General features: G+C 38.0%; 12 protein-coding genes across 18 annotated transcripts in view; 10 read left to right on the top strand and 2 right to left on the bottom strand.

Moving 5' to 3' along the window:
* Positions 1-5,573, bottom strand: part of kif7 (kinesin family member 7) — a 12,414-nt gene extending 6,841 nt beyond the window's left edge. The window contains exons 1-9 of one of the 2 annotated variants that reach the window (XM_044137770.1): positions 5,465-5,573; positions 3,844-4,217; positions 3,475-3,672; positions 2,987-3,386; positions 2,555-2,902; positions 1,554-1,746; positions 1,315-1,470; positions 1,010-1,168; positions 346-485 (exon numbers count right to left, since the gene is read on the bottom strand). In XM_044137770.1, coding sequence (XP_043993705.1) covers positions 346-485; positions 1,010-1,168; positions 1,315-1,470; positions 1,554-1,746; positions 2,555-2,902; positions 2,987-3,386; positions 3,475-3,672; positions 3,844-4,174 — 1,925 coding nt within the window. In that variant the 5' untranslated portion in view covers positions 4,175-4,217; positions 5,465-5,573. Of the gene's footprint in view, positions 1-345; positions 486-1,009; positions 1,169-1,314; positions 1,471-1,553; positions 1,747-2,554; positions 2,903-2,986; positions 3,387-3,474; positions 3,673-3,843; positions 4,218-4,729; positions 4,841-5,464 lie in introns of those variants that run through there. The other variant, XM_044137777.1, reaches the window with a different exon arrangement.
* Positions 5,574-6,973: 1,400 nt separating this feature from the next.
* On the bottom strand, positions 6,974-15,340 carry LOC122843193 (fibulin-7). Its single transcript, XM_044137789.1, has 8 exons — positions 15,110-15,340; positions 11,943-12,102; positions 11,684-11,854; positions 10,640-10,765; positions 9,830-10,006; positions 9,614-9,751; positions 9,069-9,204; positions 6,974-8,602 (listed from the first exon to the last, which is right to left on the bottom strand). Exons 1-8 carry the CDS (start codon positions 15,176-15,178, stop codon positions 8,239-8,241), a joined length of 1,341 nt encoding a protein of 446 aa, XP_043993724.1. The 5' UTR covers positions 15,179-15,340; the 3' UTR covers positions 6,974-8,238.
* A 1,326-nt stretch (positions 15,341-16,666) lies between these two features.
* Positions 16,667-26,661, top strand: LOC122820499 (C-type lectin domain family 18 member A-like). Its single transcript, XM_044097968.1, has 6 exons — positions 16,667-16,790; positions 25,180-25,292; positions 25,397-25,520; positions 25,670-25,766; positions 26,130-26,215; positions 26,579-26,661. The coding sequence occupies exons 1-6, from the start codon at positions 16,667-16,669 to the stop codon at positions 26,659-26,661; spliced, it is 627 nt and encodes a 208-aa protein (XP_043953903.1).
* An 18,962-nt stretch (positions 26,662-45,623) lies between these two features.
* LOC122843170 (heterogeneous nuclear ribonucleoprotein C-like) lies at positions 45,624-90,268 on the top strand. 2 transcript variants are annotated; one of them, XM_044137758.1, is made up of 7 exons: positions 45,624-45,799; positions 52,497-52,572; positions 78,543-78,593; positions 84,752-84,927; positions 85,675-85,788; positions 88,341-88,474; positions 88,751-90,268. In XM_044137758.1, exons 2-7 carry the CDS (start codon positions 52,499-52,501, stop codon positions 88,787-88,789), a joined length of 588 nt encoding a protein of 195 aa, XP_043993693.1. In that variant the 5' UTR covers positions 45,624-45,799; positions 52,497-52,498; the 3' UTR covers positions 88,790-90,268. The 2 variants fall into 2 exon arrangements, with proteins under 2 accessions (XP_043993693.1, XP_043993682.1); XM_044137747.1 differs by lacking the exon at positions 45,624-45,799 and adding an exon at positions 47,180-47,379.
* Positions 90,269-91,475: 1,207 nt separating this feature from the next.
* LOC122843164 (5-hydroxyisourate hydrolase-like) lies at positions 91,476-94,066 on the top strand. Its single transcript, XM_044137735.1, has 4 exons — positions 91,476-91,538; positions 92,038-92,177; positions 92,402-92,537; positions 93,100-94,066. The coding sequence occupies exons 2-4, from the start codon at positions 92,047-92,049 to the stop codon at positions 93,187-93,189; spliced, it is 357 nt and encodes a 118-aa protein (XP_043993670.1). The 5' UTR covers positions 91,476-91,538; positions 92,038-92,046; the 3' UTR covers positions 93,190-94,066.
* A 408-nt stretch (positions 94,067-94,474) lies between these two features.
* LOC122843131 lies at positions 94,475-96,782 on the top strand. Of its 3 annotated transcripts, none has more exons than XM_044137672.1 (5): positions 94,475-94,664; positions 94,929-94,969; positions 95,882-96,243; positions 96,347-96,510; positions 96,648-96,782. In XM_044137672.1, the coding sequence occupies exons 1-5, from the start codon at positions 94,608-94,610 to the stop codon at positions 96,738-96,740; spliced, it is 717 nt and encodes a 238-aa protein (XP_043993607.1). In that variant the 5' UTR covers positions 94,475-94,607; the 3' UTR covers positions 96,741-96,782. The 3 variants fall into 3 exon arrangements, with proteins under 3 accessions (XP_043993607.1, XP_043993598.1, XP_043993615.1); XM_044137663.1 differs by having other exon boundaries at positions 96,344-96,510; XM_044137680.1 differs by having other exon boundaries at positions 96,344-96,480; positions 96,648-96,776.
* Positions 96,783-98,810: 2,028 nt separating this feature from the next.
* LOC122843146 (5-hydroxyisourate hydrolase-like) lies at positions 98,811-100,740 on the top strand. Of its 2 annotated transcripts, none has more exons than XM_044137702.1 (4): positions 98,811-98,914; positions 99,632-99,771; positions 99,836-99,971; positions 100,083-100,740. In XM_044137702.1, the coding sequence occupies exons 2-4, from the start codon at positions 99,641-99,643 to the stop codon at positions 100,170-100,172; spliced, it is 357 nt and encodes a 118-aa protein (XP_043993637.1). In that variant the 5' UTR covers positions 98,811-98,914; positions 99,632-99,640; the 3' UTR covers positions 100,173-100,740. The 2 variants fall into 2 exon arrangements, with proteins under 2 accessions (XP_043993637.1, XP_043993628.1); XM_044137693.1 differs by having other exon boundaries at positions 98,823-99,064.
* A 247-nt stretch (positions 100,741-100,987) lies between these two features.
* Positions 100,988-104,850, top strand: pdcd5 (programmed cell death 5). Of its 2 annotated transcripts, XM_044137712.1 has the most exons (7): positions 100,988-101,216; positions 101,290-101,377; positions 102,830-102,870; positions 103,600-103,661; positions 103,753-103,844; positions 103,926-103,997; positions 104,074-104,850. In XM_044137712.1, the coding sequence occupies exons 2-7, from the start codon at positions 101,312-101,314 to the stop codon at positions 104,119-104,121; spliced, it is 381 nt and encodes a 126-aa protein (XP_043993647.1). In that variant the 5' UTR covers positions 100,988-101,216; positions 101,290-101,311; the 3' UTR covers positions 104,122-104,850. The 2 variants fall into 2 exon arrangements, with proteins under 2 accessions (XP_043993647.1, XP_043993657.1); XM_044137722.1 differs by having other exon boundaries at positions 101,200-101,377.
* A 685-nt stretch (positions 104,851-105,535) lies between these two features.
* On the top strand, positions 105,536-111,058 carry mvda (mevalonate (diphospho) decarboxylase a). Its single transcript, XM_044137643.1, has 10 exons — positions 105,536-106,263; positions 106,457-106,527; positions 107,154-107,268; positions 107,375-107,524; positions 107,662-107,861; positions 108,495-108,569; positions 108,649-108,867; positions 109,269-109,384; positions 109,918-110,026; positions 110,121-111,058. The coding sequence occupies exons 1-10, from the start codon at positions 106,188-106,190 to the stop codon at positions 110,199-110,201; spliced, it is 1,212 nt and encodes a 403-aa protein (XP_043993578.1). The 5' UTR covers positions 105,536-106,187; the 3' UTR covers positions 110,202-111,058.
* Positions 111,059-111,393: 335 nt separating this feature from the next.
* LOC122843124 (cytochrome b-245 light chain) lies at positions 111,394-114,874 on the top strand. Its single transcript, XM_044137649.1, has 6 exons — positions 111,394-111,575; positions 111,808-111,877; positions 112,535-112,609; positions 112,706-112,789; positions 112,975-113,056; positions 113,425-114,874. Exons 1-6 carry the CDS (start codon positions 111,518-111,520, stop codon positions 113,614-113,616), a joined length of 561 nt encoding a protein of 186 aa, XP_043993584.1. The 5' UTR covers positions 111,394-111,517; the 3' UTR covers positions 113,617-114,874.
* Positions 114,875-115,532: 658 nt separating this feature from the next.
* tcf25 (transcription factor 25 (basic helix-loop-helix)) lies at positions 115,533-132,601 on the top strand. Its single transcript, XM_044137631.1, has 18 exons — positions 115,533-115,926; positions 116,479-116,616; positions 116,718-116,789; positions 116,967-117,088; positions 118,278-118,343; positions 118,433-118,515; positions 119,613-119,743; positions 121,244-121,343; positions 122,393-122,486; positions 122,623-122,715; positions 123,836-123,941; positions 124,030-124,189; positions 124,286-124,373; positions 124,552-124,710; positions 125,398-125,488; positions 126,616-126,695; positions 126,823-126,898; positions 131,783-132,601. Exons 1-18 carry the CDS (start codon positions 115,690-115,692, stop codon positions 131,948-131,950), a joined length of 2,064 nt encoding a protein of 687 aa, XP_043993566.1. The 5' UTR covers positions 115,533-115,689; the 3' UTR covers positions 131,951-132,601.
* A 4,328-nt stretch (positions 132,602-136,929) lies between these two features.
* mc1r (melanocortin 1 receptor) lies at positions 136,930-138,382 on the top strand. The gene has a single exon (XM_044137617.1). It carries the CDS (start codon positions 137,368-137,370, stop codon positions 138,334-138,336), a length of 969 nt encoding a protein of 322 aa, XP_043993552.1. The 5' UTR covers positions 136,930-137,367; the 3' UTR covers positions 138,337-138,382.
* Positions 138,383-140,992: the final 2,610 nt, after the last annotated feature.

Genomic DNA, 140,992 nt, shown 5'->3' with positions numbered 1-140,992 from the left:
TCAATGCAAACATCCCCCAAAATCAGTTTACCATTTTGAACCAGATTTAAGAACCAAAGGATTCATTCCACGTCTAATTTAAGGTTGCACAGAGATCAAGCAGCTTGTAAAATCTCCCTCTTTAAATTGATATTTAAGCATTCGATCAGACAAACGTCAAAAACAAAAATACAGGGGAGAAATATAAATATCAAAGTGTGAGGTGGCAAATCAAAGACAAAAAGCATGTCAATTTAACATAAATCAAACGATAGTTTATCCTGTAAGACACCGAAGTAAATATACAATTTTTAAAATAAAATATCTTTGCTCATACATGATGACGCTGCACTGGAGCAGACTGACCTGCATTTCTCCTGGCTGATGTTTGGATGATTTGCCTCTTTTTCCCTGTTGCAGGTTTCTGTTCCTCCTGGGAACTCTTGGTCCTCATAAAGTTTTCCATCCTGATCAGGAACCTGTCCAATATGACCCATCAACCTCACCTGTTAATAATACACACAGAAAATTGTTAAAGACCAAACATGAATTCATTTGAAGCACTACATAAGTTTGAGGACTGTAACTTTAAAAAAAAAACAAACTTGTGCCTTGATTACATTTTGTGAACGCCGGGATCAACACTCCTACTAAAAAAAGTTATTTTCTTAATTTTTGGGGTTATCAGCATTATCTCCAAAGCCATAAATCTGGTGATTATGGGGGATTGGTTTGCAATATTTGGGTTGGCAACAACATAAATAAAACTTAAAGGAGCTTAAATGTCCTTTCATGTTGTTTAATGAAAACCATCTCAATGAAAATTCCTTCATCACCGTGCAGTGTGGAAATGCAACTTCACTTAAGCTGCAGTTTTGCACATTAAAACAGACAGAGTGATAAGAAAACTCTTCTAAATATTGTGGGAGATCCGATTTGGTCTATACCTGCAAAAATTATGATTTTGTTCAAGTTTGCGTCCAAATTACAAACAATAGAAGATTTTCTCTAAGTGGGAAAGGTTTGTTACCTGTCTACATGTGCTTCCATTCTGCCCATGCTGCATGGAGCCCATGGGGGCGGTGTGTGGTCTAAATCTCAAGTTGAGGCCCATACCCATCAGCCCCAGAGTGGACAGCTGGTACTGCAGCTCTGTTATCAGGTCCTGCTGCTCCTGCAGCTTGTCACTCTGATAAACAAGAAAAGAAAATCCTGTAAATACAATGTCATGCGCCATCTTGGGGGAACAAGTTAGAAGAGAATTTAGTTATTTCTGTGAATGCTGCTGTAATAGAAAAAAAAAAAAAGGAGTATCACATTTAAAGTGCATCTAACCTGCTGCTTGTATTGCTCCATAGCGTCCTCCAGTGCTGCTAAGAAATCAGTGTTTTCCTTCTCCAGCCGTTGGATTTCCGACTGAAGATGAACAACACTCTCTTCTTTCTCATTGTCCTGATCATCGTCCCAGCTCTCCTCCACAGCTTCTGCGTCCTGTGAGAGGAGTTGGTAGCCAAATCGGTGAATTACCCATAAGTCAGCGATCTGTGACTAAAATCCATCTGAAAGAAACGGACCTGATTCCTGATAGAAGGCCTGGCTCTTCTCAACGCGACGCTGTCCTCGGTGGAGCTGTTCTCGATGCCGCTGTCTGGTCCGGAGGCGGTTGTGAGTCCGCTCCGCTCCTCCTCCACCGAGCAGAGCCACTCCTTCACCCTCAGACTCTGCTCTGCGGTTAAAGTCCCCTCGCTCTGAAGCTCCCCCAGCAACCTGTTGCACACCAACAGAACGGATCGATACAAGTCGTCCAAATGGCTAAAAGGGCTGAAATCAATACAACTACAGACACATTTCACACCTGACAAAACAACCAATTGATTCAAATAGAAACTGATCAGTGGACCAGAAGAAAATCTAAACACCGACACCAATTAACTAACTTTCCTACACATTTTTGTTCATCTGGCTTCAATAGGGATTTAAAAATTGCTTGGCATGAACTGTAACGGCAGAAGCTATAATTTTATTTTTATGTACATGTAGTTTTAATTAAACAATACCTTCACGGGTTCAGTTTTATAAACCACGACTGTCATGTCAATGTAGGAAAAACTACAAAGGAATTCATCTCTGATCTCAACTTTTGCAAGTTCTTACAAAAGTTTCTTACAAAAAATCTTACCAGGTATTTTTATCAAGATTATAGTGCAAATATAAAGTAGATTTTCGGCAAGGTATAGGAGTTTGTTTTAAGTAACAGCACTTGCTTAACATTTCTGAAAAAGTACTAATTCCACTGCTAGATTTCTGACACTTACAACATGGGAAAATATGTTGTTTTAAATGTAAAAATCTCAAAGTCAATATTAAGGAATTATTTACATAATACAAGCTCCTATATATTTCTGAGAAGTTACTTTTAAGGTGGTTTTATCTTACTTCAAGCGTACTAAGATATTTGCACAAGATCCAAGGCCAAAATACTTGGTACGATCTTGTGTTTTTGCAGTGTGAGCCAACAACCAAATCTTTTCTAATCAAAATTTGAGGTTAACTCCTTTAGTAGATGTGCTTGAACCTGTAGGCGGTGTCTGTACAAGTCCTGTAGTGAGCGCTTTGTGCTTGCAGCCTGCTCATCTCTGCTTCTCCGACTCTAGGTCTCCTGTTTGGATCGGCGTGAGCAATGATCCGTGTCTCGGAGCGCTGACGGTTTTCCAGAGCCCTTCGAAGGGCTTTGATCTGCTGCTCCAATCCTTCCACACGATCCGGTTCCCGCTTGCAGTTGACCGTAGCTCGGTTTTGAATGTTTCTGGCCCTCGTTGCATAGTTCAGTGTGTTCAGACTCTCGTCGAAGTCTGAGGATGACGGACTGATGCAGGCAATCATCAGTGTTTTCGAATTTCCTCCAAGAGAGTCTTTTAGTATCCTGGTTGAAATAAAAATTAAGTTCATAAGACTTGTCATGTAAGAACATTTTCCTTGAGGAAAAAAATCACCTAAACAGACATACCTTGTGATTTTAGAGTCTCTGTATGGTATATGAGAGCCTTTCCTCTTTGGGTCACCGAGGGCCCCAATGACGTTACCCAGAGCCAGAAGGCCGCTGTTGATTTGGATGCTTTCTTTCAGTCTCTCTCCGGTGTTACCAGTCCTTAAGATCCGCTCTGACCCCGCCAAGTCCACAAAGTGGAACTTTGAAGATAACACTTGCGGCCCAGTGCTTCCAGCGGTCGCATAAAGTCGAGTGCTTCCACGACGCTGATCCATATGCAAGGTGAAAATGGTGTGAGACCTGCTGGAGTTTGGGTTCATCTGGGTCGCTCCGGTGTGTCTGGCTGTGTTTCCTGACTCTAGCAAGCTCAGCACCTCGTCAAGACCCTCTACTTCGCTCTCTTTTACGCCACACAACACTGGAAAGTAACACGACATAAGGTTTACAGTAGCAAATGCTACATTGTATTTACTTTGCACCATAAAAATCAGTAAGGAAAACCATACCAATGTTCCCTTTGTCCTCCCGGATATGGATGTCCTTGCTGGCTGTCTTCACCTCCAGCAAGTCCTTGAACTCTTCTTTGTAGACCTCCAAATAGGAAACTCGTACAGAGAAGTCTGTGAGGTCGTTTTCATCGAGCAGCTTGAAAACATCAGCAACAGCCCTGGGAATGATGCCCTGCTCCTCATCTCTGAAGGAACCTAAACATGAAGGTAAGTTTTCAGAACTGCGTGGTATCAAATTTGTAAGCCGAATGCAGAAAGGAAGGACATTTATTGGTCTCAAGCACTGCAATGAGAAAAAAGTTACAGCAAGAGTACTATGATACTTTAAAGAAACGTACTACAAAGAGAGAAAAAAGAAAAACTTACTAATATTAGCTTCTCCGATGGTGTACGTCTTGCCTGAGCCTGTCTGGCCATAGGCAAACACTGTGGCGTTGAAACCTTGAAAGAACGCATCTATGAGCGGCTGGACGGAGGCAGAATAAACCTCCTCCTGACAGCAAGTCTCTTCAAACAGGAAGTCACAAACAAAGTGGCGATCATGACCCAGTGTGACGCGGTTCAGCTCGGGGTCCACGGTGATGCAGCTCTCATGGCAGTGCAGGAGCTCCTTGGGAAGCAGCGGACGAACTCGAACTGCAACTTGGACGGCAGAATAGTCCCCTCTGCCTTGGCCGGCAGGGACTTTGGGAGACATTTTGTCTCTCCTCCTCTGTGCAGCAAAGTTATGTACTTGTCATCTGTGGAAAAAGTCATCTTTAATTCAAGCTTCCACGTTAAAAATCCATTTATAGCTTAACAGAAGAATTTATGACTTTTCCTAAAGTTATATAGTTACTTTTAGAAATAGATTGCTTTTTTAAAAAGAAAAGAAAGGCCCAACCAGTTTAAAAAAAGAGAGCTGTTTATCACAATAATTACAGTGAAACCCATAAGAGTGACAATATATTTTTTTTAACTAAATTAATTCATCATAATGGCTATAGAAGTATCAACTGATACAATCAGATAGTTGTTCACCATATTATATATTTCTGGAAATGTCAGTAAAAAGCTCACAATAATTGCATTTAAAATATTTGAAGTAGCTACAAATCTAGGAATATCAGTGCTTTGGGGTTTGCAGAAATTAATTAAAATCTGACGCAAATGCATATATCCTTCATAAAAATCAGAGTAATAAAATAAATAACATTATAGTATTATATGCCACTGCACACCGAGTATACCATTGCTTTAACGGTAGACTTACCGACTTGGTTTCATGGTGTCGAAATGTATTCATATTGGAAATTGTATCATTTTTCAACAATATTTTTGGTTTGGATGGAAACAACATCAAATTAAGTTGTGTATTTTAAGCACATACTTATTCATAAATCGTAAAAGTTATTTAATTACTGAAATAAATCGTTTTCCAGCAACACTTCAATAAAGTGACAAAAGTCATTTTTAAGTCTCTAAAATGGGACATCTTCGTATTTATTTCCCGTCTGAAGTTACTCAAGAAACTGCCATCACATTTTTTTTGGTGAACATAAGATGTTAAGTGTATGCGCTATAATATATTCCTTCAAGTACGTTAAATATAAAGCAATAATCCGTATTAAACCTGTTATTTTCAACCCAGCGGAGTAACAGCGCTGCTCTGTTAGCAGGGAAACAGTTAGCTCGCCATTGTTTGTAACAGAGTAAACTCCATAATAAATACAATAGTGACAAAAACAAACTTAAAGGTCGCTAGCGTTTTATATTTTAGTCAAATACAATAGTACAAAGAAAGAATTTACACGAGTGCTTGTTTTCAACATCTGAAAAGCTAAGCTAAAGTTAGCCGTTTAAAAACAATCCTTCCCTGCAGAAGAAGCTGGATAAAGTCACCCTAACTCCGATGTTAACTCTGTTTACGTTCATATGGGTAAGTTTACACCGCATGCTCTGATTGGATAAGTTAGTGTTGGAAGTAACACGAAGTAGCACAACTTACTTCGCGGTAGGAAAAGTTGCAACATGGATTCAGGATAATATTGGAGTTTCCTCTCCTTTTTTTTTAGGAGAATGGAAGTTGGGGGCCAGTCAATGGGAGGAGCCCTGCAGTAATGTTGGGTTAGTAGCTCATCATCATAATAGAGCTGAAAGCAGGAATTACCACCTTCACTTTGCAGTGCTAGAGGTGGAGATGCAGAAAACTGACTCACTAAAATACACAGGGTTTTTCCTCCTTTTGTATTGAATATGTTCATGCATCACGGTTTGTTTTTAAAGCTGCAACTCTGGCTGTATTCATAATTGTTGTCCGATTTATGGTTATTTCATACGCCCATTTTAGATGTAACAAAAATACTTTAGTGTGACATTCACAATAAAATGGAGGTAACTAAATCATTTCTATTACTGTTAGTTTACCATAACACAGCAATAGGTATAGCTTCAAAAATGTCAAATTGATTTCCAAATTGAACTACAACTGAATAGTTGATGAAAAACAATGTAAAACTTCCAACCCCTTTGCACAAGTACAAAAAGAGAAATAGTTTCATCATAGTACATTTAAAAAAAAAAGAAAAAGAAAAAAAAAGCTTGCCTTGGAAGTACACTTAAATATTTCATAAATTGTGTATGTTCCTTCTCTAGGAGGGACTTCCAGTGCTGAAGGATCTGTTTCTTGAGTATCCTTTATAGTGGATGCAGGAATCACCAACCAGTAGGTAGGAAATCAGGTCTACTCCTACAACCTAAACACTAGAGATTCATACCAGTTATTTGGACCATATTAGCATGATTTATTTCTCATCATAGTAAGAAAAAATATATATACATCTGTCTGGAATATTGGAAGAGTACTGAGTTAGATTTAGTCATTACAGTCACGTCTAAGCTCTGAACATTAGGGGGCAGTGTTGCATAATAAGCCAACTAACAAACCAAATATCACTATCAATGGTAACCCAAAGTGAGTGTAATGTTTTCTGATGACGGTACCATGTTCAGATCGGGATATTAATTTCTGTAATCACTCATTATTATACTTTTATTGCTGTCCATTTCAGAGAACAGGTTTTGGAGCTGAAGGAATAAAAATAGATGGTTCTGGGAGGCAGTTTCAGTAAGTATTGAAATTATTGTATCAGGAAAGAAACAATACAAAAGTAAAATATAGAAAATGTGAGATGCAGATGAGTGGGAGCTTTATTTGGGTCTATGGATGGGAACTAATGCTTTATTGGGCAATACACTCATATTACTTATGATAATAACAGAAATATAATTTCTGACTTTTGGCCAAATAGCTTAGTTTGATTTATCCAAAGAGAGAACCTTAATTTTTACTGTCATGTGCTTGAAAACTGCCACCAGGACATGGCGTTCTTCTATGCCACAGTGGAGTCCAATATTATTGGTCTTCTCAATATTCTTCACTTGAGCTGTGGACCTCTCCACTGACCTCTGGCTGCTTCTGTCATGCTTGTGTTTATAAAATACTCAAAGGCAGAGAGACACTGTGATAAAACAGGATGCTTTAATAAAATAATGAAAACTTACAGAAAGTTACACTGGGAGATCAGGTCAAGGAAATGCATAGATGAACAGAACAATCCATAGATGAACAGTGAGGACCAGTGACCTCATATGCTAAGGAGAATAACATAGAACCAGATGAAATAATCCGAGACAAAGAGGACCAGCTGGGGCAGAATGCATGCAGGTAAACTGAGGGGGAGACTAATAAACACAAGAGAGTTAAACTCAAAGAAACTGCAAATCAAGGAGGGAAAGAATAAAAGTATTATTATAAGAGAACAAAATCCTATGCACAAAGAACAGAATACATGGCTAGACTAAGAAAATACAAAAGAATGACCTAATACAGCAACATTGTTCTAGTGCCCACAAAGAAATTACCTGCAATGTGGCAAAACTTTATGAACGTAGCAGTAAGAAAATTATCATCAACACATAAACACCAATGAAAACCAAAACACCTGTCGATCACGAGAACTTCTTTCAGGTCATATCATTTTCTGTACTGTGTTCATGCAACACTTTATCACTGCATTATGTAGCTTCCCTGTCAGATTTAATAACCAACAATCTAAATTAAAGTTTGTGGCCGTTATGTGACAAAGTTAAAGCTGTATGAATACTTTTGGGAGGAACTTGATCTTCCACTAAATAAGACAGGAAAACAATCACACAGATCATGCATCTGGGGTGCGTGGAACATTGACATCTTTTGCCTTTTCTAAAGTTAAATTTATACTTGCACTTTAATCACAGAAGCCCTTTTCAGCAGCTTAATTTCATGTCCCCCTGCTCCAAACAGTGTTTGCTCTGTCCTGTCGGACTTCATGGTTTTTAACAACCACAGCTCACATTTATCAGGTTTCCAATGCATTCCTTGGTTTTTGCAGCATGTTTCACTTTATTTTCAGTGTATTTACAGATTTCAACAAACAAGTTTTTCTTTTTTTTGAAGAACAAGAAGAAGTTTTACAAATGAAAAACTTTAAATTGTTTACATGATATTTAATAATTGCACCCAGGCACAAATATGAAGTTCTATCACACAAGTTTTAAAACCAGAATAAAAAGCAGCAAAATAATAGTTGTGTTATGTTCACATCATGCCTGGTAGTTTTATTCAGGACAGACAGTTTAATTATGTCTTGCTTTGCATCATGTAAATGCTGGTTTTCTGTTTAACTTACAACCTTCTCAATCTTTGTAAAATATTTATTTCACTTTTTTTTTTCTTTTTTTTTAGAATTCATACTGGGAAACAAACATGGTAACTTTGGTGATGTACCTTCCCAGCTGGACCCGTCTCTCCAGCTCGCTCATCTCCACCTCCGCCTCCAGAGTGGTGGGACCCTGGACGGGGCTCACCAGCATCAGCTGACCCGTCTGACGGTCTGAGCGCTGAACTGTGAAGTGGCGGCGTGCTTGCCGCCCCCCGAGTAAGGTGAAGCGAAGCGTGTCGCCCAATTGCCGCAGGGCTGAGACCCTGAACATGACGCGAGGGGCGGTCAGGTTGGACACAACAGCGAGGTAATGGTAGGAAAAGGAGGTTGGGGTCTGAGAACAGGCTTTGTTGTCCAAAGGGCAGGGGTTACGTTCACAACGCCTGGAATAGAACAGAGGAGGATTTAAAGCTGTTAGTTTGTTTTCTACTTCATCCTTTTATGTTAAATATCGTATTTTCCTTTCATTGCAATTTGGAAAAATTTGGAAACTTAACTCTCATCCATCCATCATTACATCACTTTAGACTGAACATGGTCTTCAGAGAAGAAATGCTTATGACAATAAAACTGTTACAGTAGAATATTTAAAGCAGTTTTTGAATAATTTAAGTGTTTGTGAATATATATATTATTAACACAGTTTAACGTTAATTTAAATTGTCTGACCTATGTCTCTCCAAAGTGCATTAAAGACAACAGGAGCTTTGATTTCTGGGATCAGACCCTTAATTTGTCTATCAGGACTATATGCACTGAATTTTATTTCCCTTATTTTGTGTTGAAATGAAATAGAAATAGACCAACTTTTGCTTGATTTTTAGAGACAGTATTAAAGGTTTTACTCACACGGGTGATGTTTTGACATATGTTGCATGAGGGATTTTGGGGCAGTCCACCCGAACACACTGGAAGCCACCGTATGTGTTAACACACATCTGGTCGTTTGTGCAGTTGTTCTGCCTGGTAGCGCACTCATCAATATCTGAGAAAGAAAAAGTACCGGGAGTTTCAATAATTAAACAGAACACTTTAATGCTGTTCAAACTGAAAAGAAAAATATGCTAATTAAACTACACATATCCCTTTTAGTTTATGCACATAAAAATACATATTCTTGACTCTCAGTTGTTTTCCTAATACGCTAGGTAGTCTTCGGGTACTGGCACAGCTTAAAAACATAACATTTTTATTGCGTGCTATTTTGCGTTTCTTTGTTTCCATTTACATCAAGGCTGCACCCACTTGTTTCATAATATTGTGACTTTTTTGTGTTTTTTTGCCTCCCTTTGATTGTTCTGTATCTTTAAAACACATTTTTAGATGTTTCAACTTCATTTTCTATGACATGGATGTAGTAAGCTGGTCTCCAAACTCCCTACGTGTCTCTTCACCTTTACAGCTGCGTCCGTCACGAGTCACATCATACCCAGCAGGACAGGAGCAGCGATACCCTCCAGGGGTGTTTACACACTTATGTAAACACAGTTTTCCTGCTGGTCCATTATGGAAGAGCTCACATTCATCTATATCTGCAAGGCACAATGAACACACATTAGACATCCCAAACAGGCATTTGTAGTTAGACTATGACTAACTATGGAGCATACCTGTGCAGCTGTAGCTGTCTCTACCAGAGATGGTGTATCCTGGCTCACAGGTGCAGTGGGTGGTCCCCTGCACTATGGTGCAGCGTGACGGACGAACGTACGCCCCAGTTGTGGCAGCTGGTAAGGTGGAAGCACCCAAAGTGGAGCCAGCAGAAGTATTTGTTGTGGTGATGAAGACTGAAGGAGTGGAGAGGTGAGAAGTGGTGGTCAGACGTAGAAAAGGCTTTCAGTTTGATGTAGTTTTCTTTAACGGTGCTCTGTGTCAACACCATTTTTTTTAATCTGACACAATGGGACAGACAGATCCGTCAGAGCTGCCAACAACAAAGACAGTTGTAAAAGGAGTAAATTATTTTGATCAGTTCCAGAACAATTTGTCTTTTTTTCCCTATTATCCTCAGAAATGTAGACGTTGCACATTTGAAGAAGAAGTGCTGGAGATGCCTCTGGTTGGCCCACCTTTTAGAAGTGTGAAGAAAAATATCATTTTTGGTTCAATGATCCAAGAGGTCTTTAAATATGAGAGAAATAGTGTTTACCAAACATATTGTTGGGGATTTGTCACAAATAAAAGATGCCTTTGTTGGTTGTAAAACTGAAACTGTGAAGAAACTCGCGTCTTTTGGACAGATTTTGACATAGACAATTTAATTAGCCACATTTAAACTGCATTTATATGTGCTGTACATTCATTTATCACTCAAGAGCAAAATCTTAATGTTTTACTACCTTACGATGAAGGTAAACTGGCAAACAAAAAGTGCCATTCCCACACATGCATAGCGTGGGCATGTTGTGCTTTAAACTCACATGTTGGCACAGGGCTTTGACAGGACTCTCCAGCCCAGCCTTTGGCACAGACACAGGAAAACTGGTTCACCTCATCCACACACGTCCCACCGTTCAGGCAGGGAGACGACGCGCACTCGTTGAAATCTGAGGGAGGGAGGAAGACACAGACTGGGTTACGCACCGCTGGTATATTTGAACGGTGTAGATCATGTGACATGTGCAACTTGATAACCCTGATCCTCGAGCCACCAGGACATCACGACATATGGATGCATGAGATAGAAATATGAGAAAATAAGAAGGGAAAAGTAGACTAATGTTGGGTGTTGCCAATTTCACTATGGTTTTCAACACAAAGCAGAGCAAAACGGCAAAGTGGACGGAAGAAATGTGCCTTTCACCACAACAAGCTTTGAGAAATCGGCAAATTAGAAAATAGAGTTCAGAATTTTGTTGAATGAAACCAATTCTAGGTTTCATTTGCAACTTTTTCCACAAGCAAACACTGATAGAAGGTGCTCTGATCAGAAGAGACCAAAACCTTTAGGTCAACACGCAAAGCACTAAACATGGTGGTTGTAACATCGTGCTATGGGATTACTTTTTTTAGCTGTAAGTGCTGTTGAGAAGATAAGTGGGACTAAATATAGGGTGATTCTGGAATAAAACTTATTTATTCTTACAATGACAAAGTTTACATCAAAGCATAAAGATTTTATTTTGGGATTTAAAAACCCCCTCAATTTGTAAGAAAATACATGTTTGATCAAACAGCCTTTGAGCTGTTCTCTCAATCAGCGGGACAAAGAGGCTGGAATGGAATATCCCATGTCAGACTTTCTCTGGGCAACAACCAACATATGGAAAAAAGAAATGTGATCACAGAGCGCATTCAAAATGCACCTCTATGTGGAAAACAGTAGCATTTCTGATGAAATGGTGTCAAAATGAAAAAAATTATAGTGATGAGAGAGTAAAGGGATTGTTTTGAGAGAAAGGAGGACGAGAAGAAAGAAATGTAGGAAATGTCTCAGTGCACACAGCACAGGACTCGATGCAAACCTTGACATGTCGGCTGCTGGCCAGTCCAGGCGAGGCTTTCTTGACAAACTCTGCTTTCTGATCCCACAATTTCATACCCGGGGTCACACAGAAAGTGGACCTCATGGCCGACACTGTGGGATTTGCCAAGTTTCCTCCCGTTAAGGGGTGCATCGAGTTTTGGACAAGTACCTTGCAAAAATACAGACATTAACTAAAACATCCGCATAAAATTAAAATACATTTTTGCTCAAATTCATCTATCTACATTTTAGCTTACTGTTTGTAGATTTTGCTGTCTGCTTCCCTGTACTGCCCTGCAGTAAATTTATTTTCTTCCTCAGGTTGCGCAGACTTTGCAAACAGGAGGCTTCATGGGCCGACAAAAGCTTCTGCACCTGCTTCAGCATACCTTGGATTTCCTGCCTATTTGGACAGTCCTGGCACAAAGCAGAACAGTAAGCAAAATTCAGAATGGCAGCGTTACAAATTTCCAGTAATTTTTGCAGCAGATTGCAATAGATCCTTAAACCTTAACTGGTTGGATGTTGTGGTCTAAACTCTTTAAAACAGGGGTGTCAAACTCCAGTCCTCAAGGGCCGCTGTCCTGCAACTTTTAGGTGTGCCTCTTCTGCACCACACCTGAATTGAATAATTACGTCATTAAGGCTCTGGAGAACTGATCTACATAAGAAGGAGGCAAGTAAGCCATTTCATTCCAGTGTTTTGCAGCAGATTGCAATAGATCCTTAAACCTTAACTGGTTGGATGTTGTGGTCTAAACTCTTTAAAAGCTTACGCTACAAATGTTTAAAATTACAGAAAGTTCTTCTGAAGTGTTCTTCAAAGGAAATGCTGGTTTCCTTGATTTATTTATGTTCCATTGCAGCAGTTACTCCTGCTGGGTGTTGAAAATAAATATTTAGCTACAGAGAAAGATCTTCTGAAGTGAGAGATCACAAGCCACTGCTGTCACTGACCAATGAGCCAGCAGAAAACTTGTTCTAGATCTATTAAATAACAAATCTCATATAGAAATCACCTTAAAACCATAAAAAAAAAATTTCTTCCAGATGCCAAAGAGCTTTAGTGTATGCCCACAAACATATGCGTAAATTGAAGATTCGTGCTATTTAGATGTCCATGTGTGGAGGAGATCATACAGTACTTTGAAAAAAAAAACATTCATGGCTACTATTTTTTCGCATTTTGTAAAATGACTGTTGCAAACCTCAGTGCATTTCACTATGGTTTTATGTAATAGTTCAACACAAAGCAGAGCAAAACGGCAAAGTGGACGGAAGAAATGTGCCTTTCGCCACAACAAGCTTTGAGAAATCGGCAAATTAGAAAATAGAGTTCAGAATTTTGTTGAATGAAACCAATTCTAGGTTTCATTTGCAACTTTTTCCACAAGCAAACACTGATAGAAGGTGCTCTGATCATCCATCCATCCATTTTCTGTTCACCCTTGTCCCTAATGGGATCAGGAGGGTTGCTGGTGCCAATCTCCAGCTACATCCCGGGCGAGAGACGGGGTTCACCCTGGACAGGTCGCCAGTCTGTTACAGGGCAACACAGAAACAGACAGGACACACAACCATTCACACACACTCACACCTAGGGAGAATTTAGAGAGACCAATTAACCTGACAGTCATGTTTTTGGACTGTGGGAGGAAGCGGGAGAACCCGGAGAGAACCCACTGTGCACAGGGAGAACATGCAAACTCCATGCAGAAAGACCCCGGGCCGGGAATCGAACCCAGGACCTTCTTGCTGCAAGGCAACAGCTCTACCAACTGCACCACTGTGCAGCCTGTGCTCTGATCAGAAGAGACCAAAACCTTTAGGTTAACACGCAAAGCACTAAACATAGTGATTGTAACATCATGCTATGGGATTACTTTTTTTAGCTGCAAGTGCTGGTGAGAAGATAAGTGGAACTAAATATAGGGTGATTCTGGAATAAAACTTATTTATTCTTACAATGACAAAGTTTACATCAAAGCATAAAGATTTTATTTTGGGATTTAAAAAAAAACTTCAAGGACAGGCTGGGGAAGAAGGATTGGTGGTGTGAATACAAATGCATGTCAGAATTTGAAAAGTATCTTCACTTGTTGTGCACTACTTTTATGAACAAAATCCCACCAAAACGCTCCAAAGATTGTGGCTGTAATGGGACAAAGAGGTGGTAAGATTCAAAGATATAAATACATTCAAAAGTATTTATTAGCAGAAAGCAATGGAAACGATGCAGTGCTTTCAGACCTCAAATAATACAAAGAAAACAAGTTCATATTTGCTTAGAAACAACAAAACTAATGTTTTAACTCAGGAAGAGTTCAGAAATCAATATTTGGTGGAGAAACCAGGAGGTTTCCAAAGGAGTTCTTCATTTTTTTTGAAGAGTCCAAAAAAAATGGACTCTTCATTTTTTTCCAGAACTGCATGTATGTTACTTTCACTGAAAAATAGATTTAAAACAAAACCGATTGGGTTCAGTTTGGACTGTAGCTGCCTTCCCTGTGTTAAATCACTACATGTTAGTGGACGTGGAGGGAAAGAAGGGCCAGATTCTTGTTTTTAGGTTACATGTTTCCCTTCTTTACACTCATTCATTCATCTCCATCATTCCCTCACCTGCCCTGCCTCTCATGCATGTTTTTGCACAACCAATTAGTGTTTTCATCCAGCAGAGGTTATGTAAGAAACACAAATATTTGTTGAAAACACCTCTCTTTATTTAGGCTCAACGGAGGTTTGGAAAGACTTCAGTCATCTGGCGGAGATGGAGGCTGGAGTTCACAGCGTTGCTCTCAAAGGCCTCTTTCTGCTCGCGCTAGACGGGATTTTACATGGCTTCACTAATTCACTACTGTGAATTCACTGATGTTTCCACAGTCGGCACGGAATTACAGTAAAAATCTAAACAAATCAAATCAAAATAAGCATCATATGGGTACATGTACTGCTTAAAGGACCCAAATGATCATACTCATGTTCTTACATTTATTTTTAATCCTGCTCATGTTGACCACATCTCAGGAGAATGCAAACAAATACTGCACACGAAGGTACAGTTATAGATGCAATGAAGTGAAGAGACTCATTCACAGACACACTGAGCTTCCTGGAAATGTTTTGCAGCCTTGCAGTGAAGCACAGCACAGATACGGTCGTGATTTCAGCCCTGGTGGACTGTGGCATGTTGTTCCTGAAGCTTGCGTGCAAAGCAGAGGGAAAAGAAGCTTTTCTCTCTCTAGTACAGCGAGGACTTTCATGATCATACTCATGAGTACCTCAGCGCATAAAGGAATTTGTGAGAAGTTAACCCTTCACAGCAAATGTTATTATGAGAGACTAAAGCTAATTAAATTAAACTTCAAACTTCAACACATTCTGCACATTAGTTAGGAACTTTTTTGTCCGTAGAGATTCTTACCTGTCCAAAAGCAGGATGGAGAGAGCACACATATACCAAAGCAATGAGATTCACAGCTGATGCAAACATGTTTCCAGTACGCAGTCCTTTGGTGTGTTGCAAACTATCAGCAGAGTGAACTTGAACTGAGCTTCCCTGAGAGGGAGCAGGAATGTCAGGTGAGGAAATAGTCCTGAGTGAAAAAGCTGCTGTAGCTAAATGGTGTGGAATGCTGGGTTTACTTTACAGCAACCAATCAGGGGAAAGAGTTTTGGAGGAAAAATGTGACCATGTTATTATCCCTTCACTTAACTTGGAGAGCACTTCCTCTCTGTGCAAGCAGCTTAAATGTATGTGAACCCGTAGAGAAGCTGTGCCCTCTGCAGGAGCATGTGCATACTGTACATGCATCCCCACCCTGGTTTAAACCATTTATGCATCAATTTTATGAAGTTTTAAGGAAGATGATCCGATTGATCTGATTGTAACCAATCAGATCAAAAATTCTTTCAGATAACTTGCTCAAGCCTTCGTTTGCCAAGATTTTAAGAAGCGTTTGACATCCACATTAAAGTCTGAGAAATATTTAGCTTGAGTCGCCAGAGTACATAAAAAAAAGAATTGATGTTAAACATTTCTAATTTAGATTTTTTCTGAAATTCTCCTTCAATAAATCCATACTTTTTCTAAATAAATTCAGAGACGTACATTTAAATTGGAAATGTTAACATATGGTATCATAAATCACCTATTTCACTTGATTTTTACTACTTTACAACACACACTGTAAACCTTTGATGACTAATTCAACCTCAAGGCATTTAAATTTGTTAACCCAAGTTATTTAAGTTAATTAATTTAGAAATACAATTATTTTAAATATATTTTATAATTTTGTTAAAAATCATTGTATGTGCTGTTCTAGATTGCTTAAATTTAATTGCTGTCATCTTTTTGGAGTTATAAAACATAGATAAGATTATGTTAAAGAAATCTACCATAACATTATTAGATTATTGATTTATTAGAGTACAGTACAGACCAAAAGTTTGGATACTGGTTGCCAAGATTTTGGCAATTGAAATCTAATGAATTCAATTAGAAGGTGTGTCCAAACTTTTGGTCTGTACTGTACAAAATCAATTTTTTTATAGCATTTCATTTAACAAATCAGTCAGAATTGAAAATATGCTTCACTTCATCAAAACCTAAAATGTGGATAAGAAACAAATACTTGTATAAATCAATCAAGTCAGAGCGAAATATTATGTTTTCAAACACACTTAATTTATAGAGTTAAATAGCTCAAGTGTTTTATCAAAAAGTGTTTATTCATTCATTCTCTAAGACTTGTTGTTAAGTTTTACAAAGAAGAAACTTTTAAAAGGTGAGAAACTGTAAAGTGAACAATTTTAGCAAATGAATGAAGAACCATAAAAACTTTGAAAAGCGTATCGCTCCAGCCGGTGTGAGGACATGTGATTGGCTGCAGACGAGGGGGAGGAGAGGAGCAGGGAGGCAGGATAACTGAGAGCCAAACAAGTGTTGCTGCTGCCAAGGATTTGCTGGGAGTTCATCATGGGCTCTGAAGTAACTCCCAGAAGCTTGGATCTGCTTCTCAATTTGTTTCTGCTGGCAACATTGAGCTGGACCAGCCGAATTCTGGCGGAGACACTGGATGTGCGCATTTCTGACACCAATGGTAAACACACTTTCAATGTCAGAGCAGTAACACTCCAACTCAAAGTGCAAAACTTTCTATGTGTATCTATGTGTGAGCGTGTAGGAAGTGGGTAACATTTTGTATTCATATGTTGGAATCAATGCTGCTAAATGCTCTAAATTAAATCTAAAAAATGTCTCTACCACATCATTTTGAGTTTAAAACTGTCGACTTTATGTTGAAACTGTTGAATTCAAGTGAACTTCATGCCTTACAAATAATGTTACTCTCCTCTATACAGATAAATGGAGTTGCATGATTTGTTGAGTCTAAAAGAGTGAACTTTGAGAGACAGACTTGTCAAAAGCTATTCTCCAACCACACACTTAGACGAGCCATTTGCATTCTGCTGGCCGAAATACTCCTTTTGGTTTTAAAGCTGCTGTTGAAAGTGTAAACAATAGTAAATAAGAATTTGTTTTTATCTTTCAGGACTCGGGGTGAAGGAGCTCTCTCAGATTGTTGCCCAGCACATGCCCGCTGCAGCTAACATGCAAAAGATGGTTAGTAACACCTAATGCCAGTCTTCTCGAGTGGTATGCTAGCTGTAAGCTAAATGTGAGATTTAACATTATTCTTTTGTTAAAAATATTTTGTAAAATTTCCATAATTTTCCATGACAATCTTTATACAATTTCTTGTGATTTGTCAATTACTTTTTGAAAATAAATAAAATAATGCTGCTCTAACATCATTGATCAGGTAAGGATCTGTTCTGTTCATTAAAGTAGCATCTTGTATTTTCAACTGAATCAAAACCAAATTTCTATTTGATTCTCCTTGTTGATTATTGAGCCACAATCTTCTCCAAAACTATGGAAATAAATTAATAATAATAATAATAATAATAATAATAATAATAATAATAATAATAATAATAATAATAATAATAATAATAATAATAATAATAATAATAATATGTTTACCAGAAAGTACATGCCAGATCAGCTGCTGCATATGCATATGTAATTTTGTCCTGGAGCTTTTCTAACATCCTGAAGGCTCAAGCTGTGCTGCAGAATTAAGATTTTATTCTATTTGAACACTAGATTAACATTCACTATCCAAAACAGTACAAATACAAAACTGTTTTTTTTTTTGTTTGTTTTTTTTTTCTCTCTCCAACATAATAATAGTACTAGTTCTAACAACACTTTTATTTCCACCGCTGTTCATCAAATCATGTTCTCTTCACTGGTTGTTCAAAAATTATTGAGCGAAGCTTTTTGATCTTCCAGCCACCACAAGGGGGTGCTGCAGCTCCAGCTGCTGGGCACATGAAACGCTCCCCCAGTGCTTGCGGCCCCTTTGCTTAGGAGCAGAGTAACACGGTAATGATGATGAGGGTGCTGTCAGCTGTGCTGATGAAACAGATGTCAGAATAGAAAACATTGCCGCTGATGTGTGTGGGCAGATCTGAGCGGCCTGCTATTCCCAGAATGAGACAGGCAGTGTTGCAACTATCGTCATAAAGATAAATTTTCACATTTTAGCTCCACTCCACTGACTGCGTCTGACTGTGTTGTTTCACTGAAGATCATTTCTTCCGAGAGGAATGTGTTGATAGTCTCAGGAATGTGAAGCATTATGTGTTAGTGCCACATTTGCTCAGTCGCGCTGCAGGCTGATTGATAACGTTGACAGTTTGAATGAAGCCAAAATCAATTAGCTGTTCTAAGACTCTTGTAAGGGTAATTCTACAAAATTACACCAATGAATCTTTCTTCTGCCTCCGTTTGAAACATTTAGGTAAAAAATAAATAAATTGGGGAATAAGTTTAGGTTGTTTTCGCATAATGAGACTCACTTTAATTATTCTAATGTTCAGCATGTTTTATATTAGCTGAAATTTGTATGCCCCGCAATGCTAATCTGCACTATTGTCCTATGTGTATGATTATTAGCAGTTGATAATGATGGATTTTGAAGCTGATAAGAGACTTAATACCTCCTGGGCCTAATATAAGATTTGTGCGAGGGCGTACTGTCACTTCATCGTTGATTACATCCTTAGAGCCACCCATACAGGGAGAGCCTCTTTCTTCGACTGCTCTCCAGTCTCAGAGAACTGTTCTCAACTGATAAGGCTGTAATGAGGAAGAGAGGATGTGGATAATCAGCCTACATTTTCAGCTCTGGTATTACAGGTAATTTCCCCGTAAAAACCCTCAGAGGAAGCTTTGCTGAGCTGAAGATGGAAAATTAAAGAGCTTTACTGATAAACGTTAAAAGGTTCAGGGCTTTTGGCTGTGTTTTGGAAAATCTGAAAACGATTTCGCCTCTTGCATATAAGAATGAACCAGAAGGCATTGTGTGGAGATTATAATGGAGTGATTATTATACAGGTTTTAAGGCTTTTTTTTTTTCTGAATGAGATAAAACACCAACACTTCAAGAATAACTGAATTTCCCTCTTTTTTTCATCATTATGCCTTTTCTCCAGGTTTTTCAAGCCAGAAGTATTAGGAGGTTATATCAACAGGTGTAGAGAAAGAAATTAAAGTTAAGCCTTTATGATTTCCATAAAGCCTTTGACCTCTGTTTGTATTTTTTTTTATTATCACACTTATCTTACCATTTCTGAAAGCCATGTCTTTATTTTGACAGTGTGAGCTTCAAAGACTTAGCAAGGTCACAGACTACCTCTAAAAGACTTACATTATTCCTTGCTTGTTAAGGAGGCCAAACTTCCATTGAACCTCTGAATGTCTGGTTATATTTCTCCAGATTTTTTACAGGAGTCTCAAAATGTTTCTTTGGACTTTCTTTGTTTACGTGCAATTTCTTTTCCTATTGAAAGAAAGATTTACTCTGATCTATTAATCTGAATGAATGAATCAGTACTTTGGTGAAGTTCATTTGTTTTCCCCAAAGACCTGCTAGTCGAACACAATCAACTAAAAATTAGCTGAATTCTTTGTTGGACATTTTGCCCAACTTGGTTATCAAAAACTAACATAATTTAAAAAAAAACTTTTAAAGATCTTCCTGAAGCCTGAAGAATTACTGATCAAAACTACTTTAAAAGATTAGTTAATAATGCAATAAGCAATTAATGAAAAAAAAAAACAGATGTGGTTTAAAACTATTGCATGATCTGTATCTTGACTGTACTAGCAGTACAATAGCTGTTGTTAAAGCCTTTTTGGGTTTTTTAAACGTAACCAGTTGGTGAACCAAAGCATCTCTCTCCTTTGGGACACTATCTAACTCATTTAGAGGAAACATCGGTGCTTCAGCAGATTCTTGGTCTGCCCTCAGGTTTCCCCTACTGGGATGTGTATGCAGAACCTCCAGTAGGAAACGGCATCCTAATCAGATGCCCAAACCACCACCACTTACTTCTTCTGACATGGAGGAGCAATGGCTGTACTCTGAGCTCCTCAGCCTAACTCTAAAATAGGCCAAACCAAACAACTGTGGTCATATTCTTATGGTCATGATCTATACCTCATCACCAGAAGTGAGGGAGGGGCCGAACTTGAAAAAAAAAACAAAAAACCATTAAAGCCAAATCTTTGCTTTCAGCATCAGTGCAACAGGAGGAACTCCCACATTACCATACAAGGTATTGTGTGTTCATGTATTAATCAGATTTATACAGTGTATCATATTAAGCTTGTCAACAAAAATACTGATAGTGTTATATATTTTACAATAATTGCTTCTTTGTGAGTGCCAGGATTAAACTCAGTCCACTTTGTTGCTTTCCACATTTTAAAATAAATCTTTATTGTCACAATAGAAAGGGCAAAGAGTCAGGGAGGAGACATTAGACCAGAGGTCAGCAGCAGGACGACGATGTGGGGTCTTCTCAGGTAAGGAGGGATTACAACACAATGAGGAAAAGACAAGGACAGGAAAGATTATGTGCAACAATTTAAACTTTTTTATAAGACCATGTTATAACAAAAAGAAAGCAATACAACTCTGACGCAACATTTTAGAAAAGGTGCCACAAAATTAGTAATCCAGCATCAAACAAGACACCAGGACACTTGAACTCCTGAGTTTTGGTCAGAGCAGGTCAGATTTCCTGGTTGAAAACTATTGTCTTAAATGTAGCAGGTCTGACTCTCATCTCTGATTCTGTTTGAGGTGCTCATAGACGGGATCTCAGAGTGTGGCTGTGGGAAGGAGAGTGTTTGGTCTGGAAGCCTCAGGGCCAAATCTTTGCCTTTTTTGGATGATGTGGTTCTGTTGGCATTTTCAGGCCATGACCTTCAGCGTTCACTGGAGCGTTTCGCTGCCGAGTGTGAATCGGCCCGGATGAGAGGCAGCTCAGCCTCCGACCCCCTTTTCTTTTTACCACAAATTCTTCCTTTCAACAAAATTAGAGGCTTTAGACAAGTCTAGTGTTCCAGCAGTGACGGAAGATATGGACAGAAAGTGGGGAAACTAGCGACAAAAATGCTAGCGGACATTCTGACCTTTCTTCTTAATAATAAATACAATAAAAGCAACATTTAATCAGAAAGTTAACACATCCAATCTGACTGTGGAACTCAAATAGCTTAATCTCTTTTTACTGTGTCTCATAGTCTCACAGAGGATTATGAAATATCTTTGAAACAAAGGTCGTCTTACCATCCGTGCACCTAGATGTGGTATGTATATCTTCACCCAGCATATCTGTCAAAATAATACATTTAAGTGGAAGGTTTCATGCATAGCTGCAGAACATTTTCTTTTAGTGTCTCCAGAGATCTAGAAAATTCACATTTCATGTCCTTTGCTTCTGTAAAAGCATGTGATGGAGCTCCAGGGTCTATTACTTATAATCATTTAAGCAGTTATAGTACCCAAACCTAAAAAAAACACAACTAAGTTACAAAGAGTAATAACCAAGGTAAACACCAAATGAAAATTACCTCCTGAAAACAAAATGAATTTGCAAAGCACTGACATAAAAGGGAGATGAACATGGAGGGGTGTTACAGTCTGTGAGGCGAATTTGATTTCACATCTTTTACGCCTCTGGAAACTACGCAGTTACTTGTTTTTATGTCTTAAACATGAAATAATTGAAAGGATTTTATAAATTGTTGTTTTAGATTAGATTTGACATACTCCTTGAGATTTATTTACTTCACGAGCCAAATTGTCTGTATGCATAACTTGAAAAGGTTTGAGGTGAAATAAGTTGCTGCAGCTTTGTTTTAGACACTTAACTCATCCGTCTCTCCTTATGTTATCTGTAACGGCTTACATGTGCGGAAAGCAGGTGCCAGTATATAAAGGTAAAGGAGAGTCAGACACTCAAAACCAAGTCTTTTCATTTCTGATACAAGCCGTAGTCACATCTTTCTTTTTCTTTTTTTTTTTTGTCAGTCCCAAAACATACTCCGCAAGAACAGGGAAACTTCTAATTTTATTTGAGGTGGCAAGAACAAGAACAGTTCTTTCTGGCCAGGACATTTTATGCTTCTCATGAACTCAAGTGCAGAACTCTTGGGAAGTCCTCATATGTCATTCCCACTGCAGAATTTGTATATGGCAAGAACAGAACGACATAGTTTAGTTCTAGCAGCCCTGGGAGAAGGAACTGTTCTTGCAGTATGTGTCCAGGCCTTTGATCTCATGTTCCTGCTCTCTATTTGTTCCTCATAAAGCATTTCTGTATAACAACTTGTTTCTTCCTTTTCCCAAAGAAACACTGAAATCGGTAGTCGTTGCATTTTTTTTTCTGGTCAAAAATATTTGCCACAATTTGCCAAGCTGCATTACGTATATTTAAAGACCGCAACGTTATTGGCACGTTACGGTATTCAGAGAAGAAGTGCGGAGACTGTTTAGCCAATCAGGACGCAGAACACAATGCACTGTGAAAAAAAAACTGCAACAAAAAATCCGTGAAGCTGTGAGGCAGTGAAAGGTGAAACGCGTTACAGCGAGGGTTCACTGTGCCACAAATCAAAAGCTTCAGTGATTGTTTATGCTTTCTGTCTACCTACCCTAACAGTGAATCTGGTTCTTCTTAGTTAATAATTGTTATATATTAATTAAAGCAAACCTCCCAGCTGGGGAGGTTTGCTTTAAAATGGAGAAAGTTGAATGTGAAAATGAAGAGAGCACTGTCCAAGTGATATGGAATGATTTGGCCAATCTTCAAAAAGAAAAGGAGACAGTCGAGAATAAAAACTCAAGTTTTGCTTGTATGAAGACGACATTTGGAGACAGTATCAATGAAGAGAGCGCTGGCCCAGAGAACAATCTGTCCCATCATCCAAATGAACAAACTTCCCCGCCTGGAGAAGTTTTATTAAAAGATATTGTTGCATTAAAAGATCTTGCGGCAAACAAGACCGAAACCATTTTTGAGACTGGAGGATTTATGATGAAGGACACAGAAAATATGTTTTCACACCAAAACGACAACAACATATGGGAATCATTGTTGTTAATATTTTTTGGTTTGTGCTTATTTTTCATTCCCTGGCTTATTATTTACTTTGGTGGTTTTTTCATATATTTATTTTTCATATATTCCGTCGGTGGAGTTGCTTATTTGTGTAATCAAACACTGAGAACTTAATGTTAAGTTTAAAGCTAAGAATTTAATTTCAAGTGGTAAAAAGTATTTATCAGTTGTAATTAAATTTCCTGTTGCAGTTCAAATTCAAAAATACTTGAATCCCCCCCCAAAATTAAATGTTGTAGCTCATCAAGATTTTTCAAAGAGCCATTGAAGATGGCAATGGGTGTCAACAGGAAAGAGCTCCTGAAGTGGTCTGTACCACACTGAACCTGAAGAAGCCTTTGACTGAAGACGGATGCTCTTCCCTCCCAAGACAGCCTCGTGAAGAAGACGGTCAAGATTGTCCATAATTTTCTTGATCCTATGAAGAATCCGTCTCTGCATTACCATCTCCAGAGGTTCCACAGAACAGTACCAGAACAGAACCAGAACAGAACCTTCTGTATAAGCCTTTTTAGGTCCCTGGGTCTGATGCTGCCCCAACAGATGATGCTCTCAGCATCGGACTTCCTCCAGAAGTCCAGTCTCCTCTGTGCCTTTTATAGACGCTTCACTGTTGCGTCTCCAGTCCAGATGAACACAGAGGTATTTATGTTCCTCAACTTCTTCTCCCAGAAAGTTGTGTAGCAGGTTCTGCTTTTGATTTTGCAGCACTGTTTGCAGCGGATTAAAGAATTTATGGCGCGACTGTCAGGCCTCTGAAAGGGGTTGATGCCTTATTTCTGCAGCACCTCTGAAACAGATTTTGCACAAAAAGCAGGAACTATAAATTTACCTTTTCAGATCCCCTCACTGTCCTCCGCAGGACCTAGAGCTCCCTTATATCTGATTATGAACACATTCAACCACATGTTTTTGTTTAATTTCTTATTCTCTGTCTGTGTTACATTTTCCTGCTGTTCATTTGGAGTCTCAACTTAGGTTCAAATTTCCGTCTCCTCCCAAGAACTACTGTATTCTGTACCTTGTGTGCATCATTTTGTTTTTTCCCAGCAATTTTATTTTTTATTTTATCTCAGATTTTTTTTTTTGTTTGTTGTTCATTTGGAATCATTTTGTATTGAGAAATATTATGTGTCTTAAGACAGCTGCTAACAAGAAGTCAATAATAAAAATGAAAGAATCAATTAGATTATTCCTGTCTCCAGAAATGATTGAATGAGAGGTAGTGTATGTCCTGGACAGACTGCCGGTCCATCACAGGGCAACACAGAGACGATCAAAGCAAAGCAGTCAGACCAGTCAACATAACATGAATGCTTCTGGATCATGGGAAGCCGGAGGAGCCAGAGAGAACCTGCTCATGCAGGGGGAGAACATACAAAATCCATGCAGAAAGACCCCCAGTCAAAATTCAAATCCAGGACTCACAAAAAAATAAGCACAAATACTCATCAAAAATAAATTTACATAAATCACTTCAAAACATGTTACTCTCTAGTGCAGGATGTTCACTATTCTCAAGCAAAGTCACAATTTTAGCATTTTTTCTATGCCATGGTGAGGACAAACACACTGGTAAAAATATCAAATTGTTGCATAATGATACAACAGCGCTCTGTTTATTTTTTTCTTTCTTTTAGTACCACCTTGTTGATGAGTTAATTCTGTTTCTTTAATGTCACTTATATCTTGCAATCTCGTCTTGCTTATTTAAGAGGCAGCTTGTGTTTGACATTCTCTTGAATAAAATGGGTTCATTCAATAAATCCATTAATACAGATCAGAAACAAACCAAACATTATCCGGTGATGTGTTGGATGCTCAGATGTCCATCAGCTTCTACAAATACTTTCAAGTTTGGAAAAATATTCAGGACTGTATTTTGATTAAAACTTTTGTCTGACAGTTATTTTTTTTTCTTTGTGTACTGACTACTTTTGTCATCAGAGAGGGTGCAGTTCCCCTTTCACAGCTGTGATCTGATAAGAGATGGAACTTGCCTCATAGTGTCTTCAGAAGCTGACAGCTACTATGGGGCCAAAACTCGCTGCCAGGTGAGAATATAGCAGCATCACAGAGAGCTGTGGCCAAATAAAATTGAGATTGTAACGCTACCTTTGAGTCAATACATTTCTTTTTTTTTCTTTTTAACAAACAAGGACTTGGGGGAACTTTAGCTGAGATTCACAGCCAGAAAGTTCAGGACATCCTAGTGTTTTATGTAGGTGAGCTGGAGGCGAGCAATGAAGTCACCAACACCGACTTTGAAACGAGAAACTTCCGGATAGGTACGGCCATTCACACTGGCACATCAATTAAACATTGATATCAGTCTACACAGCAGGTCAGATTAGTTTGGATCTGTTCACTTTCTGTTTTAGGCCGTTTAGTGGGCACATGAATAAAGTGGTAATGTTTCTGTATTTTTTCTTTACAGGCTTGACATATAAGCCTCTAAGAGACTCATTTCGCTGGGACACAGGAGAGCTCCTTCGATTCAGCAGCTCTGCCTTTGGGCAACCTGACAACCAAGGGTATGAAGCATATTTCACAGCAGACTTAAGCTGCAGTGGCGGGCGTCATAAACACAGATAGCTAAGGGCATTGGGACTTAGATAAACAAATGAAACACATCAACAAGTGAAAAAATGTGTTTCTGTACAGACGCAGGGGTTTTTTCTGAACTGAGGACGGTAATATTTCTTGATATCTTTACTGATAAGTGGTTCGCGTTTATGCACTTTGTTCTTGTAGCATAGTTTAATAATAATGCTACCTGTTAATTAAGAGCTAATTCTTTTTAAATGAGCAGATGTTTGGAGTTCAAAATTGAAACAGCTCTTTCTTTTCTTGTAAGTAACTCTGCAGGTGAGGCCTGTGTTTACTAATACTCACAGCTTCTCATTTTCTGTGCAGTTTCAGAAACACAGAAACTGGAATGATCAGCGCTGCAAAACCAGGAGCCGATACATTTGCCAGCACGGTAAGGCCCCTGCAGGGAGACACTCAATAGAAGTATGGAAGGAGGTAAAGGTTCTTTAGAGGCCCATGACTGATGCACTGTTAGACTGTAATACACCTGCTCACCACAGGATCTGTATTTGTGTGCGATGACATCAGTGTGAAGCTTTTTCTGCTGAAATTACAGCTCTTTTTGTGAACTGACAAAAACAATGTATCTGTTTCTGTTGAGGAACAGAAGTTAAGTAATGAGTTTTTGCTCTGAATGCAAAAAGGGACCGTGGGCTTATAAACTAAGTCATTTCTAATTACCCACAGGAGCACATTCATGGTGGTCTTCAATGGAACAATGAATTGTCCTCTCATATTTCTCCCCCAAACTCAGTATTGTTCTGCATTTGTGGCACCAACTGCACCGAGGCCAAAACCCAGCAGGCTGTGAAGCTGATCCGTTGGCCTAAAGGGTAACATTTGGTGTTACCAACATTACAACTTCTTTTATGTAACTGATATTGACTGGACATTTTACAGCCTTATTAAAAATTATGAAAAGATTACTTTGATATTCAAGTTTATAGTCAGATCTACAACCCCCAAGCTACAGATCATAAATTACTATGTGTCAAAACCTCAGTGGAAGCTTAAAAACATGTTTTGCTTTAGCTGGTTGGCTCTTTTTCTTTCAGGTGTAACACAGACTGCCCTTTTAAATTTCAGCCGTCGTTCGCTTGGCCTGCTGTGCTCCTCCGTGTCCATGCAATTAGCAGTACCTTGTGTCACTGGTAATCACTGGGGGTTAGGAGTAAAATGTTAATCTTCTGTGTCCAAAAAAAAAAACCCCAACTAAATTCTCAGTGTGATACTGACTACACGTTTAAACCTGCTTTTCAGTACAAATCAATCGCACTCAGTGCTTACCATCAAGAACCCCCAAGCGATCAATATATGTCGTTTTCACAAAGACTCCCACTGTTTGGACACACACACCACTTACATTGATCGAGAAGAATGAGATGGTGGCAGATGTTTAGCATTGTCCATTTACGGCTGTCTTTGCTAAGTTCTGGTGTGTCATCTGGTATCGATCCGTTGAAGCTGAATCTGCTCTGAATGCGGTCAGTGTTGCTAAGACACCAGCTTTTACAAACGGCTTTTTGGGGACCCGACTATGTCTCACTTCTTTGTGGTGCAAAAATAGCACATCGTGGTCAAAACGTTGCTCGAGGGTTGCATTTTGTCAAGAGGGCTTACTCTTTTAGTTGAAGGTTTTATTAATTATGCTAACCGCATAAGAGTTTATTCTTCCCCAGTCATAGATTTCAGCAGCTATTTTCTCTAACTAAAAAAAAAACAAAAAACTAAAGTAATTTAGAAAAAAAATGCTCTACTTTTTTAATTGCTTAGAAAATGATAAGTGGATATCATGCCTAAGGCAAAGTCTGAACAGTGTTCCTCCAGAGGAAGTGTGTGTTTGGCATCCTTTTTTGCCCCATTATGTGCATGACAAGAATTTAACGATTCATGTCTCATTAGCAACTCCTTCTCTCACATCTTTTTTACTGGAGTTGAAGAACAAATGAGGAACTGGCACAGACTCTGACACTTCCACACATTTATCTTCCATGTTTCTGTTCAGTCTCTTTCTCAGCATGGTGTATGTGTTGCATATACGATACGTTCATGGGCTGCGTGTGTATTTGTGCATTTTGCAGGTGCAGAGCAGATTGTACAGTGGGAGGAAGCCAGGTGACCTGTATGCTTTCAGCTGGCTTCACTGCTGCTGCTGCATGAATTACTGTTTTATTGTGAGTGGATAAGTGTGGATTAGATCTACTGTGTGAATCCTGTGCATAATTGAATGTTTTATGAAGCATTTGCTCTTATTTTGTAAAGTCCACGTTTTGCAACTTGAATTTCTACTTCAATACTAATCGATAAAGGATTATCTTGTCGTGCCAGTTAGAAAAGTCGCTGTTTATTTCCTTTCTGTGCTTTCAAAATGGGCCTCTTCTCTTTTTTTCAAAAAGTCTTCCTGCTTTTTAATTGTACTCTTGTTCCAACACACTTGTAGCAAATGGTTGAATTACCTGCTCAGGCTGCCATTAAGTTCTGCAAAGGCCTGTTTATGACCTTTATATAATTAAAGGTAGAAGCCTGAAAAACATAAAATCTGTAAAAGTGGTAACATTAAAGTAAGTTTTTTTTAGCCTACTTCACGCTGTCAGACAGGTTCTACATAAAAGCCTTCTTGTTTCTACAGGATGTGTCGGTTTCTGCCATTTTAACCTGATGTGAGTGTTATAACATTGTCTAATGTGTAACTCCCCCTGCCACCCTCTCTCCATGAAATTGGAGTGAGGGTTAGGGCATTAGAGGTGCCGATGGGATTGTTTGCCCAGGGTGCCTAACAGGCTAGGACCGCCTCTGTTTGCAGGTCAGGTATTACTTAAGTGGGCCTGAAAATTGAACCAAAAATGCGATTAACTGGTAGTTAATTTATGATTTAACATAAAGGCAATTAAATTTTTCGGTTCAAGTGAATATATTATTTCTACTAATGAATAAATGTAATTTTTTGTCTGTCTGATTATCGTTGTCCGATATTAAGATTTAAGCATTTCCACACAAAAGAAGCAAGAACCAGAGGAAATCTGGGAAACTTTTGCATGGCAGTGAATGAGTCACAACAATGATTCAGTGACATGTACTTCATAGAAGTGACATTAATAAAGATACTTTTGGTTTGTAAATAAAATAATTTCTTTTCAGGAGATTTTTATCCCACTCCAACAAAAACCACTGCAACTGGGTTTTGATTTTTCTAGGAGAGATTATTTAAGTGCAATGAAAGAGAACTTTAATTTAAGTCTGTAAGCAAAAAGTCCTGCATCTTTCCAATTATCACACATCACTCACACTAACAATCCAAGCCTATTTGCATGTACAAACAAACTGACACAGATGTTCTCTCTGTTTAATCGAAGTACAGCTTTCCACTGAGTTTCTGGTCATGGAGTTCTCAGTAAACCATGGGCAACATTTTATTTCCAAACTCTTGAAAAACAGGGTTCAAGTTAAAGGTTTCACCTCTGTATCAATGAGAGGTGAAAATCTTCTTGATGAGCAGAGAAAGAGACTTCAGAATGACAGATGATGACGCATACGAAGAAACGTGTAAAAAGCCGAAAAATAAGACCATCAAACTCAGCTGTGAAATGATGCGAATGAAAAACGGCAACAAGCTCACAAGTTTAGATGCTCCTAATTACACTTGTGCTCCACTGAGTTTCAATTTCTCAAATTTCTGCCTGCGATACCTCTAATTGACGGATCACACAGAAACATACAACTAATGTAAAATAACTCACGGTGTATCCTTGCCCCTCATTCTTCCGACGCATAAACGGCGATTCGACAAGGACATGTCCAGAGCTGCGGGTATTTGAGTGAGGCAGAATAAGCTTGACCTCATACTGTGTCATTAAATGAGATGTGCTGTGTAATAAACTTTTTCTTTTTTTTTGCTGATGTGTTAGTTCTTGGCTGTCTACAAAGATTGCGAGAGCAGAATGTTTAAGAGTCTGCCTGAGAGTGTACAGTGAATGAGCGAGTATTTGCCTCATATGATTTGCTCGCTCGGTTTCCTGCTGCTCTCATGGTGCCCCCCGATAAGCCGGCGCTCCAGCAGAGGGTTTCAGAATGGCGCTGGTGGCAGTGGAATTAGCTTCCATTGTCATGATAATGACAGTGATACTCTTGGCCCTTCCAACTCAGTCCAGCTATTGTATGGAAACAGGAATGCAATTTCTCCTTCAGCGGCAGCCGACAATCCTCTGCGAGAGTGAAAGGTCTCTAAATGACTCTCCATTCATGCAAGGCTGAGGGGCCAGCAGCCAATTAAAGTGGGAGCAGGCAAACAGTGCCATCCTGAAGACCTGAAACTCTCTCTAAGCACACAGACAGAGCAACACACACACACAATTTGTTGTATTTTTTGCTTCTTCAAACAACATCTAATCCTGTAAACTAGTTTTTCTTCTTCTTGCAGACCTGATTTTTACAGGGCCACCGCCAGTGTGCACTAAATAACTTAACCAGCAGTCATACAGCTTTAGCAGCACAAGTTGCCAATTTAAAAATGCTTTAATATGCGAGTCGGGGGAAATGGGGCCTGGGAAAGCCAAAAATATTTTTCAACCCAATGCATCATGGTTACATTTTTGGAGGCATTTAGTGAATTAGACGGTCTCCTCTGGGTATTTATCTGCCGGCTGAAGCAGAGTCCCGACAGCGGGTGAAAGGTCCACAAAGTGTTTGCTCGTTTGAGGTGTGAGTAAACTGAACATGTGCTGCCCAGCTATGTGACCCACAAGTTTAAAAAAAGTCATTTGACCAAATTAATTTGCTTTAAAAAGTGCTACTGCCAAAACAAATCTTTACAAAAGGCAACAGTGCTCTTTAATGACATGTTTACCTCGAGCAGGGTTTATGTGAGGTCTTGGACGGTCGTACTTAAATGTACTAATCCTATTGGCCTGAAAAAGTTTTAAATATGCCCCAGTTTCAATATCAGTCCTCCATATATATGTAGCTACAAGATGGTGTGTGTCTCTATGTAAATATTTAACATAAAACTGTTAATTACTGAGAAATTTGAATATATTTAAACATTAAAGATAAAAAGGTCAGTAAAAAGTAAAACCAAAAACACAAAAATAGGAAAATATGCATCACATGTGCATACGTCCCTGAGTTTTTACAGTCAAGTATTTTTTGCCCTCTTCAAAATATTGCCTGAATTTAAACATGAAAATGAATAATTGTGAACTACAAGGTCTGAACATGACCAAGCATAAACATATTTCCTTTTTTGTAGGTTTTTCTTAATATTTGCTGCAAAACTGCAAAGCTTTGATCTAATATTTCACAATTCCCATGATTTTTGTAATATTACGATATATAATTCCCACAAAAGCAGCTATTTTGATCATGTAAATCTAAATTCAGTTCTATGAACATGAGTTTCCACCTGAGATTAAATCAGGGTTTTGATCAAAATAACTAAATCTCAATGTATGTTATTATTAAGATGTTAAATTTAATATGGTATTTTTTTTTTTTAGATAAAATAAGCATGTTTCTTTTTCGCATTTTTAGTGTCCTTTCCACAAATGGGAAAATAGAGCAGTAGATCTCAAGTCCCGCCTCAGAAATCTCCAATTCACATGTGATATTATAAAACCGGGGTTTAGATGAAAACCCCATACATCTGCAATCAGCCTCCAATTATCGCTCTTTACATCTGAATGAGGAACTCCAGCTGTACTGTGGGGATCTGATGATACAAGCTTATTTTTATAAGGAGGGGTAGATAATAGACAGAATTACCGTGTGGGTTTTTAATCATCTTTACAAATCAAGGAGGGACCGCACTCGGCACTCATCTCATGTCTTTATTCAGAGACTGTTTACCAGAAGTGGAACAGAGTGCTCACATTTCCTATTTATTCGCTTTCTGTCCCAGCTTTTGCATTTCTTTTCCACTGCTGTACTGAAAGCAAATAACACAAGGGCTTTCTATTATGAGAGTAAGATTTAATAAACATTCTGAATTCTATCAAAAATGTTTTTGCTTTTAATTAAGTTTTCTCTAAATGCTTTTTAGATTTAGAGGAAAAAACATCATAAGGACAAAAGCATCCACTTGTTTACAGAAAACATAAAAAAATATGCATCAAAGCAGTTTAATCTCAATGTAGTCAAAGGACTGCAATGATTATGCTCATCCTCAATCACTGTTAAACAATTATTTGTCCTTCTTTTATCTACACCATTCCCCCTCACTCTCTCTCTCTCTCTATCTCTTATTTTCTATTTTCAGAGCAGTCAGTGTTGAGCTTCCCACAGCATTTGGATGCAAGATGAACTTTGATAAGAGTTAATGAGAATACAGCATTGTGCAGGCAAATAATGGCTTGGGCTGCACTTGAGAGCCTCCTCACCAGGAAATGGATTGCAAAGACCAGCCACTCCTCAAGGTTCAGCAGAGGAAAAGGAGAGAGGAAGGAGGCAGAGAGGTGCAGAGAAAGTCGTGCATTTTTGAGGCACGGAGGCGCAGGGTGCAGATATAATGACTGATAATTACTGTATTTACACAACCAAGCTTTTACACTGCAGAAAAGAACAAAAAACGACACCCTGCACTTACTGTATGTCCTTGTAAATCCTGTGGTTTTAATGGATTGTGATATACACGCTCAAAAAATAAGCATGCATATTTTAAAATAGTACATTTCTTGTGTAAAAAAGAAATCTATGTGAGTTGTTAATATTATGTGGTTTCTGAGTGCTTTCGATTTAGATGCAATTTTGACTCACATAACATGACTGTCAGTCAGCACTGATGGAAGAAAAATTCTCTGTTTTTTTTTTACCTTATTGTTTTTGTAAACCAACACACTCGCATATCACAGAAGGGAAAATTTTTCCAGTTCTCCTTAGTGGCGCTGCTTTCTGATGTGCCCCAGCTACTGCAGCGCACACAGATTTGACCTTTCAAAAGCTCTTTTAGTTTCAGTCTGAATCTAACTCATTGTTTTTTCTAAGCAATGTTTTAATGCTCTTTGTAATTGCCTTCATCAAGTCAGCATCTCCTAAGATGAGACGACTATATACTAATTTTACTAATTTTCTTGGGGTTAAATCAATTTTGAGATCCAGAAAGTCATAATAAGCAGTACATTTCAATGTTGCTTGGTTATGGGTCAAAACTTTAAATGTAATTTGCTCTTTTCCTAAATGAAATGGTTAAATGCTTGAAAAGTGAAAGCAGCTCCAGTCATGAGACAGGCTGGGTGTGGGGTTTTTTGCATTTCACACTTTGCTACATCTCACCGAGTGATGTGTGGAACCACCCGACATCCAAAACCCCAGACCCATTAGAGACCATTACTGACTGCCAGTCTCAGAACGACCTTCTGAACTCTGAGTTACTATAAACTTTTGTCCAAGCTAACATTGACAGCAAGCTGAGTCGGACTTTTCAGTCTATGCAGTTCGAACTGTTCATTGAAAATAAATAGGCATGTCAATCATTTAAATGCCAATGATATTTCTGAAACATCTCTCCTGCAGTCAAATAATTGTGATATATATAAATCTAGAAAAAAGTCTTCAGCATTTGTCAGATTTAGTTTAGAATACACTAAAATAGAAATAAAACAGCAATATCGGTTAATGTCTCAGAGTGGGGAAATTCAGGTGTACCAGCAGTATAACAATGATAAGTTAAAACACTGAAAGTGAAAGAATATATCAAATTTGCTGTACTATAACAGCTAATTTACAACACAAGAAAATTATACTGCACATTTATTAAAAATAGCATGTCAAAAAGAGCCCAACCTAGTGGACTCATCGCTGAGGCTGCTGGATGGTAATACAGTGAAAGCGTAATGCTCCACTGGTGAAAGTAAATCTGTTCAGCTTCTCTTTGGCATTCAGACAATTCTGATTGCTACACTGTTGGACAGGACACAATAAAAAAAATAAATAAAAAAAATAGAACTGAAACACGAAAAATTCTGCAAATAGCAGCAATGATGTAAAAAAAAAAAACACTTATTGGACTTGTTTAGAGCAGTGATGGTTATAAAGTTTGATTGCTGCTGGGAGGAACACTGCAAAAACAAAATCTTTTCACGTATTTTTGGTCTATCGAGTGAAAATTTATCAGCATATTTGAAAAAAGGTCAAACTGACTTACAGGTAACTTTTTAAGAAGAATTATGAGCTTGTTTTAGGTAAATAATTTCTTGATATTGATAAAAAAAAAAAAATAAAAAAACACCTTCCCACTGGCAGATTATTTCTCTTAACAGCACATTTTCCCAAGTTACAAGGGAAATAATCTGCCAGCGAAACTAACACTTTTTAAAATCAATAATAAGGAATTATTAACTTCAAACAAGCTCCCATATCTGTTGAAAAGTTAGTTTTGTCTTATTTCAAGTGTACTAACATATTTGCATTAAAAAGCAGACCAAAACTATGATTTTGTGTTTTTGCTGTGAATGATCTGCAGTGACACTCTTTAGTATCTTGTTTTTAGGATGTTGTCATTCTCTGTCTGTCACTGAAGGAACTCTCTGGTTTTGCAACAGCTTCATGTATGGGTTAGAAGACTGATGTTATATGACAACAGTGATGCCAGAGTTCCTCTGTCTCCCACCTGCATTGATCTCATCTAACTGCTTCCTCTCAGCTGAAGATAAGCTGCTGCGTCAACAAACCACATCGTAGAAGATGGTTGATGCTACCACAGTTTGTCTTCTCTTTATATTCCCTATAGCCATTGTTTTGCAGGTTTAATTGGTTATAAATAACTTAATTAGGAATAACCCCTTTTGCAAGAGTTTTATTTTAACAGTTTTAAAATGTTAAAATAAAAGTCTTGTAAAAGGGACTATTCCTATTCCTAAAAAAAAAAAAAAAACAGTTTTAAAATGTTATTTTTTTGACAAGAAAGCTAAAACTATTCAGCATCAGATCAATTTTGTATAGTTTTCTTCTTAAATCTATTTTATAGGATAGCTCTTTTCTTCGGTTGCGTTAATCAAGAAACAAATATGCCTCCATAGGAATTAGCCAGTCAGTCAGCCAGTGACTGGGATTCACAAATTTTGCAGTGATTGGCTCTAATCAGTGACTGGCAGTTCAAATACTGAAAAATCAGAAACTATTTTCCAGTTTATTAAATTGTTACAGGGTAGTGGGAGAAGAATAATGGCAACAGATTTATAGTTAACTCCCTCTGTGTGAAAATTAATGTAATGGAAAGAATGGCCATAGGAACTGGTTCAGGAAGGCGAAACACCATTATAGCTCACATGGACCTCCATTGATTTCGTCTAGTTGACCCAACAGCTCCATCCAGTACCTGACTGGACATCCAGCCCAGTCAAAAGTTTTCATTTCTGGTCCATTCAGAAGGTGGGTTTTATTCATGTTAATTTTTTTTTTTTTTTTTTTTTTGCTGAAAGTAGTTTTCTACAACAACAACAAAAATCCTGCGTCATACAATCCAAAATAAAACAAAATCCATTTTAATTGGAATTCACGCTTATTTTTGGGAAACAAGCGTTCTTTGGGACCCAACCTGCTTTGAATATTGCAAAATTAAATTTGGGGCAATAGTGATGTTTTCATGTATGAGAGACAAAGACTGGGATGGATAACCCATATTCAAATTGCTGGTGTAGCTTCTTAATAATATCAGACATGGCAACCCTTAGTGGATAAACAGAAGGCAAATTGTCTCCTTGTCTTGCTTTGCTCTCAAAAGGCTTGTTTAATTATGAATTTGAGTTGGTAGAGTCAAGTTTTTAAATTGTAGGAAAACAGTCACACTAACAGGCTGTTAATGTCAGTAGCAGAGCAATTAATGTCAAATAACTGAGTGAGTCAAAGACTCACGTGAATTTAAGAACCCTACCAGGGATCTTAAATGTCCTAAAAGTGTAATTATATCAACAGTAATTTACAAGCCTGAAACCCCTGGCCTATATTCAAGCTAGAGACACATTTTGGATAAGAGATAAAATGTTGACGCTAAATGTTTGTTACATTTAACAATAGATAAATACATTTTGTCATTTGAGTCGGGATTATTTGAATGCGATAAAACTGTCAGGATGTAAGACCTAAAAGAAATTTGGGGTTTGGCTGTAAAGCCACTGGGTTGCAAAAGTGAGTTTTTCTGCACTGTTTAACACAACCTATTGGATCCAGTCCGTTCACAGTCCCAGCACACACATTCACATTATGAGTGTATCCTTTTTTGCAGTCAGGGATAACTTTTTCTGTTTTACATAAAAAAAAAGAAAACATTATTTGCTGTTTTCCATTCCTAAAGCTGTAAATATGATTTTATGAGGTCATAAATCACGACTGGCTGAGTAGGGTGAAGAGATCATGGTTGAGTGAATTAAATGTATGTGGCATTTCTGAAGCAAGCAAAAGAAAAAGTGATTTATTTTAACCTTTGTGTTTTCTTAATGGCTAGTCAGTTTTAGGAGAGAAAGGAATGCCTACTGACCAGAAAGACATGTCTCCAATTATTCTATTTCTGTGTTGGCTTTGTGAAATATCCAGTCTGCAGACTACTCTCTGCAGAAAAATAATAAAATAAAATAATACATAGGAACAATTGTAAGAATTGTATCAAAAACTAAAGAATTTTTCTTAATTACTTTTCTAGACTGTCTGCAAATCTCCGTTTCTCTTGTTTAAGCGATAGCTTTGTAGAAAATTGCATTAATGTTGCTTCAACAGGCAGTCAAACAAACCAAATCTGTTATGAATTAAGCCCCGGGCTACAATGGGATGGTAATGGGAAAAAGAGTGGGAACAGCCGCGCTGGGGAACGAGAGAATAAACTGATCAAAATAAGATAAGACTGAAAATATACCCCACAATGGAAGCAAAAGATGTTCCTTACAACAGAAATATTTTTGCCAGCAGCGAGTTGGACCCCAGACAGCAAGAGAGCGGGAGAAAAAGAGTAGAAAGACCAGGAGGCAAAATGGGTAGAACATTATAAAAAGACTCTTGATAAACAAATGTATGGAGGGTTGAGAATGGAGAGAGGCTTCTCAAGGATGTCATATCTTAATTAAAAATGACAGCTTCAATTAAAAATGTAATCATTCTGACTGTTTTCTAATTAAAAGCGAAAGGACTGATTGTATTGACTCATTAACTTCAAAGAGTGCTGCACCCTAACTGAGAGAGGAGGGGTGTATCATTTGTTGAATGGCTCAGTGGATGAGAGGTGCTGAAGAGGATGAAAAGGAGCCGTGCTTTGAGAAAGGATAATCTGCCGGAGCTGCAGCTCATCATCAGTGGAAAATCGGTTAGATGATGATAATTTGAAGGCAAAGAGGAAATATTCAGAAATGGAGGTTGTTAGGTTTAATACAAGCAGCTCATATCAATGAGGGATAATGATTATTTATGCAAAGTAGCGCTTGTGTCATTACAGTTGCTCTAAACTAAACCTGACACAAACCTTTTTTGATTCTTGACAAGTTACATCATCTGATACATGATGTTTGAGTAACATATTTATATGTTCACAGGTCTAAATAAATGCATCAGATTATAAATCTAGATGAGTTCAGCCTAGCTAATGTAACAAGTTTACAAGAAAGTCACAGAAAGACACTTCAAGAGACCCCCGTTTATATTAAGTACAATTTATTATATCATTAGAACAGTATGATGCAGACATTAAATTGTACAGACATTATTAACATACTTCCAGAAAACAAGACGCTCTTCTCCAAAACAGAAAAAATGCATTTTACAAAGTAAAAAGTTATGAGTTTATAACCACCATATAGTATAATTCAGACAATGTACAAGAAAAACAAAAGCTTTCTCGTAAATATTGGCTAACGAGGACCTGCCATTGAGTTAGTGGAATACATTATGATGATTTCTTCATAGATAAACAAACAGAGAGCTAATCCATATGTATAATAATAGTTTGGAAAGGTATAAGTAGCTGTGCATCTCTTAAAGGTCTACTCATCATCGTAATTGATTACCAAGCAGCACATGACATATTACAAGCCATTACCATTGATAAAACTGAATTAAAAAGATATTTCGGTGCAGAAAAGAACCGTTTGTGTGGTAATACGAATGTGAAACATTCACACAATTATGATTCTCTGTGCATTATTTTTTTGTAATATTAATGAACTGGATGTCGACAAACTAGCCTGATTTGCACCTGGTAGAAAAACACAGAATAAGTGAGACTTTGATTCTTGTGAAAAAAACGCAATCACACAAAGAAACGTTGCATATGCTGCATTTCTCTTTGTTTCTCTATTTGTGATTCTGCAAGCCACAGCACTCTGAACTGCCAACTCTTTATCAGAAATAAAAGGACCACATTGATTTTGCTTTGTTCCTTAACATTCCACCTGGAACAGCAAATATGGCACAAGCCATTTCAAATTGTTTTTGTGTACTTTGTGTTCCCCTTGAAATTTTCGTAATGTTTACTTTTAGATTGTTGTTCACCTCAGTGTCTCCCCAGGTTGATCCCAGTGTTTGCTTGCAAGCTTTAACTTGTATGATTTAGAATCAGCTTGCAAGAAGAAATCTCATATTTTGTTCTTCAAACACCAGGCCTTTCTCTTGTGCCCTCCATTCCAGGCCTTTAGTTTGAACTCTGGCAGCTTTGCTGTTTGCTGCTTTTAATATGTAATTATGTTGCAAATGCAAAGTCGAAAACGAAAACTGTTTTTCAAACCGGCAGATAAGTGAATGCTATTTCTGCCCTTAGTATCTGCATAATATATTCATAATGCAAACAAAACACCAACACATGCTTGCGCAGACATTCTTATCATTTAAAGACATTCATGCAGGTTAGCCTCAAAAATCCTAACCTGCAACTTATCTGTAATGACTGTTACACCTAAATGTGACTTCAACTAACCTACTTGGTTCTACTAAATCTAATGAGATTGTATTTTAATGCCTCCTAAGCTCAGGACTGTGATCGCCAATTGTTATAATAACCACTACAAGCACTAAAACAATAGCCTCAGAGATGCACACTCACCATTTGTAGTGCATCTAAGCACAAATAAAACTTCGACATAATTACTGTTTTCCCTGACCTGAATTTAATCAACAGAATGATTATAGCTTGCAAAATGTTGTTAGGTAACCTAATTACAAAAAAATGTAGTGTCAAACATTACCAGTGACCCATCCAAACCTGCCACCGAGATGATCAGACTGGTTGCATGCAGGAAGCATGGATTGCATTTAAAGCAGTTGAAGATGGCTGAAGCACTCTGTATTAGCTTGGCTGTTTAAATGCAGTGCATCCCCAAACAAATTGAAGGATCACTCACTGAATGGGGGTGACTGGCCGCCAGCAGGGAAAGTACTTGTACACAATTACATAAATTCATTCTGTAAACAGCTTTACCTTTCCTACTAGAATAAGTCCACAAAAGTGCAACTCAGATGTTGATGTCGGAATAACATGCATTTCAAGACATTGTGAATGTATCTGAGATTAAAGAGAAATGTGGTAAAATTCTGTTTGTTGTCCTGCCTATGACTTTATATGTTTAAATGGACAAAAACCAGATGTAGTCTGACGGGTCTTTATTAGGCTTATCTGCTTGCATTTCAATCAGTCTGGAAAACACCAGATGTAAATGGAACGTGGGATTTATTTTCTTCACAGCAGGACAGTAGAGAATTAAGCATCAGCCAATCAATCAACCAAATTTTATTTGTATAGCACATTTCAGCAGCAAGGCATTTCACAGTGCTTTACATCAAATCAAACAGAAAAACACAATGCAACATAGAATCAACAATCAAAACAGAACATTAAGTCAGATTCCGTCAATAAATTTGCAATTGATTACGTTCCAACACACAACATAATCTGAAACTTTTGCAGAGGATTTCAAAAGGTGAAGCCAAACATCTAGTGCCACTGGATATCAGGTTACTAACTTACAAAAATGTGAAATAGATAGCCTCCCCTTGCTATGTTTATGTTTCACAAGTTTCACTGGTATGTAATGGTTTCTCACTTGCAAAGGCTGGATATCAGAAAGCAAGATTCGGCAGCAGTGAGTTGTGAAAAGATCTCTGGGGAATAAACTCTTGCTTTCCAGTGCATCGCATTCTGTGCATAAAGGGAAACAAAAGATTCAGATTATGCATCTCTCTACAACTTGTGCTACAAGAATAATTACTGATAAAGAGCAAAAAACAAAGGACCTAATTATATCAAGTTACAAGTCTGTGGTGCTGGAGAAGGAATTAAATAACTTAGCCAATAATATATTCAAACAATCTTTGGGAAACAGAGGCAGGTAACTAAAATCCAGTGATAATTCAAGGAAAAGACAAGGTTAAGAGGGTGGAAGAGCTGGTGAGCCAATTGAAGCAAGATGAAGAGCCAAGCTAACAAAGGCAGAAGGGAAGACAGGACCATAAATACTCAGAGACACAGATGAGACACTGATGGAAAGAGTGAAGACAATCATAGGACGAGACCAGCAAGTAAAATCAGATGCAGAGACACAAGTCACTCTAAACTCCAAAATTTAATATCATAGCACTCCCGTCGCTCAAGAGTGATTCGGTGTCATTCAGTTTAGTGACCTGACGCAGTCTAATCATCTTTTACAGTCAGTTTATGTTGTGGTTTTATTCACCTTTAAACCAATAATAAGACATTGGTTGATACTATGTAACTTGATTAAATTAAAACAAGATCAGGGGATTGAGATTACTATATACGTAATAATGAATACTTCCCCTTGACTTGATTATCTACAAGTGTGCCACTCAAGTGAAATACTGTATAGTATGGATCTTATACATGTATTCAAATTTATAATAAGTTATAAAAAATAACTTTTATCCACACAAAATGGTTATAAACAATAAGCAATAAAGAGCCAGGAGGGGATCCTGCATTAGTTTCTCCCTGACGAACTGCCAACTTAATGCGTTGGACGAGTTTGAGCTTCCCTGTTATTCTGGGGACTTTGGCACATTGTCAGGTCCATTACGGCAAATTGGCTTCAGGGGACGGGTCAGTTGACAATCTCAGTGAATGGCAGACAGTGATTATTGACCTGTTACAGCATGATGTCATTTTAAGTACTTAAGAGGGGCTGAACTTTGTCCCAGTCCAGAGTTGCCTGAGGAGAGAGTAATCAACTGGGTGTGGGGACGCTCACAACCCCACAGCTGAGCACCTCGATGGTGGATGTTTCTTTGTGGCTTGTTGTGAGAAGAGAGGCGATGCATGGACCTAAACAGATGTATGCTAATCTCAGGTTTTATCTTCTAAAATCAAACAGTACATCTAAAGGAAGATATCGATCCATCCAAATGAGAGAAAAGCTATTTTCTTTACTTATCTTAACCCAGAACTCTCGTAAATTTGTGTTTGTGACATTTCTTTTTATTGCAGCACCAATACTTCAACTAAAGGTAACATAGTTACTTGGTTGTGCTACGAAATGGCACACTGTGCCTGAAAAGTAAATAATACCCCACTTTAAATAAATAAATGGTAGCATCTTTGTTTTTAAGCATTAATAGACTTTTCAACACAGAGGTGGGTACACTATTAAGCATCCACCTTTATGTTTATGAAATGATATATGAAATTAAATGGTTCTTTGGATCAATCAATTTCTTATGAAAATGGTGCAAAAGGGCCTCTTCATTTTGGCGCGTAGCAGAATCAATATGGAGGAACAGTCTCCTTCCTGATACTTAAATAATATTAAAACTTGATATATGCAGTGTTATTTTCACTGGCTTTTATACTCTCCCTGCGGTATTTTTGTCTTCGGTGTTTTCACGTGTCTCTGTCTGTTCTTATTTCTATCACCCTTTCAAGCTCAAGTATACATGTTTGCATATTTAAGATGAATTTTTTTTCCAGTCACTGATGGGCAGCCAAAAGGCTAGCCCTGACGCGAGAAGATAGGGCTGTGGAGGATGATGAATGGGGCTGTTTGAGAATGCAACTCAGTTCACCCTCACTCGCTGCTCTGTCTGTTTCCACGCAAGATGTATTGAAAGAGCAGGCAACAAAAAAAAAGTTAACAAAGATTCAGATTCTCAGTTTCTCAGACAATAATTGAATCCTCTGCCTAATTACTCTAGTGAACATCCAACAAAAATTGGATTGCCCTCTAAAAAAATCTGCTGTGGTTTTCATTGAGCCAGTTTTGTTTGTTTAACACATCACACACATGCGTGGACTGTCTAAAGGACTCTGCATAGAAAAACAGACACATCCAAAGCTGGGCTGAAACTAGAAGATACTGGCAATTTAAGTACCACAGAACCAAGATGGATTCTGAGTTCATGATTGGAAATAATCTAGAGATTCACTGATTAGAATTTACTAGCTGACATTAATTTAAACAAAAATGGTTCAACAACTTTTTTAGAAACATTAATCATTTTTAAGAAACCACTATAAATAGTTTTATACACTGAAAGGTTATTTGAACTAAATCATAAAATCCAGTTGGCCAGCTGAAATGAGAAAGAGAGCAAAAAGCTTTTTTCAATCAAACGTTGTATCCAAAAACAAGTCCGGTGCTACTGTCAGTTAATTGAATAAACAAATAAATGAGCTCATTGTGGATACTGTCACATTCATAGTGCTCTCTTTGGTTCTTTTGCAACTTTTCATACATGTATACAAACACAAACCCTATTACTATGACTCGAGAGCAGGGCCTCTCTAACCTTCTGTCCGATTGAGTTTGCAGGTCCGGCAGAAGAATATAATGAGGTTTTCACTCGGAGAGACTCAAGTTTAAAAAAGTGCAGGAGGGATGGCAGAGGGGGACATCGGTGGGTGTGACACAGAGAAAGAAGGTGAACGAAAGAGAAAAGGCACTCACTGATAATGTATGAGCTGTCTGCTGTGCTCCACAGAGGGGGATGGGGGGTAGAGAGTGCAGCGGTGCATTTAAAAAGAAGATTATCATGTCAGAATACAGTGATACCTCACCAAACACTGATTTTCATTCGTTATAGGTCTTCCCTGGCTGCCTTGATGTTAACACCCAAAAATAGAGAACGTCTATTGTAGTTTCATATGAATTATGAGAACAAGAATTGTTTTTTAGGTATTTTATAGCTCTATAAACATCTTTCAGAGAGATTCACGGCGACTCTTAAAGAGCCTGCAATTGATATTTTCCCTATAGTTGTTACTATTACTCAAGAACTGTAATGAACTTTTTATCATGCAGTTTATTATACTATTACACAACTTGCCAATTTCATAGTGCATTAGTGCATTAAGTTATGGTCTATTCCCTCCACAAACCTATAGTGATGGAGCCTCTCAGAGTTTTGTGTCTTGCTCAGAGACACTTCAGTATTTAAGTGGTTGAGAAGATTGAACTTGCAGTTAGGCATAAACCTGCCCTAACACCTAATCTCATCTGCACACAGTGGAAAGAAAAAAAGATGGGAGCCTTCAGCAGAGACCCAGTGGAGAAACTAAACCCTGAGCTGCAGTTCCTCCTTAACTTTATGGACCGCTGTAGAGTCTCAGTTCATTATTCAGTTGTACGTGTTCAAAACTTTACTGTTTTGGCTTTCTCTCACTGCTCTAATAGCATCATTTTACACCTCAGCGGGCAGCTCTGTAACTTACAAAGAGGAAGAAGCTAAAATAACCCACCTTCTCAGCAGAAACATTCAGGAAGAGATAGAAATACACTTATAGATTATACACTTAGTCACTTATTTCCCTCAGAAATGGAAAAGACCACAAACATTGAGGTTTTACTGTGATATTGATCTTATACAAAGAAAAAAAGGTACAAACAGTTGCTGTAGATCGCATTTTGCATCCAGGTTGATTAAATGAGCAACCACATGTTATATAAAGTGAATTGCATAATAATCTTGGTTAATTTGTATGTCTAAGTTTCATTATGTCAATTTAATTTCTCTTTGGGCTCAATAAAGTATTTTTGAATCTGAATTGAATTTGAAAATACCTGTAAACCTGCTGTGAGATTTATTTACTTCCTCAGAGATGCTGAATGTTGTCAATCAGAATCAGTAAGTGAAACTATGAATTAAATCTTTCATTAAATGCTGTTGAGAAAGTTTTGAGATTGACATTGATGGATTAGAAAACTGGGACTGAGAAAGAAACTCAATACAACAACGTTCATATTCCTGTTTCATCAACTGCTCCACCACTGCTTTGTTTTTATCTACACAAAACAAAAAGAAAAAAGCAAACAATTTTTTGTTTTCTTCTGAGGTATAATGAGTGCAATGTGAGCGTTCATTAAACCTCCCAAATTAGGTGATGATAAAGATGAAAGAAACAGAGAATCCTCCTCCTTTATGATGACTGCTACAAATCGGTCAGTGTGATCCTTCAAAACAGCCTAGGAAAGGTAAATATATTGGGGTATGTACAAACACAAAGAAGCAAATTATTATGAAGTGGAACAATACTTTCAACTTTACTAATAAAAAGCTAAAAAGTGTGGAGTGAATTTTTAAAGACAGGTTAGGAAGAATTGCATTGTCAGCCAAAAACTGTCCATTTTATTTTGTTCAGCTTTCTAATGCTCCTGTCAAAAACAAATCATTTCTCCAAATCTTTCATAATAACCGATTAGTGTCTGTTTTGATTAATAGTTCTCACTCAAATCTTTCATTGTGTCTGTAAATATACTGGGTTTAAGTAGCTTTGCACCAGATCCTCTGTTTTATTTTTTACTTATTTCTTATTTATTGTTCAATCAATCAATGAAATTTTATTTGTATAGCACATTTCAGCAACAAGGCAGCTGAAAGTGCTTTACATCATAAAAACAGAAAAATCAACAGTTGAAGCATTACATTTTTCCAAGTGCCATCATTATACATCAAAATGTTGGTTAGTTTGATTATAATTTAGATGTGAATTAGGTGTACTATGTTGCTGCCGGCTTGGTTAGAATTTTCCTGAATCCTGAATGCAGATTTATTCCCTTTAATCTGATAAGCCTAAATGAAACCCAGTGGAATAAAGAAAAAAAAAAGCTAGCTACTTGCTAGGTTTTGCAAACACGTAATAAGCAAAACTTCTGTCTTTTTTTTCACCTGGTTGATAGATAATACCCACCTACGTGTCATAAAATCTCCTTTTAAATTCAACTGTTCTAAAGGCATCTAAGGTTTGTAAGAGAACGTTGGAGAACAAACAAACCACAGAAGGCAGGTCAGAAAAATGTTGTGAAGAAGGTTAAAGCAGGGATAGCCATGATACAAAATGACCCCAAAGCTTATCCGCAAGCTTTGGGATAATTTTATCATAAGCTTGGGATAAAATTCACCAATAAACAGGTGAAGTTGTTTATTCTTCGCCTGAAAGTGGGAAGAACGTACTAAAACGTACTTAAAACGGCTACAAAAAAACAAAACGTACCAAATGTCACGTGACCATTTTTCTTGCGGACCAACTGAAATCCGAAGCTCAAGTAGGAGAATCTGTTGAAGACTTAAAACAAGAAAGCTATTGCGAAACGAAAACCCCATGCTGTAGTTTGACGATCCAAAGTGGACACACAGGGCCTGCCCTTGGCTTGACAGTAAAGGAAAATGCTAAGATTGCCAGGAGTTTGGGGGACGCTATAAAAACAGAAAAGAAAAAAATCCTTTTACTAATTTTTTAAGCTAACACGTAATAATACCATTTAGTGACTTACAAAAATCTGAACTAATTTAGCTGCATAGCAAAAAATAATAAATTCTATATCTACAAATAATAACACTCTGCTTAGGTCCCCCCTAATTCTCTACTAGTGGGTTTGTTCCTGCATCGCACCTCTCTCCCCACGCGCTGTTTCAGGCAGTCGCACTCTGGGTGGGTGAGTTTTGTAACGCAAGTAACGTCAGAAAGCATCACGACGAAACGTCCCAAACTGTCTGCTCTGGTTCCTAAAGAAGAAAAAGAAAGAAAAGAGAAAAGAAGGCGAAGAAAAACATGACAGGAGTAGAGGTACTAATACTAATGTGATGAAATTAGCTGTTGCCTTAGTTGTTAAGAATGTAGCGTAGCAGCAAGGCTAACTAGCCAAACACTGAGCTAATCAATATTAAGCCTAGACAGTGTTTCCAGATAGCTTTCATTCTGTCTGTCTGAGCTGTCAACTCAGATTTCTCATTTTCATATTAACACACAGGCCTAAACAGAGACACGTGGTTGAAGTGATGCATTTTGTTTGCATTAAGTTGTAACTCTGCCAAAATATTTACAATGCAAATATCATCTTCAAAAGATACAACTATCTTTCTAGGTTTTTTCAAGCTTTCCTTATTGCAAAAAAATTGGATCCAGAATCAGAAATGCTTTGATGCACATTTTATTTATCCCATTACATTTATTTTTTTTAAATGTAACTGAAAAACTAAATATTGCCAAAAATTCTGTAAATGTTAACTAAAACATGTACAGACATACAGACATTTATTTCTTATTAGAGAATAAGAAATATAGAATAAAACCAAAATTATTTCTATATGGTTTACCCTAACACAACACACATGGAAGAAGCTGCTCTGGTGACACCAAAGCTGAACATTTTGGGATGCATGCAGCTCTTTATTTAACCATATAACCAGATCACACTATTTTCTAAAAATTTCCTCACTATCTGTCGACTCCCATAAAATTCAGCTGCGTATCACTACTCTGAGAAGTTGGTTACTGAGGGGTTAACAGTTTAATAATGTAATTGTTTCTGGGTTAAGTGCGGTGTGAAAAGAGGTAATAATCTTTTTTCAGAGTTGACTAAGATTAAGATTTGGCTTGCAGCCAACCATTGCCCTGGGTTGGCTGTTTAAAAAAAGCTAATTAAACCTACATGAAAGCCCTTCCTCAGGAGAAAGAAAGATTAAACATCCTAAAGAGTAGGACTAGATCAGCACAACTAAAATGAGCATAGACAATGTGATGCATATAAAAAAGGGAATCCTGTCTTATTATTTTGAGGAGAAAAAAATTATTACTCTCTGTTTTGATTAATAGTTAATTGGCTTTCATCTGACATTATGATACTAGAAATAAACCACTTTCTCTGCTAAATTTATAATGATGTGCTTAGTTAACTCCTAATTTACAAACGAATAAGAATGTTAGATGGTTTTTTAGAGTGTTAACCAAACGCTCCATTAAGACACACTCATAGTCACCCATGCGGCTGCAGCTTTCTCTTCGCGAGACTGGAATTGCTAAAAACCGAGGTCTCGTTGCAGAGAGGGAACCAGCTGCACGCTCATCCAAACCTCTTCCGTGTTCTTTTATGGAACAGCCCAGTGCACCACTGTCCACCCCTGCCACATGATGACGTTTGGTACAACCCACTGGAGCTTCTCTGTCTGGTTTGTCACTGACTCAGTAGTACCACAGCAGCCAGCCAAACAGCATCTTGATCACAAACACACAGACACACGCACTCACACCAAGAGCGAAAACATAAGAAGAGTTTTGAGATAGAAGCAAAGAAATCCCTTGGCTTGTTCCTCTACTCTGCTTTTCATTGCTTTGCATCTGTGATATGACCCTGTTCAGTCCAAGATGTGAGTATTCAGTCAGACCTCTTTATCTATGTGCATGCATGTGTTAGTGAATGTTTGCATGGAGTGGTGTGTTTTTTGAAATTTTCTCAACATCTCCCTCAGTGCGGTAATCCATTCAGCTTTGTTCTTTCTAAAGTATTTTTCCCTTATGATTATTCTTTTTATTTTTATTATTCTCATTGCATGTTGAGAACACGCGCAGGCAGATTAATTTAGGAGAAATCTGCTGGTAAAATATAAAGCTCTGCTTAACTGATTTTGCACTGAGACAGGGTTGTTTTATGTTCCTTTACTTTACATCAGAGGTGAGAAGTAGTCGAAGTGTAACTATTTCTAACACTCCCAAGGTCAGAACTTGGTCTCAGACTGTGAAGGCTTGTGGGATCAAAACCTCTGTCAGCCTAAATTTGTCATGCTCCCACTCTTTAGTGAAGGAACAAACCTGCATTTTTGTCTGTTGTTGTTCTGCTGTAAAGTGAATGTCACCCTTAAAATCACCCCTTAATAAGATTACTTTCCCCGGCATGCAGGAGCAGCAGCTCTACTCTGTACTTTGAAGCGGATGCAGACACCACAGTTTTCTCTCAAAAGCTGTTTTTGGGTTTTTTTTTTAGACGGTTGAGGCAAGTTCAGTGCTGTCTAGCAGACTTAACAGTGAAACAGAGATTCATATTTGACTGTTTCAGAGTTATTTTTTGAGATGAGCATTGGTGGCATAGCTCAACATTGAACACCTCTGGATATCCTGCACAATATGAATGTTTTTGCTTCTATTTCTCTGAATCTGACAGCTTTTTTCTTCACATAACACATAAACTTTCATTATCTTTTCTCGATCTTTCTTTTGTCTCAGATGAATATCATATGTTGACATTACTGCCTGTAGTTGCACTGCAAAGCCATGAGTGTGGAAACTTAATTCTTTATAGCTGGCGCTTGATGCAAAGCCTGATCAGGTCCGCAGCATTGCAAGAAGATATGGAGTAGATCAAGTCAGCAAGAAGCGGGAATGCTATGAAACAATGTTTATAGGTAGACAACCAGACTAAAAAATTATAGCTCGACTTTGCAGCAGTTGCTAACAAAAAACAAACTATAGTCTTGCTTGTATAATCTAAAAAAAAACACACTGTATTATTATAACAAAAAAAAAATAAATTAACACAATATGTTGATGAACTGATCAAATTAATGTACTGGGGGGATAAAATACACACAAAAAAAGAAAATAAGGGTTCTGTTCTGCACAATCATAAACATATCAGAAAACAATTTGCACTGCTCTATTTGTAAATACATGTTGTTCAGATAAATAAAATGAGCAATACTTGGAATCAGTTCTAAAAAGTCTATTAAAAAATGCAGAAGAACATGAAAAACGTCAAAATGACAAAAAAGTGATTGATTCTAAGGGTGGTTCTGATGGTGAGTCCAATGGACTCTGGGGTTCTCACCTGGTATCAGGCATATATCTGCTGTCCAGAACCAATGATGTTAGGCTAATTGGCAGCTCCAAGTCATCCTGAGGTGTTAGTGTGTAGGTTTGTTTTGTGTTTGTTGGACCAGTAATAGACTGGTGACCTGTCCATGGGGGTGCACCGCTTCTCATTCAGATTCTGCTCTGGTGTCTTCATCCTCACCTCAATCCTAAGCACGATTCAGCCGTTCTAGAGAACAGGCAGACAAAAAGTTAAAATGATCTCAATGGGCATTAACTAAAACCACTTGATGATTAATTTACCAAGTAAATTATTTGACTTAGATGTGGGGTTTTGAAGAGATGTTAATTAAACAGAAGTACTGCTTTTTTAAAGATATTTTATTTTCAATTATTTGAGTAGCTGTCATATTCTCAAAACATGTGAAATATCTGCTGAAATGACATCGAAGTTGAACTAAATTAAATTGATAAATAATTTAAGATGGGATTTGCATAAAAATGTCAAAAACATAAATGAGAGAGAGAAGCTGCCCTAGCACTTTTTTTTATCTGATTGGAAAATTATCCCTCTTCCAAAAAATGACCAGCTCCAAGCTTCACATTTCTACATACATTAATGGCTTGCTTTAATAATAATTTCTGAGAGTAGCGGAGAATTTAAGGGCCTTCTCTCAGGGTAGCTGCTTGGTGACTGTCTTTTGGAGAAACTGCTGAGATTTTGAATAAGAAAATGTTTATTTTATTGTTCTTGTATGTTTTTGTTTCCAGTAAGATTAGGTCAGCTTTGACGTTGTGCCTGCATGAGGGATCAGTCTGGCTCTAGGCCTGTTATAAAGCAAAGTGACAGGCTGTAAACTGTAGCAGAGGATTTATAATTCATTATGGCTGATTGAATGTGACCTCTGTGTGTCATTTATTCCAGTTTTATCAACTAAACGTAAACATCAGAACATCAGTTTTATGTCTGTTTTTAAAATATTAGCTCCAAAGCATTGTCCAGAAGTAGTTGGTGACCTATTTTACAAAGTTCTTATGACCTGCAATAGTGATCATTACTTTCTGAAGTTTTTACATTTTGACACTTTAAAGCTACATACTAGTATACTGACATTAGGATATTCAAAATAGTAATTCTAATGAGGAAGGAGTGACAGGATTCTCATCCAAACTATGACTAGACCATTCTAGAACATAAATGTGTTTTTGATTTATGTTGAGCAATAAGCAGCTGAGGCTGAAATATTGCTCACTGCCATCAGTGTGTGTGTGAATGACTGATTGAAGTGTGAAGAGCTTTAGAGTCCTCTAACTTGATAAAACACTATGTAAGTACAGGCCATTTACCATTTGGACTTTTAAAGGCAATTGGTTGAACTCATCTTTATTTCAGGGTATCAGAGGTAAGAGGCTGAAAACATATGCACAGTGCCCTTTTTCAGATTTTTATTTAACAAATATTTTCAATATTTTTCCCTTCCACTAAATAGTAATCCACTACTTTGGTTTGCGTATCATAAAATAAATGCTGAAGTCCGTGGTTGTACTGAAGCACAAGGTGAAAAAATTTAAGAATTACGAACACTTTTGATCAGGGCCATGTATAATTATCAATGTCATCTAAAGGAAGATTTTCTTTTGGCACATTAAATCCAACAATCAAATCCATTTGTAAGATTATCAGGTTTTGATGGAGTTCTAAGGTTGTGCCATTTTTATTATAGAAAGCAATTTTATTGATCTTCCAAACATAAACTATTCGATCAATACATTTCATGTTTTATATGTTTTCTGTTTCTTTGTATACTCTGTTACCCTCAGAATTAAAGGGTCAAAAAATAAAATTTTTTTCTCTTTTCCTCTCCACTTTGTCAATATGTACTTGGTATGTTTTCTATAAAAACGACCATCGATCTCCACTATCATCCTTTTAATTCTTCTCTAAATCGACACACAGTAGAAATAGTAAGAATTTAGTGAAGACTGTAACTTCATTAATAAAAACTAGGCAGCGCACATAACATCCATTGACAGCATTATATCTTTTGTGCTGTCTCTTTATTTGAGTTGCAAAGACTGTTTAGCTTATTTAACCCTGTGTCACCAACATAAATCTGAGGAAAAACAACTTGCATGTGTGTCTGTCGGTCTGTGTGTGTCTTATATGTGAAGTCTGCTCTGGTGATGCTAATTATGGCGTGTAGGATTCTGTTTACGAATAGGAACGCTGATTACCACCTGAGGTTTTGCTCCCGTTGAGAGAGACAACTGTGCTCAGCAGCATCCTGGTATCTTGTCCTGTTTAATAGCTTCATCATGCAGTCAATCACACCGTCTTTGCGCTTCTTAGTAAATGCATCATAAAACATCAGAAAGTTTTGTTTTCCACGCTTGATTTGTGCAAGAAGGTGATTTTCCTGTGCAGGATGAAATACACAGAGTTTAAATATGCGTGTTTATGTTTGTTTTGATTGCTCAGATACTTTGGATGATGTGTGCTTTGAACTGTATTTTTAACTAACCAGTAGGATGTGCTTGGATGCCTGGTCATAGATGAGACATAGTTTAGCTGTCTGCAGTGGGGGCAAGCTGCCCACCAGCAGAGAAACTGCCGGCTGCAGAGAAGCTCTCCAACAGGGCGCTGTTGGGCCACAAACTGTCGGAAAAATATCTCTGCTGTGGGAGGCAAAGGCGCGTACACATGTCTAATTTTCCTTCCACACATTCAGACCCATACTTAATTAATTGTAGCTCCCAGGCATTTGACAGTCATACTGTGTGAGTGTATGTGCAGCTGGCCCAGTCACACTCCATTCAACACCCATCTGTCCGTGTCAAGCTGGACTCCTTCATTTTTCCCCCCTTTGCCTTTCTGCCTTTTTATGCCTCTCTTCGGGCAAATCAACACCCAAAACCACAGTGCAAACACTGAACTGTTGGCAGACACTGTAATCAAGGTGATTTATGATTAATAATCTGGTGAGAACACGTGTAAAGATATGTATGCAAACAGGATGGCGGAAACAAAGCCATAAGGTGGCTGATGTTTGAAGTCACCTTGCAAACTATAGTCAAAAATGGAGCAGCAGGAGAATTTGAGACGCAGTACAACGACCCACAGTAAAACTATAACAGTATTAATTTCACAACTTTAAACTAAAATTTACAACAGTTTAATTATGGCTTCTTCTATTTTATGACATGTTGATTATGAATTTTATCTTGATAACATTTTTTTTTAAACTAACATAATTAGACATGATTAGAGGGAGCCACTTCAGTTGTAGTTCTCAAGTGCTTATTTTACAGAATATAATTTTGCTTTGTATTTTTTAAGCTTGTTAACAGCAACCTTTACTGAATTATGACACAATGACTGTGTTTCTGTGGCCATAATCCACCCCAGAAAAATCTTCCACCTAGGAACCTTGGGACTAATGGGCCCTTCAAAAAATAAGAAATAAAAAAGGAACAAAAGACTGAAGTCAATATCGAATTGAGACTACAGGTACAATGAAACAAGTCCTTTCCTGTGCAGATAAAACCAACTTGGTGCAGAATGAATTCTTTCTAGTTAATCTGAGCGTTCCTCCTGTTGTTTGTTTTGTCCACTTTGTTTATTAGCTTTGTTGCTCTTGACTCCATCAGCACAAAGTTAATTGGTTGCTCTTTCATGCAGACATGAGCATGAGTGGAGAGTTGAAGTCGAGTCGCTCCAGGGCAGCTAGTAAGAGGGCCAGCAGCACCACTTATGGGTGAGTATGAACCACCTAGTCACACACACACACACATACTCGTACAGACACTCTAATTCCCTCACACTCTCAAAGATAATGATGTGTTGTGTTATTTGCTGCAGCCCTTTATCTGCGACTCTGCTGCATCTCAGCTTTCCAATAAATGCAGCATTATTCGTTATTAGCTTCATACCTGCTGTGTGTTTAAGCGGCTATTGATTTCTGCCAGAGGTGCGGTTTCCATCAGTCAGTGTTTTAATTTATTTGTTGATGCAGCGCACACGTGTGATTGGAGCTGATTGCTGTCTATTGCCGGCAGATCAATGTAGTACTGTGGATCTAGACAGGCTCTGTGCTTCGAAGGAGAGGGTAGGGCATAGGAGAGATATGACTTTGCATTGGCTTGTTGAGTTTGTTTATACATTCTAACGAGAACAAAACATAAAGATACTACTGGTTTCAGTGTCTGCAGCATCAGTCTCAAGCTGGAGTAGATTCTCATTTATTGAGAATCTACTCCAGCTGGTGTGTTTTCTGGAAGTCCATGCTGTTTTTTTATTTCTCATACTCTTTGAGTTCTTAAAAGCCCCTAAATAAGCCACATTGACTGTTATTTTTTAGGGGTTTTTTTGCAACGTAAGCCATTCTTCACTCAACTCTCATCCACATGTAAACACTGCCTTCCAAATTTTTGAAAGTACTTCCCAATGTGATTATTAAAGACCCAGTGGGAGGTATGGACCTGTAGATTTTTGCTCAAGAAGCCTAAATAACTGAGTTTTTTCTTTTGTTCCGTTTTGTTTATTTGTCTGGCAAGATATGCCCTGATCCTGAAATCATTGAACTTTGACTGTGTGCTAAAAAGGTTAATTACTTCCAGAAAAGGGTATAGGAAGTCAATGAAAGAACAAGCTACAGCTGTCTGGGGAAAAACAGCAGTACTGTTTTTTTTTTTTTCTTTAGCTGCTGTTGCACTACTTCCTATCTTGGCATGTATGTTTTTGTTTTGGAAATTTTGTGATAGATGTTACACATCGGCATAAACGTGAGAAAATTAACACCTAAAGTCGATGTGGGATGGGCAGTTGTCATATCATTTATCAGTTATTGTGATAAATTTCTTATCATGATAAGAATTTAGATTTATTGCTGTCATGATAACTTCCAGTTAATGTTTAAAAAAACCCAAAACTGTCCGCAGTGCTGGGATTATTAGCTTTACCGTTTTCTTTTGTAATTGAGAACATCAATAAATATCAATAAATTTGAAAATATGATTAACTGCAGTGATTATGTGCAAGTGATACAAATCACACTTCATTATGTCACTGGTGTTCTAAAGAAGCATGTTAATACTTTTGGTCAAGAGCAATAATTGTGTTTGTGGAGATGGGATTGCTGTGTGAGCTTTAGTTGACAAGTTTAGTCATACCTAAACTTGTCGGCACTTTTATCAGTGTCACAGTAGTACCACAAAATATTGTGGTAAAACTTAAAATCCATATCGCCTGAACCTAATGTCCATTCATCCTAGCAAAATAGTTGAAGTACAGTTACATTAATCACAGACAGTCTGTGAAGAGGAGTTTTCAAGTCTTCTGCAGTCTCTAGCAGCGTTTCTACTGGGACTGACAAGTATTTATTTTCATCCATCTTTTCACATCAACTCTGATCAGCTTTTGTGTCCCCGCTGAAGAAAAGGTTCCCCACACAATGATGAAGCCACCATCATGTTTTGCAGTGGGAATGGCTTGTTCAGGGAGATGTGTGAGGTTAGCTTTCTGCCATACATGACATTATGAATGAAGGTGAAAAAGTCCAATCTTGCTCTCATATGAAAAGAACAGCTGGCATATGGAGCAAAACTCAAGTAGCTCATAATTGAGTAAAATTAATTATGATTTAATTAATTGCTGCTTAGCTGCTTTTAATTTGCCACTTGGCTGCTTTTAAGGTAAATTGATTAGGCAAAAGCCTGATCAACATTCAGCTTCTGGCTGAATGTAGCAGCATTGAACCCAAAGCAGTGGCTTAATCAGAATGCTGTGACCTGTGTGTGGATGGTGACAAGATATGACAAATTTAGCCCAGGTCAAATTCTTTAGGTATGTGTTTTAAAATCAATAAAATAATAAAATTACTATGGAATTTGAAGGGAAGCCACTAAAAAGATGATGCATATCTTGAATCCACAATAAATATTATATAAATGATCTATCTCTTTCTATTCAAGCCGGTTACAGTCTAGGTTATCCACCACGTTTATCTCCCTGACATAACACACTGACACTGGACATATTACTTTGCTGTGTTAGGATTCACAATATATGTAATATATTGTGTCCCCAGGTTGCCCCTCTCCGTGTGCAGAATATCTTTAATCCAGCTCTCTCTTTCTCCTCGTCTCTCTCTGACCTTAACCTCAAACATTATTCGCACTGTCCCCCATGTTGTTTTTTAGCAGCATGCATCATTGCATTAATGAGGTTAGTCATACAGAACCACACACATGTATGCTCACAAAGAAAAACACCTGAGGTCTCACCACTGATACAGCTTGATATCGCCCATGTGATATTTTATGGGGATGATAAAAGGAGCCTGTCAAGTCCGATAACAAATGGAAAACAAACAGTCTAAAGCAGCACCAGCAGGTCTGTGAGGCTTTTCACATTCACACCTTCACACTACGAGTGCGATGTTAACATTTAACGTAGTAAATGCACACACACATCTCAGTATCATATTTACGCGATTGCTATCAATAGTCCTCTGTGAAATTATCTGAAGGAAAACTTGAATGAGAAAGAAATTGTTTATCTCAGATTTGTGAACCGTTCGACTGGAATCTTGTGAAAATTTTGCTCTATGCCTCATTCCTTCAAAATATTGTTCTTCTTTTGTCAACTTTGTGAAGGGATCCTTGAGTCACTTCTTCGTCATATTGCTTTCTTTGCTTTCAGCACCACATTTTAACATTATTTGTGAACACCATGGAATGCAGCGCAGGATAGATTGCTCTTATTTAATGTTTTTTGGGGTTCGATTTAGAGCTATAAAGAAGCTTTTTTTTCTGCTTGTTTTTGAAACAGTCTGAAGAGACTTTCATATTTGCTCAGTTTCTACTGAATTGCATTGTACATTTTTTTATTGAAATATGTGAAGCTGATGCAAATCATTGAGTCCTGCTCCTCTTTATCCCTTTATAGTCTTTCCAAAGGTTTATGGCTGTCTCATCTGTATTTGGCAAACACACAAAAATTGCAAATCCAATATCCTGTCATATTGCCTCTAGTCACATGTGGATGGAAAACAGAATAAATATGACTTTATTGTACAAAAGAAGTCAGTCTCCAACACCAAACTCAAAATGCGATTTCAATTCCAAGTAAATAGATAAGTCAAATGTGTCTTATTCCAATTTAGTGTAGATGATAAATTTTCCCGAGCCTGAAACTACAACACAGCCACAGTCACAAATGTAAATCATGTGGAGACAGCTACCAAAAATGTCTCTGTCCAGACTCCAACACCCCCCCTCCCCCTCGCCGTGAGGCTGGCAGCATAGAGCCCCGTCTGCTCCCGCCTCTCTCCATCCTCACAGAGTCGGCCAACAAACACTTCTGCCTGTGGCCCAGATAATTCAGGAAACAAAAAAAGCTCAACCTCCTCCGTAAGACACTGAAGTCCCGTTATCTGCTCGCTGACTCCATGCAGATTTACAACATTTCTGAACTGATTTAATTACTGGAGAGTTTGATTAGTCTTTGCATGATTACATTTTCAAACTCAGATAGCCAACCCAGTGAAGTCTTTTCATATTATGTATGAACAAATTGTCACATTTGGTGGTGGCAGCCTTCCATGGAGGAAAGGTACATGCCTTCTTTCCGTTGCCTTCATCTTTTTACCCTCACGTCTCCCCTTAGGCTGATTTCTGTAGAGCGGCCATGACAACACATGGGTTTTATCATTTATTATTACCTTCCGACAGACACAGGTGTCCTTTAACTCAGTAAACCCCAGCTGTGTTGAGAGAGTGGCAAGCATTTCCCCACCCAGACACAGATGCTACTGCGTTGCGGCCTCTTTATGCTCTGGTGAACAACTATAAGAGCCCACTGCTCTGTGTGGCCTTCATAAAGAGGCTCAGGTGCCACACAAAGGGTCTTAAAGGATGTTTAGGCTAATAGCTAACCCATAAACTGGGATTCAGGGATTTGTTCTTCTTTTACTCTTTACTTCTTTACATAATGTAGAGAGTAAAATAAAATCTTGGCCTGGGTTCATTTGGCCCTACAGGGCTGGATTACAGATCTGACGTGGCATTCCGGGTATGATTTTCAATCCAAGAAATGTGTTAAAGTGATAAGTATCTGACATTAAAGCTAACAATCTGGAATTGTTAGTGACACTTTCCGAGGGCGACACTGGGTTGAAAGGAGGGGAGGCGAGGCAACAAGATATGGTAGGAATAGCTTTATTGGTGCTGCAGGTCACCAATACACCGACACCCATTTTCTACTCCAAAGCACAGCAGCCGGCTTTATCCCTTGGCCACTTCCACCCACACCAGATGAAGGGGTGACAAACAACAATGAATCATTTACAAACCCAACACAAAATAAATGGTACAAATAAATATTTACATGCATGCAAATTAAAAACAACTAATCCTAAAGTCAATCAAGAAATTAAATCAAACTTAATATAACTTCAGAGCATTACCCTTCTTAGTTCACATGGTATGCTCCAGGAGCTTTTTAAATGCACCTGGAGCACTTGTCTCCCTTTCTGCTCCACCCTTCTAAGGAGACACACCAGAAAGGTAAAACCCAATTAACCCAACACAAACAAACAGAAATAAAGAAATAAAACTAAAAGTACTTGTTCTGTAAATAAACATCAATAATCAATATGAATGGAGTTCCTGGTCTCCATCACAGTTAGCTTTAACAATTCCAGATTTTCTTACACTCTTATCCCATAGGGGTCAGGAGGGGTGCTGGTGCCTATCTCCAGCTGTCAACAGGCAAGAGGTGGGGTACACCCTGGACGGGTCGCCAATCCATCGCAGGGCAACACAGAGACAGACAGGACAAACAACCATGCACACGCACACTCACACCTAAGGAGAATTTAGAGAGACCAATTAACCTGACAGTCATGTTTTTGGAAGCCAGAGTTCCCGGAGAGAACCCATACATGGACAGGGAGAACTTGCAAACTCCATGCAGAAAGACCCTGGGCCGGGAATCGAACGCAGGACCTTCTTGCTGCAAGGCAACTGTGCTACCAACTGTGATGTTTTCTGCCTCTTTCAGCGACTGAACAACTAACATTGTTTGTGTCTTGCTTGTTACACTGTTGGCATTATAGTTCCTACTGGAAATCCAAAATGCTGCCAGACAAATGATTTAAATGTAATTGGGGCATCTTTCATTACAACTTAATCAGGCATAGCCATACAGACTACAGCTAGCTAGTGCTCACAAGATAGCAATCTGTGAGCACTAAAGAATTGTGATTTCTTTTGCTTTTTTTTAGTATCTCAAGATCTTGTTACATCTCTAAAACTGAATTATCCATCCAACCATATTTACATGGGTAATCCTTACAGTCAGTGAGGTGGCTAAGCACATCTCCATCAATCATTGAGACAGGCTTGTGGTGCATCTTGAGCAGGTTGCCATTCTATCACAAGGCAACATGAAAACACAAAAATTACAACTGTTTTTATGCATGTTCACACTTATTAGTAATTTAGAGAGGCCTACGTTTCCTGGAGAGATGATATGATATACATCTATATTGTAATCACCATAAATGTATTGTCTATAGTGCGGCTTTAGCCATGACTCAAAACCATAATCTTCTGTGTTGTCCAAGCAAGACAATGCTGCTAATAGATCATGAGAAAACAATATTGACAAATGAAGACAGTAACCTTACAGTGTCTAATTAGAATTTAACAACACATGTTTGCTAATATTTTGACATTATGTCCAATTTTTTGAACCAACCTAGCACTTCCTTATGCCAAATGCTTAGAGGGTAAAATGCTAATGTTGTCCTAATGCATCAAACTTGTGCTCTAGTGAGAACTAAAGTATTAACACTACCCACTGATATTTAAATTATTATACAGAAGCATTTTACAATGCTTTTACCAGTTCATATATCATCCTTAGGAAGAGGTTCTTCAGAGTCCGATAAAGCCATTGTGTAGGTAAAGATGATGCTTTTACTTGTGTTCTCCTTTCTAACCAAACTAACAGGATCATCATTTTTAGTCTGGTATTTTTACTTTAAACATATCTTCTCAGAATAAAGCAAGCATTTTGGCTGAAGAAATAACAAACTTCGTTTGTGTTTGGCCATAGCTTTAATCAGTGTATGACAAAGTTACCTCATCACTAATTGCATTATCTGCTTCATTTTACCTCTGTGCAAAGGGAAAGGAAGGATTCACACAGGGATGATGGTGTGACTATCAAGCAGAGTGTATGTGCATTTCCACCTCTTAATTTGCCATAATCAGTCATTATCATTAATTATGAGAAGAGACAGTCATCAAAGTGCTGGAAATAGGATTGGAATAAATGCAGCAACCTGATGGTTTTTCTTATACATCTAAGAAGGATGATGAGAGAACAGTGGTTCAATTGAATTTTGTTTTTATTTCAAGTTTTGTTATTATTCATAGGAATACATCTAAGAAAAGGTTAATCTACCAACATTTCTCACAACCAAGCCTTTCTCATCCTGAAAATTATGAGTCAGGGTCAAATAACTGATAATATAAGATGAATAAAACCTCCATTGCTGTTAACATTGCTCCCATTAAAGCTTCAACCTTGTCCTACTTGTCTGTAAGAAGTTTTGTCCTGTTCAGGTTAAAATATCTTCCTGTTCTTACTTTATTCTTCTGATGTTGCCATGTTTCTAAAGTTCATCCATGTTCTTTACTATGAAAAAGAAACATTATTTACCAGAAAGATGCAATGAGAAACGTATCATACAAAGTTGTTGTTTATTTATCTATTTTTCTGTGCAGTATTTGACACTTGGTCTGACAGATTGTATATGTGTATGCAGCCTGCAGCGCCGTTGGCTGACATCTGTAAATGTGCCACATGCTGTGGGAAACCAAGGGGCAAAGCTGAAGTTCATTGGCTTTTATGATCAAACTCCTTCTACTCAGTCTGTGAATTTCTGACTTTGCTAGTCAAACAAAATCCCATCTACTTTCATTTCAGTTCAGGTTTATCATGCAACATTTTATTAGCACATCAACATGTTTAATCATGTGTTATTTTTTTGTTGTTGTTGAAAGATTTAGATATTATTTTCAAATTGTAAATTTTGTTAACATTTCAGTAGCAGCTGTATTCATGTGTTCATTGTAACTGAACAAGAATATATCATTTTTCAATTCTATCTACTGCTTATCAAATATGGAGAAAGGAAATGTAAATTACGAAGACGTGACTTGATTTTGTGAATTTGTTTCATCGTGTTTGAAATAAATCTGAACCTATCAATAATGATCAATAATAACATTATCAGTTTTGTAATTATAATAAATAGGAGTCAGATTAAATTGATTAAATTCTTGAAATTACAAAAAACAGACAACTGGTAGAAGTTGAAAGAAAAAAAATGTGTTGCCAATAGTGTGAATTCTTTCAGTGGTAACATTGAACAAGTTGCTCATAGTTTATGTACAGGAATGTCAAAGAGATGGATTTATTTGGGATTCTTTTGCCTCCCTGAATAGAGACATAATAAAATTTATCACCTTCTTTTCCTTGCAGAACGCAAAAGTTGGTATTGACAAAATGTCTTTCACAAATAGCTTAGGTGTGTTTTGTACAAATGAAAAACAAAAGGCAAAACATCACACAGCTTTATGACTTTACGGTGATTGATGTCTTCCCATTTAATTTCACTTTGGGAATAACTTTCATGTTTTCTTATGCTTTCACAGTGGCTAAAAGAAAAAAAAAATCTGTTATACAGAGAGTTCTTTATCTAAGAGACGGATATATTAGTGCTTTCAGAATGAATAAAAATGTGGCTGGCAATAACTCCTCTCAGATTTGACACAGACAGGCCAACATTGCAGCTCAAATGTAAAACCATATAACAGCACTACACACCAACGGTAAGCGCAGTTTCACTTAAAAGCCAAATGATTCTGAATTGTATCATGTTGCCATTATAACATTGTGACCGTTAGTTTTGTAGTAATAAACCCTACCACAATGTTGGTAAAAATATTTTCTCAAAGACTAGAGTGTTTGCTTCATTCAGAGAATGCATAAAAAATACCTCCTGTTGAAAGCTGGTGGTCAATTTTGTGCAGAGGAAAACAAAACAGCTGTAAAAAAAGAAAAAAAAAAAGCATTTTGTAAAAGCAGAGGCAGATTGTTCCTATCACCTGGACTGGGTGTCAAAACAGCTGCAAAACAACAGATGAGATTCTACCTTAATCTCTTCTCCAACTATTGTAAGCATTTACTTTAAATTTGAAGGTCTTGATTTTAACATTTCATCCCCGCAGCAACATTTAGACATTAAGCCTCTTATCTTGGATTTCAAAACCAAAGACTAATTCAGTGAGAAGTTCTAACAGCTGCTAAAATCTCTTAACGACATGGGTATCATCAACAAATACTCAAGTTTTGACTTAAGTGCCAATTTTATATACCACCTTCAGCGGCAAACCCATTTACCTGTCATAATGGGAACCAGGATTGTTCAAGAAATTGTGTTCTCCTGATGTTCTGTTTGAAATATCTTCAAGGTGTCAGCAGACAGCCTATTGCTTTTTTTTTACCATTGCTTTATCTTATTCATCCTAGTAATGGTTGGAGGACTGTTGCAATGTGCTTTCTCTCATTAGGACACATTTCATTTTTTACGAGCAAAGATGTAGTTTAAAATCATATTTGTCAAACATGCTTTTCTGTTTGGACAGTATATCCACTGTAACAATAACATTATATATATATTTCGGCCTTATAACGCTTCCTTTGAAAGTTTGTTCTCCTCTTGTCCTTGTTCTCAAGTACAATCCTTAGACAGATGCCATCTGTGTCTTTCATATTTAACAGCTACAGTCACACTGATTAGCTCTTGGACAAAATGAATGATTTACCCTTCAGTTTCCATGCTAGACTTTACACAAAGCATACTGTTTGGCAGATCGGTGGAGGAAGATGACACTACAACTTTGATTCGTGGTATTCTGGTCTGTTTCATTACTCCTACAGCTGAGTGTTGACTGATTCTTTAGTTGGCCACTCTGATATTCTCTCTGTCTGATAATCTGTAATCAGATAATGCTGGATTGTACCTATCTGCACTTTCAGTTCCAAACTTGTGTAATCTAGGAAAGCAAACGGAAGCACGGAAGCACTCAGGTGCAGTAATCAAACAATTAATCTGACAAAATGACGGCAGAAACATATGAATTCATTATTCATATGGGAGGTTTGTGGTGGAAAATTTTGTAAAAGTGGCACAAGACCTCTTGCCTCTTACAGTAAGAAGGATTTGATTGATTTGATTTAGATAGCCTCTCCAAACCATCTATTCATCTTGGATAATGCCAAATCAATCAAGAGTCCAGCATTTTCATCTCTTAAGCTTCTGCTCTCATGTCACTCTTATTATGTGTGCATAGCTGCATGACTAACTGGCAGTCTGGGTGACAGACCGTCACTGGCAAGCGTGCCACCGTGGTGGCAGTTTTCACTTTCGCTGTGGCCAAAAACAGCCCTCTAACTATGCACCAAAGCCTGCTGTTCCCTCCCCTTTCCACTTTAACATCAATTTTACAGCCTAACTGCCATTTTCACTTTGCTGTCCAGCCTCCCTCTCTGTCCCCTGACAGCTTTCTCTCTGCATGGATACACAGACAATGTGCTGTTTGCAGTCCATTCCTAAGAGGTGACTGGAGCCGTACTGTAGGTAAAGGTCAGTGCAGACTGAGGTGGATGTACTGCTGGGGAAAAGGTCAATCCCCGCAGAGGAGGAAGGAAAGTGCATCAGATAGTTTCAGGGCCACTGACAAAACCTTTGAGACGGTGGGAAACAAGAGAGAGGAGGAGACGGTGGGCAGAACATCCTGACTGCAGACAGGATGTTACGGGGAGATAAATTGCAGAGCAAAAAATACAAATTATTTCAGATATTTAGATATCTAGATATTTTACTGTGCGACAACGACAAACTCCCATGTTTTTCATACAAGACATATTAACATAATGTAGCACATTATTGTGAAATGAAAGTAAAAGGCCACACGTTTTTATAAAAAGATTTTAAACATAAAAATGTAAGAACTTGGCTTACATTTATATTCAGCCCACTGAGTGAATACTTTGTAGAACTACACTTTAGAGCTGCAAGTTCAGTCAGGATGGATAAACCTGGAACCACAGTTTTCAGATTTTACCACAGATACTCCAGATCTGGACTTTATAGCTATTTCACTGCGTGAATATGCTTTGATTTAAATTCTGTTGTTCTTGTTGCATGTGTATGTCCATGTCATCATGGGGGGTGTGCGTTGTGAGGATCGAGACCGATGCCGTTGTTTCTTACTCATTCTGCTGCATGTTGGCACGCAAGACGTAACCGACGGCATCCGGTTTAGGATTTTCAAAGTAAAAGCTCCTCCAGACTCAATACATAGAACGGACATATTTAATTATTTCTTGCACGGCCCGGTACCAATTGGTCCACGGACCAGTACCGGGACGCGGCCCGGTGTTTGGGGACCACTGCTCTAGATGGCACAGTGTTGAATATTTATCTCATTCCCCCAGAGCACATGTTTAGGTGACCTTATTTATGGGAACATGACTTCTTATGCCTTTCTTTTTATAATGGATTTCTCCTTTTTACCCTCCATATAGGCCAGGCATATGGAGAACAAAATGCCCCGTTAACTCTCCCTTCCAGTGGGGCTTTTTCAGCTCTTGGCTCCTTCCCTGAATAAAGGTCTTCTTTCCAGGCTCATCTGTTTATGTGGACAGCAGTTTTTTGGCAGGTTTTCAGTTGTGGGATAATCCTTTAGTTTCCAGATGATGGATTGGACAATTCCCCATGTGATGTTTAAAGCTTTTTAATCCAAGCCTTCTTTGAACTGTTCCACAACTTTTCCTGGAACCTGCCTTGTGTGTGTTCTTTGGTCTCTTTGGTGCTGCTGTTTGTTCTCTAACAAACAAATGAGATCTTCACAGAAATGTTAGACTTGCACTGAGATTAAATTATACACAAGTTGACTTTTAAAAAAAGAAAAAAAAAATCTACTAGGTTAGTTTTAAATCTTGTAGGTTGCACTGAAGTTTATGTGACATAGTGGAAAAAACTCTCAGGGTATTAAAAGTTTTCCAACATCCTCCATCCCAACCACTGCTGTAGCTCAAAGCATCACCCAGCCATGTGCAGACTTATCTGTGCAGGTTTGTCTGTCTGCTAATGAAGTCATCACCATCCTTACTACTTACCCTCAGCTGCCAGGACAAAAGTGAAGGAAGCAGGTGGAAAACAGAGTACAGAAGGCATAAATGAGGATTAATGTGGAAAGGTGAGTGACAAGCAGGGTGCAACGCAAAGGACCATTGAAGGACAAGTGTGAAACAATTGAACAAAAGAGCAGCAAAGAGGAGAGAAAAATGCAGATGGAATAGAAATAACAGCAGCCACGGAGCGTGAGGGGTGAAGAAAGTGAGGGAGAGAAAGCTAGTGAGCACTGCACTGCGTGTCATTGCCCCCCTGGCGTGAACAATCCATCTCAAATTGATCTTCCAGCTCGGCCCAGCAGGGCATTCGGAATCAATCTCAAATTGATCTCTGTGCCAGAGGTCGGGAAAACTAGCAGTGGAGCTTATCAGAAATATAGTGGTGCTGTGAGGATCTGACAGGGAAACTTATCACACCGCACAACAGGAAATGGGCTCTGAGCCCCCCAGGGCAGAAAGAGGACGATCCTGTTCCCTATACACACACACAGAGACTCAATGTCTCTGCGTGTTCCCAACCCAGCCGTGCGCTGACACATGCTCCCCAGTGTTCAGCACAGTAAGGAGAGGGCGAGGCGCGCAGAGATGCCGGTGCTCTTACACACCTACAGGGCGCCTGGAAAAATACAAACTTTGTCCGAGCATAATATGTCGATATATTTTTAAGCCAGACGGGTGAAATTCAAGGCCCGGAGCTCTTAATGACTTATAACGCATTTAATGTGTCCTCAGCGAGGCTGTGTGAAAGGCCTTAGGAAGGACGATCAATACCAGCCTGCATTTAGACACTCAGTCAGCTTAGGGGAGCGACTTGCCACTTCAGGCTCAGTAAAAATAACAACACTTATAAACAGCTGTCCCAAAGTGACTTTCAGTGGAGTCTCAAACTTAGAAAAATTGAGTCAAGGTACTGTAGTTTACAACACGGTGCAAAGAAATGTCAAACCTTTTCTTCTTTTTTTAAACCATTTTGCACCCAGGCAACAAATCTGGTTGGTAATATTTTACAGCTGTTTTCTTAGGGTCTTTCAAAAAACAAACAAATCCAATTAATATACAGAAACATTCAAACTGATCTCACAGTCAGATGGAAATTCTATTAAATACATTCTAATTCAATCCCAGTTATAAAACAAGTTTGATGCAACCAGTAGAAGAAAAAGCAGTCTAAGGAAACCCACCTGATTGCATCTATTCTTTGATTTTGAAGCAATCCTTCATACTGAGCAGGCACTGGAAAGTAAAATGTCCTTTAAAAAGTGTTCTTATCCTAAAGTATTTTTCTACTTGTCTTTATGTCACAGTAAATTGGCAAGAAAGTGGGTTCTAAGAAAGAGGGAAGACATGCAGCCAAAGTTAACAGGCCAGGATTTGAACCTGTGACGGCCGCGTAGAGAAAGGAGGAATATGATACACGGGTCGCCTGCTTTAACCCTGTGCCACTCCACTTTACCATCTTACGACACAAAATAAAAATTTAAAAAAGCTACATTTCTGCACATAGAAAAATGTGCATTTCACAGATTTCTAAGTGCATAATTGTTAAAATTGAAAAAAACTGCTTTCATTACTAAGTGCGTTCACTTTCCTCCTGAGGGAATGTGAACCCTGCAGCGCTGTCTCTCTCTTTCGATGACTGCCCAGGTCACCAGAATGATGCTGAAAGTGACTTTATAGAGTGCAACCAGGGACCGAAACACACGACAAACTAACAAAGGTCATTTTAACGGCACAGCAAGCTGCTGAGCGACACAAAGATAGAGCGGGGGCCAGGGAGAGGCAATAAAAAGCAGTGAGCAACTCAGGGAGGGCAGAGGAAGGGGACGGGAGTAGTGTGTTTGAGTATGTCAGCATTTGGGAGGCAGCAGTAGAGACTTTTCTGTGGCTTGGACTGCAAAAGTTGTCTGTCAGCACAGAGAGGTAATGGGGGTTAGCAGAGGGAAGGAGGGGAGAGTTAAAATGAGCATCTGAGTCTAAAAAAATTGAGTCACTGGGTGCAAGGGGGCTCCATCATTCCTTCTAGTTAACAATGCTATTACAGCAGAATAACTGCTGATGCATCTGTCAAAACAAAAATGAAAACAGTGATAGCTGAGTTTAATAATAGTGATTACCTCACTTTAAAAAAATGTGCCTGAGTCCATATGTTGGAAGCAGACAAAAAAGCATCAGTATTTTGGATTAACAATTATGTCTGTGGTTCTGGGGTTGCTGTATTTCTGACAGAGTTAATATTGTACTGAAACCAGGTTCTAAGCAACATAGTTACTGCACCCAAATCAGAGAGAAAAATAGGAAAAAATGATCCGAAAGGCGAATTATTTACCTACTAATATAGTCTATACCAGTGCAACAGTACTATTAAACACAAGTAGATTGTTGAACTACAATTCTGAAGTTGTATTACAAAGATAAGAGAAAAAGTGGTGTTATTAGATGAAACCCTGGCTTTTTTTTAGATGATGGTCACATGTCCCAAGGAGTAAAAGCAAAACATTCTCCTATGGAGACAAGTCAGAGCTGCAGAGTAGCAGCGGAAATTAAATGTGAGGCCTCTTCTTACGTTTAATGAAGGTTTTTGTCTTTAACTTAGGTGATTACTATTCAAAATGATTCAATATATTATCGACTTTTATGACAGGTGATTACCTCACTTAATCACCTGTCTTCCCTGTCCAAAACGTCCATGCGTTTTGTACAGGGAATGTCGGATATGTCGGATATGTAAATGAACGGCTGATTCCTGATCCGATAAATTTGCTCTCTTTCATTGGACCATTCATTTGTGTAGGTGCTGTTTAGTTTCTCCAACGTTAACACTGCTGAGCTTGAGTTTGGCTGTTTTATCCTTCGCATGAACCAGTTTCTATCTCAGAGTGCTGTTAGGTTTAAGATTCACTGCAATATTATGTTTGATAAGGATCTCTTTTAGATTCTCGGGTACTCTAACAAAATACGTAATGACGGTGTTCTTTTATCTTTCAGTAGACTGTGTTAAGCATTTTCTTGATATCTGGATGGCTTATTATAGGATATTCACAGGTTTGAAGAGCTTTCTTGATGTGATTATGTTCTTTGTGCGGACATGTTCAGCTCATTTCTGTAGAGCTGAAATGATGGACAGTTTATGTTCCAGTCGGTGGTAAGATTTAAGAAAACACTATGGGGTCAAATGTTTGGGTTTTCTGTAGACTTCACTGGTGAGGCATATTGTCATTGTGAATCAGGCAGTTCAAAACAGGGAGCTTGCTGTCTTGCTGTCTTCGTCCCTAATGAACGTATTGTATGAATTATTTTTAGCATCATTGCTTATCTTCTTTAGCAAGGATTAGAGAAACATATGTTCTGTAGTCTGATTTTAAATCAGTATATTTTTTGTGCTCAGTTAATGTTTGTCTTTTAACATTTCCATATCATTTTGGTTCAGATTCCAGCCAGGAGACCATTAAAAATAGTTCAATATTTCTACCAGAAAATGGTCTAACGACACATGAAATCGTTTCTCACTGCTCAAAATGACTCGTTATATTATCTACTTTCTACCACTTACCCTACAAGTTCCCCTTCACTGTTTGAGGACGACATGAGAGTCATGTTCTAACAGAAAAAGCCAAGAGGAGTGTACAACGTGCATAAAAATCTCAGTTTAAATTTGGATTGAACTGAGATTGTACTGCAATACCAATATGCTGTTAAGGTGTGAAATGATGAACCCTCTAAAAAAAATCTATAACATATTGTTGATGTATAAAAGAACAAAAGTGTTGGGCTATGGATCACCTGGAAAAATAAAAATCTTGGGAAATACAAGCAGTTAATCAATTGTAAAAGGCGTGTGTAATCAATTGTGTCATCATTTGGAACTACCCATTGATTTATAATCCTGCAAATTTGCAGCAGTTCATACTAAAGCAACGAATGAAAAACTGCAGTCGAACAATTTCAATTTCCTAAAAGACGAAATAAGATCTCTAACTTTTTTAAATTTCTGTGTTTTTATTACTTCAGACCAAAACGCAAACCACCCACAGCAATTTTATTAAAATGGAGTCCCAATAATTATCTATAAAAGGTAAAGTGTATGCCCTAAACAATTTTATGCTGCTTCTTCATTTTGTTATGGTTCATTAGTCTTGCATCACTCCATTATGCGTAAAACTTATTTTAACTGGATGGTTTATTTTTTAGAAGTCTTAGACTTGGACATTTGCCTTACTTTGACAGATATTTGACTCTATTGATCTCTCCTTAACAGGAATGACTAAGATATACAGACCATATTGACAGATCAGGGCTTGATGTTAGCTGAGGTTAAAGTTTTGTCCGGTGAGGACTGCAGACTCCAGTCGGAAGTTGACTCAACAAATGTCAGTCCTGTCGATCAAAGCTGAAAACCAAGAATGGTTCTCCTGAGAACATCTCTGAATGGCAGGATGTTGTTTGTAGTGGATGTCCCTAAACACTCACCTTCTCTTCTAATTACCTAATTTTATTCAAGACAAAATCACATTTTGTTCTTGGCTATTCCTCCTTTTCTATTTTACTTTACATTAAGGTGAAAGAAAATGACTGAAATAGTGTAACTGTGCTGCTTTGCCCTTCATGCAGCTGAGTCAAAATTACTTTTAGCTTTTAATACTTCACTAATTTCAGGACAATAGAGTAGTCCAGGACATGACAATGACACAGGGACTTGCAAGAACTTTAAAGACTAGAAGGATTATTTATTCCCGGCTGCCTCCAGTAACCTTTTAACTTGGCAGCTTAGCTGCGTTGTGACGGGGACCCTGTTCGAGAACGTCTGGGCGCCTCGCACTCGCCAAGGGTGCAGACTGAGCCACGCTGACTGTAACTTATCACCTCATGGTGTAATGCTGTTAAATGGCACCAGAAATTGCGATCTGTGAAATTTCAATTACTTCTCCTTTTTATATCCACTGCTTTTGATGAACCAGTAAATTCACGGTTTCTTGGTTGGTGCATGATGGCCGTCTCAAACAGAAATACAACATGCACAGAGACAGGCTTTAATTAAAGAGCTGTTTTCAAAGTGGAGAAATAATAAAAAGATGCACCGCTTGCTCATTTTGTTACATATTGAGTTTTGTGCAGATGGTCCTAAGTCATGCAGAAGAATCTATTATTCTGCTCATTTACGACTGAATGCAGGAAAATTAGGCTATTCTAAGAGGAGACGGTTTTAACACCATAAACAAAGAGCTGCTCGCTGCTGTCGTCTGATTTGAATCTAGTAGAGAGGAAGAAATTACGTAGATGGAAAGTGAAACTGTAACTCCTACATGTTTTATCCATATAAAATGACTTATGACTTGATTACTGGCTAAAAGAAGTAACAGTCTGATTGATTATAGTAAGTGGGTGACCAGGAGCTGTAAGGTCTGTGCCTTGTTGAAACTTGAAACCAGAAAATTGCTGGAGAGCGAGTCACTGATCCAAGATAAACATCGGACGAGGGTGGAAAGCCTATCCAGCTGGTACGGTTTAAAAGATGCATACAGCTGGATGTCATCTGCATAGATGTGATGGGAGATGTCAGGGAAAAAAACCCTACATCCTCTCTGTTGTCGGCAATGTTCTGTCTCTTATGCGGCGCCTTTGCCATCCTTCTGGGGTTTGCTCAGTGCCTTCCTGCTGCTGCAGCACTCTGCGGCTCCTCTCTATCAATGAACTAATCTAATGTGCCTCTTTCTGATTGTGACTGCAATCAGACCCGAAGGACTGTCAGCTGTTTAGTAAAGAGAGGACGACTGAGTGCAGTCTGACACATCGCCTTTATCAACCTGCTGCCATTTCTCAGAGTGAATACATTTTTCCAAGGTTGTAATTTAACCTTGATGCCTGTTGGGAATTAAATTATGAGCTCCTTGGTTTGCCATTACTCTGCAGACCAGCGGACCAAGCAGTAATGGATACGTAGAACCAGATTATTGATTGGCTACTACAATATGTGTCATTGATTGAAGCAACAAAGTGTGTAATCACCACATGTTTAAGTTGTTTCCCTGGAAATATCAAAGTTGTTTGGCTCAAACCTTGTATATTTCTGTAGGTACTTCTGTGCTATTGCATATATTTATTGTAGTACTATAAGTAAGAGATTTTTGGTAGAATAAATGGTACATATGGTTATATAATACATTATCATAGGTTTAGCATTTTTTTCTGTATAGCAAATGACCTATTCATCTATGTAGAAAAGTAAACAAATCCATTCCTATGGCAGACAAATCTTTTACAACTGTAGATTCTGTTCAGCTTCAGGCCAGCGTTTTTTCAGTTTATTCCAAATGGTTTGGTTGAAATTATATTGCCAAAATATTTGCCTCACACACTTGAACTTGAGTGACATCCCATTGCTAACCCATAAGGTCAAATGTGATGTTGAACCACTCCTTGCACCTGTTTGGACCCGTGTTTGTGAGTTTTTGACTATTCTCCCAGAAGAGCATTTGTGAGGTCAGATGTTGTTGTTGGATGAGAAAATGTGACTTGTAGTTTCTACTTAAATTCTTCCCAAAGTTGTTCTCTCTCGTTGAGATCCAGACTGTACAAGCCAGTGAACTACTTCCTCAGCAGATACTCTTCCATATTTTGATGAACTATGCTTATGAACTGTTGCACGGTCATGTTGAAACAGGAAGGGACATTCAACAAACTATTCGTACAAATTTGGGAGCATTGCTTGTGCTGATTCATTAGGACTTCCTTTCAGTGGAAAAAAAAAACCCTGGGGCTGAACCCAAAACCTTAAAAACAGTGCCACACCATAATCCTCCTTCCACCAAATGTTACACATATGAACTCAGCTAGGAGCTGTTGTCCTGGCAACTGCTAAACCCAGACATGTCCATTGGAGCGTCAGATAAAGGATTGATTTATGACTCCAGAGGACACGTCTCCACTGATCAGCCAACAGTCTGTGAATAGCAACTTTCAAGACTTATTCTAAGTTGGATTTAGGTTTTGTCTTTGATTGGACAATTCAAATGCAACACTTTGCCAATGTCTTAGCAACTGGTAAAATCCACCAGTTGCTAAGACATTGGTTACATCTATCTTTGCTGATATAACTACAATAAATTATCTCTTGAATAGCAATAGAAATTATATTGTGCTGCAAATGTACTGCAAACAAGGTCACAGCAAGCACCAAACACTGCAAAATGGATCCATGTGGAAGATATAGCAAGTTACTTTCGCTTGTCATTATAACCGTTAACAGAACAAGCAGTACAGATTTTTATTAAAAGGTACAAAAAAAAATCAAGAAAAGTATTTAATATACTGCATGCATTTTCAGAGATTCGATATTGCTGAACAATCAAGATAAATGAAATATTAAAGCTGCTCAAATGGCTGTAATCCATGTTTCATTGCATATAAGTGTGTTTAAAGGGCAGTTTGCTGTGCAAGGAGACTGGTATATCTTCACAAGAAACAAGAGCAGTTAAGAGAAATATACTGAGTGTGAGTGGAGCAGAGAGACAAATAGTGACAGTGATTAAATGAAAACAGAAGCGGACAGAGATTAGCTCAGAGTCTGTCCTTAGAGAGTGTCTGAGAGGGCAAACAAGCTACCAGCTCTCTCTTTATCTTCCTCTCCTCCCTCATCAAAACCTCTCTGCTCTCATTTTGATCATGGTCAAAATCCAACAGTCTCTCTTCTTTCTCTTTACGTCTCTCCACTAATTGTCAGTCCACCAACACTCCCAATTTTCTTCTAATTTCTTTTAAAGCCAAGGGGGAAAATGGCTTTGCATAGTTTTTCAGACATAATCTCATTTTCCTCTCCGCTCATGCTGTTTTCAGTTTCTCTGTGTAGGTGTGGGTTGTGTTGTTTCTTGATTGTTGTGCTGCATTATGCTTTCTGTACATTTTTATATAACTGAGATTTTGCACATCCACATTATGTAAACCACTGTGCTTTAGGAGCTGTGGTAACTAGATTCAGCATCAACCACAGCCTCGGGAAGCAGGAAACAAGTAGTGATGCATTATGGGAGACACATTTTTAACTCATGCCCACTGGACCTTATCAGATACTGGTGATTGACGTCAGGAATGATGATGAGAACAAAGCACACAAACCTTTTGTTGTTACAAAGGTAGAATGTGGACTGATACTCACTTCTTAATTTTGACCATCTATCTGCAGAGACTGTTTGTCTGGATTCCATTATTTATCCCAAATGAATCCTTAGCCCAGCTATTAGAGCTGCCTTCTTAAATGAATAGGCTCATTTTCAAAGGAATCAATGTTTTCTTGATCTCCTAAAAATTGTTCATATAAAGAACATTATTATTGTGTCCAAACTCGTTGATACTTTGCAGCTACACCTATTAGCTTCTTGCACCAAAACCTCATAATGGTTCATCAGCTGTCTGGTCTGAGAGGAGGCTTCCAGAGAGGCGAGGATCATTTGAATGAAGGATAAAATTCTCAAACCCCCACCAGAAACTCTCCAAATCAACAGATCAGCACCAATCAGCTTTGATAAACATTAAGGTGAAGAGGTAACATAGCCACCAAAATCTGTATAAGATCATTAATAATGTTAGGCTCAAAACGTCACAGCTTAGGTTTCAACAGCAATTGATCAAGAGAAAACCTGAAGAATAATAGTTGCAATAATTTTGTGTTTTTTCAGTTATTCACTCTATTCCTCACTTGAAACCAAAATCACTCTATTAGTTTACTTTTCTACACATTTTCATCACTCACATTGTAACTTGATCCTGTTGGCTTATTATGTTTGGCAAATATTAAACATTCCCAAAGCTACTGTGTGACTTATTACAAAAAGGAAGAATGCAAGTATGCCTTTCAGTCCAGCAGTTCAGACAGAAGAGGCAGAGATTATGATTTTAAACTAAACTTTGCATTAGAGTCCTGTTCTCTCTGAGTGTAGCATTAATCCCAATTAGAGTTGATAATTTGAGTTAGAAAGTGTTTCTGGTAAGTTATTTCTAACTCAAGGTCAATGGTTGGTTTAAAGTGTCCTCTGTATATTTTGAAGCACAAAAGAACAGACTGCACCGCATAGTTTGAGCAAAAACACAGTGGTTTGAAGTGTAAACCGGAGGAGCAAAGATGTTTTGTTGCTTCTCATCTGAAGTTGAGAGTTGGACATTATTCTCTGGAAAATATGAATCTCTGACAGAGTGAGATCTTTTCAAACCTGGCGAAATAAAAAGAGAATCAACTTTTTTCTATAATTAAGTGACTTTAGGCACTTAAGTATATGCTAACAAACAAAAAAGTGAATAATTTCTTTAAAAAATAAAAACAAATTGTTCTTCTCCTGCTGTTACTCTCATACTAAATCAGTTTAGGAACATTTTTTGTAACTTCGTCTACCGATTCCAGCAGGTTAGGAGAGATTTCTGTCAGTATAATTTTCAACACTGTAGTGCACATTTAGATTGCAAAAGATAGGTAAGATATATAAATATGTGTAATGTTACACATTGTCATCAGGTCCAAGTGCTGAAATCTTATAAACATGCAGGAGAAATGTATTTCTCAAGGAGTTATGTGATTAGACCTACCAAGCACAAAGCATAGTGAAAACAGCAAAATATAACAATATAACACATTTCCTGTTATTTAATATTAACCATTATGAAAGCACATTAGTCAGTGTAAGATTTATCTACAACAAGCAGTAATGAATCTGCAGTATTTCTCTGTATTAGACTTACAAGTGTTATCTCAAAAGATGATCGGCGCATAGTAAGTCCATTTTGGGTTTAATTTTTGAGATTGCCGCTCAGTGCTACATCCCCCGTAGAGCTGATGCTGTCGTTATTCTGTTGTAATTATGGGAAATATGGAGGGTTGGGAGTACTTCTAATGAAATTATATTGAGCATCTTTTCACACTAATAAAACGTGGTATAATAAAAATAAAAATGTATTTATTTTGTGGCCCTCTAAAGCCTTGAGATTTGGCCTGTGAGTCTCGAGTTTGACTTTGTGACTTGAGTCTTTAAAACAAACACACAGTTTGAATAGCTAGTCTCCTTTTATTGAAATGATTTTCTTTGTAAGAATATTGTGACTTTTAAATATCCCATCGATTCTAAATATCACTTAAACCATCAAAAATAGTACAGACAGTCTCCTAATCGGACAAAACCTTAATATAAAAGAATGAATGATTATTTGTCAGCAATGATGCGCCGTGTCCAAAAAAATCAATGAGAAAGAAGAAAAAAATAAAAATGCCAGTCATTGATTTTCTGTCACCTTCATTTTTATTGCATCTGTCAAGTTTTAAACCATTTGAACATGTCAATATTTCATCTCAAACACCTTCCAGAAATATTTCCCCCCCATTGAATCTGTAAAATACTAATGTTTTCTTGCCTTAGTTGAGTTCTGCGTGCTGGAAGGAATCTCTGAGATGTCCCGTTCACAAAAGCTACTAGTCGTTTTACCGGTGTGCACAAAACACACACAGAGGCAAGCTGCGGCCGAGATGATTTATTGCCAAGCACGTCTAATGGATTGCTTTGGCACTTGAGAAATTATGAAAAGAAATTAATTAGCCTTTAGTGACCCCGCTGTCCATCTGCTGCTGTTCTCTCTCTCTCTGCTGGCCGAGGCGCTTGGCTGCTTTCTTTGCATGTAATTGTTGTTTGAAGGGGCTGTACTTACCTGTGGAAGATTTATATCCACTAAATCAAGTGAAAACTCAGACAACGTGTCATTACTCCAATTCAGCGACAATACCTGGCCATCATTACAAACAATGAAGAATTAAATATTTGTTCATGATATTATGCACAGTTAAATCTATCACACTAAATATTGGTCTGTCCGCTGAGCAAACAATTACCTGTTGTGTAAGGGTGGTGCTTTCATCGCAAAAGCTTTACAATATTTAAGCTTAACTGGCCCTGAAGTTTTTACATTTTTATGAAATGAAAACAGTCCTGCCTTTTTTTTTATCAAATGGTTCTGTTCTACTACTACTGTGGAATCTCTGGAAGATGGTGAAAATAAAATCAAGAAACTTATGGATAACTCTGAGCATCCTCTTTACTGGACTGTCACAGAAAAAGCAAAGTGTCTTCAGTCAGAGGCTTCTTCAAATTTGCTGTAATGCAGACTGCTACATAACATCCTTCCCTCCCACAGCCTCAACCATCTGCAATAACTCTTTAATATGTGTTACATTTAGATTGTAACATTTCATTTCCCCTTTGAATAAATAATGTATTTGTGAATTGAATTGGAAAAAATAAACTTTTCTGGTAACTCTTTGAAACAGTGATTTAAATTTCATTACTGCTATAGACTTTATGTTGGGGTGAGTCAGTCCTCCTCGCCTGCAGCTGCTTCAAAACACTTTTAATTAGTTCTCTTAAAACTGAACACATTACCGCAGTTTGCCTGTTAATTTTAGAGCTTATTTAACTTATTTTGGTTGTTTTTTAAAGGCCTGAATGCTCTTGTAACGCATTCACTTCCTGTAGGTACAAGATTTAACAGGACGTTTGGAGGGATAGGGCCTTCACTAGTGCAACTCCTCAGCAGTGGAATAAATTAGCCCTCCACATAAGTGAGCTTTATTCACTGCCTACTTTTGAAACTGGTCTTGAAACCCATTTTTATTCCTTTAACATCAGCGAAAATTAGTTTTATTTGTGTGTAATGTTTTATCATCTTACGTCATGTTTATATGTTTTAGTTTCGTATGTTTATGGTGCACAGCCCTTTGTTTCTGCTGTGGTTCTTTTAAAGTTCTTTATAAATAAAATTAGTTATTTTAAACATCTCATTTATTCTCAAAATAGTTGACTTTTAGTCTTTTTCACATTGCTTGCATTGAAGATGATTGTGTTGTTATACTGTTTTCATACCTTCAGTAGACATGTAACATTGGCATCCTGTTTTGATGCATTTTCAAGAGTGCCTGCTACAAAAGAACAAGCAATAAATTGATTTATTACAATAGTAAACCTAATCTATGCTGCTGTGAGAGGATCAAGTCACAGGACCTGCTTAATCCCACATGAAACAACCACTGAATTAATCCAAAGAGGTATTTTGTGCAATTTCTTCTGCACTTTTGAGTTCTGTTAGTAATAATTATTAGTTCTGCCAGCAAACTGCTGATTAGAGTACAACAGTCGACCTGAGACTGTTACAAGTAGAACATCACAAAATAATTATTATTACTATTTCATGTTATTGTTTTTCCAAAGAGATTATTTACCGAATGACGGTTTGTCCAGCAAACACTCGATCCCAAGATAGAAATCCACGAACCAAAAGCACTGAACAGAAACCGAGCAGCAGTTCGGTTCCCCTTCAGTGAGGATTTCGTTGGATGACTGTTATTTTCTGTTGCTCTTCAAGATGAATCCACTCAGAAAAACAAAGGTCAGCCTAGTCGAGAAGCTGAGGATTTGCAGCTTGTCTCTGTGCTCGGTTCCTCTGGCACATGGACTTTTTTTTTTTTACAGGAACAAGATGTAAAAGGCCAGAAAGGCCTTCATAATATTGAATCCACAAATGGAAGACAAAGATGTTTCATGTAGCTTGACAGAAAGAGCTATAACAACGCAGGGATCATTTCTGTATGAAATGGGACAACAAAAAGGCCGCCTTGAAATTGGACATTATATTTGTAGTAAATGAGCTCTTGCTATAAATTATTTGGAGGTTTTCTGTCCCCTTAGCTCGGCAAACTAGTTGGCATAAGAGCGCAGAGACAGTGAGAGCAGAGTTTGAGAAAATGTGATTACGATCTGATCCAAAAGTCTGGAGTTCAGATTCACACAATTACAAAATAGGTTGCGAGAGATTTCCCTTTGCTGTTTCCTCATTTCTTTTGAACACGTTTGTGACTTTAATAATGTAAAGTGCTCACTTTAGCTTCCTCCATTTATATGACTGAGGCTGAGAACAATGAGTGGAGTCACCAGTAGGATTACCCTAAAATTGATAAACAGATTGTGTATTCAGATATGAAAGAAGTTTTCAAAAATCAGTTTCTGCTAATATAAAATGAGCAATATAAAACTGATCTTTATAATTTATATTTAAATATATAAAAATAACAACATGCAGCGCATTCCTCAGCATAAAATTTAGTTTATTGCTCTTCATGTATGAACAAAAAAGTGAGCTGAATGCAAGTACAACAGCCGTTAAAATATTCTAATATTTTTGTTTTCATCAATATTTTCTTATATTTGTCAACAAAGGATTATTCAGTGTAGACAATGGACAGACAAACTATATAACAACAAAACTACTTGAATAGGCTGCTATTGCTGAGTAGCCATAAAACTGTGCTGTTTTTTAAGCTGCTGGGTTCCATAACACTGTCCGTAATAATCTGTACAAAATCAAACAATGTATAAAATGTCAGACTTTTGTCTGCTCCTCTGTGTTTATCCTGTTTTTTGAAAGTGCCCATGGATGGATGAAACATTATCCATTTTTTCGTTTGACCTTTTATTCGTCATATATTCTCATTAAAAAACATTTTTTTGAGTCAGTTATTTGATTTTTCTTCCAGTGCAGCACAACCATGGCTGGACATGTTTCCTAGATCTTATGGACGTTCAGATGACTTTGGATTCATAACAAGCCAGTGGACAAATCTCGCAGCGGTCTGTCCATTACGGCGTCTTCACTGCATCGGCTTCTGTCTTTGCTGTCAGTCACTTTGTATGCAAAAGACAGATGAATATTCCACATGTTGAAACTTTACGATGATTTTATTTAACATGTATTAAAGGACAGTTTTGTAGTTTAATGCAGAGACTGAAGTCGGTTTAAAAAAAGAGCCACATAATGATGAGGACAGTCAGTGAGACAGAGAAGCAGACTGAGGGATGGTGAGCCACATGCAGGGATTAATAGAGACTCATTGCAGGGATTTGGGAGGAACGATGAGGTCTGACACACCAGAATGTGCTCTCACTGGAGCTTAGTGTCACTGTTCTCTCTTCCTCGTGTCTTTTTTTTTTTTTTTTTTTTACAGTCACATCTGTCACATCTGACACAACTATCACATCATTCATTTGCGTTTCATTCTTCCCGTCTCTCTCATGGTTCGTGGCTCACCTCAGCAAGCTCAAACATCGATGTGTTCAGTGGGTGATACGGTTGCAGCGCGATCCAATTTTTATGGATTTTCCACCTGGATGCCGCAGCAGAAAAAGAAAAGCCAGTGTTTTCTTTCAGCTGGCTGGAGACCATGAGCACAGTGTTTTTTTTTTTTTCCAGATGAAGAGGCTGCAGCAAAAAAAAAAAAAACTGTGTTTACTCTCACATTTACCCACTAACCCCTCAACAAATTACAGCCTTTAACTGAAATCAATGACAGCAGCAACAAAAGTGCCTCTTCAAAGTTTTGTAAGCATTTTTCTCCAACCATCTGATCTGACTTTATCTCTCGCTGTTCTGCAGGTCAGAGTTTGATCTGGACTACGACAGCTACCACGAGGACTACTACGACAGGTACTGTCAGAAAGTCGGGTCTGTCACACACTTCACTGCATGTCTGTGTGTCACAGAAAGCAACGAGATTTTACGGTCTTGATTTCTGTCTACGTTCAGGCTGTCCATCTTTTGTCCCGGTTTCGTATTGGCTTTTAGTAGTCACAATCAAACATTAAACATTTGCAAACCTGAAAAAGACACACTTCCCTTTATAGAGACAGCTGCAAACCCGCTGTCAGCACAATTCCTGGTTGTGGATTGGATAAAAACACTGTGTGATTTAATAAAAGACATTTGACCAAAAGAGAAAAGACGCAGCTACACTGGCCTAACAAAACATGATAGTGCAATGTTTTGGAGATTTTTAAGAACTGCCTTTGTTCAGATGTTTTCATGCTCTACTGCAGGAATGTGTGTTGTTCTTTACACCACAACCCATTCAGCATTTGGTTTTATATTTTGGTATTAGTAAGGTGTAAGCCAATGGGTGGATGCAGAAACATTTATTCCACTTAAACATGCCCATTTACAAGTAGTAACCACCAGTAAGCCTGTTTATATTGAGGAGAGATACCAAAAATGTGGAAGGAGGTTCAATGTCTTGGCTGAACACAATATGAAATTAGACCTAAAAGTTTAATAACGGTTAAGATAAATATATTCCTTTCAGAAGGGCCCTTTCAAAGTCCAGATTTAAGTCAGATACCCAATCTTTGTCATGTCTTACATATTGAAGTTTTACGAGGAACAGGTTGTCCTGCCTAAGGGATCCCACAAGGCTCTACTCTTAGATCAATGTGATTTAAATTAATTGTGTTAATGAATAAGCAAGGAAGAAAAATATAAATCCACAAGTGATGATATTTCTCCCAGCTCATAGTTCAGAATTGAACATCAGAGAAAGCAGAAGTGGAAAAATTGAAGCTTTTTCCTTTTGATTTTCATTCTGTCTCGCTGCCTGGACAAGTTGACAACCGTTAAGACATGTCTCTGTAAAACTGTGTAAGCATTATTGTTGAGTAAGTATCATAAACTCTTGGCTGAACCGTTAAAATGTTTGCACTGTAAGCTCAGCAGTCAGGTGGACAAGGTGGTGAGTGGCTCCATGTAATCAGTCATCTACTAAAATTGCTCTGGGAGCGCCCTCCATCCCTCAGGCCCAAACTCTAACTGCTGCACTCAGCACATCTGAATAACAGGAAACGGTCACAATACATAAGGACACGTATACACAAACACACCTGGTTAATATGCATCTCCTTCTATCGGTTCTTTTTTTCTCTAAGTTTGTTCATCAGTTGCTTAAATTAATGTCAATTTTGCTCCACTTTCTTTTTTTTTCTCTTATGTTTTCTTTTGCGCTTTCTTTCTGTTTAGGGGGAACACTCGCCACTGATTTTCAATTTGTGTCTAACACAGTGCCTGATTATGTTCCGTGCTACTCACTAACACTACAGACAGCTGCGCATGAGCGTGTGCATGTGTGTGAATGTGTATGGCAGAAAATGAAATATTTATTTTTATATGCATATCCCTCTCGGTTTAAATCTGTGAAGTCTATGCGTGCGTGTGCAAGATGCGTGCATTTGTGCTTCAGTGTTTGTTGTTGACAGCGTCACTTTGTGAGGATGAGAGAAATTAGTCTTTTGGTGGACTGTCCTGTTGTTCAAACACAAAAGTAAAGTGTCTTTCAGCACACTGATAACAGCTCTAGCTGACAAAGCTGCTTTACATGCACGGTCTAATCCACAGAGACAAACACTCTCTCACACACATACTCCCACACACTTTTCTGTAATCCTCACCCGTCTGCTTTCTCTCATTGTCTGAGCTTCCTTTCTCTGGGATGACACTTCAAAGCTGGTGTAACATCACGTTGTGTATCTGCCCCCTGCAAACCTCTTGAAAAGCCTTTAAACTCCAATAAGTCTTTGGTTGCCGTCTCTCCCGATGGCCCCTGAGAACGAGACTCCCTGGGGCTCAAATCACGTAAACTCGCTTAGTTATGGTTTTCCTGATGCACTTCATCCACGTGACGACGCTCTGTTCAGGAGGTGCACAACGACGCAGTGTGTCCTTTGGTCTCCTTGCCAGGATTCACAGCTTCTCAGAAAACAACAAAACATAGAAATGAGTTCACAGCTCTGCGACTCAATGACAACTCAATCAGCGAATCTACATCACCATCATGATTTCAGTTCTCTTTTTGGATGCTCTCTGCTTCTGATAAATACCCAGATTTAATTTACAAAGTGCTGTGGAAAAAGTATTTGCACCCTTACCAAATTTTCATTTTTAAATACTTCTGATTTTTAGACATTTCAAGATAAAGTGATTTTGCATCTTTACTGCCCAATATATTTAAAGTCTGAACTGCATCTGGGCTCCAATTTCGTCACATCATAGAGAGATGAGTAAATGTCCAGACATATCCAGGCTAGTGGCTCATAGAAAATTATCACTATATCATATCATACGTATGTCTACCCAGGAAAGAAAAAAATAAACGAAAGAAATGGATTAATAATTAAAAGTCCCTAGACATTCTGATCAACTTTAAGAAGTATAAATTATAAAAAATGCTGCTGTTGTGTATTTTTCTGCTGGTTTTTACAACATTTTTCAGTGTGAGACTATGTTACTGCAATAAAATATTAATAATTACTTTAAGCTGCTTTTTACTGACTGTCCTTACTGATGCAATACTCTGAGTGCAGACAGGAATCTAAATGGTGAACTTTGATCTTGTGGCTTGTGTTTCACCTACTCAGTGGTTCAGTGAGCGCTGAGGATTTTCTTTATATTTGTTTATTACTTTAAATCGCCACCATATTTCTCTGTCTACAGAAACAGCTATGCACAAAGTGTCATTTCTGTAACCACTATAGAGGTTGACTGTGATACACCTGCTGTCTGCAGCACTACCAGCCTGGCGGGGCGCTATTGATTGGCCCTGACAGAACCAATTACATTCAGTGACAGATAGAGACATGGAGCGGTCCGCAGAGAGGAGGCCGGCGCCAGAGGAAACACTTCCACTCTCTTGCTCTGGAAACAAAATAGTATAAAAAAACAAAGGAACAGTACAAAGATGCGTATTTGTTTTAATTGCTGCCTCCTCATTTTACCAATTTATTTAATCTATTTCAGTGTCTGCAGTCTGCTGCTTTCGGCTGAATACAATAGAATAAATGTTATCACATTTGACTTTGCGTTGAATATTGATGAAATAATTGAAGTGTTTAGGCCTTTAATGGTTTTCTACCTGCTGAACAAATCCAAAATATTGAGCTTTATTACACATAGAGTTGGGCTCAATTTAAATGTAAAATAATTTTTCTGGAACCAAGTTTGTTTTGTTTTTTTTTTTGTTTTTTTTGATAGGTAATGAGTCAAGCAGCTCTAAAAAAAACTGTAAAATACCTCAAAAAGAGTTGCAGGTTTTGAAAAAATAAAAACTATTAATTTGTTTGTCTTTTTTCCTACATTTTGTTAAAGAGTGACATGTTGAAAACCATATCTGTCATGAAATGTGTGGTGTGCGGTGATGTAGACGCCGTAGACCCAGGTGAGTGGAGGAAAGGAAAATTTAATAAATAATTTCAGCTTCAAAATAAATCTACAAAATTCTGGCGGCACGGCTGAGCGGAAGCCAGGGCTCACACCGGTAGCAACAGAATTAGCAGCGGCAAACAAAACAGGCAGACTCAGGGACGCAACAATCAACGAGGACCCGACAACACGGACAGACACAGGTGACACTAAATACACATGAGGTAATCAGGGGACGAGACACACCTGGGAACTAATCAAGGGGATAGACAGGACAACACAGAGACTCAGGGACACAGGAAACTAGAAATAAATACACAGAAAAACATGGAACCTAACAGTACCCCCCCCTCAAAGGGCGGCTCCAAGACGCCCAAAAACAGTCCAAAACTCAAACACAACAAGGGTGGGCGGAGGGGCGCTGGAAGGTGGGCCAGAGTCCAAACAACGAAAAACTACCCACAGGGTGGGCGGAGGCAAAAAAGGCGGAGCCCACGGGGCAGGTCCGGGGGCCGTCCGCGGCGCTGAAGGCGGAGTGGAGGCTCGGGGGACTGGCTAGGAGGCTCGGGGGACTGGCTAGGAGGCTCGGGGGACTGGCTAGGAGGCTCGGGGACAGGCTAGGAGGCTCGGGGTACTGGCTAGGAGGCTCGGGGGACTGGCTAGGAGGCTCGGGGGACTGGCTAGGAGGCTCGGGGACTGGCTAGGAGGCTCGGGGACTGGCTAGGAGGCTCGGGGACTGGCTAGGAGGCTCGGGGACTGGCTAGGAGGCTCGGGGGACTGGCTAGGAGGCTCGGGGGACTGGCTAGGTGGGACTAAAAAAGCCCACACCCGCGCCACCTGTCGTCCTGGAGACAGGCGGGCCGCTTGAAAACCCATCACCATGGGTACTGTAGCTGGAGCGGTCTCTGGCGTGGTGATTAGAGGCTCGGATGATGAATGTTCGAACGCGCCGGCTGGAACGCCGGCCTCGGGCGCGCCGGCTGGATCGCCGGCCTCGGGCGCGCCGGCTGGATCGCCGGCCTCGGGCGCGCCGGCTGGATCGCCGGCCTCGGGCGCGCCGGCTGGATCGCCGGCCTCGGGCGCGCCGGCTGGATCGCCGGCCTCGGGCGCGCCGGCTGGATCGCCGGCCTCGGGCGCGCCGGCTGGAACGCCGGCCGCGGGCGCGCCCGGCTGGAACGCCGGCCTCGGGCGCGCCGGCTGGAACGCGCCCGGCCTCGGAACGCGCCCGGCTGGAACGCCCGCGCCGGCTGGAAACGCCGGCCGACCTCGGAAGCGCGCCGGCTGGAAACGCCCGGCCTGGCGCGCCCGGCTGGAAGCGCCCGGCCTCGGGCGCGCCGGCTGGAACGCCCGGCCCGGCTGGAAGCGCCGGCTGGACGTGCCGGTTCCGGAGACACAGGAGCTGGGTTGGTGGAGCGGAAGAATGTAATGTCCGACTTACGAGGCAGAGGGTGTCCGTCCATGATGGCCAGAGCAGTCTGGCGTTCCCACTCTGCCTCCTGCCATAACTCCACCAACCCCAGGTGCGGAAGACGCGGAATCCAGTATTCCAGCGCCAGAACCATGCGAATGGCAAACCCGAGCCGTCTGCAGGCGGCGTAAGGTTTAGCCATCGCATCCACATAGTCCTTAATAGTTAGAGTAAGATCCTCCAAGCCTTCTGGGTCCATGATGGTGCGCTACCTCACCTTGTCGTTGGTCGGGTCCTTCTGTCATGAAATGTGTGGTGTGCGGTGATGTAGACGCCGTAGACCCAGGTGAGTGGAGGAAAGGAAAATTTAATAAATAATTTCAGCTTCAAAATAAATCTACAAAATTCTGGCGGCACGGCTGAGCGGAAGCCAGGGCTCACACCGGTAGCAACAGAATTAGCAGCGGCAAACAAAACAGGCAGACTCAGGGACGCAACAATCAACGAGGACCCGACAACACGGACAGACACAGGTGACACTAAATACACATGAGGTAATCAGGGGACGAGACACACCTGGGAACTAATCAAGGGGATAGACAGGACAACACAGAGACTCAGGGACACAGGAAACTAGAAATAAATACACAGAAAAACATGGAACCTAACAATATCATTCTCAGTAATTAATAGAAAATCTTTTATGGCATAACAGGATTTATATTTACTGACTAGCTTATTGCATATGATGAAATTCTAGTCTTTTAGGTTGGAAGGCCTCCTTGCCATCACCCTAATCGATACATTTTCTCAGTCAGACTCAGAAACAAGTCAGGACTTTAGGCGAGTTGTGCCAAAACATTAGGATCTCTTACAGTCAGAAGAAACTTGTTTCTATTGATTAAAGAATAATTTTGGTCTTAATTGTGTGTTTGTGTGCACAAAACAATTGCTTCTTATAAAATATATATATAATAAATCATTTTAAAATTTGAGAAAAGTGAAATAGGACTTATGGTCTTTTCTCCTGATCTCATAAATATTTTAGTTCAGAATCTTAGATTTTTTTCTTGTTTGTGGCTAAATGTGTTGCTTCCTTCTTACTTGGACTAGACCGTAACAAAAGCTTTACATGCTACACAAACAAAACTGGTTGCATACAGTCGCAATTAAATATAAGTTACTTTGAAAACTGTCTTGTCTGCTTAATTTGCAGGGCGTGTGACTATCAGCGTGTGCCAGCCTCCCTCTCTCCTGTCCCTTCAGGACCAAGTGTGGCCAAGAGATCCCGCTCCTCCTCCTACTCCTACCCCAGTGGGCACAGACGCAGTCGAGACAGAACCCACTCTAAGAGCTCAAGAGCTCATTCCACAAGTTCAAACGCAGCCAAGTGTGAGTAATATGAATGGACTGAGGCAGATTCACTTAATCTTTTCAAAAACGGTGTGGAAAAAAATACTACCTTATAGCTGTAACAGAAGCATTTGGTAGAGAAGGTATCTTTAGGTTCCACCTCTTATAAATTAAGGACCAACGATGAAGAAAACATGACAAAACTGTGTGCAAACATCATATAAAATTAAACAAAAACAATCAAATGTAAATATGATGTAAAATATGAAAACAGCTAATTGTTTAAAAAAAAAGTATTTAAATCTTTGGAGTGGCTTCAGTAAATTGTAGTTCTGATTTAAAGCAGCCAACAGTTTGTTCAAACTTTAAGGAAGTTGGCTGCAGAGATGAGTATTACAAATTGTAATAAGTCTGTAATATAACAAAATGTGGAATAAGTGAAGCGCTGTGAAGGATGAAGGGATTAGTGATGAAGGATGTAGGGATGAGGAAATATGGTAAAAAATAAAAATAAAAAAAACTCACATTTGTGATTGATGCCTGAAAATACCTGAGCAAACTAAAATATCATAAAGGCCATATGAGAAAACATACCCTGAAACGTAAGCATACTGATGTAAAGTGTTAATCAAATACCTGCACTGTTCCTCCTGCAATACATTATCATTGCTGAACCAAGCTGCAGCATTTTTTTTAAGTACTAGCTAGACCTGAACCTCTGCTGAAAGGTACTTCTGGTTGTGTAATTCTTATTGTCGCTTACCTCCCTCTCCCTCTTTCCTTCAGTGGGGATGGAAGAGCTGCAGGTGATTAAAAAAGAGCTGACTCTGATAAAGACACAGATCGATGGGCTTCTTGACAGCCTTGACAGGATGGACACACAGAAGAGCGACCACAAAGGTGAGACACTCATTCAGAACGACGGCGGAGGCACACGGATTTGAGATCAAACGATAGATAATCTATTGGTGCATCAAAATCGCTTTAAAACAGACTCGGTGTGATGCGCCTACTTTCAGATCCATTCTGGTTTAGTCCTGGCAGGCACCAGTCCAGATCATAATGACTCAGAATTGGTGCTGCAGGGGCAGAGGAGGATGGGAATGTTATGCTTGAATGGAGCCACAACTCTTTCAACTAATCAGTCTGTTATTTCCATCATCCAGTAATGATATGCTTCAAATTGAATACTAGCCACAGTGGATTAACACAGCTATAGTATTAAGCAATATATGGAGTAAGATAAGGAAACTATGTGAGCACTACCTAAAATACTGCGTGGATTTTGCTGCCATCATGTGGATGTTTATTAGTTACACCAGCTTGCAACACTGACTGCCTTGCAAAAATATTCAGAAACATTTTCAAATTTGCTATGTGACTAATGTAGTTCGAATAATTGCCTTTAGAAGTCACCACATCTGTGTGAAATTAAATGTTAATTTTTAGGCATATTAAGGAACAAAGCACCATGAAGGCCAAGGAACCAAGTTTAAAGCAGAGTTAAGTTATAAAACAACATCCAGGCTTTGAACATTTTACAGCTGCCTTTTAATTGATGCGTCTCAAATGGAGAGAAAACTTCATATGTACCAAAGACAAGACTGTTCCCCGTAAAAAAAACTGACGAAAGGTTAGCACTAATCTGAGAAGTAGCCAAAAGCTGACCTGGAGGAGCTGCAGAGATCCACATCAGAGGTAGAGATTTTATTTTTTAGAGAACTTCTATTACCTGTGCATGTAACAAATGTTGGATTACTGGAAGAGTAGAGAGAAAAATGCCTCTATGGAAGAAGATGCTCCAGTCATACAAATTTACTTTATATGATGTTTATATCCAAAATAATATAATCCCACTCTTAAAATGTGCTACAGGAGCATCAGGTTGTGGGCGTGGTTTTGTTGAGCGATGACAGCAAAACTGATCAGATTTTAAAATCAAAAATCAAATCAAACTTTATTTGTATAGCACATTTCAGCAGCAAGGCATTTCAAAGTGCTTTACATAAAATCAAACACAAAAACACAATGCAACAAAGAATCAACAATATTCCGTCAATAAATTTGTAATTGATTACGTTTCAAAGATAATTCTAAACAAGTGTGTTTTTAGTTGAGATTTAAAGGAAGTCAGTGTTTCAACTGTTTTACAGTTTTCTGGAAGTTTGTTCCAGATTTTTGGTGCATAGATGCCAAATGCCGCTTCTCCTTGTTTGGTTGCTCTGCACCTCCTGGGGGTGCAGAGCAGAACCAGAACCAGAAGACCTGAGAGGTCTGGAAGGTTGATACAACAGCAGCAGATCTTTAGTGTATCGTGGTGCTAAACCATTCAGTGATTTATAAACTAACAGTATTTTAAAGTCTATTCTTTGAGCGACAAGGAGCCAGTGGAGAGACTTTAAAACTGGTGTTATGTGCTCTATCTTCCTGGTTTTAGTGAGAACGCAAGCAGCAGCATTCTGGATCAGCTGCAGCTGTTTGATTGATTTGTTGGACAGACCTGTTTAGGCTGTCCATTAAAGGATGAATGGTGTTAAATACTGTGCAGGCTAATTCTGGAAGAAAATCTTTTTTAAAAGCTGCTTAACCCTTGAGGTTGGAGTGGTCATAGCAGGACAATGGTACTGAGCAACCACCACTGGTTTGAATGGTGTGTATTAAAGCAAATTCTTGTGTTGGAATGGTCTAGTTAAAGTTTGTACATCTAATTGACAAGATATGTCAGGATGCAACTCTCCACCCAATCTGAATGAGATAGATTTATGCAAAGAAGAATGGGTAATGCAGTGAAGATGGCAGGATAAAGTGTAGCTGAATACATCAGCATGCCTCACTTTTCCAGATTTTTAGTTAACAAAAGAATTGGGGAAAAACATTTGTAGATTTTCTTTTGTCTCACAGTTATACACTTCTTTGTGTTGGTGTGTCACATTTAATCTCAATAAAATAAAGTGACATTTTTGGTTTAACATGAAAAGAAGTTAATAGGTTCAAGTCAAAAATAAATATTTTTGCAAAGCGCTTAATATGCAAATGAAAGGGCCAAGATCCTGTGATCCTATTTGAAAACTGACTTTAGACTGTAGCTTTAAACAAACCGATAATCTACAGAAACACAAATGACACACAGTGTCCCTGTGGAGCAATCCACGTTTTGTGTGAGATGCAGCTGAGTGACCTTGATGGATTGATAGCTTTCATCATTATATTAATTTGCCCCGCCATCATTTGACTCGTCTGTCCGTCACCATGTGTCCTATCCGCCGCTCACCTCCCTCCCACTCACTCCACATCTGTCCTTCATCCTGTCACCTCCACTCTGATGGTCTGCCTGTCATCCGCTACAAAAGCCAGCCGGTCACAGCTCGTTTTCTACACACTGTTTCACCAAATAGCCTTCATTTTAGTTCCTCATCTCCAAGAGGTGTAATCTCCTTCATCCTGCTTTCCAGAGTCTCCGCTGAGAGACGACAGTCCGCTCAGCTTGTCCTATGTGGTGACGGCCAGCAGTCCGGAGCATTCCCTGTCCTCCCTCTCCCCACCCAGTTCCCGCCATCGGATCCACAGGGAGAGTCCCGACATGAAGGTGTGTGACAATGAGCATCATGTGTTGCTTGTGTTCTTTGCGCCACTAAGGGGAAAGAGGCGAATTTTTTTCAACTGTAGCCATTTGGAGTGAGACGTTCCAGTTTCTGTTTCCTAAGTTGCACATGAACCAAGTCTGTGAAATCAAGTTATTTCCACAGAAGAAAAAAAAAATTCCTGAGTCATTCTGAGCTGGCAGCTAATGAACCTCCTCTTTGTCTTTCCCTCTCACCTCCCCGTCTCCACGTCTGTCTTTTTGCCTGCTTGTCTGTCACAGATGAGCAGCCACAGCTCCGACCCTGAGGAGGAAATATGAGGGACAAACAAGAAGAAAACGTAGAAGACGTGGATTAGGTGCCAGACGTGGACGAAGAGAAACCTAAACCTTCAAGTTAACGCCCACCAACAGAGGCTCAACGCGGCCTGGACATATCAGATCAGACAACATATTTATTATTACCACAGCTGCTTGGTTTTACTTGACCTAGAAACAAGGATGTGACAACAAAACATGAATAGAATTAAGATTATTTCAGATTACCTTGAAAGAAACAGAATGACGCACTGATTCTATGTATAACATAAATGTAAATTAAAGCTGGAAGCTGAGTGAAGATTAAAGCCTCACTAGTTAAAATTAATCGGTTCCGCTGAGGGCATGGATCAATAAGAACAGCAATACTCCCCGTGAATCACACTGATGGAAAATGAATCAGCTCTGATCACAAGCCTCCCTATGAATTTTACTTACATTTGTCTTTTCTTTACATAACACAACAATTACCAGCATTAATCACTGCATAGATACATTGCAGACTTTTTTCAAAAGTCAAACAACAGTGCAAATTTAAAGGAAAAAATAAAATCAGACTGGATGGAGAACAACTTCATACAATACAACACATTAATGATTAATTAATCAGCCACTCCACTGTAACTCTGGCTGGATGTTTAGGGTCATTTATCTGCTGGAAGGCCTGTCTACTCCTTTAAACATTTCTTATTTTATAGCTCTATCAATTTCTCCACCAAATCTGACTGAAGCAAAGGAAACCCAAAGCATGATGCTGCCCCCACCATGTTTTACCGTGGGGAAGGTGTATCCACGTTGATGTGCAGTGTTGGTGTCGTGCATGTAGGCCAAAAGCTCACTTTTGGTTTCAACTTCTGAAGACAACAGGGATTTATTTAGGAGTAGCAGAGTGAAGGGGGCTCTTTTTCCACTCTTTTCTGATTTTTACTGTTGGAAATCTTTTGAAAAAAGCATCTCATTTTCTTTACATTTCGTAAGTTTCTACATTGTGTTTTTCACATAAACTCTCAATAAAATTCAGTGAAGTTGATTGTTGAAACTTGACAAAATGTGGAAAAGGTCAAAGGTTATGAATACTTTTGTAAGGAACTGTACTTTCTCTGCAACAAGTGTGCTGGTGAAATATTACAGGTCTCCTCTGCTACATATTTGGCACTTTGAAATGTGTAAAGGCCCCAATCAGTGTGTAATATTGTGTATTATTGTATACTTTACTGTAATTGCTTAGCTCTTGGAACTAAATATTAAGTTAGGACTTCTTGTGTGGTACTTTTTTAAGGAAAATAATGATGTTATAAATAATTATCTAATTCCTATGTTGTTACATGTTTTGGTTTGCACTATCAAGATAAAATACTTGTTGTCACTGTAGTGAAAGTATTTTCATATTGAGTATGTATGCAGCACATTGTGGTATGTTTTTATCTTGAAAGACCATTTCAGAAATGGAAGAAGAATAAAAGGCAATGGTTGAAGAAGTGATGTCAAGGTTCAAGAGTGATTTTTCTTAGATTTGGACACCATAAGGAAAAAGGAGAAAAGCCGAGTCCAGATCAAATTGTTACCAAATGACCTCAAATCTTTCTTCTCACTCAGTCCTGAGATGTGTTTATTAAAGAGCACATCTGTAAAGAGACAGTTCTCCGTAACATTCACACGTTGCCAGTCCTGATTTATCTGTAATCTCACACGTACTCCACAAACTGTTTGCAAACTGCAGCTTTTTTTCCTCTCGGAGTCATTTCTCTGAACGATGACTCTAAATATCTGTGTGATAATACATCATCCTGGCACCGAGCACCGCAGAAACAGATAAAGAACTCAGATACATTTTTTTTTTTTTTTTTAATCTGTATGCATTACAGCTCCATCCTTTTTATCAGCAGTTCACAGCATCCTGCTGATTTGCTGCACAGACATAAAATCAGATTTACTTAATAAAATCCTGAAAAAAGCCATCAAGCACAACTGCAGCGGTTCCCCCAGCAGCTGCCTCTGAATAAGCCGAGTAGGCCTGAGAGAAATCAATGAGAGGGAGAAGGACAGATCCATATAGCTGACATAATAAGTCTGCATGAAGCAATGAAATGGCCTCCACCAGCCGTGGGTTTATTGTAGTCCTTCATTTCCAACACTTAACATACAGACACAGAGAAAATGAACTTGCAGCTTTAAGATGCTTGTTGAGTTTGTCCAAAAACCACGTTCTTCAGTAACACACACCTTTTTCAGTGAGGTTTTCTTCTCTTGCATAAACAGATCCTCAGCACATCTGACCACCAAGGTCAACTCACAGTCACATGTTTGCATGTTTTTGGACCGTGGGAAGAAAATTACATAGGAGAAAATGAACCTTTCACACGGAGGTAATTGCCTGTATGCAATATTGATAACATTAATAACAAAGAATCGCTCTGTTACTTTATTTTTCACGGATTCTTAACTCCCCCACCAATAAACTCTGATCTTTCGTGCCTCACATAAGTTCAGAAAGCTGAACTAAAAGTGTATCTGAAGGAAATGTTTGCACAACAGGCCTACTGTTGACAAAAAGATAAGTCCCTGTGTGCTGAGTAGGACAGTGTGCAACATTTCTCAGGCTTAGTGTGAGTAAAAAGATGATTTTGTTCATTTAACCATGAAATTAAATTACATTTCTCAGCAAAGCTGCTGACCCACATCCGATGTTATTTATAAGTGAACAGGAGCTCATTCAGGCTGCAGCAACTGAGGAGGCCCATTCTGTCTAAGAGTAAGTTGAGCAGAAAGCTTTTAATGAGTTTATATCTTATTTTTCTGTAAACAAGACTAACATATTATTCTTCATTCACTTGATGTTGTGTATAATTTGTATTTTTAAACATATTTTCAAAAGTTCATTTATAGACTCTTTCAATTTTTCTGATTTATTCACAGCTTAAATCAGAGCAGCCAAATTTAACAAATTAATATTTTCTTTCCATTTTGTCCAAATTGAAGTGCATACAAACCAAATTAGAATAAGAACAGAGCCAACACTATTGGTAATATGAAAGTACTGAATGGAATTCCTTCAGTTCAGTACTTTCCTCTGTCTCTTACTGACGTATGGGAGTCAAAGTGCATTTTTGTGAACACTGAAAATGTGAACACCTAAAAATACATACTTGTCTCAAATTTAAGGTTTTTATATTTGACGTCGTTTAACAAATTCATAATGTGGCTGTTCCAGATTAAGGTAGCTAAACACGTCTTGTTTTCTGTTGCTGTAGATCACAACTATGTCAGGCTCACCTGGTCCTCTAACCACCCATGTGCTGAACACTGCACTGGGGGTCCCAGGATCAAACGTGACCCTCAGACTTTATCAACAAGACCCTTCAACCGATGTCTGGCACTTAATAACCACTGGGTAATGTTCTTTGCAAATGGTAAACTGTGAAAACGTATTTGCCTCCTTTGACATACTTTTCAGTTTTTACTTTTTAAAGGTTTCGAATCATCTAAAATCTCCGGAAACCTGTAAAGCGGCAAATACGTTTTCACAATATCTCTAAGTTTGATCCCTTTCAAATTCCAAATTATGCTAAAAACCTTTTTCTTTCTCAGATCTTAAAATGTGTACTCCCTCAACAGGATAACAAATGATGACGGGCGATGTCCAGGACTGATCACACAGCAGCAGTTTAAATCTGGTGTGTACAAGCTGCATTTTGAGACTGGTCAGTACTGGGCCAGGATGGGTCAGACCTCCTTCTATCCCTACGTTGAGGTAAGAAAAGGCCAACCGTGACTTTTCATTCTAAGCTGCATTGCTGAATTATTTACATTGTTGTTGGTGGCTTAGATTTTTAATTATTAAGCAAAAGGCAATCTGTGCTCTTGAATAAAAAACAACAGCACCTCTGGTCTTGTTTTCACCAATCATCTAAAAGCCTCCTCCCTAAATATTCTATCCATTCCAACAAGACCAACATGTTAAATGTGTCAGTAGAATTTCACACTTTACATCTAGATTTTATAAGTAAATTATCCACATTAAGTGTAAGACGAATGTCTTGGAGTCGTTGATTCAAAACACCCCAGTAACCACAGTGCAATACGTTTAACCATGACAAGAATAATATTGTAATAGTATGCCTTTAATCTAAATGTACAACTTAAGAAGCAATTTGGATTAGAACTGAAATCATGAGCAATCAAGAAAAGAAGTTGAAATACTTTTTATACAATTCAAGTCCTTATTACATTATTAATATAGGAATGTGAGATTGTTTGTCTTTTCTATTGCTTTCTTTTAATCTCTTCTTTTTTTCTCTGCTTTTGTTCTTCAGATTGTTTTCACTATAACTGACCCGGACCAAAAATATCACGTCCCTCTGCTTGTGAGTCGTTTCTCGTACAGCACGTACAGGGGGAGCTAGAGAGCAACTATAAGGAACCGCCTTAATCTTCCTTCACTTTTTTCTCTACTGCAGATGTATTTTGCAACTGAAATAACTAATGCTGTTTTCAAAATGGGACCTAAATAACTCAAGTGTGCTGTGAATAAATAATGAGTGAAGTATTTTCTTAAAGAACAATATTTGTTCTGTCTGTATTGTGCATTACATTGTACTCTATTGGCATAATATTGACATTGATTTAAAACCTAACCCCATGAAAATGTAATGGTGCAAGTGATCTTAGAAAATGGTGATGTAACTTCAAATGCTGTATTCTCATTTATTTTCACTTCTGTTAAAATAAGTTAGTTAGTTAAATAACAATATGTTGTTAAGTAAATGGGTAAATGAAGAGTTAAGTAAAATACAGCTTTAAAAATATAGAAATATTAGAAATATAAAGCTGTAAAGCTAAAGAGAGTAACAATTAAAAAAAAGAAGCATAATTGTTTTACAGTAAAATTATTTAAGTTGTTGAAACTGCACTGTATGGAGGGTCCCGCCTTTTAGCAAAGTTAAACATGTCAAGAAAGGGAAAATACTTCCACACTATTTAAAAAGATTGTGTACAAGTTGTTGACTGCACCTTTGGATGCGGACTATGAATAATATGCATAAGCTTATGTCCAGCAGGTATTTGTTTTAGAAACAGGAAAAGCATGACTACTAACCCTTCAAACTCAGCCAAAGTTCCAGACACCAATATTTGTTGATCCAAAACATTCAGGTGCCAACTAGAAAGTTGAAGATGAAAAGGTATATATTTTTTTCAGCATCACACTGAGTGCACGCAATTAACAACTGCTGAGTTGAAAATTTGGCCAAATGAGAGTCCAGAAATAAATCTTTGAAGTCAGTATTTGTATGTGTTATCCTTGAGTTTTTATTTTTTTAAGCTAAATTATATAGAATATCTGCAGGATATATAGGATGTCTTTTGTAGTTTGATTCCAGTGGACTGGTTGCCTTTTTGGATGTCATCCTAGCTTAGATCGAGAACCAAATTGTTTTTAGTTCCGGTCATATTTTTAATTGTGTATTTACCTTTTAAAATCAGATAAAGAATAAAATTTGATTTTGCTTTGCTGTTTAGCCCATAATCATGCTTTTTATTATTATTATTATTATTATTATTATTATTATTATTATTATTATTATTATTATTATTATTATTATTATTATTATTATTTATAGTTTCTCTGTTCAGTAGAAATGAGCCCCTGTTTTGAGATCTTCTCTCTGTGTTCCATTGCTTCCTCCTGAATGCCGGATCATTGTTTCTGTTCTTGATTACGCTCCCCGTCAGTGGGTAGGCTGTCTCCTCTGCTTTGGGAGGAACGTGAACGTATACCTTCTGTCATGTAATTATTTCTAGGTCTACATTTCTGTCACCAAAAATGGCAGACAAATGGAGGAAGCGGAGAGTAGCGAAGAAGCAGAAGGCAGAGCTCGGGGTGAGGCAGAACTGGGTGTTAAATTTACTGAAACGTATTCACAACACTAACGCGTTAGTAAAATTAGTAAAATAGTGATATCAATAATATCCAGCCCATTAAGCAACATGCAGCTCGCCGCTTATAATCCTACAGACGCTTACCCGGGATTTCTCAGCTTCTGTAAAAAGTCATTCAAATGAAGGTTTGCTATAAGCGAACAGAAGCAAATGCTTGTATATTTCAGGTGATTTTTTTTTTTTTTTTGGCCTTATTTCTTTTCAGGATCCTTCAAATAATCAGCAAGACGAGAAACCCAAACAAAGGTGAGGTGTCATATTTTGGATCCATTGGCTTTGGCAGCAAAGACAATATTCAGAAGGTGTTTTTTTTTCTTTAACTTTTGCAACATAACGCTAGCAAATCTTTCCATAACAAAAATTAAGTCCATATTACTTAGTTTACATTTTTCCAGCAATGGTTTGGTAAAAATAATGTAACATTTAAGGTAAATTCAGGAAAATTGTGTGTTTCTATAATGTGACCATACAATAAATATATCCCGAAATCTGTAAAATTCATACTGGTGTTAGGCAGAGACATGCGGTGTATGGGTGCACTGACAGAATCTTACTTTTATTTAGAAATTGTGTACCTTTTTGATATTATTGTGGATATTCTAAACTTCTGGTTGTAGCCTTGATCATCCTGAGATGTCTTCTTCAAAATAAATGGGATATTATTGCATGCATGATCAAATATTACTGCAGGTTTATGCATATGTATATTATGTGTATCTTATATATAATGTATATCTTTGTTTCATTATTGTTAAGATTTAGTTTAAGATCCTTTCAGATAACAGCTCTGCATCAGGAACATCAGCATCAGATTCTGCTGAGCAATGTATTGCTCAGACTATTTGCTCTGCCTGCATCTCTGAGTCATGCTGCTTTTGCAGCAATCACCTCATCTCACGTATTCTGCAATTCCACTTTACACCTTACAGTTTGTACTGGGGATATATCCTGAGGAGAACCAGAAGTAAAATGTATTTCTGGCTTCAAACTTTCATTGAGATCTCTCAGTTGCTTGTGATGCGTAACGGACATCTGCAAATCACGGAACAAAACTATTCTCTGAAATAGACTCTAGTTTGACACTGTATGGAATAAAGAAATGGTTTTTAAAATCCAGTAAAACTCATCTGCTTACAGACTCAGTTTCTCTCATTCCAGCCTCTCCCACAGAATAGGCAAGACCAAAGAGCTGTCATGTGACGTCAGGGACCAGATAGTGGACCTGCACAAAGCTGGAATGGGCTACAGGACCATCAGCAAAAAACTTGGCGTGAAGGTGCCAACTGTTGGTGCAATTATTAGAAAATGGAAGAAGTATAAAATGACCGTCAATCGTCCTCGATCTGGAGCTCCATGCAAGATCTTGCCTGAAGGGATGAGGATGATCATAAGGAAAGTGGTGGATCAGCCCACAACAACACGGGAGGAGCTTGTTAATGACCTGATGGCAGTTGGGACCACAGTCACCAAGCACACTGTTGGTAACACACTACGCCGTCTTGGCTATCAGTTTAAGAAAGGTATTTACCAACTTTGTTTTGTGCTTAAATCTCAGGAGCGAGTTGAGGTTTGTCTTTTGTGTGAAAACTGAAAGTAGTGCCTCTGTTTCATCTCATTTAGCAGACTCTCCCACAAGAGCGGACAGTCCGCTCAGCTCAGCGTTTAGCGTGTTAGCTAGCAGTCCGGAGAATTCCCTCTCCTCCTTCTTCCCACCCAGTTCCCGCCACTGGATCTACGAAGAGAGCCCTGACAGGAAGGTGCTTAATGATGAGGATGAGGAGCACATAGTATGTGCATTCTTTCTCCTTTGAAAAATCATTAAAGGTGCATGTGAGAATTTCCTGAGTCATTCTGAACTGGCAGCTAATGAACATCCTCTTTGTTTTCCTCCTCCCTACCCGTTCTCTCTACCCGTCGGTCACAGATGAGTAGTGGCAGTTCTGACCCTGAGGAAGAAAGCGAGGAAAATATGGAAGATGTGGATCAAATACCAAGCATGGAGGAAGAGAAACATTAACTTTCAAGTAAAACCCACAGTAGAAGCAGCATACAAGCTTAGGTCTGGTGTTTTACACGCATCACGACATAATAGAAAAATTATCTGATCTTCAGCAGATACGGAAATAATCTAACCTGAAGTGCACAAAAACAGATTCTGCCATGTTTTATCTTTTACACAAAGATTTTAAAAAAATCAAGTGTTGTGTGAAAAACACATCCTATGATTTAATATAACCAACTTTAGCAGCTCCAACCTTGGAAGTTATTTGTTCCATATGACTTTATTAGTTTCTCACATTTTGTGGAGTAATGTTGGTTGACTTTACAATCTCGCTTCACTTCATCATTGACGTTTGATTACGGAGCGTTTGTTTAAGGTTCCACCTCAGTATTTCAATCATATTGAGGTCTGGAGTTTGAGCCATCGCAATGGTTTGATTTTTCTCTGTTTCAGTAATTCTGTTGTTGATCGAATGTTGTGTTAGGAATGTTTTGTTTCAAGGCCCACTTTGGCCAACCTCTTGGCAATCCATAGTCTTTTAACTTTTTTAAAATTGCACTGTCATGCACTTTAACGATTAATAAGCTAACTGAGGTCTGCAGAGTCTAAAATGAAGGTTTTATATTTTTTTTAAGTTTCCTTTTTTTTTAAATTTCTGCCTTAAATGTTTTCTACTGAGAAATCTTTTGTACAATATGTGAGTTTAGATGACATGAAAATTGCCTTAATTTGGGAAATAGGCAAAAAAAAACATATATATATATATGATTGAATCATATCCACCTGCTACTATGGCTTCCATTAGAAGGATTTACTTGCTTCTCTGCTGTGGCTTCAGTTTTGTGCAATGAAAAGTTGTGAAGCTAGTTTTAAATTATTTTAGAATCCAAAACAACCAATTATTTTATTATGCCCTGATGCATAAATCCCTAACATGAATGAGAATGAAGGAGTGCCAGTTGTTTCTTTATGAACAATCAGCTGTTACCGTTCCATCTTTTCAGATTTCTTTGCGTTAGATGTCCTAGTAAAATCTCACCTCAAGACTCCTCCACATATTTGACACTTAAAGTGTGTAAAGGCCCAGATCAATGTAACATTGTGCATTATTGTCTACTACTGTGAAAGCATTTAGCTCTCTGAATCATATCTTAATTTAGAACTTCTTTTGTGGTACTTTTTAAAAGAAAGAATATATAAATATCTGTCTCTTCATGTGTTATATGTTTCTATTTTCACTTTTAAGATAAAAAATGCAAACACTAATTGTCCCTTTAGTAAATGTGTTATTATATTATATATAAAAATGTGCGTCACATTGTTTGGTGATGTTATTTTGAAAGACAAAAACAGAAAAGAGGAAAGGAGTTAAAAAGTTTTTCATTTTAAAGGTAAAGAGGCTGTACTCTGTAGCTTTCACTCTGTGTGGATGTGGGCATATCTGATACATCTAAGTTCACTCTTGATACACAAACTGCTTGCAAACTCCAGTACTGTCCACATAGAGCAATTTGTCTGAAAACTTTGTGTGATAATACATAATCTTGGCACCAAGCATCATAGAAACAGATATGTTTTTTAATCTGTATATTTTTACAGCTCTGTTGTTTTTATCATCAGCGTACAGCATAGATCCATGTAGCTGAGAGAAATCTGCACGGAGCAACTTAATGGCCTTCACCAGCTGTGGGTTTATGTCACTCTTTGACTCTCATCAGTTAAAATATTGCCATTGAGAAACTGAAGATGGAGCTGAAAGAAGCTTGAAAAGTCTCAAATGAGAGTCCCGTCCCCCTTGAAGGCCGTTTTCTGACAGTTTACATGGTCAGTGCTTCACATTACTGCTTTAAAATTACAATGAAGAGATTTGTTCACAAATGTCAAGATCTAGATAGGATGAAGTTTGGCTCGGAGACTGCAGTGCCAAGGAGGAGCTCAAAAAAGTTCATTTTACATAATAGTCCTTAATACATAGGTAGAATTCATTAAACAACTGTTTTGCTAAATTATCTATCAGAGCAAAACCGACTGTGCTCTGCCATGCCTCATATAAGTTCAAAGAGCTGAACTAAAACTGTGGCCAAAGGAAATTCTTGCACAACAGGCCTGTTGTTGACATAAGATAGGTTCTGTGTACTGAAAGCCGTGCTGACCGAGAGGGACTGTATGAAGGATTTTACAGGCATATTGTGAGTACAATTTTGATTATTTTCATCAAACTATAAATTTAAGTTAAACATAACAGTAAAAACTGCAGAACCACGTCACATTATTTATAAGTGAACATGAGCGAATTCAGGCTGCAGCAGCTGAAGAGTCACATTGTCTCTGAAAGACGGGTAAGCAGAGAGCTTTTTATAAAAGTTTATCTCAATTTATACTTACTGTTTAACATATTATGTAAGCCATTATTATGAGCTTTGGGTGAGATTAAAAATACAGTAAAAAAGACTATTTTGATGCAATAATTTTATTAAATTAGTGTTAGTTAAACTGTCCACTCGTTTATGGTCTTAGGCTAATATTAAAATGTAAATGAAGTTGAGAGTGACTAACGTTGCAGATCATGTGATCTAAATAAATTATTTTTTCGTCTGAAGTGTCTTTGTTGTTCACCTCAAGTGTCTCAAATTTTAGCAGCCAACAGACAACATTTAATGTTCAGTATAAAGAAAAAAACTAGGTCTAGAGATTCTTTAAAAGTTAAAGTTTGGTTTTGCATCTATTACATGTTTCTCCAGTCTCTTAATTTCCCCCAGTTAATATGTGAAGGAAGACAATTCGATTACAGTTTTCACCCATTTTGAGCAAATGGACTGCAAAAGAATTGACTGATTTAGATACATTATTCTTAGAATTGGTTTTAACATTACATCTGCATTAAGTCTTAATTTCTGTTGCTGTAGATCACAACTATGTCAGGCTCACCCAGTCCTCTAACCACCCATGTGCTGAACACTGCACTGGGAGTCCCAGGATCAAACATGACCATCAAACTTTACCAACAAGACCCTTCAACCAATGTCTGGCATCTGATAACCTCTGGGTAATACCATTCATATAGATCTTATATCCATTCACACATCTAAAGGCTTATTGTTTCTCAACAGGACAACTAACAGTGATGGGCGATGTCCAGGACTGATCACACAACAGCAGTTTGTACCTGCTGTCTACAAATTGTACTTTGAGACTGGTCAGTACTGGGCCAGTATGGGACAGACCTCCTTTTATCCCTACGTTGAGGTGAGAAAATGCCAGCCATAGTTCAATCACAACTCCTATGACTATGTGAACATTTGTAACCTCACTGACAGAGCTGTACGTAAGTGGCTTATCTCTGCTTTTTCCACCCAGATTGTTTTCACTATAACTGATCCAGGCCAGAGGTATCATGTGGCGCTGCTTGTGAGTCGTTTCTCCTTCAGCACATATAGGGGGAGCTAGAGAGCATCTGTCGTTAACGTCTAGAACCTTCTATCAACTTATCACTATCTGACTGAAAAAAAGCATCGGCAACTCCACTAATGACCCTCTTGGCAGCACTACTGGCGAAATATTTGTTTATTTTCCTTGAAGAAATTAGCACTACAACATTAAAATAAATGATTATATGTATTACCACAAAACTATTCTTTAGTCTTACTGGTGCAAACACCAGTATGAGTTAATGTTAAACTTTGGTGTTTATTCTACTGATTTTATGATTAGCTTGCAATTATGTGATTATTAACAGTGTTAATTAATCACAATTTACATCTCAATAGTGTCACATTATGTAAATTATGCACAATGTATATAATTCTGCATATAAACTATGCATAATTTACATAATGTAACATGTTTACTTTAATAGATTCATTCACAATGAAAATGCCTCGTCATTTTTTTCTTCAGTGTTGTGCATTTTAAAAAGTAAAACTAACTTTTTTTCAGTATTTAAAGTCACACTGCAAGCATTGTATTTTTGTCATTAACCCTTTTAATTTTCTGCAAATAAATTCTTGAAAACATAGTGTTTTTATTTGGATCTGGAAATGTTATCAGTTATAGTTATAAGGAATGAAAGTTTTTTTTACATATTTGATTCAGAGGTTAACACAATAAAAAAGATCACTTTCTAAAGTTAAATACATGATTCTTAGAATTTTTTTAACCAAAGTTTTCGTTTTAGGTCAGTCAGAATTACCAAAAAATATTTATATTTGCTAAATGCCACAATAATGAACTATGTCATCATTAATTGATGAAACACACACAACAACCACATATAGCTGAACAAGACAGGATCAGTCCTCACCTGGAAGCTTATATTCCTTCATGTAAAGTCTCTCTTTTTTTCTTTTTCTTTTTTATTACTTTTAACTGAGGTGAGTTTCAAATAGAAAACTCGATTCAGCAGCTTCATTGACCCTCCATCTGTGTTCCATTGCTTTCGCCTGAGCGCATAATCTGTGTGATCTGCTCTCGACTATCTGGGGCTGTGCTAAGGTAGGGCCTTGTCTCTGATTTGAGTATTGTGTGCATTTCGGGTACAGTATCTTATCTTGTTTTATATCTGAAGGAGAACGTTACCGTGAATAATAATGGCAGACGAAGAATTAGAGGCGATAAGGCGGCAGAGGATGGCGGAACTGCAGGCGAAGCAAGGGGTAAGGACTGAACAGGAGCTGGAAACGTGTTGGAGGCCCCTTATAAGGAGATGCTGGATTCAGCCCTTTTATTGCTAACAATGTAGCAATCTATCATAAACACTGAAAACCATCTGATTACAGGGTCGTTTTCCCAATTACCAGATAACGCAAAAAAAATGAAGTCCGAGCAAAGTGTAAAACTTTCCTCCCGTGGTCGGGCTAATCAGATGCATAGCAACATGTCATCGTTAGCTTTGTGTTGTGTCAGCGCACACCCCCTGAAATCTGAAACTACTAAAACTGGTCGACTTGTAAAAATAGTGTTTTTTATCGTTTAATAATACAACCGTTAAGTGTTGGATTAAAGTTGGTAAAGTATTTTGACATTCATTATTCGATCGGAAGCTTTTAATAAATGTTTAAACTTACAAGCCAGACTTTTTTGTGTGTAATCAGTTAACAAAATATATAGAATATTATAGCATTGTTTATTTTTTTCCTATTTGGTTAGCTATCCTATTGGAAATCAATACGTAATCAGAATAAAATTTACCAAATTAAACTTGCACAGATTCGTCTCGTGTGACATCACATAAGGCAACTGATCAGTTATTTTTATGAATGTAAACACTTAGTGGATTTTAGGAAAATTTGGTAACAGTAAAACTCACTGAAAAGTACCAGTGCAGACATTAGTTTGTACATCTAAAGCTCGAGTTTGGTTTAATTTGTTATATGGAAAACTAATAATTATTCAAAAATGTTGTATCTTGTTAGAAATTTGAGCTCTTTACAGTATATAATTCCCATCTGAAGTGGTATTTTATTAGCTGAACATCGCTTATTGCGCAGAAATTACTGTTTTTGTGGACTGAGCTAGCGCTCTGCCAACTAGCATAGGTCAAAATGTATTTAACCCTTAACAGCATGGCAATGTCTATGTCATGTTTTATTTAAATGTATAAAAAACTTATAAAAAACTTTACACAAACTTTGTAAAACTATTGTTTTATAAAGTTGGTTTTACATATGAAATAAATGTTTATCAAATTAAGTCTATTGTCACAACTAGTTGTGGATCTCTGAAGGAAACCAGAGATCAGTAAATGTAATCGGTGCATCTGTATTAACACAATACAATTCAAGACTAAAACTCATCTATTTAGAGTGGCCTTTGATTAGTAATAATTGGAACATTGAATAATAATGCATATTTGATAATGATTATTCTTGATTATTTGACTAAATGCCAGCATTGTTGAAATGTACTATACAAACAAACTTGATTTGACAATAAAATGTATCTGGGGCTCATTGACGTGTGGTTTGCAGGATGATTCATTATCTTATTTGCACAAATTTAGCAGAAATCCTAAAGTAACGTATTTAAGAAGAACTGTAAACATTTAGGCTATGTTCTGTAATATTAGTGCAGAATTAATAGAGTAAAGCTGTGCTGTCTGTTTTCAGGATGCTTCAAATAATCAGCATGGTGAAGAAGCGAAACAAAGGTAAGGCTCCTGGGATATTTAAAATCATGAAGCTAAAGTGATTTAGTATTTTTTTCCTTTAGTTGTACGGTTCCTTCCTCTCATACAAGACAGTTATTGTTTGGGATTTTCTGAGCTGATCTCAATCAAGTATTGAATTGGACTTCTGATCAATACATTAAAAACTAAAACAGTTGATCATTCTAACCTGTCCACAGTTTAGAATTCCTTTAAGACAGAAGATTGGAGCGGCTCAGTACGCACTTAGCACTTAAGCAATGTTAGATATTTCTCAAAGTAATAGTGATAACGCAGCATTTTATACCATCATTATTATTTGTCCTTTAAAAGTTGAACAAACCGCTTAGTTTTCTGAACCTTTCTTTCCCCTTGCTGATAATTAAATAAAACAACTTCAAGAACATGAGTGTTATTTATTGCACTTCAGAATAAATTAACACTAATTTTATTTAAAGTGACAGGCACATGCTAATCATTGTTTATAATAACTTTATTGTACTTTGGCTATGCGCGCTGCAGAACTTTGTCAACCATCAGCTTAAACATCAGGTTTCTTGAGTTATATAAATCCTGTAAATATTCAGCCATGAGTGTATTATTTGTCATTGCACCTGTGTGTCTGTACAGGTGTTCTGGTGTATTTTTGCTTAAAATTATTTTCATTTAGTTTTTGTTTGTAGCTGCTTTCAGCTGGACCAATGTGGAAATGTTATTTTTGTTTATTTACAGAGAAACTGAAATGAGGAACTCGATATTGGCTCAAGTCCTGGACCAGTCTGCTCGAGCAAGATGTAAAAGCACACTCAAATTTAGATTTTACTAAATGCATATTTTGCATACCGTTACACACATTTTTATTGTTTTTTTTTTTTTGTTTTCCAGTAAGCAATCTTGCATTGGTGAAGCCAGAGAAGGCAAATGCGGTCGAGAACTATCTGATTCAGATGGCTCGATTTGGAAAGCTAGGAGGAAAGGTAAGACAGAAAAAAAAAAAACTAAACTGTGCTTTTTGTCATCTCCATGGCAGAATTACGAGCAAACCTTTTTCTTTTCAGATTTCTGAGTCCGGCTTAATAGAGATCCTAGAAAAAGTCAGTCAGCAAATGGAGAAAAAGACCACTGTTAAAGTAAGTTACCCTGAAATGTCTTAAAACCATCGATTCAGTTTCTGTCCATCTCACCTCACACTGCGCTTTGTGCCAGTTCAACAGACGGAGGGTGATGGACTCAGACGACGAGGATGATTACTGAGTTTAGACCGAAGCACTGGGATGAGGCAAAAAATTCTGGGAGGTGAAATGCATTGCTGGGATTCTGAAAGGATCTCTGACTCGTGTGTTCTCATCAAATTCCTGGGATGCCACAATACCTTCTGTGTCCTTGGAATGGAGACAACAAAACAGAAGAACAAGGATGTTAGGTTAATATTCTCCTGCGCTGAGGGGGATTTAAAGGAAGCACACAGTGTTCACAAAGGTTTTTGCAGGCTTGTACAGTTTTTGTTGTACCCATGATAGCTGATGGCACTGTCTGACTCCTCCTCACAACAGTTCTGTTCTTTTTATTTCCCTCCTTATGGTTAAACTCTGTTTTGCAAACATAGGATGCAAGACATTCATTTTATCTGAACTGTTCTGCAATCAATTTTTTTTATTATTATTATTATTATTATTCAGACCCAACGTCCTATTAGGTTTGAACATTTCTCTTGCATTGTTTTCTTGTTGCTGACTTGTGTTTCTAAAGTTTTCATTAAAAATAGTAATACAAAAAAAGCCTTATACATTAAAACTTTTTTTTCCAACTTCAAGTATAACCATGGTTCATTTAAGAATTTATGCAAATTAATCTGTTTCATTTAATTGCACAGGAAGTTGGAACCAGGATATTTTCAAGTTTCGGTTTAATTTCCAAAGCCAGAGTTAACAGATTGCCAATGTATCCAAAAAGTGTTGAAAATAAAAAACGTGAACAAATGTCTATCTTTATCTCCTTGTAATTTATTAGATTTAAAAGGTTTTTTTTGTTCCTGTATGTTGCAATCACCTCATCTAAGTTGTCCTCATCTCCTTTATTGCAATTGTTTAGGATGATGCCTGGCTTCCTGTCCTTACTGTTGATTAGCATCTTCCAAGCATAGTTGGTTTTGGCATCGCAGGTCACACATGACTTGATCCCATATTTTACTGGCCTTTAATGCAGAAGAGTAGTGTTACATCTTCATGACATTTTGTTTTATCATCATGTCATACAGTATTTGAATGCTTCTGAGGTTATTTTTTCATTTTTTGACAGAAAAGACTCCCTTTCAGCTTGAGGCATTTCTTCTTCTGTGGTTAAATCAGCAATAAGATTGGAGTCCTCCCAATCTGTTTTTTGATACCTCTTGCGAATCAGTTGTGTTGCTGGTCATTTGAAAAAAAAAAAAAAAAAAACGTTTCTAGAACTTGTTCAGCAGTGAAACGTGAACACAGGAGTTCACCAGATAAGATTCAGGGTACTGTAATTTGTATCACCTTTATCCACCTTATTCCTGTTAGAAAGAAACCATTATGGGTCCTACTTCCGGTCGACGCCGGAAATAGCAGAAAAGCACTGGCTTTCCTTGGACACGTGCTAATGTACGTTTATCGTAGAAGTTACATTTCTGTTTTCCTGTCTAACATTGTATAATATTAAACAAAAATAGTCTTTACTAAATGGTTACAAGGTGCTGAATTAGAAGTGATCACAGATGCAGTTAATATGAAGTTAACTTAAAATGAAAGATTTGTAAAATAATAAAACAAAAAGTTATTTTTTAAGTTGTTAAAAGCAAACAAGGGCATTTTTTGTTAATTTGGCCGATTACTTAAAATCTACTTAAAAACTCAAATTCTGTTTTAAGAAAAGAAAAATAAAGCCAATAAAAATACTTTATATCATGGCCTTTTGAATTCAATTGAATCACTAAAATATAATAACTTTTTGGTGATATTTATCAGGCTGTAACCTGTAGGCTCCTTTTTGAAAATGTACTAGTTTGCTACAGTAAAACGTCCCAGTCTCTGAGTAGGCGTGTGTCCTTGCTCCACTTCTGCATGACCGTGGTCAGATGCTTGCTCATTGGTCAGTTGGACTTTTACGTCAATGAAGTTCCATGTGATTGGTGGAAGGTAAAGCCACATGTTTATGATCAGCCAATCAGAAGAGCTTGCTAGGAAAAAGCTACGGCGTGCTTGGATTAGCAACAGAGATCATGCTAAACACACGAAACCCTTCGTACAGAGGAGGTTAAGTTTGAAGGTAGCCCAAAAACCGGCTCGACAGACAGAACTATGCCTGAAGACAGCATGGACAAACCGAGTATTGTTACGTGCACCGCTCCAGTGAATATAGCTGTCATTAAATACTGTGAGTACCGCCTGGACTTGTTTGATTTAACCTCAATTGTTTTGTAATAGTCGTGAAACAGCTAAAACATCCATTACATTACATTATCTTTTTATGGTGGTTTAAAAACTCCATATTTGTGATCATTTGAGTGAAAATGATCCTTTATAGTCTTTAACTCACCTGTTACTAAATTGACTACCTTATATTGCAGGGGGGAAGAGGGATGAAGATTTAATTTTACCCATCAATTCATCTTTGAGCGTGACTTTGCATCAAGATCAGGTTGGGAAAATTGCTTCTGATTGCAGCTAATGAATGACAAAACTTAGGCCTCCTTGCAATTTTTAACTCTGCTCATTAATACATACTTTAGTAAGTATTAATAAACAAGCAGACATGGAGTAAAAATTTTGCGCAATGTGTTTTATATATTAAGATTTTTGTATATACAAAGAAAATTTGGCAGCAATATTAGTAATACAGAATAAGCAATACATTTTAAAACAAACAAGAGTAGTAACAACTGATTACAAAAGCATTTATATTATTCTTTAAGTTTTACATTGCGTGAAAAACAATGGGACCATGCCAGCTTGATTCATGATGTAAGATTATCTAACCATCCCATTTCCCTTTTTGGATGCCTGTTGTATTTCATGTTTTTGAACTATAACCCTTCAGTGTTAAAATGTGTGACTGACTTGATCTATAAACTTTTCTTTGTACACTTTTGAAGGTCAAAAGTGTCTTTTTTTTCTAAGTTAATTTTTTTAACTTAGAAAAAAATTTACCTTGCTTTTCTTTTGGACACTGAGTTGTGTAAATTGGAGTACATGATGATCATTTATGACATCAGTAATTAAATGCTGTTTGGTATAAACCTGTCTGGCATTATTTCCTTTGCTCAGTTGAAAACGACAACAACAGTTGCAATCAGCCGATCCTTTCAGGAGGATAGACTGTGGCTCAATGGCAAAGAGGAGGACATTACCCATCAAAGGCTGCAGTCCTGTCTGAGGGAAAGTAAGTCATGTCTGCTTAGGTTTTCCTCTTGAAAACTGTAGAGTACAGAAATTTTATTCTAGTAAAGCAAAGGCTATTGTCCATTCATTTTTATTCTTCTACTTAGTCAGACGATTAGCGAGGAAGAGACGTAATGATGGAGACGCTCGGGCGACTGATTCAGTGGGATTGTCTCATAAAGTCCACATTTGCTCTGTTAACAACTTCCCCACTGCTGCTGGACTCGCCTCTTCAGCAGCTGGATTTGCTTGTCTTGGTGAGCTTGTGTATTTCTGCTGTTATAGTGCTTAACAAAAGTAACTACTATATTATGTTACTATAATTGGGTAGATTTTATTTTTATTTTATTTTTTTACCAGTGTTTTTTGGTAATTTTTGCATTTTGTGTTGCAGTTTATACTCTGGCTCAGGCATTCGGTGTGGAAGGAGAGCTGTCTGGGATTGCTCGTCAGGGCTCAGGCAGTGCCTGCAGAAGCATGTATGGCGGGTTTGTCCAGTGGATCATGGGAAGCAAAGAGGATGGGAAAGACAGTGTAGCCCAGCAGGTGGAGCCAGAGAGTCACTGGCCTGAGCTCAGGATTCTTGTTCTAGTGGTAGGTCCGACTCTAAGAATTAAACTGTCATAAAAGGGCATAAAAATGTTCTTGTGAATTGTTGTTGCCATCTGTATATCTACAAATAAAGTGGTTATTAGTTTAGCTTTTCACAAAAATATTGAAATAGGTATTTTTATACTTATTCTGTATAAAAAGACACATAATCCTTTATTTCTGATGAAATGGGCTTTACTTTTTTCATTCTCAGGTCAGTCATGAAATATCAAAATTAGTTCTGTTAGATAAATGCCAGAATAATGAGGATAATACAATAGTATTTTATTTTTATAGTTCTGTTTCCTTACCTATCTTTTATAAATCTACATTGAATATTTGGTAGAATTTTGTTTTAACCCGTCTTAGTTTGAGCAACTTCTCACAATATTTAGCCGTAACTTTGTCCCATTCCTCCACACAGAGCTGGTCTAATGGGACAGGTTTGTAAGACCTGTGTGTACTCAAGCCTCAACTTCCCAGCTGATATCTTGAGATGTCACCTCAGTGCTTGTGTGGTTATTATGGTCAAACACTTCAGTTTCATCAGACCAGAAAACATAAACCCAAAAATTTCTTGTGGAGCAATGGCTTCTTTCTCGCTGAGTAACCTCACACTTTGTTTTTTCTTTTTAGGCTAGTTCTGAACGGAAACCAATAGGGAGCACCTCTGGGATGCAGACCAGTGTACAAACAAGTTCACTGTTACAGGTACTTTATTCGAGTTCTACACTGTGTTTTTAATCGGAGTGGTTGAAACACTGAGCATGATTTGTGTGTTTGTCCGTAGCACCGAGCTGACGCTGTCGTCCCACGTCGGATGGTAGATATGATCGAAGCAGTGCGAAAAAAAGATTTTCCTGCATTTGCAGAGCTGACCATGAAGGACAGCAACCAGTTTCATGCCACCTGCCTTGACACACACCCACCCATCTTCTACCTCAGCAGTGTCTCCCAGCAGATCATTCACTTGGTGCATCGGTATAACAAATACTGTGGGGAGACCAGGGTGAGCAACTGGAAAGTGTTCCTAAGCAGAGAAAGTCATTGTGTAAAATACCTGTTAAAATTCAGTTTGAATACAAATATTGATTTATTACTATTTTGACAACAGAAAGCTAAAGGAATCATATTATTTGAGACCTTATACCAATATGACTAGATATTTAGTTTTAAAAACTGTAAAAGTTTAAACTTTCAAACTAACCTCACTAATCCTTTTTTTTTACATTGGCATAATTTTCATTATCTTCGTCTATTTTTTTAAAAACACAAATTTGCCTAATTTGTTGCAGCTGAACTTCTCCGGTTGTGTAATGAAGATGTGAAACCTGCAGGTTGTTTTTGAAATGAGGAACAGGAAAGAGCATCTCTCAAGCTGCTCTTCACATCCTGTCTGCTCTCTTGTAGGTGGCCTACAGTTTTGACGCAGGTCCCAACGCTGTGATCTTCACTCTGCAGCAGTTTGTTCCAGAGTTTGTGCAGCTGGTTCAGCACTTCTTCCCCCCAGACAGAAACGGAGAAGAGTACGTTAACAGATAACACAAATAAATGTACTTTTTATATTTATTCATTTATCAGTCATTTTATCAGTTTTTTTTTTATTAGTTTTGAACGTTTTCAGAACAATGTTCCCTTTAGGCTTCCCATAGAAGACGTTTTTGCATTTATTTTGCAGTGGTGCCAAAAAAGATCTTATATAGTTTATATGACTTTAGCAAATCAGAAGTCAAGCTACAATAAGTCACAATGACCCACATTTGGCAACCCTTTTTAACATGTTCTGATGTTGCCCATGTTACCCAACTGTCAATCTGAAACAGTTTCTCAATATCGACACCCATTCAGATAATAGCTTAATTTGCAAGATTTCTGCTGGTTCTTTCTTTCAAATTAAAGAACACAAAAAGGAAACTTTCTCGGTCCTCTACAGGCAAAAACAATGACAAAGTAATAAACTGGTGACATATGACCTGTTGAAGCTCATGTTTACCTAGTAGGGTGTGTTTGTTTTTAGTTACCTGGATGATGTCACTAAGTGTTTGCTACGTATCTTTAGTTTTATTAAAGGTCTTCCCGTCAAGTGTGCTGCTCTTCCCATGGAGCTGAAGCAGAACATTGGCCTAGAGCCCGTTCCGAAGGGAATCAGCTACATAATTAGCACAAAGGTTTGAAGAAACACAATTAAAAAATAATTTTCAACAAATAGGCACACACAAGATTTGTCTTTTATTTTATTTAATCATGTGTGATACCTTTTAGGCTGGACCAGGCCCTCGTGTTGTTGACGATCCTTCTGAGCACCTCCTCTCAGCAGAAGGTTTACCAAAGAAGACGGCCTGAGAAGCCTCTGTACCCCAAGAAGCTAATTCTGCTCAGCGGCAATAAATTTTACTCAGGAGATCTGAAATTTACAAGATGAAGCGTTTTATTTTTATTTTTTGTATAAAAAAAGAATCTGTTTTTTATAAGATTTTATCACACATTAAGTCCCTTTAAAAAAGAAATCCTCATCAATCTGAAAACACTCATTTCTCAAATTCCTGTGTAGCTCTCTACATTTTCTGAATATGTTGTGAGCTAGAAAGTCACATTGTAAATAAATGTGTACTCTGGCACCAAGTTCATACTTTGTTTTTATTGTAAAGTGTAAATCTAGTCAAGGTTTAATTCTTCTGGATTCCTTGAAATGTTATGTATTTTTTATAAATATTTTCTATTTTAATTAACTTCAGCGATGTTGATGCAAATAATAAAATTTGGCCAAGTTCTGTATATTTTTATTTTTAAAAATGGCATTTAAATGACATTTAAACTAAATTGAGCTATCTCTGTACTTTTCTCTGTACTTTTTGGCATTTTTTGTTTCAATTTGATTTTGATACTTTCTGTTTGATTTTAGATTCTGAGGTGCTGAAATACTTTTAAATGTCATGTTTTATTCTCCATATGGTGAAAAGTTGTTTACATTTCATGCAAATATAGCAGTTTGGATAATATTCCATTTCAGGGTTTTTTTTAAAGATAAAATGGAATTGTTGAAACTTACATTTAAGGGTTTCAATATTCATTACTAGTTTTGTATAGTGAGAACTGAAGGTAATAATTGCATTAATAAAAAAAGTATATGTATATATTGCTGAGATTTACAAAGAAATCTCTTAAAATGACTAGATGATTAAAAATCTTGCAGTAATGGCCTATCACATTTATTAATTAAAATGTATTATACTTTTTTTTTTTCAATATCATGTATATCTGGTTTGTTCCAATAGCTACTAATAACCCTCTCTTCCTTCAATAACGATTCTGCAAGTTAGGAAAACATCTTCCTTATTGAAGAGAACAGCAGTAAAACATTTTACTGGTAAAGAAAAGTTACAGATTAAAAAAAAAAAATGTGTTCCTTGTCCAGCCCTCATTCTTCCCGTCATTTGTTGTGGTCGTCCGGTAAGTTTGGAGCTGTTAACCCCTCCTCTCTGCTGTCTAGGCAACTTTTCGGAAATGACGAGCGAAATAGGGACAGGTTAACGCAAGCCCTACCTACCAGCCCTTAAATCTGTGTGCTTTTCTTCACGTAAGTACAGTCTCTTCCTGGTGGAGCTCCGTTCCCTCCCGCAGCGCTTCGGAGACTTTCAGCAGCAGTCCAGGTGGTCGCAATGGGGAAGATAGAGTGGGCGATGTGGGCCAATGAACAGGCTCTAGCTTCGGGGCTCAGTGAGTATGAAAACTTAATTCAAATAAATTGAGCTCATTTTAAATTTTTGGTTTGAGAGGACTAATTGACTTCATATAAGTTGGGACTTTTTTTTCTCTCCGCGTTTCTGCAAAAGTAATTTACTGAAACCTCACGATAAATTAGAATACATGTTAACACAGTCTGGCTTTTTGGCGTGGAGTCACAGAAGGTGCATTGTTTTAATTTCACCTTCCTGTTTCCTTCTTTCAGTTCTTCTTGCTGGAGGAATAGTAGGTGTGGCTGGCCGGTTCAGAGGCTGGGAGTTTGCTGCTTATGCAGTGTATCCTTTACACCTGACAATGAATGAAACACACTTCAAAAAATTCAGATGATGGGAGAAAATATAGCTTTTTTTTTTTCTTTTTCCTTTCCTTTTTTCAAGGAGTTTTATGTAGTCCTTGTATGCAGAAAATGTGGAACCATAGTCTATCTATCTATCTATCTATCTATCTATCTATCTATCTATCTATCTATCTATCTATCTATCTATCTATCTATCTATCTATCTATCTATCTATCTATCTATCTATCTATCTATCTATCTATCTATCTATCTATCTATCTATCTATCTATCTATCTATCTATCTATCTATCTATCTATCTAATTATATTTCGAAATTACTTTGTCACTGTACCACGTAAAATAAATTGACATGGTTTAAAATACTATATTAAAGGCATGTATAAAATAGTTTGTGGGGAATAACAACTAAGAGTAAATACAGTTTAAAAAGTGTACATTTTTATAGACAGTACTGTCTAAATCTGTGCTAGGCACAGTATCTGCAAAATGTTGTGCATTAGATGTATAGTTAATGTCCTGCCATAAGTATTTTTTAAATGACTATCTTGTTGACTGTTTTGGTTATACTGGCACACTTCCTTTTGGTGGTTGTGAGGAATTAATGAAGGTTGTCAGCCTTGACAGAAAACCAGTGCCGCTGGTGTGTTTGTGTGTCTGCTTGAATATCCGAGAGGCAAGAGGGCCAAAGGAACAAGTGTGGAAAGAACGTAAGCAGTGCTGCAGTTTTCTCTCTATTTTCTTCATCTGCCTTGCACTCATGTTATGTGATGATCATAAAATGATGCTTATTTACTGTCTGTTAGGGGCCAGTATTGTTTCACAGTGTGCGTAAAAGCCTTTGGGCCGCTGACCAGGAACTACTACGTCAGAGCATTTTTACATGCAGCGTGAGTTTATTTGGGTTTTATGCACATTTGGAATCTAACTTGATGAGTTTGTGGGAGACCTTAAATATGGATTGGTGGGATTGGCCTGCTCAGGTTTTAAAACAGCATTCCTCCTTTTCATTTAATCGTGCTAAACAAAAGGCTTATCATTCCATCGCCTTCTGTCTTTTGTTTTCCCCTTTCAGCATCTGTGTTCCCGGAGGTTTTATGCTAGCGACTGTCCTTGGATGTGTCTGCCTCGGCATTGCCAGTCTCATCTACCTTGCAGTAAATTTTTGACTTTTTTTTTTTATTTGTCAGATTTTGGCTCCACTTGATAACTGTGAATTCTAAGAAAGGAAGTACAGAAACAAGGAAATTGTAATAAGGAAGAGATTGTTACTCAGTCCTTCCACGGTTGCAACATGACCTCAGAGTTTTGAAACTTGACCAGTCAAGGATGTTGCTGAACTATTCAATAGGTCAAAATGGTCAAGGTAAAGATAAAGTGTATATAGTTGATGCAGTTAAAAGTACAGTTTTTATAGCTTTACAAACGAGAAGATTTAGAAAATAACTAACTTACTATTATTTGTAAGTTTCAGTAGCTAGACAGATGCTCAAAAGACTCTAACTGACTTTGTCTTGCTTTCCAGGCAGCTATTCGAGGTGAGCACTGGGAGCCCATTCTTCCACGGAAAGAAGTGCGAAAGCCAGTCGCAGAAAGCATCAAGAATCCTCCACAGAACCCACCACCAAGACCTCCTCCAGAGATGCGCAGGAAACAAGCGAAGGACCTTGAATCAGCTGCCTATGATAACCCCATCTCTGTTACTGCAGATGAGTAACAGGTCCAGAACTATGCCCTTATTATTCACCCTCCTCCGTCAGAAAATGACAGTCATTGTGGAAGCTCTCTGGATTCAGTGACTGTAGATGAAAAACGTTTTCAGACGTTTTTTTGAAGCCTCTGAGCGGGCAGAGCCTTCCTACGTCACGGATTACTGAAACTATAGTTCAGAGAAAATAAATGACGAGGGTTTTTATTTTTATTTTTGATGAACAAAATATGCTGCAGGCTAATTTAATTCTGTAGCTGCAACCAATGGCAACTATTGTCACATTGGAGTACTGTATGCTAGATGTTAGCGCTTACCGGTCTGATGAAGCAAAGGTCACAGCCTAATGCTGCTTTATGTTTGAGTTGTGTAAATTCTTATTAGCATGCATACGCCTTATGGAAGAATTGTGTTTCTTAACTGTAATTTCTGTGGGTTTGTGTTTAAAAGCCTTGGGTTATTGTTGTTTACAGTTTTATGGTACTATTTATACTTTCAGATAAAAGTAGCTGTTTCCAGCTGATATTGTCCTTTTTATTATTTGTTTTTTGTTGTTAGTCATAGTTTTATTATCTTGTAAATAAATCTTTTGCTTCCTTTGAATCGTTGGTTGTAGACTTCTGTTTTTTCTGTTTCCTTTAAAAAATAATTAAAGAAATGGTATTTGCAAGATCCTCTTTTCGCAACAACTGGATTTCAGTATTACAGAAATTCCCTTTGTTCTCCAAAGTCTTTTTTTTTTTTTGGTTGTCTATAATCAAGCTAAATATGATCCATTATTCTTTTTAAGAGGGAAGTAGTGTATTTATAGATTTGCTTGTGAAACTTGTTTTGCATGTTGGAGTCATTTTATTGCTCATGCAACGGGGTTTTTATTTTGTTCTTAATTTCGTGTTACTGGTCACAGTTTATCTTTAATGGGTTGCAGGCTGTTTGGAAACCTCAACCAGGAAAAAATGGTTCCTTCTTTCAATAAGGCTGACAGTCTAGTTTACGTTACATCTAAAAGGATGTCTCAGTTTGGTTGCCACTTTTCCAGTTTAAGAATTTTTAAATATCTAGGTTTGAAATAGTAGGAAGTTAGAGTGTATTTTCCACTGGATTTTAGTTATACTCAAAGTTTGAAGAGATAAATTGATCTCTGCAGTCAAATTTCTGCAGAGTTCTTGAAAGGGTTCAGACTGAAACTGTGCTCCACAGTATGGACTCAAGCTCAAAGAGTGTGGGTACAAGAAAAATAGCTGCTTTAATGTATTTAAAAGTGAAATAATTTATTTTACTCTACATACAAAAACAACAGCAAAAAAGTTAATAGTCATAGTATTTGAGGTATTATTTCTTCTATCTTCTGTTTTATGAATGGTCTATGTGCTGTCTAGAGGCCTCTACAACTGGCCCAAATATCCTCATAATCGGGTTGTTCTGATACAAGCTGCAGTATGAAATAAAATCCTTCACTGCTGAACAGAAGTTGTGTCAGCAGAGTCTTTTTTCCCCCTGAAGCATTCTCACACCGGTATTTTGAAGACAACTACTAATCATACACCAGTTTATTTAGTTCTTTCTAAATAACAGTAAATATGGAAAAAAAGACACATGGTGTAGTTCTAAACAACTGAAATCCTTTACTATTTCATGACAACCGGACTCTGACTGCCACAGTTTGCGACAGTTTAGAAACCTAATTTTGCATAATAAAGCCTCCATGAGGTAGAAAAAGTAGCTATGCTTGGTCATCACTATAATACTGGATGGCCATGAAGGACTGTTCATCCCTTAGTGATGCTAAGAAAAGTGTTATTTCCACTGATTAGGTTTTTTTAAAATATATAATAAATGCATTATTTAATAATAGCAATTTGTCTAACTTGAGCACATTTCAATTGATTTTATTTGAAAAAGAAGACGCTATGTTCACTCTAACCTCTAGAGGGAGACCTCACCCTAACTGTCCGTAAACACTTAGAAGAAGAAAGAGTCTGTGAATTTTCCCCTCATCTCACTGGTGTGGTATTGACAGCTATGAAAACAGCATTTTAACACTAAACAGTTTATATTTAGTCAACCCACATATAGTCTACAATGTCTACACGGGCCTTGAGAAGACTCAAAGGGAAACAGAGGGGTCAGGAGGCCTTGGACCTCGGGGACCTAAGTTTGGGAGACAGCCCGGATGAGCAGGCTGAAGCTGAGGTTGGGGAGGAGCAGCTGGACACGGCTAATGCTGCTAATGTTTCTCCTCTTTCCAATAGCAAAAGCAGCAGCCGAAAGACAAAGACAAATAAGGCTCAGAAAAACTTCCGTAATATTTATGAACTGGTAAGGCGACGATAAGATGGAGTGACGGTGTTTCTTATACAGCAACGGCACTTTTTGTCTCTAGTTGTTTACATCAGCTCCTGGTAGCTTACCTAGCTAAAACATGCTAACAGGTACTCTCAGTTAAATATTAACATGCTATAGTTTTATTAGACTATCCAACTCAGTAGGTACTGGTAAGTTAAACACATTTAAAACTTGCCTAACGAGAAACCAAAATAACAGAGTGGAGGGTAAATTAGTTTCATTCCTACATAATTGACTGGTGTAAAAATTATGTATCTAGGACAAATTTCTGCTTTCTAAAGTTGCCTCTTACTCAAAAATATAAATGTTATAGAGAATATATTGACATATGCTGGCAGAGTACTGACACTGACTGACGGGTTTATCTTTAACATTTGTCAATTCAGAATTTGTTGTGTGCTTTTGTACATTTGAAGTTCCTGAAATAATTTTAGAATAATTTAAGACCAGTTTTATCATGCAATAAATATGTTAACACTTTATGGTTTACTGCCACCAATATATCTTTTTGGCTTCTTTTATCAGATATGTGATGCAGAAAATGAGTCAGATGGAGTTTCACCCGATAAAGATCCGGAGAAACATAAAGCAAGTGGAAGCAAAAAGAATAATAACAAAGATGTTGAGAATCAAGATCAAGAGCATGAGGAAGAGTCCACAAAGGTAAGGTTAAAACAATTAGCAAGAAATTATCTTCCTAATTAACTGTTTTATCTAAAGACATATTTTGCATCTGTCATTTGTGGGTTTTTTTTCTTTTACAGTCAGGAGACAGAGTTAAAAAGAAGAAAAAAAAGAAGAAAACTAAAACGACATCAGAGGATGGACAATTAAATGTATGGAATATATCCAATTCAGTTTATAAGGCAGAAAGTTTTACAGCTAATTATTCAGTTATAGAGTTTATGCAGTCTGTGCTGCCTCGGTTTACAGAATCTTTACTAATCTTGCGAACAACATAACAGTTAATATAACGTCACAACTCATTCAACATGCATTTTTATTACTTTTAGGGCGCTGCAACTGAAAATATTGATTTACTGCTGGAGAACCTGGAGCTGTCCAACGGTGAGAGTCTGCAAAGTGAGGACTGCGGCGGCTCAGTCAGAAGATCTGTGCTTCATGTGGAACACAGGTATGAACACCAACCTGTTTGATGCTGAAGATGCACAGAAACATGACCCAAAGCATGAACAAAACTCTGATTTTAATGTGCTCTGTCATGATAAGGCATTGGATATATTTAGCAAGATTACATGTTTCAATTGTTACATAACGAGAGTTAATTCAGCAAAGTTAGCACTGTGGCCCTTCTATCACGGACTTAAAATAAAGGTCGTAAGAAAATTAGTGATTCCACTGGTGTAAAATTATCGTCGAGGCTGGAATATTTCTTATCATCTGAAGACAGGAGAAGCAGAGAAATATAGCTTTATAGATTCAAACCAGAGCATGAAAGCATGAAGTTGCTGCCGGATTTGTCTAGTGCTTTTAAATTGCCGCTAGAGAGGATGAAAATCATGCTTTAATTAAATTATAATGAAAAATAATCAAATTGAGTTTTATGTTTTCAGATTTAATAAAACATAATGTTTTCCTTTTCATTTCATTGATGTTTGTAAAAATTTGGTTGTGGTCAATCCTTACATGTCACAACTTTAATCTTTAGGTCGTTGTGACCAGGGCTGCACAACATATCGCAAATTTATCATTAACTCAGTATTACTGTTCGCAACAAGATTGTCAAAAAGAACTGACTGGACTATCATAAATGTCAGCCAGTTTTGTTTTAAGCACCATGCATTCAAGCTCTCTGTCCCAGTATTATATGTAGTGACCAGTAGTCTAGTGCAGCATGGACAGGTTTGGATGATTCGTGGTAGTAAAGTGGACCAGGCATTAAGAAGTCAAGGTGTCCAAATGCTGAAAGAGCAGACGGCAACCAGAGCAACTTCTTCCATAAATCATTGTTGAGGTGGACATTTTGAATCTTCTTGATGCGGCATAAATATTTGCTCTTATCAAAAGCAGAAAGGCTGTAGCACTCACTCATCAACATTCATTGTTAGAGCATTTACCAGTATTACTGCAGATCACATGTTTTCCTAATATTGTTGCAGATTGTTAGGTCATGATTCATTTTTAGGGAAACGTTAGCTGCCAGAAGGTGGGAATCCTGCCTGGCGCAAAGTTTTCTCACCGTTGTCGACGCTGTTTTTTGTAACATTTTGTTTTAAACTGGAAATGATGAAAAACGTCACATGGAGGGAATCTTCACAGCTCATCAGGTGTTGTCAAAGTGACTGTTTCTGGTTTGTCATCAGGAATCTCAACCCAGAGACTGAACTGAAGAGATACTTTGGAGCTCGGGCCGTTCTGGGTGATCAAAGGTAAGAGGTTTTAGAAATGAAAAGTATTTTGTCATTTTGATGTGTAAGATTCATAAAGTTTTTTTTTTTTGTTTTTTTTTTCTGAACAGACCTCGGCAAAGAAACAGGCACTTTCACCGGAGCACTTGGATGACCAGCCCAAAGGAGAGCTGGCCTCGCTTTAGCCGACCCGGTGGGTCTTTAATATTAAATATGAATAAAATATTACATTTTTATGTGATAGACCAACACAACCGTCTATATTATTTTAAAGTTAAACACTTAGTGTCAGTCTGCAACACAACATCCCAATTAAATATACTAAAGTGTGAGGTTGTAAAGTGTTTTGAAAAAAAAGTTAAAGTTTTATGAATATTTCAGCAAAGACACAAGATGATAAGGAGCCACATGATTTCATTGTTCAGTATATCTGTTCAACTCTCCTTAATTTAAATAATGTTTACAACATCCAGCTGTTCTTTAGTAAGCCTGAATAGCAACGTTTACGAGACTGTTGTAAACGTTGCTATTCAGGCTCTCATTATGAGAGCTTGAAAGTAGCTTAGCAAAACTTTTCTCAGTTTCCAAGATTTGCAGTCGTGCAACATAAAACTGGCTAAAAGCATTTTTGAGACCGTGACGTCATCACAAAGACTGGCTTATTGTCCGCAAACTGAAAAACCTTATTGATTCATTACCTTATCTGTCTGATGGATATTCACGCCTTGGCCTGATGGCATTTTTTCCCCCACAAATATCAATTTAGGTTGTTATGAAAGGTTTGAAGCCAAGCCTCCTCTGCACACAGAGCCTTGTGTTTTAGGTGTTTAGTAACTTGCTCACACAGTTCCTGTTTTTGTTTATACTTAAAATGAGTCATCTGAGCAATTCCTAGTAGGTCTTTCTGTTATGTGTACTGACCCACAATGTCTTGCATGCTACTTTATCTGTTTTATAGTAATTTAGTGGTGATTAAAATCTACAATCACTGGAATAGCTATTACTGGTCATGTTAAACTGCAGTTTACCACAAATTTGCTTTATGATCTTTGGCTTATTGTAGATTTTAATTTTTAATTTTTTTTTTTTTTTGCTCATATAAATCTTATTTATTAAAACTTGCTTTACTAAATAAATAAAGTTTATTTAACAGTTTTCCCTTTTAGTCAGAGTTAATTAATAATTTTCCCCCCCTTTTTTATTACATTAATACAAATTTAACAGAAATTAACTCATATGCTTTGTATTGAAATTCTTTTTAGTTTGTAACCCTGATTTCTGCCTCCTCAGGAATCTCGATGACCTTGCTGGAGTCCAAGAATGGCGTTCATTATTTCACCTTTGAGCACAACCGGGACTACCAACAAGTGCAGTTCAAGTTCTTAGATGCTGTTGAGTCCATGGATCCCAACAACATTGTGGTGAGTCTTCCTCTCATGGAGCTTAAACCTGTTTTATCTTTAATCTACAAGGTGAAACTTTGTGAACCCAGTGGAGTTGTTGCTCAATATTTTTGTTCCAGCTTAAACTCCTGCAATTTGTTTTGCCAAGTAACTATTATGTTAATATCTTAACATTTTGGAACTTTTACAAATGTTCTCTTAATACAGATCTAATGAATTTTATCTTTGTATTTGAATGCGCCATGTAATTTCAAGTAAACAGAAAATGTGAGCTGTAGATGAGTAGAAACAGAAATGTTTACCGCCTTCCCACCACTCCATCAGTAGTTCTGCCTTCCTCACAGATCTGTTTTTACCGGACTTGAATAAGGTGGGACAAAAACTTCCCTACTTCCTGAAATGGTTCCTGCAGTGGAAATGCACTTTTATTAACAACCCACATTTTTTTCCCCAGGCTGCAGTCAGAGGAGCAGCTCCAGTAGGACATAGTTTGCCTAAACAGCTCCAGCAGTTAAAACACAAACATCAAACTATTCAGGGAGGATTCAGTGTAATTAGGTTTAGAGGGAAGCATATTGGAAACACACCTCATGTGTTCCTAAGAACTCAAAAGGTTTTCTAAGAACTTTTCACATTCTTAGAGAAGGTCTGTAAATGCTTCAAGCAAAGTTAAAAGTACAAAGTTTTCAAAGTTTAAACATTTGCATATTTAAAAATTAAGCTGTTCTGGATCTATTTGTTTCTTTTGCAGCAATCACCAAGGAGGTGGTGACATAGAAAGCTCACTGCCAACTTCTATAACTTGGATAATAATGGTCCAAACTTTTAACAAGCGATAAAATATTCTGTATTTCATGAACAAAAATCCTAAATCAAGAATCAAGAGTCTCATGGACAGGAGAAAGTGTTCAAAATTTAAATAAAGATACAAAGAAGTCCTTTAGTTTTCCATTGCTGCTCTGGTTGTGATCATAAATTTCATCATCATAAATATCTGTCTTTACTTTGCTGTAAAGAAATTAATGTCTAATGTTCCTTTTGTATTTTACTGTGACTTATTGTCAGGAAATTAATTTCAAAGTGAACCGATTGAGTCCAACCAGACAAACAGTAATATTAAATAGAGCAAAAGATAAAAAGCAAAATAAGAAATTTTTCCAGATATTGTTGTATTTTATGTTTTATTTTTCTTTTTTTACATTTTTTACTCTTTTGTAGTTATTTATTTTTGCTTGTTTTAAATTGTTCTATTTTTATATTTGAAGTTTATATTGTATGTGTTTAATTAGGCTATGTATCTTTAGTAAACATTTAGATCGAAAACATTGAGATGTTTCCACCTTTATATGTGGAGATTATTGGATCTTTCGGATCGGTCCCGTTTTAGTGTTTCCTCCTTCTGATGGCGACTGTTTAACAACAGAGAAGGACTGACTGCAGAAACTCCATATTTTTAATTTACCTTTATTTACTAAAATCCAGCGTTGTATTTCTGTTTTCCTGCTTTATTTCCTGCAGGTTCTGCTTCAGCTGAACCCGTATCACATCGATTCCCTGCTGCAGCTTTCTGACGTCTGCAGGATACAGGAGGATCAAGAGATGGCCCGCGACCTCGTCGGTGAGGGGAAAACTGGAACGCATTGAGTTTTATGTGCTGAAGTTTTTATAGGAACTCTTTCACCCAATGTCCATTTTTTTAAGGAGCAAATGGTTTGTGTTTTTTGTATGCACACTGAAAGCCTGATGTGAAGATTTGCGTATATTTACTTTGGTTAGTATCAAGTATCACCCACGTATGACCCTGTGAAACATTCCTCAGTTGATTTGAACATGGAGGTTTTTCATATTGCAATTCTAACTCATGTGTCGGTTCGTCCAAAAAGCCTTGCAGGCTTATCTATTTTAGAAAACAAAGTCGATCTGTTCCAAGTTTGTCCTTTTTATAGACAACTGATTTTGGCACAAACATGAAACGATGCAGCAGCCTCTCTTTACAAAATACTCTGCTGTCAATTATAAGTCTGGTTTTTATCATCGTATCCGAAGAGGACAAGTGGAATATTATGTCTAGATCGTTACATTTCACTATTCTTGGTCTTCTGAGAATCCTTAAAGTAAAGGCGAAACTAAATTAAAAAGCTGCTATTTTAAATCCTGCAGAGATCAGTGCAATTTTTTTGCTTCACATTTAGAATTATGTTTGCCAGTGACTTTGGCCAAAAATGATGACAAAGAAACTGATGTTTCCTATTTTTGTTTATAAGTTTATCAAATTGAAAAATTTCAGAGCGGTGCGCTTTTGCAAAATGTGACTCAACAAACCAGCCTCTGTTAGGCAATCAGGGTTCAGGCTTCATTTCAAGCACAATGCTATGTTTATTATTACAAAGTTTTTTAGCCTATGTGGAAGAGTCACAAAGGACATTTGTCTTCCTCCCTGGATAATTGATTTACATGCCACCGGCCCAACTTTACTATAAGTCAGAGGTTTTCAGTTTTGATATTTTTGGGTTGTAAAGACGTGCCGGTAAGATTGTAAATAAAGCTATGACTGCCAGAGCATGTTTGTTTCATTGTTGTTCCCTGCTTTTCCTCATTGGGCAGCCACAGTATATCTTGTTATGAACTGCTGTAGAAAAATGTCTTTTCTTCTTATTCTTTGTGCAGAACGGGCTTTGTACAGCTTCGAGTGTGCTTTTCACCCTTTATTCAGCCTGACATCAGGAACCAGCCAGCTGGACTATTTGCGACCAGAAAACAGGTTGGTTGTGTCCTTTTTCTTTGAATCTCCTACGTTTGGTGTTGGGAGGCGTCAGTTTGACCCCAGATTAAAGTTTTGAACTTAAATTATGTTTTATGGCTCAGCAATCCAGTAATTGAATAATCCTTGTTTGCAGAGCATTTTATCTGGCTCTTTACAAGCACATGATGTTCCTGGAGAAGAGAGGATGCCCACGGACCGCTTTGGAGTACTGCAAACTGATCCTTTGGTAAAAGAAGAAAGTCAAACCTAACACAATTTCACTTTGAATTATTATGGATTTATTAAAATTCATTTCTGACTAGCATTTTGTTTATCAAAAAGGAAATTCAATCTGCGACTATTATGATTCATGCAAGATATTCTTTAAATAAGAAAGCCATAAATGTGCTATGATTTTGCATTCATAAACTGGTCTGCTGCACATTGTCTGAAATTTACATGGACATTTGCACTAATTTTTGTGTATTGTGTGCAAGTACTGATATTTTGGTTTTGCTGCACTTCCTGAAAATGTTGTAGTTCTCCTAAAAGTGATTATCCAAAGTAGATCTGCTCACTGCATCAAAATTGCTGCAGAATCTCAGTATTTGATGTTACAGTTGCACTGGATGCAGTATTTAGAAGAGTAGTTTATGTAAATTCCCATGAGCTGCTGCTCTGCGTGCCGACGTTGCTGTTCTTAGCAACAGTGTTCATTCCTCCTAATCTTTTCAATGTTTTCCACAAACTTCAGTGGTTTTCTTTTTTTGGAATTTCGTTAAAAGACCAAACAGAAAATATTGCATAATTATGAAGCGAAAAGTTAAGAATGTTTTCAACACTTTTTCAAATTTGAAAATCGAGCCAGACATTTGTATTCAGTTCACTCTGAAAGCATCCAGAGAAGCCGCTCAATTAGAGCATAGAATTAGTCAGACAACCTTCGCGAACAAACAACATCATGAAAACAAAGTAACACAGCAGACAAATCAGGGATTTACTTGTGTAGAAGTTTAACTCGGGGTTAGGATAGAAAACTGGATCCAAAGTAAGACTTTGAAGATCACGGCGGGTTGCGACTGTCTGTCTACAATAACAGGCTGGATCGAGGAAGAAGGTGCTTTAGTCAGATATATTAACAATGTTGTGTTTGATCTGCACCTCAGATTTAAAATTGATGACAATTTCCTTCGATAAAATATTTATATAGGTTCTGATGCTTTATTACACATAAATAAACCATTAAATGAAACATTTTACACAGTTTTCTGTAAATCATTATAAAATAGTATTAGACTTCTCATTATATTATGTCGACTTGTTTCTACGTGCTTTAAGTGATTTACTCGTGGTTTTGTGTCTCATAGTTTAGACCCGGACTCCGACCCGCTTTGCATGCTGCTGCTCATCGATTTCCTCATGCTTCGTTCCAGAGAGTACAAGCCTCTCCTTCAGCTGTACCAGGACTGGGAGGTAAAATTGGGCCTTTGTGTGCAACACCTAATTCAGTAGAAATCTGATAATGAAATTGTTTTTTATGACTCTTTTTATTTTTTTCCAGGAGCATAGAAATCTGTCTCAGCTGCCAAACTTTGCTTTCTCCTGCGCACTCTGTCATTTCCACCTGAGTCAGCAAGATGATGTGGATCCTGAAGAAAGTGACAAACAGAGGCGACAAGCCGACCAGATGCTGCAGAGCGCTCTCATAATGTTCCCTGGAGGTTAGATGAAATCCTTCACACAGCCTCTGTTTAAGAGCACAACGTACAGAGAGGTTTTCATGATTTATTTCCGATTGTAATTGTGTTGTTTTGCAGTTTTGATGCCTTTGCTGGATCTATGCACCGTTCAGCCTGACAGCACAGTCTCTTCCCACAGCTTCTTTGGTCCAAAGAGTCAGATAGGGTAGGTCTCCTTTCTCTTCCTAATGTAGCGCATAACCCGCAAATGCTATTGCATAAATGCTGCATGCTAAAATCGATTTGTCCACACTGTATAACCAAGAAAAAAGAAATTTATGTAACAACATATGCAGCAGATAAAGATCATTGTTTCAAATCCTCCAAACGTCATGTGTCTCCAGGCAGCCACTAGCTTTGGCTGAGCTCACGGCTCTGTATGTGGGGAGAACGTACGGCCTGTGGAAGGAGGCGACGGTAATGCTCTGGCTGGAGGAGTCAGTGAAGGAAGTGCTGCGCCGGGTCGATGCCAAAGATCCTCTCGTAGAGGACTGTGAGAACAAGTAAGCTGTACACTTCCTGCCTGCTTGTCCTCACCCATATTTCCATATTTCTTCCGGATTTGTGATGCGTCAAACGAAGACGAGCCATGTTAAGTAAAAAATGCCAATTCTTAGACCAACCATTTGTTGCTTAAAGAGCTAAGTGGATATGTATTTATTCTCTGATGGACTTGGACTCTATAACGGAAACCCTGTAAATTCTAGACACTATCAGGTACCATAGAATTGCACAAAAATCCGTGAGGGACGGCGGAGTCCCTGCTCGAAACTCAGTGAAAGAGATGTACGGAGCCTGGTGCCGGAAGCCCTTTGAAAGGCTGTTTACATCGTTTTAAACAGTGTGATTGTGAGTGGGAATAAAAATAGCAATAGGTATTTTGTTCCATATAACACAGTAGGAGTGTAACAAGTAAACCTTTTATGGATGCAAACTCGACTAAAAACCAACCTGTTTAGGATTGTATTTAAAATGTAATCAATTACAAATTTATTGATGGAACTTGACTTAATGTCGTGTTTTGATTGTTGATTCTATGTTGCATTGTGTTTCTGTGTCTGATTTGATGTAAAGCACTTTGAAATGCCTTGCTGCTGAAATGTGTGACACAAATAAAATTTGATTGATTGATTGATATGTTAATAGTTCATTAATTTTGGTAAGTGTTGACATTTATCGCTCTGTTCTAGGAGGAAGCAGAGATACCAGAGTGCACCGAGAAACATCCACCGCCATGTTCTCCTCTCTGAGGTTAAAGAAGCCACATCGACTCTGCCTCTTGTAAGAAGTCACCAGATGAGTTTCCAATGTCCAATTTGCCTTTCAGAACATTGAATGGATCAGGCTTCATGTGCTGATGTCAATATCAGATTTTCTTTAAATTGGATTAAATTTCATATCAAAAGACATTAAAACATAATGTTCTTAGGGATACTTGATTAGTCACAGTAGTTTTAATACAACAACAAATGAAGGAATGGAATATCCTTCATATTTTTATACCTTTAACACTTTTTATTTATTTAACAATATCATAAAAGTTGCATTAAAACACATGGTGCGCTTGTGTCACTAAACTGAAAATGTTAGGAGTTTGTAGTTTTGATGGGTTTATTAAATAGGAAAACATCCATATCTGAGTGTATTTCTTGTTCTCTCTGCAGATATCTTAAAAATCTCCTGCACAGCTGTTTTGTTGATATGACAAAACTTGCTCTATTTTTAGCAGGCGTGTCGATACGCCGACCCCAAGTTTACAATCTGGCTTTTTATTGTGGGATGTTAGTCTGATTGTGTCAGAAACGCTGACCGTGCCCGACTCCTGATCGCTGTCAACACCCTGCGGTTTGTGGTTTTCATGTCAGCTGCACCGAATTAAAGCTGCAGTAAAACACTGTGGTGGAATCTGCCTTAATTTTCACATTAAGTGCTTCTTCATATGGGTCTGTTGGAGAACATTAGTGAATGAACAGCAGAATGAAGATTTAAGAAGCACAGCAGTGACAGTTGTAAAGAAGTTTAAAGCAGCTTGCAAAGCACTTCTTAAGCTTTCATATGAAAATGGAAAGAGTATGACACAACTACAGATGTGAAAAGGTTCAAGGAGTGTAAACACTCTTATTAAGCACTTTTTTTTGTTGTTGTCCTCCTTCAAACCGACATGCAAAAAAGCGCGGCTCCACTCCACAACAAAGTTTACCAACTCATGATCCAAACCTTGAGAACAGACTCGTGTTTCTTCTATTTAAAGTCCAGACGTTCTCTTGGGTGTGATGAACTCTGTGTTCTTTCCAGGCTGTAGATGAGCGTAGCCATCAGCAATGCTGCAGAAAGTTTAAAAAGCCAATTATTTTTTTGAAAGTGATAATTGAAAAATAAAATGTACGGTGTATTTTTGACTCCTGTAGGAGGTGACCACTCAGCCTGTGATGGGTTTTGACCCTCTACCTCCACTGGACTCCGTGATTTCATACACCAGACCAGAAAGGTGACGTGGTGCATTCATGTGCATGCATTTCTGATCCTCATAGAAGATCTTCCAACTTGAGTTCATTATAAATTTAAAGCGTTTGTCCCGATTTAGTGATTATTTTTTTTTGTGTCTTCACATGCAGGCAGCGTGTTGGTGCGTCCAATGAGAGCACGCTGTCGCTGTTTTTCCGCTCTTTGCTCCCAAACTTCAACCTTCAGGTGAGCTACACAAGTTCTGCTGCTGGATGCTTGGAAAGATTAAATCATTCAAATTATGTGATATAAATAGCGGAACAAAATCACGAAGAAGACCCACATTATTACCCTGATGTGAATTTCTCTCTCTACGCTCTAAAGAGAAAACTGCTAATACATCTAAAGACGTTGGCACTGAATATGAGCTGGAAGCACTAATTAAGAACTCATGCTGTGCATGTGGAAATGACATGTGATCACAGCTGTAAGCCCCACAGACACAAGTTATTTGTCTCTTAACAAATTGTGTTACTCTGTGTCCAGAGTTTGATCATTACAGTCGATATAAACTTGCTTCTTCGACAGGCGGGAAGTGAAGCAGCCTTTAATATACTTATTCCTGTAGCCTTAAGGGTTTTTGCAGCACTTCCTGTCACATTTGGACCGGGGGATGTGCTTAACCTCCGTCCAAATAAGAGGCAAGCTTCTCTTGCAGAGAAAGTTGACGTAGTGTTTGGAGACAAAAAGAAATCATAAATGCTGTAGCAGAAATCTAAACACTGCAAAGTTCTGTCCTGGTTGGAGATCTTGGTTTTATGTGATGAAACTAGAGTCTGTAAATGATTGACCTGGACATGTGCTATTTTGTTATGGATGCTTCTCTGATTTTATGAGAATAATTCTTAATGCATTCACAATTCTGTAAAGTTAATCATTCCACATTACTTTGCTATTTTTTTGCAGGTTTTTCAGAGTTTTTCTTTAGACCTTGACTGCTTCTTCAGGCATGTTGAGTACCTGACCAATTTCAGGGGATTCTTTGAGTTTAAGCCTATTAATTTTGATGTAAAATTCATTCAAGTAGAAAAATTGAAAAGCATGGTCAGCTTTTCAAATTACGCTCAAGCGAGCATAATTTGAGCACTTTAATAGTCTGAGAAATGGAGACAATTTAATCCAGTTTCCTAGATTTTATCATCTTAAAATGTGCACTATTTTAACGTAATAATAATGTTTATTATTATTATTAGTTATATAATCCTTAATAATAATAATATTATTATTATTAAATTGGTGTTATTAATTGGTTTTATTATTATTAAAACCAGCAAAGCGATTACTTTCAAGTACTGGCCATCTGCTGCTTACATTTTATTTAGTGTGACCAATATTTTGTGATGCGTTTGTTCACTGCATGCTGTTTTATCCAGGTTTGTACTGCAAATATACAAAGAACGAAACAGAGTCCAAAGAAAAACTTTCATGCTTTGACAGTCCATGCACCACCAGTGGTAATTATATCACAGTCTGACAACAATGGATCTAAAATAAAGCCTTCATTGTTCATTGAATTTACAAGAAATAGAAATGTCCTCAGAAAAATGACAAAGATCCTAGCGAATATAGATCAATACATCCACCCATCAATACATTTACAAACAGTGATTTGAAAAAGCTTTTGCTCCCATGCAGATTTTTTCTTTTTAAATACTCCTGAGTGTTTCATCTCATCAAAGCCATTTCATTTACAACATAAGTGACACAGTTGGTAGCACCGTTGCTACGTCAGGATCTGGAACCTTGGACCATAAACTTTGCTCCCACCAGAAAATGCCGAAGAACAATTTCCAGCTGTCGGTTCATGACTTTGAGACAAAACCAACTTGGGTTGTTTGGCAGGAGGTGGACAGCACATCCATAAACAACCAAATCTACTAATGGGAAAAAATAACAAAACAAAAAAAAATAAAAATAATAATAATAATAATAATAATAATAATAATAATAATACATCTGTGTGCAGCGAAGATAGCAACATTATTTTAACTAACTAAATAAATAAAGGATTTTTGTAGCAGTTTTTATGTGCTGGTTGAGCTCAAACTGCTGATTTAGGAGAATAGAAAGAATCATTGTAGATGTGAGCAGCAATAATTCTACTTCTATCAAGGCATATGACCTTATGCATGGATGAATCATAATTTCTTCAGAGTGCTGATTTGAACCAATGATCTTGTTTATCACCTGATTCGATTTGTTCTAGTGTTTAAGGGATTACCATTTAAATATGATATATGGAAGGATGCTTTTAGGTCAGCATGTGTTTACTGCTGTGGAATCCCATGTAATTTCTCTGAAGACAATCATCGTCATGACCTCTTTATCAAATTAATCTGCTTGCATCGAGCACAGAAATTAACTCATTAACATGGGTTGATGTCTTTACACATTAACTCATAGGTGCTTGAAAAATCGCTGTTTGGTCTTTTATAAATGCTGGATTAAATGCAAACCCCTGAGCCGATCGTACTCCAAGGCATGAATCCTCCCAGGTATTTTCTGAGTCTGATACTTTTTGCTCTTTGCCTCATAGTTCCACTGATTTTTTTTTTTAGGATGTTGCCTGAGCCCCAAAACTTCAAAAACATTGTTGTGGTGCATCATCTCTAGTTTTCTGGTTAGCGGTTACGTAGATACAGCTATTAGGCCGCAGCGCCCTGTGAAAACATTTGTGCTGCTAACAGCTTGGAGGAAATATTTTAGCACATGCCCTTGACTGATGAAACATTTCCTCCCAAAGCTCATGGTTAGCCTAAAGGGACGACAACTATAGAGCCTCTATTAAGGCATATGACCTTTTTGCAGTTAATTTAGTCTTCCATTTGCCAGCGTGTTGGTGAACAACAATGAAAACATTCACAAAGTTGTTTGCCTTTGCAGCATGGTTGCTATTAATGAAGCTTATTCATTGGGATGATGAAGGGCCGCTGTATGGAAATGTTATTGAGTTTCTTTTCACTTGGTAATTATTCAACCTCTTTTTTATTTATATAATCCTTGATGTGTGGAAAATAAATAAGTGACTTCCCCTAGTTGAGCATCTTCCAGTTTTATTTTCACATTTTGCTGTCCTCTAAGGCTTTTAGAAAAGTGCCAGGGGAAATTTTGTGGCATTTTGGTAACACATACTTGCTTTGTGATAAATAATTTTTGATTAAATAAGTCAAACCTTCTCAGACAAGTTGTTTGGTTCAAACTTTGAATTGTGTGTAATAAAGTTTAGTCACAGTTGCTCATTTCGTTGAATTTTGATTTGATTGTCTTTTAAGTAAATTGATTAAAGCTGCTGTGATTGTGGTACAGGACATTAAGAAGCTGGTTTTACTGAACTAGAGTTGATCATTTCATTTTGTTCAGAGCTTTTATCCGTTGTGTTTTTTACAGTGTTTCAGGCTTTTGGAATCCCATCTTTGAGAACTGAAAGTCTGTTTATTTCTTAACAGGAAGAGAACAAAAAAACCCCCCAAAAAACACACTGTTGGATTTTGTGCAAAACTTAATTTAAATGTGAATTTTATTACATCTGCTGAATAGAATTTTTTTTTTTGATTGAATCAGGTTTTCAAAGAAGTGAAGATTTGTTTTGGGTCAACAGGAGTGCATAAACTGCTTGACTTGTTCATAGGGAGCTTTAGTTTTTGTGTCGTAGCGTCGGCTTTTTGTCGACTGCAGGCAGATCTGAAACATGAAGGTCATGCACCGACCTGCCATCTTTCCGTACATCAACCACTCTTTGGCTCGCAGGAAGTCGGGTCGCAGATGTGACGGGTCCAAAAGGATAATCCATACAGTTCTCTGGCCAACGACTGTCTCCAGCTTATTCCTGAAGGATCCCAAAGTGTTCTCAGGCCAGAAGGGCTCCTGCCATCAGTCATTAACAAAAATACAAAACACTTGGGATCTTGATCCTGTGAGGCAGAAACGGATCCCTAACCTAATCCCTAAAGAACACGAAGAGCCTTTTTGTTTGTTATGAAGCCATTTCTCCTTTTGTTCTTCTGTCAAAATTAGAACGGGGATGAGGTCATCTCCAAATGAACAGCCCCCTTTCCGATCATGTTGTTCATTGATCTACATGTCTTTATCCATCCTTGGGACCAACTGAACGGTCCCAACACGGACAGAAGGGTTGAGGTCACAACGTCAGCATTGTGCCTGTGGTCCATCTCACAAACCCAAAACCACTGAAAACTGTAAGGGCTAATAGAAGTGATTTGATGCAGAGTAAAGTCAGCTGCAGCAGCGGCAGGAGTCCGCGGTGCGTGGCAGCCTCACTGCGGCCAGACTGCCCAGCGTGTGACCGAATGGCTGAATGACTAATGCTACACAAGGACAGGCCATTTAGCATTTGCCCGTGGATGGATGGATCCCCTGGACGGTAATGTTCTTATAATATGTGCACTGGTTGGAACCTAAAGGCTGCAGAGTGCTGCTACAGGATGCAGCTTGTGATTCGTGAGCAGCAGAACGACGTTCAACGAGGTTAAGCAGAGATGCATGTGTACTCAGGGGTTCATAAGTATTACTCACTTTCCCTCATCAATGTTCTTGTAATCCAATGTAACATAAAAAACCCAACCAGACTTAAACATGAATGCACTGCTTTGCTAAAGTATCTACTAAACTTTGACATGTTACAATTACAAAACTCAAAGTGTTTTAGTTATACTCGGTTTGCCTTTTATTTAATTTTTTACAAATTAAAAAAAGTGTTGTGCAAATTTATTTAAACAGCCTTAGCCAACAACTTTGTAGAGCCTTACTTTTTTTGATGAAAAATATCTTGAGCCACTGCAGGATGCTGCCGCCGCCGCCATGTTTTACCATAGGAGCGGTGTGTTCAGGACGATGAGCGGTGTTCGTTTTCTGCTAAAAATGTTAAAGGTGTATGAATAGTTTTGCTAGACACTGTACAGATGAACGTCCTGGGGTGAGCCGTACATGAGTAAACAAGACGTGCCCTCTGCATGTTTCCTGATATTATCTACTTAAAGAGAGGAAGAGATATGATATGGATAAAAGTATTAAAGTAAAGGGATATGTATTTTTTTTCCCCCTCATTTTCAGGGCGGACTGAGACAGGAGGATGACATGGAAGTAGCGCGAGCCGGCCAGGAGCTGAACCAGGAGGTGAATCGTCTGATGGTGGCCATGAGGGACATGCTGGCAAACATCCGATTCCAGGAGCCGCCCAGAGAGGACAACCCCTACAGGGACGAGGACGAGTGGGACTGAGAGGGCAGCGCTCAAACCAGTGTTTGATGCAAAGAGTTGGAATAAAAACAGAAGACATGTTCTTATGCTTATGAGCAGTTGAACTTGGACATCTTAATTGTGCTATTTTAAAAGAAAGTTTAAATTTGTTTGAACGAGGGAAACTTTCCTGCAATCACAGAAAAAAACAAAAAACAAACAAACTGGAAGTAAATTATTATGTCTGAGTTTCACTAAATAATCTTTTCTCTTCCTCAGATCATTCTGGTTTGCAGACAAAATGAACTCCTTTTATTATTGTGAGAACAATTATGTTTAACTACGGTTATACATAACAACTTCAAAGTCTAATTTAAAAGCAATTCATTCTTAAAGTGGAAAAAAATATTATATACCAGACATGAAGCAGAGAAAATGTTTATATTGGTTGTGGAACATTAATTGATTTTCAGACTTTAAATATTTAATCTGTTTTCTTTAAATAATCAAGTCCACCTGTCACTCATTACAGATTTATTTCTCATTAAATACACAGATTAATTTTAAAAACCCCCAACATTTTTAATGAAGAAACATTTATAAAAACATGCACAGAAAATGTATTAAAGTGTAACAGTGCAATAAAAGCTGACAGTGCATCTGTATGAGGACATAAATATATCAGTAAATTCATTTTTGGTAGTATTGTTTTTGTTTGTGTTTACTGAATAACAATTTTTTTTGTTGTTTTAAAAACAAATCCAATTTCTAAGTGAATCTCAAGTGATTTCTAAAACTGCTGGGCCCAATTCACATCCAAATACAGAATCTACTTTTTTCCAAATTCAGTTCAAATCAAGACGCTCAACCCTTCAGAGAGAGCAGGCATGTGGTGAAAGGAACTACGACCTGTTATCAGGGAACAGTGGTCTTCCAGTCTTTGTCCCTTCAGATCCATGTATTGGCTATTAATAATTTTAGTTAAAAAAAAGTTGTTGAGAGATGTTTTTTTTTTAAAGTTAATAAAACCAGACCTACACCAGTTTTTCTACGTAGTTTGGTTCAAAATCTGCATTAAAACTCTACAATAGAATAAAACTAATGGGGAAAAAAATAATAATTTTTTTTGTTCAACTTTCATTGTCATCGGGCTGCAAATGACATTTTTCACTTTCCAAACATGGAATTTTCTATTCAATAAAATTCTCGTTTATTTAATCAAATCAGTCAGTTATGATTAGGATGTTAAGCTAATGTGACAAAAACAACACTGTTTCACTTGAATTTAGGTGAATATGAACACAAATAGATGAACAAAATCAGTTTTATATAATAAAAGCACATTTCTGACTCCTCAGCATTTTAACAGCTATGCGCAGGTTCTTTGCAGAAATCTAGAAGTTGGAAGTCCTGGTTGCAGTTTACCCCAAATGTTTTTTTCTGGTCAGTTAAGTACAAACTTGAACTCTCTGGCATGACATGCACATTGCTATGTGAGGTGGGAAACTCATCCTGAGCACACCGTCTCCACAGTGAAGCATGCAGATGGACGGAGAGACCGAGGGACGTCTAATCCCAAATTAGCTACCTTACAGTCCTTGACTGTTTTATTACATATTGGCTTATTGCATGAAACCCAATTAAATGCATTGAAATTTGTCATGGTAATGTGAAAAAAGTGGTGGTGTGAATACTTTTTCTTGCTGTGGTTTTCGCCCAGTGAAGAGATCAATTCATAAGCTGAGCTACGAGAAATTTCAAATGGAGCTCATCATGCACCAAAGCGAAAGTTTTCAGAAATGACTTGGAGAAATGTCCGAAAGGAAGAGAAATTCTGCTGAAACCTTCTTGTGGTTTACTTTTTTCCCCCCACTTATTTACATCTGATTTAACTTCTACTTTTGCCTTGAAATCCACCCACAATGTTAGTTTGTCAGAGTGACATTTATATCTGGGTCGAATTACAAGCATTTGATTTTTTTTTTCCGACTTATTCCATCAGCCCATTCTGTAGACGCAGTCCATTAGGTTAAACACAAGTCTGTGAAAGTGCAGATATTTCTGCATTTGTTAAACTGATTACTGAAGGGAATATTTTCCTCTCCTCTCTGCTGAGATGCTCTGTGTTTTCCCATGGAAGGCTTTCTCTGCAGCAGCTGAACTCTGAGAGCAGAACCCTGCTCCTCCCAGCACCACAACAATAAATTATGCTTATTTATCTCTGGTTTTGTTCGCTGTTTGTTTCAGTCCGGTCAGGCTGTTTATACAGATGTTTATCTCTGGAGGAAAATGTTGTCATTTCTGATAGGGAGCAGAGAGCCTAAATATAACTTAATTTGACTGAATCATGACTTTGCCTCATGCCGTGCTTATCGCCGTGTTCCTGTCAAACCTCCTGCACAAGAAAATACCCTAGTGCAGAGACATGATCACTTCTAGCCCATTAGTTTTGAGCTTCTGCATAGTTTTTTTCTTTTTTCCTCCTACATTTTACATGGTAGCATTTTAACAGACTGTGGATGCACACATGCTGCAGTGCACGCCAGCAGCTTGAGCTGCGACTGCAGCTACTTTGACTTTGTGGCTCAATAAGCCACATGGAGTGGATGGATGGTCATTGTTGAAGTCCACCTGGAGCTACGGCTGAGGTTGGGAGACCTTTTTATGTGATTCTTCTGTTTAAAGGCTTACACATACACTTGGACGTATGTGAAAGGTGAAATAAAGCTCATGTCATTTTTGAGAGTCACCTCAGTTAAAAAGTGAAATTCCTGTTTTGATTAAATACACACTCATGATAATGTTGGGCAGTAAAGCGCAGTGATAAAATTATTGCTCGTGATATTTGCAGTTTTATGTGTGTGGGCATGCACACACTTTTTCCTTCCACTAAATTTTCCATTAATACTTGTAAGTAGATCAGTGTGAGAACAGCCAGCCTTTCTAGGTATGAACTCTTTGGAGAATGTTGACGGCTGTCTGCTGGATGGCTGCTGAGTTGGCAGCTTTCCCCTACATTGTGTTGGCAATAACATGACTCAGCATTTCTGTATCAAACCCCCTTTTTTTTAATTGGTATGATGTGATGCTCAAGTGTTTTTTTTTTTGTTTTTGTTTTTTTGAGAAACTGAACTTTGTATTTTTACTAGGTGTCATTGTAAGGATTTGAGTTTCTCTGTGTTTATTTGGGATTCCGTGTCCATTGAGTCTCTGTGTTGTCCCGTCTCCCCCATGACTGATTCCAGCTGTGTCTAGTTCCCTTGATCACCCCCTGTGTATTTATACCCACCTGTGTTTCTAATTCGCTGTCACGTCCTTGTTTATTCTGTCTGTTGTCTTCAAGTCGGGTCCAGTTACTATCGGTGTGAGTGTTTGCCTCTGCTCCCCTGTGCTGTCTGGATTTAATGAGATTTTTGTCATTAAATCATTACGGCCTTCATTTCTACCTGGGTCTTCCACTTTTCTCCTCACCATCTACACCCCACTTCACGACAGAAATCCCAAAATCCATCAAATGGGAATAAATGTTTGGAATTCAGGAGCTTGTATGTGATGAATGTATTAGTAGTGAGAACACCAAAGTTTTCTGACTGATTTTATTCAGGGGTTTCAAATTCGTTTCCATTTTGGGCTTCATCAAGATCATGAACGTTTCTGGCAACAGAATGCATTGATAAAAGCCGTTAGCAAACTATTAAAAAATATTCATAAATTGCTGTCTTTGTGAAAGAAATAATACTGAACATCTTTTCACATTGATGTAATTTGGCAAAGTACAACTTTTAAATTGGCTAAAATACACTTGAGTGCACAGAAATCTTATGAATCTATTCCATTTATCCATAAAATATCTACTGATTTCAAGTAAGTACATTTATTTTTAGCCTTTTTTCCTTTTACATAACCACTGTGTCTAGAGGAATTTGACCTAATGACCTCAGATCTATTTATGCCATTTTAAGGATGTAAACAACAAAACATCTAACAAAGATTCACAAACAAGACAAAGGGATTTTTCACAGCTCAACGCCTCTGTAAATGTTTTATAAACATATTTAAATGAACGTTTATAGAGGTGAATTTCAGTCATTCTGGTTGCTGTCTTGTTAAAAAAAGGTCTACTAGAAATCTACATAAAAGATTTCTATCTCATTAGCTCCACCACTGAGATGAGTTTAGAAACCTTGTTATGTGTTTTATGTGCACATATACTTAAAACCATGTACTTAAAACATATCTATGTTTTAAGTACAATAATAGTTTATTAGAAATTGGTTAAGCCATTTTATAAACAAGAAGTTCCTTGAATATCAAATTCTGATTGGCCAAATTGCAGTAAATATAAGGGAGAAAATGTCTCAGGAGGAAAGGTTTCCAGTGGAAGTTTTCTTTAAAAGTACGTCCCAGTAGATGATTTGAAAAGGGCTGCAAAATATTTTAGAATTAACTACATTTTAAATACATTCATGTTGGGGAAAATATTTCCGATTCCCATCGTCTGTCTGTCTGTCTTTTACTTTGGAGTAGATGTGCCACCCACAAGGTTGTGATGCCCTGGGCAGTGAGCCATGTCTCACTCATCAAAATCCTCCAATCCTGAACAGTCTTTAGGCTCCACAGTAAAACACAGCCAACTAAAGCATAAAAAGCAGGTTTTTAATTATTTGTCATGTTTTATGAAATAAGGAGATTTATATCTGAATTCTTCCAGGTTGTAAAATCTTTTGGGAGGATAATAAAAACTTTTACCTTTCAGCCTTCAGAAACATAAAAGTCTTCTGTCGTGAACTCTTGTTGAGAGCAAAATTCAGAACTACAGCATTTGCTTGGTGTGTTTTTTAAAGAAGCTTTCTTGTTGATACATAAATATTTTTACATAACACTGAACATCGCTGAATCCAGACTCTGAGACAGGACCATATTTCCAACTGACGTCTGTATGAGAGGAGGAGTTTGGGAAAGTCACTCAGGATTATTTTCAAAATGACTCAAGCAGCTCACTCTCCATCTCGAACAGACGTCTCCAGTCTTCCTTTTTCCCCCCCTGTGTTGTCCAGAACGGATCGGATGGTTCCAGATCAGATGCGCAAAGACTAAGAATCATGACGGACAAGAGAAATGAGTTCGTGGATAATTCGTGGATGTTTGTCCAAGTGGAGTTGCTTCGATGACAGCGGGGAAAATTTGGAAGAGGAGACGGATTTATCAAATGGACAAACGCGCCGTCTCTTTTGACTTTGCCTTCACAGCTGAGAACTCCCTGGGTCTTACGGTCGTCTGGACAAACTCAGCTTTGTTGGGACCAGCTTCCCAGCGGTTTGTGAGTTGCCCGATTATCACAGGACACATTTGAAACAGCCGGTGCGCAATCGTCTTCCCATGGACTGGTGAAACTCAGTCTCCCCGTGTTGCTCCAGGTAAGCTGAAATCTGTCCGTCATCATTACTCCGAATTCCGACATGGATTTCAACAACAGCTCGCTGCGCTATCTCCACGTGGAGTTCAACCCGCTGACCGAAATCATGGACGAGAACGAAACGAACTCCACGCTCGGTGAGCGGAACTTGCCGGGCTGCGTCCAGATCCGGATCCCGCAGGAGCTTTTCCTGGCGCTGGGCATCATCAGCCTGGTGGAGAACATCCTGGTGATCCTGGCGATCATCAGGAACCGCAACCTGCACTCGCCCATGTACTACTTCATCTGCTGCCTGGCCGTGTCCGACATGCTGGTGAGCGTCAGCAACGTGGTGGAAACCATCTTCATGCTCCTGAACGAACACGGCCTTCTGGACGTGCACCCGGGCATGCTGCGCCACCTGGACAACGTCATCGACGTGATGATCTGCAGCTCCGTGGTGTCCTCGCTCTCCTTCCTGTGCACCATCGCCGCGGACCGCTACATCACCATCTTCTACGCGCTGCGCTACCACAGCATCATGACCACGCAGCGCGCCGTCAGCATCATCGTGGTGGTGTGGCTGGCCAGCGTCACCTCCAGCATCCTCTTCATTGTGTACCACACCGACAACGCCGTCATCGTGTGCCTGGTAACCTTCTTCTGCATCACCCTGGTGTTCAACGCGGCGCTCTACCTGCACATGTTCGTGTTGGCCCACGTGCACTCGCGGCGCATCTCGGCGTTTCACAAAGGCAGGCGCCAGTCCACCAGCATGAAGGGCGCGATCACCCTCACCATCCTGCTCGGTGTCTTCATTCTGTGCTGGGGGCCTTTCTTCCTCCACCTCATCCTCATCCTCGCCTGCCCCACCAGTCCCTTCTGCAACTGCTTCTTCCGGAACTTTAACCTTTTCCTAATTCTGATCATCTGCAACTCCCTCATCGACCCGCTCATCTACGCCTACAGGAGCCAGGAGCTGCGCAAAACCCTGCAGGAGCTGGTCCTGTGCTCCTGGTGCTTTGGCATGTAGGAGCCGTGGAAATTGAAGCAAATTAGGTCAACGTGCGATCTTTTACCCGAAGGACTGTTTCTCTGTGAAGGTTTTATTGGGCGGATTGGTCCTCGAGCTGCAGCAAGATGAAGGAGGAATCTTATGAAGACGTTTACTGATGCCAGCATGGAGCTGCGATGAGTTTCATTGGGAGATTTTGCCGTTTCATTGTTGCTCGAGAACGCTCAATGCCCAACACTTTCTAACTTCAGGGCCTTTTCTTTAACAAGAGGATAACTCAAGAGATCTTTAACCTTGTGGGGTTGTTGAAAAGGTCTCTGAATGTGGACTTTCTAAAACAAACAAACGAAAATAGTCATTTAACTTTACATTATTAAATATCAAAGTCCAGGGAAATATTTGACAGCTAGAAGGTTACAGCTGCCTAGAATTTAGGCGAGTAACAAAATATTTTCTGTGATCATTTGTGTCAACAATTCGTTTGACAATCAATTACTTAAAGTGACTTTTTTAATGCTGGAAGAAAATATAATATTAGATTTCAACATTTTATGAAAGAAAGAAATATCCACCAGCTGATCAGTCAGTTAATCGGAATCTTAATCTGCAATATTTTGTAAGAGGCCCGAAGGAGGATCCACAGAACGTTGTTGGATTAAAATATACGAGCGTTACTTTTTTGATTATTAATTCCCATAATTCACAAACCAACTAAAAATAAAACAAATATTGATATGCAAGGGCTTAAGTATATGGTACCAAATGATTTGTGTGGAGGTAAAAATGGAGGGAGGAAAATATAAAATGACGGACAAAAATGCAAATATGGTATTTTACTATAATTAATAACCAAATCAATAATAATAATAATAATAATAATAATAATAATAATAATAATAATAATAATAATAATAATAATAATAATAATAATAATTAGCGATATTATCTCTATTGCAATAACTAATAACATCTTTCAGCATGAACCATCTGTTCAGGGGGCAAACAATAGAAATTGACCTCGGCTGTAATTAATTTATATTTGTGTTGTTGAAAATTTTCATTAATGTACAATATCTATAAATAGATAAATCTAAAAAAAAGAAGAAATATTAGTGGATATTTCTTGATTTACATAACAAAAAAACTAAACAAAACAAAACAAAACAATAAAGTATTTTTTCCAAAAATACTTTATTCACTGTACTGATTAAGTAAATCGTGGATTAACGGATTAAACTGCCTCTCAAAATGCGCCTTGTTGAAACGATCCATCCACTCTAGGAATCTTGTTTTCTTAAACAATGCTTGCAGTCAACAACTCTGTCCAAAAATAAAAGTGCGAGAGAGACGCAGAGAGGAAAAAAACACAGATGGGAAAATAAATCACATGAGCAGCCCGAGGCTCATTGCATTGGACGTTTATGAAAGGAGGTTTAATCAAAGTTAGGCTGGCTGTATTTCTGGCGACGTGATTCCCGGGATACTGCAAAGACGCGGCGGTTCCGGATTTGAGTTTAGTCTGCTCAGGTCTGAAGATCTTTCTGCTAGGGAAGATGATGATGATGATGATTATTATTATTATTATTATTATTATTATTATTATTATTATTATTATTATTATTATTATTATTATTATTATTATTATTATTATTATTATTATTATTATTATTATATTGTCCTCAGAGTGAAATTCAATGTAAAGCTGTGATTATTTTCTTTATTTTATGTGCTTCTTGTTCTAAAGTTTTATTTACCGTTTCAAAAGTTCCAGTTTAAGTTTTAGGTTTACATACAATAACTTGAATTAATGCGTACCACTGTATTTACAGCTTTCAGTTCAATCTGGAGAGACTCAGACAGAGAAAATGAACAGCGATTAAAAAGGTTTATTGACAGACATGAATTTAAAGTTCTTTGGCGCTCGGGCCCCGGCTGTGGTCATCAAGCTGTGAATTGCAATAAGCTCGGATGAGCATTCCCGATGTAGGATAGGAATGTCATCCCCCCGGGACCCGACACTGGTGGTGGAGGTCGAAGAAGGATGCGAGCTTGAGGATCCGGGCGAGGGAAGGTGGAGGGGTGGAGGAGGGTTGAGCGCCGTTGGGATGCGGAAGACGCCATGGATGGAGGTCCTTTTCAGCTGCGCCTTGGAAGGCGATTGGACGTGACGTGGCTTGGTCCAGCGTTGATAGGACAGCGGTGATGGGCGGGATGCTCCGATAGGACAAGCCAGGTGGGGCTAAAGAGTCTTCCAGTTTGAATTTGCGCCCAGGCTTCATTACATCACTGTAGCCAATGAACTCTAAATGGCTCAGCAAATCTTTTAACACAGCAAAACCTCCATCTTATCTTATTTGTTCTCTTTGTTTTTCTTACACCTGTTCCTAAAATAAACATATGTTAATAGAAATTATTAATAATACTAACTGGAAATTTTTTTTTTAGCTAAGCTTTCTGTGTAAATAGACTAAGCAAAACCTTAGTTCATTTCGTAGCTAAGGGATGCCTTTCTGTTTCGATTAAGGAGATCCAAGACTGATCCATTCTCTACATGTAAGGTTTGGAAAGGAGACGAGTAATTATGTTTTGAGAGAAATGACAAATCGTGTCTTTGGTATTTATTGTTTTTGTATGATTGTACAACAATCATAGCCATTTCAGGGCCTCTAAAAGT

The sequence above is a fragment of the Gambusia affinis genome, linkage group LG02 (genome assembly GCF_019740435.1).
Source record: "Gambusia affinis linkage group LG02, SWU_Gaff_1.0, whole genome shotgun sequence".
NCBI lineage: Eukaryota > Metazoa > Chordata > Actinopteri > Cyprinodontiformes > Poeciliidae > Gambusia > Gambusia affinis.
The sequence above is the reverse complement of the archived record's forward strand: the minus strand, read 5'-3'. Positions and strand labels throughout refer to the sequence as shown.

Bases quoted from the DNA above. Each gene is read 5' to 3' on its own strand.
- LOC122843193 (XM_044137789.1), bottom strand. From the start codon at position 15,178: ATGTTTGCATCAGCTGTGAATCTCATTGCTTTGGTATATGTGTGCTCT. The intron at 12,103-15,109 runs GTAAGAATCTCT...GCTTTGTGCCAG, and splicing joins TCCATCCTGCTTTTGGACAG to GACTGTCCAAATAGGCAGGA. The intron at 11,855-11,942 runs GTAAGCTAAAAT...TATTTTTGCAAG, and splicing joins GACAGCAAAATCTACAAACA to GTACTTGTCCAAAACTCGAT.
- LOC122820499 (XM_044097968.1), top strand. From the start codon at position 16,667: ATGGGCTCTGAAGTAACTCCCAGAAGCTTGGATCTGCTTCTCAATTTG. The intron at 25,293-25,396 runs ATATAGCAGCAT...AAACAAGGACTT, and splicing joins AAACTCGCTGCCAGGTGAGA to GGGGGAACTTTAGCTGAGAT. The intron at 25,767-26,129 runs GTATGAAGCATA...TAATACTCACAG, and splicing joins GGGCAACCTGACAACCAAGG to CTTCTCATTTTCTGTGCAGT.
- LOC122843170 (XM_044137747.1), top strand. From the start codon at position 47,358: ATGACCCTGTTCAGTCCAAGAT. The intron at 47,380-52,496 runs GTGAGTATTCAG...TCTTTCATGCAG, and splicing joins GACCCTGTTCAGTCCAAGAT to ACATGAGCATGAGTGGAGAG. The intron at 84,928-85,674 runs GTGAGTAATATG...TCTTTCCTTCAG, and splicing joins AAGTTCAAACGCAGCCAAGT to TGGGGATGGAAGAGCTGCAG.
- LOC122843164 (XM_044137735.1), top strand. From the start codon at position 92,047: ATGTCAGGCTCACCTGGTCCTCTAACCACCCATGTGCTGAACACTGCA. The intron at 92,178-92,401 runs GTAATGTTCTTT...CTCCCTCAACAG, and splicing joins TGGCACTTAATAACCACTGG to GATAACAAATGATGACGGGC. The intron at 92,538-93,099 runs GTAAGAAAAGGC...TTTGTTCTTCAG, and splicing joins CCTTCTATCCCTACGTTGAG to ATTGTTTTCACTATAACTGA.
- LOC122843131 (XM_044137663.1), top strand. From the start codon at position 94,608: ATGGCAGACAAATGGAGGAAGCGGAGAGTAGCGAAGAAGCAGAAGGCA. The intron at 94,665-94,928 runs GTGAGGCAGAAC...ATTTCTTTTCAG, and splicing joins AGCAGAAGGCAGAGCTCGGG to GATCCTTCAAATAATCAGCA. The intron at 96,244-96,343 runs GTATTTACCAAC...CATCTCATTTAG, and splicing joins TGGCTATCAGTTTAAGAAAG to CAGACTCTCCCACAAGAGCG.
- LOC122843146 (XM_044137693.1), top strand. From the start codon at position 99,011: ATGAGCGAATTCAGGCTGCAGCAGCTGAAGAGTCACATTGTCTCTGAA. The intron at 99,065-99,631 runs GTAAGCAGAGAG...CTGTTGCTGTAG, and splicing joins ACATTGTCTCTGAAAGACGG to ATCACAACTATGTCAGGCTC. The intron at 99,772-99,835 runs GTAATACCATTC...GTTTCTCAACAG, and splicing joins TGGCATCTGATAACCTCTGG to GACAACTAACAGTGATGGGC.
- pdcd5 (XM_044137712.1), top strand. From the start codon at position 101,312: ATGGCAGACGAAGAATTAGAGGCGATAAGGCGGCAGAGGATGGCGGAA. The intron at 103,662-103,752 runs GTAAAAGCACAC...TTTGTTTTCCAG, and splicing joins CCAGTCTGCTCGAGCAAGAT to TAAGCAATCTTGCATTGGTG. The intron at 103,998-104,073 runs GTAAGTTACCCT...GCTTTGTGCCAG, and splicing joins AGAAAAAGACCACTGTTAAA to TTCAACAGACGGAGGGTGAT.
- mvda (XM_044137643.1), top strand. From the start codon at position 106,188: ATGCCTGAAGACAGCATGGACAAACCGAGTATTGTTACGTGCACCGCT. The intron at 106,528-107,153 runs GTTGGGAAAATT...TCCTTTGCTCAG, and splicing joins TGACTTTGCATCAAGATCAG to TTGAAAACGACAACAACAGT. The intron at 107,525-107,661 runs GTGAGCTTGTGT...TTTGTGTTGCAG, and splicing joins AGCTGGATTTGCTTGTCTTG to TTTATACTCTGGCTCAGGCA.
- LOC122843124 (XM_044137649.1), top strand. From the start codon at position 111,518: ATGGGGAAGATAGAGTGGGCGATGTGGGCCAATGAACAGGCTCTAGCT. The intron at 112,790-112,974 runs GTGAGTTTATTT...TTCCCCTTTCAG, and splicing joins AGAGCATTTTTACATGCAGC to CATCTGTGTTCCCGGAGGTT. The intron at 113,057-113,424 runs GTAAATTTTTGA...CTTGCTTTCCAG, and splicing joins CCAGTCTCATCTACCTTGCA to GCAGCTATTCGAGGTGAGCA.
- tcf25 (XM_044137631.1), top strand. From the start codon at position 115,690: ATGTCTACACGGGCCTTGAGAAGACTCAAAGGGAAACAGAGGGGTCAG. The intron at 116,790-116,966 runs GTATGGAATATA...TATTACTTTTAG, and splicing joins CAGAGGATGGACAATTAAAT to GGCGCTGCAACTGAAAATAT. The intron at 122,716-123,835 runs GTAAAAGAAGAA...TGTGTCTCATAG, and splicing joins TACTGCAAACTGATCCTTTG to TTTAGACCCGGACTCCGACC.
- mc1r (XM_044137617.1), top strand. From the start codon at position 137,368: ATGGATTTCAACAACAGCTCGCTGCGCTATCTCCACGTGGAGTTCAAC.